This window comes from Myotis yumanensis, unplaced genomic scaffold, assembly GCF_028538775.1.
Source record: "Myotis yumanensis isolate MYYU_CA2020_CCGP unplaced genomic scaffold, mMyoYum1.0.hap1 SCAF_15, whole genome shotgun sequence".
NCBI lineage: Eukaryota > Metazoa > Chordata > Mammalia > Chiroptera > Vespertilionidae > Myotis > Myotis yumanensis.
Genome location: NW_027223766.1, coordinates 21,499,372 through 21,606,977, shown reverse-complemented (window position 1 = coordinate 21,606,977; position 107,606 = coordinate 21,499,372). Strand labels below are relative to the sequence as shown.

The 107,606-nt window shown below is 39.3% G+C and overlaps 1 protein-coding gene and 1 long non-coding RNA gene across 8 annotated transcripts; one reads left to right on the top strand and one right to left on the bottom strand.

Annotated features, from left to right (window-relative positions):
* Positions 1-24,148: 24,148 nt before the first annotated feature.
* Positions 24,149-30,865, bottom strand: LOC138993378 (uncharacterized). Its single transcript, XR_011468268.1, has 2 exons — positions 29,941-30,865; positions 24,149-24,947 (listed from the first exon to the last, which is right to left on the bottom strand). It is a non-coding gene; the product is annotated as an uncharacterized lncRNA (long non-coding RNA).
* On the top strand, positions 30,433-91,380 carry YTHDF3 (YTH N6-methyladenosine RNA binding protein F3). 7 transcript variants are annotated; one of them, XM_070392632.1, is made up of 7 exons: positions 30,539-30,712; positions 31,212-31,236; positions 34,935-35,079; positions 37,458-37,543; positions 39,163-39,207; positions 47,591-49,189; positions 91,304-91,380. In XM_070392632.1, the coding sequence occupies exons 3-7, from the start codon at positions 35,022-35,024 to the stop codon at positions 91,352-91,354; spliced, it is 1,839 nt and encodes a 612-aa protein (XP_070248733.1). In that variant the 5' UTR covers positions 30,539-30,712; positions 31,212-31,236; positions 34,935-35,021; the 3' UTR covers positions 91,355-91,380. The 7 variants fall into 7 exon arrangements, with proteins under 7 accessions (XP_070248740.1, XP_070248733.1, XP_070248736.1 ...); XM_070392635.1 differs by lacking the exon at positions 91,304-91,380 and adding an exon at positions 72,780-75,873; XM_070392633.1 differs by lacking the exon at positions 91,304-91,380 and adding an exon at positions 54,370-55,195.
* The last annotated feature ends 16,226 nt before the right edge of the window (positions 91,381-107,606 follow it).

Sequence of the window (107,606 nt, the reverse complement as noted above, 5' to 3'; positions counted from 1 at the left end):
GTGTACATGCTGCATATTTTTAAGTTGAAATAATAACTTATTTATTTTAAAATGTTTTTTTCAATTTTTAAGTCTTTATTGTTTAAAGTATTACATATAGTATTACATGTCTCCTTTTTCCCCCACTGATCTCTCCCCAGCCACCCCCACCCCCCAGCACATGCCCTCACCCGCCTAGTGTCTGTGTCCATTGGTTATGCTTATATGCATGCATACAAGTCCTTTGGTTGATTCCCCCCCCCCCACCTTCCCTCTGAAATTTGACAGTCTGTTCCATGCTTCTCTCTGTCTCTGGACCTATTTTTGTTCATCAGTTTATGTTGCTCATTATATTCCAAAAATGAGTGAGATCATAAAATCAGAAACACCAATCAGAAAGGACATATGCACCCCTATGTTCATAGCAGCACAATTTACAATAGCTAAGATTTGGAAACAGCCTAAGTGCCCAACAGCAGATGAGTGGATTAAAAAACTGTGGTACATCTACACAATGGAATACTATGCTGCTATAAAAAAGAAAGAACCCTTACAATTTGCAACAGCATGGATGGACATGGAGAGCATTATGCTAAGCAAAATAAGCCAGTTGGAGAAAGATAAATCACAGGTAGCATATTTTCTTCTTTTTCAATTTGATTTTCAACATATTCTTCTACTTGTCCTTAACAATTGGCATCTGATTTTTTTGAAATTGGACAGAAAGTTTAGTGAGAGATCATTGACATAGCTATAATATCGGTTATGGTATCCTTTTATGGTAGTGAGCTATATGTGGATAGTGAGCTATATGTATGTCTGCATTTGTGAAACTCTTATAAACACGAAAGAATGTTTACTTATTGGTTGAGTTCATTGCCATTGAACTGGATGAAAATGAAACCAAGATGGAGCCCAGAGGGCCATGAGAGACGGCCTCTAAATTCTAAAAATGTGAAGTGAAGCCATTCCCATATCTGCAGTTAGTGGCACTGAAGAAAAGAGTGCGTCACGTTTCAACAATCTACCTTGAATCTACATATGTAACATTTTTAGAATTCCTGACACAAGTTTTCAGAAGATGTTACTCAATTTTTGTTTTGAAGTACTTTCAATGTTGCTATGCTCATGTTTTATGCTGGTGATCTCTCATGCTCACTGCAAATGCTTCCAGGCCTCTACTGCAAAGATTCCAAAGGGGCTTCTGGAACTAATGGTATGAAGAAACAAAAACATAGATGGGAGGAAAAGTTAGTTCATATTTGTACAACTAACCTACAATTTATGCTGAAGTTGTTTAACAATTAATCATTAGCAGGTAATACATTTATAGGTATAACAATTAGTTTACTTTCAGCTTCACAAGAAAGATGTAAATACTATTTATTATTGTTAAGAGATAACTTTTAAAAAGGGGTAAAATTAGGACTCATGTAGATATCAAAATGAACATGTGTTAAAGACTTTATTTCACTTATAAGCAACGAACCAGAAAGATGTCATAAGAGAGTCAAAGAAGAAATAAAAACAGCACACATTTCTATGGAATAAAGGATGTTGAAATAAATGTGCAAATGGTGGCAAAAGTAACCGCTGCAGGGAGAGAGGGAAGTCAGTTGAAACTCCACCAGGTAGGACAAATTTTGCATTATTTGCCTTTGCTTTCAATCACCTACAATTTACAGACTTATGAAATAGCCTAGATAGAATCAGAACCAGATAATCCAGAGTATCATCTGGAGCAAGCATGTCAAACTCAAAATCTAATGCGGGCCAAATGAACAAGGTTGAAGTTTCTGTGGGCTGAAAAAAATCAAAAGCTTCAATTTTCATAGAAACGTAGGTTTATTTCGATAGAGACATGCTGAATTCAGAGGGCTGAAATAAATGAGTCATCGTTAACATAAAATAATAGAACATTTTAATAAAAATTAATATTTTTTTCTTGAACATTAACTTAGCAGACACTGAATAACTGCACAAATTAATAAGCATAATGCAAATAAACCTATTTTTCTTGTTCTCGAAAGAAAAATATTTCCTGTTGCACACACCAAACAAGTCAGTCCAAGACTAATGACGTGGAAATCGGCTACTAAAATATTCGCTGCTAGTGTTAGTGGAGAGAAATGGTGCACCTGTGCTCAAGGGGCGTAGGGAAATGAATGCAACATTATTATAGTAATCAGTCATTAGCGGACATTGTAGTTTGTTATTAATAATTATGTATAACATGATATTGTAAAAATTAAGTTACAAAATTTTTATTAAAACGTTTCTATATACTGTTATATTGGCTGGACTGCAGAAAAATTCATTGTGGGCCACATGTGGCCTGCAGGCAGAGAGATTGACATGCTTGATTTAGAGTTTACTTAATTCATACTTTCTCAGTGAAGCACAAATTTTATCTTATATCACTAGAAACCTTATTTTAAAAATTTTAAAGTCATGTTATCCTGGAAATTTGAAAGCATACATAGAGAACAGTAATGAAAACTGATGTGCAGCTTGCCTCAGCAATCAATGGTATTTTGCCAGCCTTGTTTTATCCGCCTATCCCACTTCTTTAATAAGCTGAAATATTTTAAAGAACACCTATAATTCATTTTCCTGATAAATATTTTAATGTACATTTTTCTGTTTTTAACATTACCACAATACCATTTTTTACACCTAAAAATATTAGCAATATTTCCCAATATCCTCCAATACTCAGTCTATATTAAAATTCCCAATTGTCTAAAAAATATTTGTTATTCAAAGTAAGATTTACATGAATCCATACATTGTATTTGGGTGGTAAGCCTAAGCGTAAGCCCCACCCCCCCTTTTAAAAAAAATGCCATTAATTTGTTGGAGGAACCAGTTCAATTTGCCTTAAGATTTACGACGTTCTAGATTTACTTATTACTTTTTTGTAGTATCATTACATCTTTCTTCTTTTCCTGCATTTTAATAAATGATTGTTAGATCTAGAGGTTTGGTTAGCATTAGGTTCAATCTTTGGCAAGAATATTTTACAAGGAAACTCTTCTTTGTATCACATGAGGACATACATAATATCTGTGTTCTCCCAGTTTCATATGTTAATATCAATTGGTTTACGCAGCGGTTCTCAACCTGTGACTCTCGACCCCTTTGTGGGTCGAACGACCCTTTCACAGGGGTCGCCTAAGACCATCGGAAAAACACATATTTTCGATGGTCTTGGGAACTGAGACACCACTCCTCTATCTGTCTCCAGGCGGGTCGGCCCACATGCAAATACGCCCACATACAAGTACCCGGCGTATTAAAGGGTCATGGCATTAGGAAGGTTGAGAACCACTGGTTTAGATGCTGCCGACCTAATCTAGCCACTTAAAAGTTTCCCATTTCCCTACTATCCAATGGTTTTAGCATTTCCTTATGACAATCTTTGCGTAGACCCATGACTTTATTAGGGTTTGTAAACTGTTCATCTTCTAACTTATCATTTTCTCCTCATTTATTTAGAACAAGTTTTTTGTGAATAGAAACTTTCCCTTATGAACTATTTTGTTAACTTGAAATTCAATTTTTATAGAAAAGGTAATATAAATGCTTGATTGTTTTAATTAACTGGATGAGAGTTATCTATGTATTTATTTATTTTTAAAAAAAAATATTTTATTGATTTTTTACAGAGAGGAAGGGAGAGGGATAGAGAGTTAGAAACATCGATGAGAGAGAAACATCGATCAGCTGCCTCCTGCACACCTCCCACTGGGGATGTTCCCGCAACCAAGGTACATGCCCTTGACCAGAATCGAACCTGGAACCCTTCAGTCCGCAGGCCGACGCTCTATCCACTGAGCCAAACTGAGCCACTCCAGCTGGGTGACAGTATTTATTAAAGCTGAAAATATTCATGCCTATCACCAGCAGTCTCTCTCCTCCATATATGAACATATGTTCATATGTGTGACACATGTATAACAAATATGTGTATAACACATATGTTCAACCAAAAGGTACCATATGTTCAATAAAAGACATAAAAAAAAATAGGAGCTCTATTTGTTAGATCCAAAATTGGAAACAATTAAACTGTCCATCAACAGTAGAAGGGATAAATTAATTGTGGTATATTCATACAGTCAAATAAAATGTCTGCAATGAGAATGAACAAACTAAAAATGCACACGACAACATGCATGCATCTCACAAACGTAAGGCGGAGTTAAAGAAGACAGGCACAAAGGAGTTTGTACTGTGCTGCCCCCTCGATAACAAGCTTAAAACATGGCAGAACGATTGTGTGTTAGAAATCTGGAGAGTGGGTACCCGTGCGGGTGAGTAGTGATTAGAAGAGACAAAGGGACTCCCATTCTTGCTTGTTTCTACTAGATTGTCCTGTTTTCTCGGTGTTTTTAGTGGAGAGAACTAGGAAATGTTTTTTAAAGCAGAAAATATGTCATGACTTCATACTGGTTTTTCCCAATCAAATTTAGGATTGCCTTGCTACTACCATTCTTTGTTGATGTTATACTTGTATCTCTGCTTTCTTACACTGAAAAATCTTACCATCTATTTATATGAACATAATTATTTATTTGTTTTAAACATAATTTTTATGTAAAAATTTTAAATTGGCAGCATCAATCATTTTACTAAAACTTAAAATCAGGTTATTGAATGATGTTAAAGATTTCTTTGTGGTACTTTTTGACCGTAAGATCTGTCTGTGGGCAAATAAAACTTTCCTGCTCAGTGTTCCTATAAAATGTCCTCGACCCACAGAAACATCTTCACATACCGTGAGATTCGATATGAAGCCCTGTGTCTAGTTAATTGCCCTGGCCTGAAAGTCTAGAAAAACTCCTCTTACCTCTTGGAGAAAGTCAAATGACTACATCTCGGTTCCTAAGTCCCCATGGTGCCAGCAAGACTGGAACTTCTTCTTAGGAATTTACATTTCAAGGAGGAGATGCCTGGGAACTAGGAGACATCTAAGTATGAAATATGTAACTTTTCCATGAGGACACATAACTGCCCTTCCCAGAAGGAAGAAGTTCTAAGTTCTCAGTGGGTCTCCAAACAGTAAAAGCTGAGAGGTGGCGAGACCAGTGGTTCTATTTGGCTCCTGGGGAGCTTTTATTTACATACCAAAGTATGGAGGTAGGTAAGAAGGACAGCTGCCTTTCCCCACTTTATATGCAGAGAAAAATTATTTTTCCCCAACACTCTCCAATGGGGGTGTTTGGCCACCCATGCAGGAACATTTCCCTTTAGCTCACATGCGTAACCCTGGACTAGGGATAGCGTAAAGGACACTAACCCACTTATTATCTACTGTGAAGTATTCACTAAGAACTTTCTCTCTCACCCAAAACACCTTGTGTAAAACTATTGTCATCAAAGGTCACTTATAGTCAAAGTCTGTGCCCATCTCAAGAGGTACATCCACATTGTCTTTCCAGTGGCCTGATGGCCAGTTCTCCAGCACAGTTCTTTCCAAATCCCCGTCACCACTGCCCATAAATCAGAGTAGATGCACATTTCATCCTCCCACACGAGGTGGACAACCAGATGTGCCATCTGACGTTGGGCCCTCTGGGAAGATTTCCTTCACCATTGTCTCTATAAAGTAGGCCAGAGTAGGATCAGCCCACTCGAACTAAGCCATGCTTTCCCTTCTCTGTTAACTGGTTAGAGGGAGTCTCCATAAGATCATAGATGTGAGTTCTAGGGGAGGTGGCAAAGCAGTAGGGGCAGGTACTGTGGGGCATGGGGCTATAGGCTTATGAAATCTACCTGTGCTTTCTGACCTGCAAGGGCCCAGCTTCGAATACACTCTTCTCACCTAATGACAGCACGCTGCCGCACACATCCGATTTTATAATTCAGTAGATCAGATAACCGCTGACGATGGGCAATTCAGGTTACATAGTTACTTGGTATTCTGTGGTCAACCTCTGAGTATCTGCCTGGACCCAGTAGCCAACCAGGAGCAGCTTTTTGAATCAAGAAGTGTCGTGAGCAGAACAAGGCATGGCCTTACAAAAAATCCTAGAGGTCTGAACGGTGATTCTCCAAATGGGGCGTGGCTGTCTGCCATCGACATTTCCAGTCCCTACGGAGGCATAAGGCCCAAATGTCAGGGCAGTTGGCAATGTAGCCTCGACCTGCTGCTAAGGCTTTCCTTCCTTCAAGCCCCCCACACCGCAGCCTGACAGCAGGGCGGTAAATGCGTTGGAGTGGCATGCTCAAATGGGGTAATATGTAGCCTCCAAAATGCAAAGGGGCCAATCGAACTGTGGGCCTCTTTCTCTGCAGTGGGAAAGAGCAGGTACAGCAACTTGTCTCTCACCCACAAGGGAAATGTCTCAAGGTGCCCCGGGCTAGAAATGGCAGCCACGTGGCAGGCAGCACCTGAAGTAATGTGGGCTTTATCTCCTCTCATCTGAAGTGCAGGGCTCTTACGAAAGCATTTGTTGGCTATGGTCTCTCACCAGGCCCAAAGAACCCATAATAAGGTAACAGACCAGCATGCGGAATATTTTCCATTTTCACCTCAGATGTACCCTCCACTCTTCTCTCTGTGTGCCATGAGGCTGATTGATTTCCTCAACATGTTCCTTGCCCTTTGGCTCCCAGTTGTGTTTGGTCTATGGGATGCAGTGGCCAGAGACAGGGAGAGTTTCAGATCAGTTTTTCCCTCCTGGCTCCCTCGCCACAGGGTTGCACCAGATTAGCCACCCCCCTCTTTTAAAGACGACAGTGCCTATCAGGCAGCCCCCTCTTACAGCTGCGGCTGTTCTCTCTGGGTTCCCGTAACTACCCACGCGTTGTCCATTCAGGTCTGTGTTCGTTTTCTGGGGCAGCTGTAACAAAGTACCACAACCAAGTGGATTAAACAACAGAAATGTATTCTCACAGTTTTGGAAGTGGAAGTCCAAAATCAAAGTATAGGAAGGACTCGTTCCTTTTTTGGATACACCATGCGGGTCCTAGCCTCGGGTCTCTGCCAGCAATCCTTGGCATTCCTTAGAGTGCATCACTCCAATCTCTGCCTCCATCATCACATGGAGTTTTCTCTATGTATCTGTGTTTGTGCTTCCATTTTTTTCCCCTTCGTATAAGGACCCAAGGCATATTGGTTTAAGCTCACCCTAATCCAATATGACCTCGTCTTAATTTGATTACACCCACAGAACCCCTATTTCAAAATAAGGTCACATTTTGAGGTTCTGGGAAGGATACCATTCAACCCAGTAAAGGATCTAGGGATGGTAATGATCTTGTGTTTTCCATCCCTTCGCTGTAGTAAATAGTCCTTTCATTAAACGATCCTGAATTACCTAATTGGAGTATTTAAACAGGGTCAGGACACTGTCTGGCCAACCACTGTGGCATATAAGGCGGTCATGGTGTCTGGGCTGCATCGTATCAGAAAGCAGGAGTTTGCACAGCCCTGAGGTCAGATTGTGATTTCTGCCGCATGAAGGCAAACTGCTTCGGATGATCGTTACTGGGACACCTGGGAGAGCCTGATTTAGGTCAATACCACAAGGTTTATTTCCTCCCGTAAGAAACCACATCTAACATCTTAGCTGTAATTGACATCACCGCCTGATTAAATTTATAATAATTCAGTCATAGTCTATGACTCATCTGGCTTTCACTAACCAAAGAGGCAAATGAAATCCATCCCAATATCTGCCATTGCCTAGAAATGTGGCACTGCTTTTGGTTTCCTATCTAGAGATAGTAGGAGAATGGCTGGGGGGCGGGGGTGGGGGGGCAGTTTTGAGGGCCTCTATTTGTTTTTTGTTTTTTTTTTCTACTAAAATACCATTTACTTAGTGGGTCAGGAAACCAATATGGCTTTTCTGCCAGAGAGCAAATATGTTTATTCCTACAATCTATTTGGTGAGTGAGGAAATGACCGTAGAGTCGGTCTTCTTTCCCAGCAGATCCATTGTGAAATAAACCAAGATCAAGATCCTACCTGTCACTTGATCTCCATAAGCCCCATTCTGACCGGAGACTATGATGGTATTTGGGGGTTCTGGGGATGAGCTTCATAGTGTTCTCCTTTCCCTATTGCTCTGATAACAGCCATGTTATTAGCAATGGATGCAGGTCTTTCTGGGCTTGATTTGGGGAAAAGCTTCATATTATACATCAGTTGCAGAACATAAAATGTCCTCCAAAGGACCTAGCTTCCCCCCTTAATTAAGGAGCCCCAATCTTTGAACTGGGTCCTTATTTAGATGTGTAAGCTGGGTTCTGACCCAGTTTTGAACCGTGCATGCCATTCGCTAGGGTGCCTTACGAGTCACATGGACTACTAAAAGTAACATTTCCTCCCCTTGTTAGGAACATGGCTGTCGATCCTTCATTTGGAAATTACATGTGTTAAAGCCTACATAAAAGTTTATTCATTTAAACAAAGATTTAGGTACGCCTATTATGTACCAGGGAATACTCTAAGCTATTTCTTTTATGTCATTTAATTTTGAACCCAATCCTGCAAGGCAGATTCTATAACTCCCATGTTCTAATTGAGTAAGCTGAGGCACAGAGAAGTTAAGTAGCTTGCCTAAAATCACGAAGCTAAGATTAATCAGTCCAGTTAAGATTGTTTGTGATCAAAAGTCCATAGCCTTAATTACCACATTATGTTGCCTCAAATGTGCAATTATTTTTAGGAATTATTTTAATGTAGAATTGACATACATTGAATCAATGTAGCCATCACTATGAGCAAAAATAAAACCATTGAGTAAATATTAGTATTACTAATACCTACCATTTTTCTGGATAGTGTGCTAGATATTTTATATTCATTATCTCTGATTTCACAGTGCTGCAATGTGGATCACATTTCCCCTAATGAGGAAACTGGGTCTCTTGAGGTTATTACAATGAAATCTAATGCCATTCAGCCTTTGAGTTCTGGGCAAGATAAATAAACCCAGTTGTTGGCATTGAGTGTTGTGTCTGCCTACCTAAGCAGTTGTCATATTAGGAACATTTTGTTCAGACCACTCCCTCTGGGACATGGTACTTGATCCTGATTACATGTAAAATCCAACAATAAGAATGAATCTGAGCATGGCCAGTGTGGCTCATTGGTTGACCTCCAGGAAGGAGGTCATGGTTCCATTCCCTGTCAGGGCACATGCTGAGGTTTCAGGCCCGATCCCCAGTAGATCCCCAGTAGGGGAGCGTGTAGGAGGCAGCCAGCCAGTCAATGATTCTCATCATTGATGTTCCTATCTCTCTTCCTCTCCCTTCCTCTTTGAAATCAAATTATATATATAAATTTATTTATTTTTTTAAAAGAAAACAAAAAATGAATCTGAGAATACCTCTATTTACTCAAGTGCCCAACTTTGGCTCATCTGGACTCACAGAATCAAATCACAGACTGGTTGTCATACTTGATGATAACAGAGGATACAGTCTTTCCTGCGGTAAAGCCAAATGTCAGAAAGCCAGAGTTGGAATCGGATTCTGATTCTCACCAGATGTGTGATTCTAAGATAAAATGCCTCGCTGTGGAGGCTCAGCTTCCTCCTCTCTGAATGGGGCTCCTTCCATTACCACCTTGGGGTGCTGAGAGGGTCAAATCAAATGAGTAAAAGTGTGTTGTAATAAATACAAACTTAGGATAACAAATAAACATTCTTCTGTTTACTCAAGATCTATTTGTTGTCAGATAGATTCATAAAATACATTTGGCTTCAACAGGCCAAATGCTCACTGGCATGCTTTTTTTGTGTGACTCTGGCATTGAGCTCTAACTTACCCGTCCACCAATTTAAATCACCTAATTCTGTGTCTGCTCATTTGCTACCCATGTTCCCAGGTGAATTTATTGCAGGATCACATGTAGTATATTCTGATTGTATCTTGGTCTAACCTTAAATAGTGATACCTAACTCTATCCCAAGTCCCCTAACCTTGTTTAATTGCTTCTGAGATACCTTTTTCCACATTTTACATCTCTGAACTTGCACTGTACTAAATGGCTTCTTATCATTGCTATCGGTCAGGCCACAGTGATGACATACTGGATGTTGCTTGTGCACATCAAAAAGGCAGGTATGAGGCCTGGGAGAGAGCATGTTATTGAAAGGTATATTACAAAAGGCTTGCCCAGCTGGTGTGTCTCAATGGTGAGCATCGACCTAAGAGCCAGGAGGCCATGGTTCAATTCCCAATCAGGGCATATGCCTGGGTTGTGGGCTCGATCCCCATTGTAAGGCAGGCAGGAGGCAGCCGATCAATGATTCTCTCTCATCACTGATGTTTCTATCTCTCTCTCCCTCTCCCTTCCTCTCTGAAATCAATTAAAAAAAAAATTAAATAAAAAAGGCTTTATCTAAGTCTAAAAGAGCTCTTTTTATAAATATAAAATAAAATATTCAGTTTATAAGAAAGCAGTATATAGTAATATTTTTCTAAGTGATACATAAACTTATGGTGTCATTTACAAAAAGAAAAGAAAAAAGCAACTTAGGTTGGATAAAATAATGTTATCAGCTTTGTCCATGCTTTTGATTCTGTTCACTTCTTCTTTTTTTTTTATAAATACATATTGAGCACCAACAGAGTTCTAGGATTTTTTAAAAATATATTTTATTGATTTTTTACAGAGAGGAGGGGAGAGGGATAGAGAGTTAGAAACATCGATGAGAGAGAAACATCGATCAGCTGCCTCCTGCACACTCCCTACTGGGGATGTGCCCGCAACCAAGGTACATGCCCTTGCCTGGAATCGAACCTGGGACCCTTCAGTCCGAGGGCCGACACTCTATCCACTGAGCCAAACCGGTTAGGGCTCTGTTCACTTCTTAAATTATGACACTAGCTCCTGCTTACCAGTATTTATTCCTGTTTTGACCTTTTATGTAAGAGGTACAACATCAAGTCCTGAGAGTTTGAACCAACTAAATCTTTCATTTTAGTGGTTCTGTATTTTGCTGCTCAGTTTTAGGCATCAACTAATTTTTATAAGCCCTGATGATTTCTAACCCAGACAGGAGTTTTTGTCCATCTTTTCTTCTTCACAAATTATAAACAAGACAGCATTTCCCAAACTTGACCAAACATGAGAATAATTTACCTAAAAAGGGGGCTTTCTTAAGGACAGAGATTTCTGGTCCCATTCTGACACATTATCCAGAGTCTCCAGGGAGGAAGTCTAGAAATATGGATTTGTAACAGACACTATAGAACCACTAATTGAAGTAAGTCTGTTTTACTTCCCTCATGTTCAGATGTTGTAAATATAAAATAAATTGGCATGATATCTGTCCTCCATCTTGATGAGCTGTCATTTTGATCAAGGAGATACCATGGAGCTGTCTGAACTATTCAAAAGAGATTTGCTCAATAGTCTTGTCTTTTAAAAATTAAATTTAGCTTTTCTAAGTTCCTCTTAGCTTAACTCTAGCAATGCACATCCTCAGTGGGTAGTTTTTACCTCTGTTCTGTTAAAATGTCCTCACATTAAGGAAGAAGTGATTATAACAATAGGCTATGTCCATATCTGTTATCATATCTGGTGCCTGAACTTTGCTCATATAGACACATAGACTTGTTTTGTAAGGCTTTAGTTGGAGGTTTTTTGGCTGTTGAGGTTATTCTAGACCTCATTTCTTCAAAGAGACCTACAAGAAAGTATTTGCAAACTACTGTGGGTTGAAGGAGCCATCAAATCGCTTAGGAACGCCGGCTCAAAACCTTGGCCCACCTGGCTCCATTTCTTAGTAAAGTCACCAATTTCAGGTGAAAATTATAATTATGACAAATAATATAGATTATAAAAGAATGGCTAACACTGAGATCCTAACTTGAACCAATCTTCTTGAGAAATCATTCACCTCAAAACAATACCATTGGAGTGCAGAACAGATGATTGCCATGTAGCTTGGTGCCCATTGAAAGGTGAACTGAGGAATGAGATATATAAATTACAAGTACATACACACTTGAAGCCCACAGTGAATGGTAAACATGTTTATGTTGGATTGTGGAGTCTAGAGATACAGATATAGATGTAGGCTTTAACTAAATGTTTCAGAGGCTTTGGTTGTCATGTGGTTTAGAGTCAAAGATTGAGAAGGTGTATTAATCATGCCCTGGAGGCCTGCCTGGAGAGCAAGTTCCAGGAGAAATATTTAAAAGTACACTTTGCTTAGGTAATAGAAAAATATAGCTAGTGAAGCACAAAGCAGTGATAGACTAAACAATGATAGTAGTCACAAAATGTCCATTTCTGCTTTTTACTTTAAAGATAACATCACTGGTGCACAATTATGAGACATTCTACAGAATCTTGGTTCTTCAACCCAGCACCCCTTATTCTCCATTTATTGATAAAGTCACCAATTTCAGGTACTAATTATAATTATGAGAAATAACATCCTATCTAATAAGAGGGAATATGCCAATTGACCCTCACACCATTGCAAAGATGGCGGCACAAACAGCCAATAAGGAGGGAATATGCTAATTGACTGCCCCGCCCTCAAAGATAGCAGTGCCCACAGCCAATAAGGAGGGAATATGCTAATTGACTGTCTACCCTCAAAGATGGCGGTGCCCACAGCCACAAGATGGCAGCACCCAGTCCCCTCAGTCCTTCCGGGGTGGCAGGCCTGGGGGCCGGCCCAGCCGCTCTGTGCACCTGCCTCCAGAGTCCCTCAGTCCCCTCAGCACTCCAGTCGCCCAGGGCCGCCCGAGGCTCAGGTAAACAGGGCCGGCCGAGGCTTGCACTGCTGGCAGTGGCAGCAGCAGAGATGGGATGGGGTGTCGCCTTCCCCTGATCTCCGGGTCACCTCCTGCCCCTGAGGGCTCCCAGACTGTGAGAGGGGACAGGCCAGGCTGAGGGACCCCTCCTCAGCCTCTAGTAGATTATAAAAGGGTGACTAACACTGAGATCCTAACTTCAACCCATCTTCTCTAGAAATTGTTTTATAGGAGGAAAGGCAATATTGTGCTGCAGATAGTATCTAACATCAGATTAAGAATAGGAAAAATACCAATTGTCCTTGTTTTATAGGAAAACATTAATATGTAATCCCCCTATTATATAAAAATCATTTATATAGATTTATCTTACTCTGGGAATAAGAATAAATGTCTACATGTAAAATTGTTCAAATGGATGAGGCAATCAGGCATGTGCCATCTGTTTATTCAAAGGTGGCCTTTAGTACACTACCCAGTGTTGTAAATATCCAAAGACCAACTCTGGCATGTGTTTACTTAGTCTTGCCCTTTGAGTTAGTTCTGAAAATCATAATGCAAATTAATCAAGTTCAAATACTACTTCAAAATAGTATTTGCCAAAGTTTATACTATTTAAAATTGGAATTTTCATAAGTTAATGTTCCCAAAGTACATTTCTATAAAACCTGATGTTCATGTATCTTTAAGAAACTTGCATAATCCACAGTCAAAGAAATCAAACAATGAAATACCGTTTTCATTATACCAGTTTGAAATTAGGTAAAAAGCAAGATCTAAATGATTGCTGATAAAGGCATTAGAAAATCAATACTGTCACACACGGCTGGTGGGAGTGTAAATTGGCATAACCTTCCCAAATGGTTTGGCAATCCACTTTCAAATGCACTGAAAAAAAAAAGTGCATGTCATTAGATCCAGAGATTTATCCCGAGGAAATAACTGGTTAAGAATACAAGGAACATGTGAAAAATTAAATAAAATTTTAAAATAAACAAATAAATATTTTTTAAAAAAGAATACAAGGAGCTACGTACAAGAATTCATTGCTGCAGGGTGAACTCAAAGGTTTCATGGTAAATGCTTAAAAGTTAAGGCCTCAGGTCTCTGCTGTGGTATCCCCCTAATTGAGTAGAATAGGTGGGAAAGGAGGCATCCTCCTGGCTCCAGCTGCAGGAGAGATGGCCATGGTAGGACCTGGGCCATGGAGACTGTCTGGGATGCAACACCTCTGTGGGAACGGATGCTCAGGAAGAGCAGTGGAAGCTGCAGAGGCTGTCTGGTCTGAACCAATAGAGATGCAGTGAGGGCAGCCTCCTCTTTTCTGTGAGTGTGGGTAATACCTGCCTTATGCTTAGCACAGTCCATAAAAACAAAAACAGAAGCTGAGAGGGCAGAGTTCAACTACAGGAAAATACATGTCTGTATCAGTGGTTTCTCAACCAGGAATGATTTTGTATCCCTGGGGGCATTTGGTAATGTCTGAAGATTTTTTAGGTTGTCACAATGGGGTGGGGGAGGGGGGAGTTAAAGGGCACCAGTAAGAGAGGAGGGTTGAATGATGAGATAAGGAAGGGCAGAAAAAGTCTCACTTGACTAGAATTGATGCAATGTCATATTTACATCATATGGTAACTCTAACTTTTGAAGAGCTACCAGGCTGTTTTCCATGGCGAGTGCAACAGTTTATAGTCTCACCAATAATGTATGGGGATTCTAATGTCTCTTCATCCTCACCAACACTTGTTATATGACTTTTAATGATAACTATCCTAATGGGTGTAAAATGGTGTCTCATAATTTTGATTTTCATTTCCCTGATGGTTAACTATGTTGAATATATTTTCATGTGCTTATTAGCTATTTGTATCCCTTCTTTGGGAAAATGTCTATGCAGATCCTTCGTCCATTTTTTAATTGAGTTATTTGTCTTTTTATTAGTGAGTTGTAAGTGTTCTCTATACATTCTACCTGTAAGTCCCTCACCAGATATATGATTTACAAATATTTTGTCCTGTTCTCTGGGTTGTCTCTTCACTTTCTTGATAGTGTCATTTGAAGCACAAAAGTTTGTTTTTTTTTAATGGATTTTGATGAAATTCAATTTACTTTTTTATTTTGGTACTTGTGCTTTTGGTGTCCTATTTAAGAAGGCTTCGCCTAACCCCAGGTCATGAAGATTTACTCCTACATTTTCTTCTAAAAGTTATACATATTTTTAGCTTTTCTATTTAGGTCTTTGGTGCATTTTGAATTAATTTTGTATATGGTGTGAGAAAGGGGTCAAATGTAGATATCCAGTTGCCTCAACACCATTTGTTGAAAAAATTATTCTTTCTCCCATTGAACTATCTTGGCCCCTTGTTGAAAATTCATTGACCATAAATTAAATGGTTTATTTCTGGACTCTCAATTCTATTCCATTGATCTCTGTGTCTAGTACCACACTGCCTTGACTATTGTAGCTCTGTAGTACATTTTAAAATTTGGAAGCATGAGTCCTCCAACTTTGTCCTTCTTTTTCCAGATTGTTTTGACTATTCTGGATCCCTTATACTTCCATATGAATTTTAAGATTGTTTTATAATTTCTACAAAAAACACTGTTAAGATTTTTATAAGGATTGTATTGGCTCTGTAGACCAATTTAGAGACTATTGCCCTCTTTACAATGCTAAGTCTTTAGATTCATAATTATAGGATGTTTCTCCATTTACTTAGGTCTTTAGTTCCTTTCAAAGATGTTTTGTGGTTTTTAAAATATCAGCTTTATTGAGTTATAATTAATAAAATTGTAAGATATTTAAAGTGTATGTTGTGATGATTTGGTACATGTATATGTTGTGAAAGGATTCCTCCCATCTAGTGAATTAACACATTCATCATTATTTATTATTGAAAAAGGGTATTTTGTTTATTTTCTCTTTTGTTTTTGTTTTATTAATATCTCCTCTAATCTTTATTATTTTCTTTTAATGCTCATTTTTGTATTGAGGTCTTGAACCTATGAATTATGGTTATTTCCCTAGATACCTAGCATTACTGGGTCAAAGAGTATGAATATTTTTATTTTTTAAACATTTAAAAAATTTTATTTATTGATTTTAGAGGAAGGGAGAGAGGAAGGGGAGGGAGGGAAAAAGGGAAGGAGGGAGGGAGGGAGGGAGAGATAATGTTCCACTTATTTTTGCACTGATTGGTTGACTCTTTTATGTTCCCTGACAGGTGATTGAACCCAAAACCTTGGCATATTGGAACGATGCTCTAACCAACTGAGCTACCTGGCCAGGGCAAGTCTGAACATTTGTGAATATCTTGATACATGTTACTAAACTTTATTGCAGAAAAACTGAACAAGTTAAACCATCAGAAGTAGCACATAATTTTCCAATGGATTACAATTTTTATATTACAATAAAATAGGTTAAAATTCCAAAATAGATGCAGCAATGAGTACTAGGTTAATAGGAATAGATAACTTAGCAAGAATCAGATATGGAACAATGTTAGTTTTCTATTGCCATTGTAACAAATTGCCACAAATTGGCATAAAACAACACAAATTATTCACTTACAGTTCTGGAGGCTAGACGTTCAAAATCAGTTTTACTGGGCTAAAGTCAAAGTGTTTATAGGGCTGCTTTATTCTGGAGGCTTCCTTGCATTTTTATCAGCTTCTAGCCTGTTCTTTGGCTTGTGACCTCTTCCTTAACGTCAAAGCACATCACTGTAACCTCAGCTTCCATGTACACATGGCCTTCTCCTCTGACTTTGACTCCTCCTGTGTCACTCTTACAGTGACTGTTGTAATTACATCAAGCCTGCCCAGATAACCCAGCACAGTCTCCCCATCTCAAAGTCTTTAGTTCAATCACACCTGCAAAGTCCCTTTTGCCATATTAGATAACATTCACAGATTCCAGAGATTCGTACATGGATGTTCAAAGGTCATTATTCAACCTGCCATCTCAAACTTTTATAGACCCTACATAAATTTATTCACAGGTAATTAACTCTGACATGTTTTTTAGTTGCTTAATCTACCTCAAGGCACAAGTACAATTAATGGAATTAAAGTTCACTTCTCCGTATTGACAACATTATCAGGAAAAAAGCTGAAGGGCATATATTAGAATGAGATAATTTTGTGATGTTGGAAGCCATGAGCCGGAGAGATGACTGGGGACAAATGTGTAGCAAAGGAGGAAACTTACTGAGCCTCATCGATAAAGGGTCGCTGAGTGAGAACAGAGATGATTTTTACACAGGCTGCTCTAAAAATGTCATACATAATAACATGACTGTAATCACCAGAATGCCATAGCATTTTATTACTGTAGCTGAATGTCTGAATGTTGAGAATTTCTGATCATTGGAAAATTACTAAACCAGATTTTTTAAAGTGCTATATGGTAAATCAGTGGTTCACAAAGTGTGGTCCAGACACCTCCAGTTATCTCTAAGGATCTCATGGTTGTCAGGGTTGGATATATGTCTGTTTCATGTTTACAATAGATCATTGCTTATATTATCACTTAGCATAAATCAATTAATCAGTTAATTTTCTATCAATTAATAGATGCCATCTTTTAAATAGTGCATTAAATCAGCACTAGAGTTGCAGTGAGGTAATCTGTTTTTGTTCATTGGTAGTGACACAATGCAGAGATTGATTGGGGGGAAAGAATTACACCTTGAACTTGAAAACAGGATCAAAAGTTTGAGAATTAACCCTAGCTGGTTTGGCTCAATGGATCAAGCGTCAGCCTGTGGACAGGTTCGATTCTGGTCAAGGGCACACCAGGGTTGCGGGCTCAATCCCCAGTGTGGGGCATGCAGGAGGCAGCCAATCAATGATTCTCTCTCATCATCAATGTTTCTATCTCTTTCTCCCTCTCCCTTCCTCTCTGAAATCAATAAAAATATATATTAAAAAAAGTTTGAGAATTAGTGGGTGTTAAAAAAAAAGTGCAATTAATTCATTCCACTGTAACACCACCTAGTGGAACTTGAGAAAAAATTTGTTTTTTTGTGTCTTGAAAACAAGAAAATGTGTAAAGTAAACCAGGATTCATTAAAAAGTAAGCTCAAGCCCTAGCCGGTTGGGCTAAGTGGATAGAGCATCAGCCTGCAGACTGAAGGGTCCTGGGTTCAATTCTGGTCAGGGCCACATGCCCAGGTTGCGGGCTCCATTCCTGGTGTGGGGCGTGCAGGAGGCAGCCGATTGATGATTCTCATCACCGATGTTTTTCTTTCTCTCTCTCTTCCTCTCTGAAATCAATAAAAATATATTTTAAGAAAAGTAAGCTCAATATAAATGTCATTTTCCAAAGTGATCAAGATGACTGATATGCTCCATTTAAAAGTAAGAAGCAACTTTACATTTGTAAAAACAAAATTTATTTTTTCCAGTTACAAATTAGACATACTCATTTTATGTATTTTACAAAATAATAAAAGGCATACTAGGATAGAAGTCATTCATAATTCTACCATTCAAGAATATATTTCATTTTAAACATTTTTTCTATGTTCATGTACATATATTTATACTTTATAGTGTAGTTTATCTTGCAGTCCTGTTTTTGCTTAACATTTCTTTGGTTATACCAAGCTATTACATATTTATATACACTGAGTGGCCAGATTATAATCACCTGACGTTTGTAGGCAAATTAGCTATAATTTCGTGCTGAAATTGCTAGAGGGCCAGACCATTATAAATAGGGAAGCAGGTTCTTTACCACGACAGTAGAAGTGATTTTTTTCTGAAGATATGGGTAAACAATGTGATTTAACAGCCTTTGAATGTGGGATATATATAGTATATAATTCTGGTCACCAATTCCAATGTGTGAAATTGCCCCCACCCCAGCTGGGTGTCCCTACAATTCAACTCAATTCTGACTTGAACTACGGGGACATAGGATCAGGTGCCACAGGTTATGGGCTCAGTCGAACAAGATTGTCCCCAGTTCAGATGCTAATTGCAAGTCCAAGAACAGTGAACAAAACTCAATATATATTTACTGTAAATCACAGTATCACAACCTATAACAATGCTTCATGAATGAATCCATTAAAACACATGTAAATTAAACATATACTTTGCAAAATTAGCAAGAGCAAAAACATTGAGCAGGGCAACCTCGAGTTTGAGTCTGAACAATTCCATGAACTAGTTATTCAACTTTATGCTAGTACTAAAATTTGAGTAATTTTTTATCAATAAATTGAGAATAAAGTTAACTTCATAAGGTTGATAGGAAGAAATGACACATAGTGCAAATAAAATGACTAGTACAGAGATGATTGATAAATAGTGATATGTAACTACAGAACCAGCTCAAAATGGTCCTATTCTGCTTAACAGGATATTGAGTTGCTTTTCAGTGACAACAAACCAAATCTGTAAGTCATGCAGCGAAAACATGCTCAGAGGAGAGAACTTTGACCTCCAGCTGCACCCAGAACCAAAGTCTGAACCCCTCATGGGACCAAAGGACTAGGACATAACCAGAACTGGAACAGCAAAATCCTTTCAGAAGCCAAAGTTTCCTTGTTTAGAAAGATCCAGTGTTGACATCCCTTTATCATAAACGGTACAGTTCCAATGTCCTCCAATTAAAACTATCCTCCAGGACTTCCGCATATTCTCCCCAATAACCCTTTAAAAACCCTCACCTAGGTCAGTGAACAAGATGGATTTGGGGCTCCATTAGATCTCTCATTTTCTCGATCAATAAACCTTTCCTTACTCCAAACCCTGATGTTATGAGTTTTTGCCTTACAAAGCATCAGGCTCAAAAACTTGGGTTTGGTAACAATTATAACTTTGTTGATGCAAACTAAGTAGATAAAAAAATCATTGAGTTATGCTGGAAATTCATTTGATGGTTATTAGAATTAACTTGGCTGTCACAGTTAAGCCTTAAAACTCCTCTATTACAAATAACATGAGTAGAATGTTTAAAATTTAAATTATATAAACCCAATAAATTGTTAAGTTTTATATTTTGTTTGAATCTGCCTGAAATTGAATTTTAAAAAGTCAAGTATATATAATTTTATGGTGCTGTAGAATGATGTGGCTTCAATTTTTACCTCTATGCAATTACTATTGTTAAATACAAAACCACAAGCCCCAAATGGTATCACTCATGCTGCAAGTCCATGATACCAAACCTAGATTTAATACCTGAACTAATTGCAGTTTCCAACTCTCCCAGAAATGTATTCTTAATCAACCAGTCTGGAATTTTCTGGTCAAGCCCCAGTAAAGTAACCTGTCACATGGGTCCTCTCCAGCCCCAAAGAGAGAAAGGGCAACCTGCATGATGAAAACCCTTCCCAATCTTTTCTTCTCAAAGAAAATGTTCTGGCCTCCCCCCAAATCCTCTTTTCTTTCACTAGTAGCTTCCTTGCCCCATCCTGCTTTCTATAAAAACCTTCCTGAGAAGACTCCCTGACTTCCCTTAAGGCAGCCGTTCTCAACCTGTGGGTCGAGACCCCTTTGGGGGTCGAATGACCCTTTCACAGGGGTCGCCTAAGACCATTGGAAAACACATATATAATTACATATTGTTTTTGTGATTAATCACTATGCTTTAATTATGTTCAATTTGTAACAATGAAAATACATCCCGCATATCAGATATTTACATTATGATTCATAACAGTAGCAAAATTATAGTTATGAAGTAGCAACAAAAATAATTTTATGGTTGGGGGTCACCACAACATGAGGAACTGTATTAAAGGGTCGTGGCATTAGGAAGGTTGAGAACCACTGCCCTAAGGGAAGGTGACCTGGCCTGAAATAATTCATTCTTTCCACTTCTTAGTCCCACCCTTTTCTGCCTATAAAAACCTTCCACATGTACAAGTCCCTTGGAGCTCTTCTAGTTCCTAGATGGGATGCTGCCTGATTCATGAATTGCTTAATTAAAGCCAAGTAGATCTTCAAATTTACTCAGTTGAATTTTGTTTTTTTAACACTACATAGTAGTTCCTCCATCTGTGATTTCCCTTTTCGCAGTTTCAGTTACCTAGTCAACCACCATCCGAAAATATTGGAAAATTCCAGGAATAAACAATTATTTATGTTTTTGTTGTTGTTTTCTTTTGTTTTTGTTTTTTTAAATATATTTTATTGATTTTTTATAGAGAGGAAGGGAGAGAGATAGAGAGTCAGAAACATCGATGAGAGAGAAACATCGATCAGCCGCCTCCTGCACATCTCCTACTGGGGATGTGCCCGAAACCCAGGTACATGCCCTTGACCGGAATCGAACCTGGGACCTTTCAGTCCGCAGGCCGACGCTCTATCCACTGAGCCAAACCGGTTTCGGCAATTATTTATGTTTTTAATTGCTTGCCATTCTGGGTAGGGTGATGAAGTCCCCTTCTATTCCATGCTGTACATGCTCCCCACTGTTTTCCCATTTCCCCCTTAGTTCTTCTCAGGTAAATAAGTGGAAATCCAGTTTTAATATGTGTGCATGGGGAATTCAAATGAGCAAAAATTCCAAAGACAGTAAGGCAAAATGAGATATATGTCGTTTTTCAGAACTACAGAATAAGTTAAGGCAAATCACGGGGAAATTAAAAGACTTCATGTTTAGCCTGGCCGGCATGGCTCAGTTGTTGAACATTGAACTATGAACCAGGAGGTCACGGTTCGATTCTCGGTCAGGGCATATTCCTGGGTTGCGGGCTTGATCCCGTGTGGGGCGTGCAGGAGGCATCCAATCAATTATTCTTTCTCATCATTAATATTTCTATTTCTTTCTCCCTCTCCTTTCCTCTCTGAAATCAATAAAAATATTTTTAAAAAAATAAAAATAAAAGACTTAATGTTTAGTAAACAAATGTACGTTGGACCACTTTGAAACAATGGGACACAGAGAGGACTTTGAGCCAATGGGCTTTCCTAGGTTCCTCCCTATCATACTTAGTTCAGATTAAAGTATGGTCATCTATGATGATGGCCAATATTAACTTACCAAGAAAGCTACCTGTCTTATGACCTAACTAGACCCAAGAATTGATTTGACAATATCTAAAGATTATTGTCAATATCTAAAGAATATTTGGAGTCTGTCTTAGTCCGGATTCCCCGAGATGGTAATCTGCATGCTGGGGGCTTATGAGGGACTGAACTAAGTAGCAGCACATCCAGGGGTGCCAGAGAAATAAAATTGGGCAGAAGTTGATCTGCAAAGCAGCTGTGGGAGAGACATCAATCAATCTCAGAGCCAGTTCTGGCGCTGAATCATAACTCAATGATTTTTTATCTATTTAGTTTCCATCAAAATAAATTCCTCTGTCATTCCCACATCTGTTTTTTTCCCCTCCACTGTCTTAACTAAATTCCTCTTCTCATTCCTCAATCTTAGTGATGTTTCTTATTCCTCAATTATTTTTCATACTGGTTTTCAGTTGGAAAAAAAAATAATTTTTACCTCAAATGATACCTGCATAACTTTGGGATTGACATTAGGCAGGGGCTGTCTGAATATGAGCTTTCTGAATTCTAAAGAAAACTCAAGTTTTACATGGTTTTTAAAACATGTGACAAAAATATCAGTGATAGTATCTGTAAAAAAATGTAGAAGTACAGGCCAAAAAAAGATCTCTAGGCACTGAGTTACAAAATCAAAGAATTTTCAAGCAAGCTGAGATTACATAACCAAAACCATTCATTTTAAAGACGAGAAAACAAGAATCCAGAAAGATTAAGTAATATGTTCAAGGATATATTTAATTATTATTCATTTATATACTTATAAATCCTGTGTGTTATAAAATATAGCCAAGCATTTATATATAGAAGAAATAAATAATTTAAACAATATTTTATTTTATTAATGGTACAAAAATCATTTTTGCTTTTACTATTAATATTTGGGATGAGTGCTAAGTGAATATACATAATTATTTTTTTAAATCTAAGGTTATCACTTTTTGATACAGCAAACCAAAAGTTGAGTTTTAAGTTCAGCTTATTTTGAAACTTGGTTAAAAAACAACAAAGATATGTAGGTCCAATATTCATTTTTCAATTCTATCCACTTATTCAAAAGTTTTTGTTGAAAATTAGTAATTTCCTCCTTGTCTACTATTGCTTAACAGTTCTTGACAAGTAGGTGTGAAGAACTTACTTTAAAAAAGTGATTGAATCCCACTGAAGTGCCTCATTTTAAAGGGATGATTTTAAAATAAGTTAGAAAAGTCTGTCTCTAAATGTGGAGATATGAATTTTTATAGATGATATACTTATTTCAAATATAAAATTAATCATTTCCAAACTTTTATATATATATTAATAAATATGGTTTTTGTTTAATGCGTTTGTATTTATTGTTAAAATATTCTATGAACTGACAGATTAAATGTGAGAATGTTTGTAAGTATCCACTAGGTGGAGTAATTCTAATAGTCACTTATCAAAATAAGGTCAGCATAGTTGGAACTTTTGTAAAAACTTTTTATTAAAGATTAATACATACACATTTTACAAATAATTCACTCCAAAAGGATAATAGTTCTAATTGTTAGAACTAAAGCTATAAAACTCCTAAGAGAAAACATAGAAAATATTTGTGACCTTGGTTTAGGTAAAAATTTCTTAGGACACAATAAGCATGAACCATAAAAGACAACATTAATAAATAAGATAATAAAAATTTTAAACTTCTGGTCTCTGAAAGATACTATGAAAAGTAAAAGCCACAGACTAGGAAACAGTGTTTCCAAACCCCATATCTGATTAAATCCTTGTATGCTGAATGCACAAAAGAACTCTAACCAGTCAATAATAAGGAGGCAAACAATCTAAATGGGAGAGGGGTGGACACACCACTAAAGGAGAAAGATGGATGACAAACAAGCACATGTAAAGATGCTTACCACCTGTCCATAACTGACATAAGGAATAGATGATCTGAAATTCATTGCCTTCTATGACATGTAAAGACAGGGAAAATCCTTCTGGTGGCACCATAAAACAAGATCTGACCTGCTATTCCAAAGTACAGGTATCTGAAATGTGCCACTCCAAGGACCAGTGTCTGCACTTCCAGTTTGGGTAGCTCTGTTGCTTGTGTTCTAAGGGCATCATAGAAGGCCTTACCTCTAACCACAGATAAGTGCCATGAGTGCCTCACCTATGCCAGGCACAAATTTGTACACTGCTCCAAGCCAAGGACAATTCCTCATTATCTACTCATCAAAGAGTATTATGCCTGGAAGTAAACAATTTTACATAATCAATGGGAACTCAATGGGAAGATCCATATTTTAACTTCTTCTATGAAACAGCACAGAGGCTTTTGCAAAATTTTGGGGTAATAGGTTAATAAAGACAAGAAACGTTTCTTTAAGACCCATGGCCACCCCAGAAGAATCAATACAAGGGAAAACAGAAAAGAATTACTATATGCTATTTAACAAACATTTATTAAATAACCATGTGCTGGGTAACATGTTAGACACTGGGGACAAAAAGTTGAATAAAATATTAGTCTCTGCCCTAAAGGAGGTTAAAATCTATTTCTGAGGATAAGAACAATAACATCATACATTTGTATAATACTTTAGTTTACAAAGTATTGTCACATGTTGCAAATTCACTGCTCTATTATGGACTATAGAGACAATTAACAAAATACAAAGTGCTATGGAGGTTTAAAGGGAAGGGGTTTCTAGTAGTTGGATGGTAAGAGTGGGATGAGAAGCAAAGACTTCATGGAGAAGGAAGCAAGCATTTCAGGTGAGCTTTGAAAGGTGGACATAGTTCAATAGACAATGCTTGGAAGCATTTGTTATACTAACTTGTGCATAAAGTCAAGGGAATGTTAGAAACATTTAGGGAAAACATGAGGAGCAGAATTTGGCTGCAAGAGAGCAATAAAAGAAAATAAAGCTTGAAATAAAGTTGTAGGAATATATGCTTAATTTATCCAGATTTTGGGCTAGCAAATTAAATGAACTGTACCTTAATCTGAGACTTAATCTGAGTTTAGCTCCTTCAAAAGAATTCCTATTGCCTTAGCTGGTTTGATCAGTGGTTAGAGCATTGGCCTACAGACTGAAGAATCTCCGGTCCCAAGTTCGATTCCAGTCAAGGTCACACGCCCAGGTTCCAGGCTTGATCCCCAGTGGGGGGTGTGCAGGAGGTAGCCCATCAATAATTCTCTTTCATCGTTGATGTTTCTATCGCTCCTTCTCCCTTCTTCTCTGAAATCAATAAAAATATATTAAAAAATAAAAAATAATTCCTCATTTATTTTAAGCTATCCCTGTTAGGTTTCCATCAAATTCATTTGACTTCTATGTCTTCCTCCAAAAATATTATCAAGACTACCCTTTTCCTAATCACTCACTAGTCAATTCATATACATTTCTCCTCTCCCACATAGAAGTTGTCTCTAGAATGGTGAAATTTTGTCTATTCTACTTATTTCCCTCTTTGTGGTTCCTGGTTTTCTGTAATGAGAAGAAAGTGTTTAAATAATACAAACCTATTTGTGTAATAAAATCTTTACCTTAGATTAAATCTTCTAAGATTATTTTTATACTAGAGGCCTGGTGCACGAAATTCCTAAATGGGTAGGGTGCCTAGCTCTGGCCAGCCATCAGGGCTGATCCTGGCCTTCCTTTGCACTACGCAGCCCCCTGGTGGTCAGTGCATGTCATAGCAAGTGATCGAACTCTGTCTCCTGGTTGAATTCCCAAGGGGACACTTTGATTATTAGCCTTTTTAAAAAATATATATATTTTATTGATTTTTTACAGAGAGGAAGGGAGAGGGATAGAGAGTTAGAAACATCAATGAGAGAGAAACATCGATCAGCTGCCTCATGCACACCCCATACTGGGGATGTGCCTGCAACCAAGGTACATGCCCTTGACCGGAATCAAACCTGGGACCCTTAAGTCCGCAGGCCGATGCTCTATCCACTGAGCCAAACCGGTTATGGCTAGCCTTTTATATACATAGATAAAGCTTATGTTATTTTTCTACAATCTAATATCATGTATATTCTTTTGCAATTTACCAATTATTGGACATATAGATTATACCAAATTTTTGTAATGATGAATAATGAAGACCAGTTAAAATTAGATGAAAATATAACTCAGTTGGTTAGAGCATTGCCCCAATACAGCAAGGCTGCAGGTTTGATCCCTAGTCAGGGCACATACAAGAATAACCAATGAATGCATAAATAAGTGGAACAACAAATTGATGTTTCTCTTTCTCTCTCTCCTTCCTCTCTCTCTAAAATTAACTAAAGCTTAATCTATATTTTTCAAAAACTTAGATGAAAATAAATTAGTATAAAACAAGTGCAATCATGTACTGGGGGTTGGGCAGTGCTGGGGATGGACAACAATTTTTAAAGATGCATAAAACATTACAAACCCACCCACATAACCAAAATGACATGTTGTCTGGCTTGCTGCCCACCAAACTACCTTTGGTCAAGTTATTTTCAGCTGAAAGTAATGTTACACTATGTGCTGAGTACTATGCTAGGCAATGATTGACAGAAAAATGAAATACCTGATCTTTATCCTCAAGGAGCTAAAAGACTAGTAAAGGCCCTAGGCAACATAAATGGCGCCCACTATCTGACCCTATCTGGGAGGAGCCAGGAAGGTATCCTTGAGGATAGTAATTAAAGTGAGCCCTGAAGGGTGAATGAGTTACTCAAGAGGAGGACTCAGGGGAATGGGAGTGTAAGATTTCCAGGCAGAAGCAACAACCCCTGCAAAGATACAGAGTCAAGAATGAATTCGGTATGTTGAGAAAATTCTAAGTGATATATTTCAGCAAGAAAGTAGGGGCATATGTGTATGGGATTTGGAGGGGAGAACATGAGAAGTTATAGAAGTCTACAAAGTGAGTGCGCTCAATACGGTACTCTAGAGTGCAAGAAAAATTGTAATTTTTATGTTCAGTTTATTTTTTAATTTTTCTTATGATGTAATTTATATTAGACCTAATATTAGAACAATAATGCAAACTATAAATTATAAAATATAAAATCTGCTGTATTGGGAATGATGCTCAAAATTGCTTTTCTGTTTCAGGGTATGAGTTGAATGACATTTGGAGACAACTGCTCTAGGTGAAGGGAAACTGAAGGGTTTTAAGGAGGGAAGTATGGCAACAAGATCTAACCATCTGCAGCAGGTTGGAGGACGGTTGATGGGAGAGCATGCAAGCAGTTCAGAGGCATTAGTCAAGATGAGAAATGATGGGGCTGGATTAGGAAGTTGCCATGTCTTTGTAAATTTCTTGGACTAAACATGAGAATGAATGAAATGTGCTCCAAAGTGGGAGGGTGGGAAAAAAAAAGAATGGGGACATGTCAAAAGGACACAAAAAACAGCCTTTTCTTCTGATAGCCAAAGCTTGGAACAATTTAAACAACAACATAATGACAGTACTGGGTTATATAACCTAAATAATAATATAAATATGGGAGAAAGTGGTACCGGAGAGTCAAATTTCCCCATCACTCGTGAGAATGAGGTTCTTAGGGTACCTAAGAGTTTTCAGAAACCCCCACGGGAGAATGAGATGTGCAAAAGGGCTTTATTTGCATAAAGTTACATTCCTTGGGTTCCAAAGTGCCTTTCTGAAATCCATAACCCCAGTCTAAGTTGTGAGAAAACAAAGTTTACGGTAATATTTCCTCTCTCATCATCTATTGTTCCAGTCTTCCTTAATGGTAAACATTCTGATTTTTAGCTGAGCACATGGCAACCTCGAACATACCAGAATATAACCTTCAGGTTTCCTTCAACAAGGTATTTTCTTAAGGCTGTGTTCTAGTTAGCAGGAGGTAGGCAGAAATAGGAAATGCAATTTCTATAGAATGTCCTTAAAGGGTAGCCATGTATGTGCCTTTCTTCATCTTCCTTTTTCCAGGTAGGAATGTGACTATGAGGGCTGGAGACTGGGCAACCATCTTGTATTGGGGGAAATGTTATCATGAGGATGGTGGAGCAAGAGGCTGGAAGCCCAATCCCTGATACTGTGACAGCAGCCCAAGCCTTGGACTGACTACCTGCAGCTGAACCTAATTTGATCTGATACATGGAGTCATGCAGAAGCACAGTGCCATTGTGTAGAGTTGTAAGAATGAAAAGTCACTGGATAAAGGCACAAAGCGATTGAAGGGTAAACTCAGTCTGCTCTCTCCTTTCCAAGCTCGAACAGTGCCGTGTTCATCAGGGGGCTGATATACCAGCAGCCCTGCGAAAGAGTGAAATTTTGTCTAATCTCTAGATCAGCAGTTTCCAAAATACCACCTGCATATTAGACCGAATATTAGAACAATGTGGTGGAGATGGTGTTAGGTAGTTCCCAGATGTACTTTGGAAAAGTATTTAATATTAAATTAAATGGGTTTATATCTCATGGCAATTGGCGCTCCATTGTGCAAGTTCAGAACTCACAAGAAGAAAGGAGTCTGAGGGGCAAGAATGAAAGTGAACAGAAACTCACCAGCATTATTTAGTGGCTGGAGTACAAGCTCTGAAGCCAGATTGCCTGTGTGCAAATCCTGGTTCTCACAGTCACTAGCTGTGCCACTCTGAGCATGTTCCTTAACCTCAATGCGTGTCAGTTTCCTATAATAGCACTTAACACACAAGGATGTGATGAGGACTTAAGAGATTATTACAGTGCCTAACGCAGTGATGGCGAACCTATGACACGTGTGTCAGAGGTGACCCGTGAACTCATTTTTTTGGTTGATTTTTCTTTGTTAAGTGGCATTTAAATATATAAAATAAATATCAAAAATATAAGTCTTTGTTTTACTATGGTTGCAAATATAAAAAAATTTCTGTATGTGACATGGTACCAGAGTTAAGTTAGGGTTTTTCAAAATGCTGACACACCGAGCTCAAAAGGTTCGCCATCACTGGCCTAACATAATGAACACTGAATGAATGCAAGCTATACCACCATTCGGGGGATTATTTAGCAATGGAGCCAGAAACTAGTCCTGTATAACCTCTGCTGGTTGAAAGCTTACTCTATGCCCGAAATTACACATAGCTGCCCTTTGTTTTACTCATGGGCAAACTAAGGCTTAGAACATTTCAATGACTTTCCCAAGGCTTTACAATGAATTCTAGCCCAGCCAGAATTCAGACTGGTTGGATTCCAAAGCCATGCTTTTTAACTTAGGTAAATAAGGATCAAAGACACGGCCCGAAAAATTTCACAAACTTCCTTTTATATGATTTCAAATTCCCCCACTCATAACCTGTCCTGTAGTAGCCAATTCTCTCAAACTAAGCAGGTTTGTATGGGCCCAGCCAGACTGGCTCCGTCGGTGGATTCCTCTCTCTAAGCATGTCCTCAGGTGAGGGAAACCAATCCATCAATCCAAGGTCTGTGGGGGAGTGAAACAGGGTAGGCTGGAGAGATAGAGATCAACCACTGGGCGGGTGAGGAAGTCTTGGGAAATGGCCAGAGCGGCAGCCTGAATTGAAAACTAGCGAGTCCCTGGGACACGTGGCAAAATGGGACAGGAAAGTGCCTCCTGGTGATTGACATGAAATAGCCGATTCCCAATGTTCCAGGACTATGATTCAGTGCTTCCAAAATCTTGTTGCGTTGTAAACCACAAAATTAACCCTATAATTCAGCAACTTTATACTTTCTAAATTATCACCTACTTGATGCAAGCATTGGGAGAATTTAGGCATTTAAATTGTTTGTTTTTTTTTTAATAGCGTCCACATCACGCCTGTTAGGCAAGGAATCTTTGCCTTGCTTGCAAAGCTGTCATTTCAACAAATTTCAAAATGCTGCATGCCGGTGCTTTGGTTTTTGCCAATTTCCAGAAAAGTAACTTTACCAATTACTTTAAACATATCTCCTCCTTTTCAGGACGGAAAACAACGTCCGGCAACGATACTTCATCTTTACCAAAGTTATCTTTATTCATCAAAATCAACTTAACATCTCAGGAGGGGAACACAAGTCCATGAATCGGGTGGCAAAGTCTGCTCCGCAGATGCCGGGCGAACTGGGAGATACGCCTATCAAGTCGCTGGGGTTTGGCGAGAACGAACACGTGCCGGCGCTCCTCCCAGTTGCTTTTGGGTGTCAAGAGCCCAGAGCTCCCAACCAGCCACCTCGCTGCACGTGCTGGCTCGCGCCGACGGCCCCGCAAGTCCGTCCTGAGGGCGGCTGACTCACCCGGCCACGCACGCGGCTTTGGAGTCTCCGGAGGCTCCTGGGGAGGCCCGGCTACCGCTGTTGGCTCAGCCCGACGGGCGCACCTGCGGCGCTCCAACCGGCCAGAGCTCACTCCGCCGCCGCACCGCCTCTACTACAGTCCCCGGCTGCCGCGCCTCCCGCCCGGGCCCACTTCCGGCCAGAAAGACCCGGACTCCGGCTGTGGGGCCCGGTATCCCGCCGCCGCCGTCGCCCCACGCGCGCCCTGCACTCTCGGGGAAGCACAGAAGGAAGCGGTGGAAGCGCCTCTGGAAGTGGAAGCGCGCAGCCGCGCAGGCGCGCTCGCCCCGTGGCGCATGCGCGCAGGGGCCGGCGCGCGGCTCCGGTCTCCGGTGACGTGGCGTGCGGAGGCGGAGCCCAGGCCGGTGGCGGGAGGCGGGGGAGGAAGCGCGAGGTGAGCGCGGACGTCAGAGTGGAGAGCGGAAGGTCAGGGAGGCTCGGAGCGGAAGTGAGACCAGGGAGTCTGTCCGCCATTGTGGCCCCGAGAAGCGGAGAGCGAGAGGGGAAGACGGGCGTGCAAGCGGAAGAGACGGGCCCCTGCCACCGACTCCCGAGCGCCAGGCCCTCGTTCCGGCTTCTCTGCGAGCGGCGGCGGCGGCAGCGGCGGCGGCTGGCACGGTCCACTCGGCGGAGGGCGGCTTCCAACTGCTGTGAGTGCACGGGGAGAGGCCCAGGCGGCGGCGGCGGCGGCTCGCGGGTGCGGTGAAGAATGTCAGCCACTAGCGTGGACCAGGTGAGGGAGCCGAGGCCGCAGGCTCGGCGAAGGCCCGAGCTCGGAGCTCCACCCTCGCGTGGGGCTTCGGCTCCTCCCCGTCGCCGCCGCTGCCGGCCCCGTAACGGTGCCCCGGGCGCAAGTGGCTGCGGTGCTGCCGCCCGGGCCGGGCGTGCGCCCTCGCCCCGAGTCTGCGGGCGGGGGAGGCGGGCGGGAGGCCGCGGGCCGCGGGGCGGGGGAGGACGGACTGCTCTTCGGGCCTCGGGACGCCTCCCGAGGGCGGCCGGCGCGGCTGAGCCCGGGAGCTCGGGAGGCGGACCCCGAGGGGCGGGCGTAGGTGTAAAGGCGAGGGGGGGGGGGGGGACCGGGGGCCGTGGAGGAGACGGTGGCTTCGCTCCTACGCGGATTGTTGAAAATAACTTGCCTTTGATAACGCCTTTGGTTAAGACACTTTCCCTCTTTTCTTTCTTTCTTTTTCTCCCCCCCTTCACATTACGACACCTTTCGTCTTGCTACACAGAGACCTAAAGGGCAAGGAAATAAAGGTGAGTTTGGCTATTTGTTATCTTACTCATCACTGTTGTTGGTTCGATGTTACTTTTTAAAGGTGTGAGGGTCTTTCTGTTTGTTTTTGCCCCCCCCCCCCACCGGCCCCCCTCTCCTTTTTTTTTGAAATGTAGGATTGGAGGAACATTCATCGTGGCCAAGGCAGCCCAGTGCTCTCCAAAACTTCGGTAGTTCCTTGCCTGGAGGCCAGTTTTATAGAAAGCGAAGTGGTATCAGGAACAGTGTTCTGCTTAGTTGTGTATTTCGGTTCAGGAGATGGTGTTATGAATATATGTTTCAATCTGCCTGTATTGTGTCACTTCTTCCCATAGGTAGATAAGTGGAGATTTTGTTTGTCATGTCTAGGTTACTTTGGAACATGAAACCCCATAGCATTCCATGTCACATCAGTGCAAATTGTACTGTTAATCATTGATTCTATTGAAGGCAGTTATGTGAGAGATCAAAGCTGAGCAGGCATGTTCTCGCTCTCTGTAGTCCTGTTTGCAAGGTGGGACTCAATTTGGTACGTTAGAAAGGACTGACAGCGAAGGAAACGCTTGATTATGTGATTTGCTATTTAGTTTTTAAGAAAGGAAGTACTACGGAAAGTAAAGCGTTTTTAAAAATAAGTGTATTTTGTGTTTACTAATAGGGAATAGTTCGGTCAGCTGACTGAAACATGACATTGATCATGTGACGTGAGTGAGTATGGAACAATAACTGCTTTCTTGGGACAGTGCCAATTAAATAGCATTCCAGTGAATGGTATATTTATTGACAGTTTGTAATAGGACTTGAAATGAGACTCAACATGATTATGCTTCCTGTTTTTTAGGAAGCAAAGTATTACCTAGAAAATAAGATCTACAATAGTTTTTTAGATGCAATTTAATCTCTTTATGATGCTCTTTAGATTCAGGTTATTTGCTATAGCAAATTTGAAAGGCATAGGTACTGTATACACAGCTTAGTTAATTTTCTTTGATTTGTACAATTTATTTGAGAACTTACGCATTCCAGATATATGGCACTGTATTAAGTAACAAATTTATTGTTTTGTTTTGATTAAGATAGATTTTCTTGGAGTATATACACATTTAGAAATTTTAAATTTTAGAATTTAATTTTTAGAGTACAATTTTTAATTTTAGAATTTTTTTATGTTGTGAGTATAAACCTCAGGATTTGATATAGTTGATTTATTTTAAGTGAGTTTTAAAAAACTTATTTGTAAACTTAAAAAGAATGATCTATTACTTGTTTTTGCTAGTCTTCCCATTAGGAGGTATGTAGACTTGGAGATAGGTGAAATTTGTTCCCATTATTGCCTAGCGTAAGTTATTTTAGCCTAGATCTTTGGGGAGGTGGCACTTTGCAAGGCTATTTGAAATGCTAAGAGTTTTGTGTTAATCTGCTATAAAGTAAGTATGCAAGTTCTGTGAAGTACTTGTTTGACAAAACAAAATAGAACATCTATTGAATAAGCCATTACTATAAACTTGATTTATAATATAGTCATTTCACTTAAGTATGTCCTAGTGACATTTTTTATATTATAGGTATAAATTATATGTAAATCATCTATATTGATCATAAATAAATATTTTTTTGTTATTAACATTGTTTTAATCTATTAGTATCACTTTTGTTAGGTGTGTTTAGATACATGTACAAAGTATTTATTTGGATAGTTCTTTATGCCAAGAAATTTTCTTTCTCCTTTTTTGTTCAGTTCATAATCTCATTCATGGATAGAAGGATTGACTGGGTTACCAAGGAGATCTGTGTTCTAATACTGCTTGTGGCCACTGACTTGCCAAGTGAGCTTGAACACAGTGCATCTTTTAACCAGAATTTTCCCTCTATAAAAAATACTAATTCCAGTCATAAACCCTATAATATGTTGTGAGGATTGTTGTAATTACAGTAGTCCACTGTTCTAGCAGTTATATCTGCTGAGTTTCTTTTCACCTTCCTCACCTATTTTTTAAATATGTTTTTTTAAAATATATTTTATTGATTTTTTACAGAGAGGAAGGGAGAGAGATAGAGAGTTAGAAACGTCGATGAGAGAGAAACATCAATCAGCTGCCTCCTGCACACCCTCTACTGGGGACGTGCCTGCAACCCAGGTACATGTCCTTGACCGGAATCGAACCTGGGACCTTTCAGTCCGCAGGCTGACGCTCTATCCACTGAGCCAAACCGGTTTTGGCTTAAATATGTTTTTTTAAATTAATTTTAGAGAGGAAGGGAGGGGGAGAGAGAGAGAGAGAGAGAGAGAGAGAGAGAGAGAGAGAGAGAGATATCACCTCCTGTGATTTCTCCTCCTGTCCACATCCTTACGTGGGATCCAGCCATCAGCCCGGGGGCATATGCACAGGACAACAATCAATCAGTTGAGCCACACTGGCCAGGGCCTCAACTCATCTTATTTTTAAGATGCAGGAAGACTATTGCCTAAAATATGGCAGGAGGGAAAAATGCTACTCTCCTAAAAGTATTGGCAGTCACTTAAGATGCCTTAAAATGGTAGATACTACAAGGGCAAAAATACACATATACATTACTTGTACTTTTATGCCTCTGCAGGGAGAATTACAAGGAGAAGGCACCCCCAAGTGAACTTATACAAGTAGTATATGTGTGAGAAAAACTACTTTGCCTTAGTTGACTGGATTTTCAAGCTAGTGAAATTGTTTTACAGTTATTTTGTTTATTTTTATGAAACAGAAAGCAAAGTTATTTTTCCTGAACGTAGAGCCTCAGTATTCGAAGAACATGAGTATTAAACTTGAATTTAGAACTTATGAAAAATACATGTCCGTGAGGAGGTGTCAGAGTTTTGAAAGCAGGATCCTTTTCAGTTCATATGATTTCAGAGATGCTGTGTTTCTCCTCTGAACTATTGTTAGTTGACAGCGTTGGCTTTACACCTGGCCTTAGTGTCTTTGATTTTCTGCTAATTGTTTTTCTATATATCTTTAATGACATAAATGCACTAAAGGAACTAAAATTAAAATTTGAAGGGAATTTTATAGCAATGTCTTTGTAAGGCAAAACATGCTTTTGTCGTATAAATTCTAGGTTTATTTGTTTATAAGTTTGAATCCTTTTAAATTCATGTATTGTGTACTCTATGTTAAATATTTGAATTGTTTTTATTATTGGCCATGGTGAAGCGTAGTAGAAATTTAAAGATGATTATTTACCTGTTGGTCCATAATTTAAAACTTAGTTTATACCGCTTTTTTTTATTAACAAAAAGGATTTTTGCTTGCTGGAATCAAAGTGTATTACTCCTTTTCCTGCAGGCATCACAGAGAAAGTGTCAAATCCTATGCTCCTCGCAGCCCTCAGGCCTTAACTGCTTGCTTCTTCCTATTCCTTAAGTTCATAAATAGGTAGATATATGGAAAGTAATTTATCTTTTCACTTCTCTCTCTTCCCCTCCCAACATTGTTTGGTACAACTGTAATGTCAAAGACTTAGGTTAAATTTGGCTATTTTTTAGCGATTCAGAAAAGTAGTTGAAAATGCCTTGTATTTTGGCAATATTCTTTTGTAACCTCTCCCATCTCCCCTTTGGAAATGATTGCAAAGCACTTAACTGTCATTTTAGGCTTTATTATTAATCCTCAAAACATTCCTATAAGGAGATAGAGGGTATATGGTATTGTCACTGTTTTTGTAGGTGGGAAAACATGATGCACAGATCTGTTGACTTTCCTAACTTGATGTAGTCAGACCAGAGCAAAGAATCTCCTGGCTCCTAAGGCCCATGTTCTATCTTGATTTGACTCTGCTTCATAGAGCAGAGGAAACAGGCGAAGAATCATGTAAGTCATCTGTTCTTTTTTCCCTGAAGAACTTGTACAGACTATGGAACTAGCTTAGATTTTATTACTATTTAATGGCTCTCAGTCTCCAAGACATTAAATTGTGATTAAGTGATGTTCAAAAACCAAAGTCTTTAAGACAGTTGAATTTCTTAAATGTATGCTTATGAAACTCAAAGGCTGGCTTCTTATTCAGACTTTAATCGAATGCAAATTACTTGTCAGTATGCATAAAATACTTTTAATTAAACATTTCCTTTGACATACTCCTTGAGTAGTCTTTTGAAATTTCTTAGACATTTACACATCACTTATAAATGATTGTAGACTATTTACTTATTGTGTGTGAATGTTTTGTTCTTAGTCTCAGCCTCTTATGAGAAAGGATAGAACAGAGGAAATAAGAATAGCAGTGTAATATGTATTTAGATAAAGTTTAAGCAGGTACTTTTTACCATATTAGCAGTGTGGATTAAATTTGTGAAAATCTAACAAATACAAGAAATAGATGTGATTTGAAATGGGTAGCTGTTTTAAATATGTACTAATAGTACTGGTGTAATAGTCCAAAAGTGTAGTGAAGAATTATTTTTCAAGAGGTAATACATTATGCATAGCTACCTTTGATAAAGGAGTGGTAAAGAAAAACAGGTATGTTAGAATCTCTTGGGCTGACATGATTAGCCCACCAGAAATAGCCTAAGGTATTCACCTCTTTATTTTAATTTCTAGTAGCTGTTAACCTGTTTAAAATCTGGGGAGCACCTTTAGCTCAACCTTGGCTATTGTGCTATCTTTATTACATAGTGTTAAACCACCTCAGTGGATCAAGTCGACCATCAGGTTTCTCTTATACAGTGGCGCCTTGACTTACGAGTGTCCCAACTCACGAGTTTTTTGAGATACCAGCTGTCTCTTCACCGATTTTTTGCATTGAGTTGATAGAGTAATTTGAGTTAACGAGCTCCTTAACCAGCTCGGTCTCAGAACGAATTAAACTCGTAAGTCAAGGCCCCACTGTAGTCTTTAAGGGGCAATGTATGTTTACTTTGAAGGCTTCACAATATAGCATTGTTTCTTTGAGTTGTCATTGCTACTTAGTGGCAGGCAAAGAACCAAGGATATCGCCTATTTTTGTTCCCATGTCATTGTCAACTCACTATTACATTAGATGATCTAAACTCAAATTAGGAAAAATTAAAATGGTATGCTGTTATAAAGGAACACCCCTTAAATCCATTGCCCCTGACATTAATTTATAATATTTTGTGACACTATTTTTAAGTAATAAATACCCAGATATTGAGGGTGTTTTTGTTGTTTCCAACAGATTAGTCAATATCCACCAGAAAGGTTCAACTGTTTATATCTCACTTGTGTTTCGAAAGTAGTATAGAATAGTATATTTTCATAGAGCCAGCACATCAAGTTTTAGCCTGGTAAACTTCTGTGGTCCTAAAGTAAATTGTCATCCTGATTGCATACTGTTATTGAATACTCTGATGAGGTGAGGTAGATAGGTACTATTAATATACTCCTTGAACAGAGAAGTAGAGTTAAAAAAAATTAAGTCACTAACTAGGGATCGATCACCCAACTTCTCAGTGTTGGACTTAGGATTCAAACCCAGGATCTTCTTACCTCAAGTTTGCTCAAAAGCACTCTGAGACAGTGTCAAGAGAATAACTATAGAGCATTTATGGAAATGATCTCTGGACAAATATGGCATTATAAATTGTTCTGATTGGTTTTCCTGTGTGTTGCAAGAGTAATCATGGCTATCTTTAGTGTCTGAATTTTATTTGTATTTTCAGGTGGAAGTCTTCATAATTTTTATTTAGAATTTTTCATAATTTATTCATTGTGATATTGCCTCAAGTTAATTTTAGTCACTTTTTTTTTAACTGGAGACATTTTATGTAACTTTAGGTATCAAAAAAGTTCTTTATTTACCTTTATTGAACTAAGTAATAGATTTAACAAAGTTAGAGAACATTCAGAAATCTGCAACACTATTTGAAGTGGTATTTTAGATTCAAATATAGCATTAGCAAACCCTTCCAACATTTTAGTTTAACTGTTTGCTTACTACAGTGTTAAAATTGGGATATTTACTTTATGGTTTTGGTAATGGAAAGTATATATGTAATTTGTATTTCTCTAATCTTAGGCATATCAATATAAGATTTGTAACTTTTTGGTAGCACGTAAATATTTGTATCCAAAATTAAATTAATCTTAAGAGAGTGTTTAGGTGAAAAAAAGAAAGCTCAGGGTAACTTTTTGTGACTTGATTTGAAAAATACTGAAAATGTTAGGTTGTTCTGTGATTCTCATAATGATGATTACAACACTTCTAATACAAATATATTTTTTAGTTTCAGTACAAAACGGTTCCATTCATCAAAAAGATGCTGTAAATGATGATGATTTTGAGCCATACTTAAGTAGCCAGACAAATCAGGTAAGTCTGACAGTTCCATATTTAGGGAATTAAACTTATATTAGTATAAATTGATTTTTGAAATAGATATTTAGTTGAATGAGACCAACAATAACATGAATTAATCTAGTGTACCTGAATAGCAGTTGCATGTTTATGACACAGAAGAGTTCTTTAAAAATTATAGACAGCTGAAACTAAATTATGAAATATAAAGATTTGAACATGGAACATTACTAGTATATGTTGTAGTGTGTTTTTTTGAAATGTTGAAAGAATTTAATCTTTTAATGTCACTGTCATATCTTTGTAGCCAAAGCAAATTACAAGGTTTAATTAGCTAGAAATTTGTGGAGAGGACTACTTTGTGCCTGAAATTTTTGGTTTAATGTAGTATTTTCTTCTTCATAAGACATTCCTATTTGAATTTTACTGATAGTTAAAGTTTTAACTTAACCTGGTAATGGAGGAAATAGATAAATAAAGATAAATAAAATAATTAAGACTTTATAAACACTTGCTTCTATATTATAGGCATGGAAAATTTCAACAAATCAAATAATTGTTAGCTTTTGAAATTCTTGTGTGTTTGAATTATTCACAAATGTGAATTTAAATATAGGAATAATTTAGATGTAAACATTAAAAATCTGATATTTGGTCTCTATACCATTTCTGTCTGCACCCATTTGTTATTAAAAATATTGCTACTAGAAATAAATTTTAAAAATAAACTTTAATTATTAATCATTTTCTTTAGGGAGAACATTCTGGAATGAAGTTGCTTTTGTTTTGCTTAAAAAAAAAGATGTATGAAAAAAAATGTATCTTGAAATCTTAACCTAGTTTTTTAAAACTATGAAAGAACAAGGAAACAAATGTTATTACACAACTTTATAGTTTGAAAGCAAATTTGAACAAAAAGTAGTTCCCATTTTGTGGATGTAGAATTATTTTTAGGACTGGAGAGCCATGGTTATGTTTAATCTCTTAGTAATTTCTTTAACCACTCTCTTCTGTCTGTTGATCTGCAGTTCTAGCATATGTTGGTAGAGAATAAATAAATGAGAGAGAAGAAAAATGGGTGATAAAAATCAATGAAAGTTTGGCTACTCTTAAGAATGAAAAATTTCATTTCATATTTATGTAATCTATTTTATAATCTCAATAAATTTTACTTTCCACCTAAATGTTGTGAAAGAATATATAATTGGAAAATAGGGGAAGATCATTTGTTGTACAATTGTAGTGCAAGTTTTAAAAGAAACATAATATTCTATTTGGGGCCATACATTGACCTCAATTAATATCCCTTATGGCAGTGTTTTCCAACCTTTTCGAGAAATTCTGATAATGAGGTATAGTAGATATTATCCCCACAATGTTTTTACGATCAGATAAGTTTGAGAAGTTTATTTGGTCTAAATAATTAAATTGTGGGTTTTTTGCTACTTGATTTTATACTTGATTAAAATATAAAATTAATTTCTAATATAAGGATATATTATGCAGATCCACTGTCTTCATTGTTCAGAGTCTGTTTTCAAGAAATTTTAATGGATTTTAAATGTTTGAAAATTGCTACCATAAGAATCCTCGCTTTACTTGGTAACAGATATTTTATAATTCATTTGTCACAGGGGCTTAGAAGATTGGTTATTTGGCATTCCACAGAGGTGCTTCAGGTCTGCCTAGGGGAGATTGGGGGAGGGTACCCTTGATCCCACCTTTGTGGCAACCAGAGCTCTGCCTTGCTTTTTATCTGTTCTTTTATATTGGAATTTTTCATAAAATTTCACTTGTAAAAAAATTTTAAAGTGTTGGAAAATTAATTTTTAAGACTATAAATGCATTTACCTTAATCCTATTTTTAAATTGTATCATAAAAGCTTCCTTGTTAATATTGGCAAAACAACTATAAAAGTCTTGTTTTTTAATGTGATGTTTACATGGAAGGTCTTATGCTTTATATTAATTAAATCATTTTAATTCATGTTATTTGAATCAATATAGTCATGTGCTATTTCAAGAGAGGTTTTAAAGTTTAATACCAGTGAGACTGTATTTTACTTCCCTCTTGCCAATATTAGTGAATAGGTTTTCAGCAGTTATCTTTCTGTAATACTAAATAATTATGTGTAGTCAAGGTACATATTTACTTTTTTTCTTTTAATATGTTTTATTGATTTTAGAGGGAGAGAGAGAGGGAGAATGGGAGAGGGAGATAAAAATATCATTGTGAGCGAAACATCAATCAGCTGCCTCCTGCATGCTCCCTACTGGGGATTGAGCCCCAAACCTGGGCATGTGCCCTGACCAGGAATCAAACCAGTGACCTTTTGATACATGGGATGACGCTCAACCAGTAGAGCCACACTGTCTAAGGCCATATTTACCTTTTAAAGAGCACTATAATTATTGAATATTGAATACTGGGTCTATTGAAGAGAAAAATGGAAAATTATCTGAAATATGACAGTAAGTTGTAAGAATTTAACTTAAAATTACTTAATTGAAATTTAAAAACTTACAAAAATTGACCTTTTAGAACAGATGAGTGAATACTGGATTTATTGGTGAAATATATCAAGTAATTATTTGCAGATTTTTTCTGCAAGTATTTGTAGGTCCTTGCACTGACCTACCTGAAGTAATTATTTAATTTTTAAATTTTCAATTATAAATATGCAATATGACTTTAAAATTAAATCCCATCATTTGATTTTAATATTATAAATAAGAAAAATGAATCATTTGTCTGGAAAGGTGTTTAATATTTTTGGTTATTTTAAATTTTTTTATATACTTAGATCTAATTCACATCAAACCCAGGAATACATTACACCAGGCTATTCGTCTTCTGTGGCAGCATATTTCTTCTATTTTCTAGTGTTCATTTTATTAGGGAATAATTTTTATATTAATTTACAAGTAAATGTCTGTCCTTCTGGTTTTAAAATTAGTTCTCTGTTTTATGGATATATATTAGGCTTAGCCAAATTGGAGGTTTCTGTTTGGCAAGGAAGGTAGGGTTTTTCAAAATGCAGGCTTTAACCAGTAGATTGGGAGACAAGACCAACTGAAGCTTTATGAAATGTATATTTTTGTTGCTTCTGTTAATTCTATTTTGTGTGTATTGTCTTATTTTTTAATGATTTTAAAAAAATTCTTATGCTTAAAAGTTTATTTTGCTTAATTATAAAGTGGATGTGCATGTAACATTTATGTAAAATATTTGCTGTGTAGAATTTTTTTTTGGTTTTGTTTATTCTCTTAAAAGATCGCTATATTTAAGTAAAAATGAAGATCAGCCAAAAAATAGTTCTCTATAATTCCTCAGAATAATTGGACAATTATGTTGGTCAGAAAATTCATGTTTAATTGGTACTATTAAACGTGCCTTATAAATTGGAAGAGTAAGTTGGAAAAATGAAGTTTGAATTTGTCTGTTTGTATATATGGGGAAATAAATTCCTAGTCATGTTTATCAGGAAAGAGATATAGAGAACTAAGAGAATAATATAATTATCTTTGCCTGTTTGAATGATTTCCTAACTGGTAATTCTGTATTGCCACTCAGGAGTCTTAAAGTTGAAGTTTGTGCCATTGACATATTAAAGAATTTACCTCAACTTCACAACACATCCTTCCTGCCTCATCTTTGGTCAGCTTTCTCCATCTCACTTACTCAAGGAAATAGGGCTTATTATTATTTTCTGAAAATGTAAATATTTTCTTTCATAATCTCAATGTGTACGATTTGCATACACCCACACACAGAATCCTGTGTCTATTGCTTCTGAAGTCTTTTCTGATTCCCCCAGTTACTTGCACCCTTCCTTCTCTTTGTGCTAGAGTGTTTGTTTTCTTTTGTTTGTACTTCCATTATAGTACTTATCAAATTGTAGGGTAAATATGTCTTCCCCTAGACCTGTGGAGTCCTTTAGGTCAGAAATCATGTTTTTCATCTTGTCTCCAGTGACTGGCACTTTAATCAGTTACATAGTAGGCATTTATTAAATACTTACTGAATGCGAATTAGGTTATCTTCTAGAATTAAAGAATGAAATATTATGGTTGAAATGTCAAGTTAATATGATAGAGTACATTTTCTTAGGACATTTTTATTATTAATCTGCATAAATTATACTTTTTTAAAAGTACAATAATATTTTTTAAATATTTTCGGAAAATACAGATAAACATTAAAAGTAGACTAACCTTCACTTTTTATTAATTCAGAAGTGAGTTCAGGAGATTGAAGTACCTCAGGTTTTTAAGGGAAAGCAATTTTGTTTATCTCTGTGCTTACGTGCTGACATTGGTGGATAATGCCTCAAGTGTTTTTTATTGAACTTCTGAAACATTGTACAGTGTTCTCCCTTGGAAATTTGGGTGTTTATGAAACAAAAATGAATATTAAGTTACCTTAACTAAAACAAAACACACACACACAAAATAAAAGTCTCAGTTATAATTGAGTTGTATTAAAATGTCTTTAGGTTAGAACAGTGATTATAAACTTTTTCTTACTGTTCAGGTTTTCTTCGAGATAATAGAAAAACAACTGGCCTGCGGGCTAAAGGATAATAATTATAAATGATTTCAAAATTCTAACGAAGAATTTTTAATCTTCCATATTTTAGTTTTCAAATTAAAAAATCTAAAGGTAAAGGCTTAATCTATATTTTAATATAGCACTTTGCAATTAAAGATGTAGAAAAATCTTTACAGTTGATTAGAGTAGCAGGTATCATCCCCATTTTACCAATGAAGTAACAAGGTTAGAAAAATTAATGATCAGTGAAATCACTGACATAGAAAGTGGAAGAGTATAGAATTGAGCCCAATCCTTGCCTACTACATCACATCTTGACTTTATATCTTCTTTTGTTTTTTTTGTTTTTGTTTTTGACTTTTTAAAATTCTCACCAGGGTATATGTTTTTATTAATTTGAGAGAGAGAAACATCAGAGTGAGAGAGAAACATCAATCAGTTGTGTTTCCCAAGCACACCCAACCAGGGATTGAAACCTCAACCCTGGATGTGTGCCTTGACTGGGAATCTAACCCCCAACCTTTTACTGTAATTGACCGTGCTCCAACCAAGTTAGCCACCCAGCCATGGCCAGGACTTTATACTCTTAAGATCTGGACTAGCTTTGAAACTATACAAATGTGCTTGATGGTTAAGTTACATTTTAAAGAGGCAGGTTGAGTTGTATTAATAAATATAACTGTTGACTACTTACTGTGTCGTAGGCACTGTATCTTTATTTCCTTTGAATAGCGGAGAAAAAAAATTCAGAGTTGTATTTTGGCTACTTTCACTTAGCTGATAAGTGCCTAGGCTGGGATTAGAATTTGGTTGCCTTATGGGTTCACTTCAACCTTATATTAAACTAGAGGCCCGGTGCACTTATTCGTGCACCAGTGGGGTCCGTTGTTGTGTACTGCAGGGATCAGGCCATGGCAGACAGCTGGGGAGGAGCCCGAGCCCGGGCCGGGTGCCGTGCCACTGCTCAGTTAGCTCGCCATCCATGAGCCTGGTATCTGGCGCCCATTGGTCAGCTGAGTGGCACTGCTGCTGTGGGAGCGCACTGACCACCAGGGGGCAGCTCCTGCATTGAGTGTCTGTGCCCTGGTGGTCAGTGCGCATCATAGCTTAGGCATAGATAGATAGATAGATAGATAGATAGATATAGATATAGATATATAGATATATAGATATATAGATATATAGATATAGATAGCTCCTCAGGTAGTGTTTCTAAGTTTATGCTGTGGGTAAAGGAATTATGCATCTGCTATCAATTATCCATTGGTAATTATATCACTTTTTATATGTACATATTTCCCTTTCAATTCGTTTTTTAAATATAAGGGAAATCTCAAAAGTTTTACATCACTTTAAAGGTGATAGATTTTAAAGAATGTGGTAGCTCAGGCCAGTGTGGCTCAGTTAGTTGAGTGTTGTCGCATGCACCAAAAGGTCCCTGTTCAGAGCATATGCCCAGGGTTGTGGACTTGATTCCAAGTGGGGGGCCTGCAGGAGACAGCTGATTGATGTTTCTCTCCTCTCTTAACCTCTCTCTAAAATCAATAAAAACATTCAAAAAAATAGTAAAATTTCACTGTTATTGATCACTTTCTAAAATATGAATAAACTATTTTAAAGATATTAGTTTACATAAACTGAAATTGATTATGTCTCATTATAATCACGTTTTAAGTAAAAGGTGAAAAAAAAAAGTAAGTGTTGAGTTATTTTCCATTATCAGGAAGTAGAAATTTTGTTTTCTCCACTACCAAGGTACATTCCTCTAATTCAGCCGTGGGCAAACTACGGCCCGCGGGCCGGATCCGGCCCGTTTGAAATGAATAAAACTAAAAATAAAAAAGACCGCACCCTTTTATGTAATGATGTTTACTTTGAATTTATATTAGTTCACACAAACCACCCATGCGTTTGTTCCAGCCCTCCGGTCCAGTTTAAGAACCCATTGTGGCCCTCGAGTCAAAAAGTTTGCCCATCCCTGCTCTAATTGATATTCCACTTAGCTAGCAATTAGAAATTAATTTTAAATTTAGCAAAACATTAGAAAACATTTTCAATTATTATCAAAGCTCTAGTTATTCAAAATGTGTTGGCCATATCTTTTTTTTTTAAGACTTTAGTTTCCTACAACTTTGTTTTTACTAGAATCCAAACTGAAGCCTTGCCTTTTGAAAGGAGATTGCTTAAGTTACTGTCATAGAGCTAGGAAGAAACATCTCATTCAACTAAAACTACTGAGAGAACTGGTAAATAAATGGTTAGTATTTGATAAACTGGAGAAAACAGGCCATTTATCCAATATTAGAGGCCCGGTGCACGAAATTTTGTGCACTGGGGGGGGGGGGGGGGAGGGGGCGTTCCTCAGCCTGGCCTGCGCCCTCTTGCAGCCCGGAACCCCTCGGGAGATGTCCGACTGTCAGTTTAGGACATCCCTCTCGCATCCTTGGCTTCTTACCGCCCACCTACAGCGGAGGTGGGAGAGGCTACCGTCACTGCCTCTGGGCTTGCCAGCCATGAGCTTGGCTTCTGGCTGAGCAGCGCTCCCCCCCCGTGGGAGCGCACTGACCACCACCGGGCAGCTCCTGCATTCAGCGTCTGCCCCCCGGTGGTCAGTGCGTGTCATAGCAATTGGTCGTTCTGTCGTTCGGTTGATTTGCATATTAGGGTTTTATTATATAGGATTCTCAACATCTGTAGGTGATAGTAATAGCACTACAGACAGCTTTCTCTGCTTATTTAGCCTGGGCTGTTTGTTTGATAGGCAGAAATGACTAATGGAACACATTTTAAAGTAATTTAAACTCGTTATTTTGGCCAAATGCTAATTTAGGGAGTAGAAAAAAAATCATGATTTTAAAAAATAATTGACAAGATATTTAATCAAAGCCTTCACACCCCAATGGGTTTGGGTCTGTTCCAGCCCCAGAGGTAACAATTGGCAAACATTTGTTCCACATTAATTTAGTAATAGAGGTTGGTGACTTCCTTTTTTTTTAGGAATCTGTACAGGTTACAGAATCAGTTAAAACTGAATTGCCAATAAACTGTGGCCCAGGGACCCAATTCAGTCCATTCTATTTCTTTGAGAAATTCCTTGAGTTAGCAGCCTTTTTCAAAAGTAAATATGTGGCAGCAACCAGAGTTTATTTAGCTTGCAAAGCTTAAAATACATATTTGTTCTTTGACCTTTTGTTGGCTGACCCCTGAATTATACTTTATGTATACATAAATTAGGAACTTGATATGTAACTGTTGTGCAAAATTCAGCATTTGTGAAGGTGAAATAAGAATATTCAAAATAAATTATGAGTATAATTTTGCAAACACTTTATTATGAAAAATGAACTTAAAAAGTTTCTACCTGGTCTGCTTTTCCACTCCCACATCCACATAACTTACTGAGTCTAGGTTTCAGTGCCAACATTCTAAATTAAAACTTTGAAACTGATTACCTCCATATTTAGCCCAGCTCTCGTACTCTTCCCTCGTGGGGAATTTATGCACTTCCATGTGTTATGTGTCATTAGCTGTAGGTTTTCTTTTACAATGAGTATCTTTTATCTTTTTTTTGATTTTTTACAGGGAGAGGGATAGAGAGCTAGAAACATCGATGAGAGAGAAACATTGATCAGCTGCCTCCTGCACACTCCCCACTGGGGATGTGCCTGCAACCAAGGCACATGCCCTGGATTGGAATCAAACCCGGGACCCTTCAGTTCGCAGGCCAACACCCTATCCACTGAGCCAAACCAGCTAGGGCTACAATGAGTATCTTATATCACAGTTTAGGCATTTAATAAGTGTTTGGTTAAAATTACTAGTAAGTAGATACTCTAATAACTTTAAATTTAAAAATATTTTAAAAAATCGTTTAATCAATTATATAGATTATTCTGGCTGAACTTTTGTGATTGGTTGGTTATACTGTGTGTGTGTGTGTGTGTATCAACTTCATTGACTGGTAAAGTTTACTTAATTCATTGAAGAATTTTTTCATTGAAAACCATTGTTGGTGATTTTGAACTTTTCCTCAAGAAGCTCTTATTTTTGTCTTTAAATATAACAGTCAGTATTTTCACTGTTAATTTCTGTAAAGATGGCACTACTGTGGTGGTTCCAAAGATGCTCTTCATTTCTTTTATACTAATTCTGTGAACATTGTTGGAATATATTTTCAAATACAGTTAATAATTAACCTATGTATAGTTAATGAATATGTTCAACTAAATTAGTAAATAGTAACGTGTATTTCCAGTTTTGAATACAGTAAAATGTACTTCATATCAAGTGAATGAAGTCATTTTTGTTTTCTTCAAGTAGTATGAATTGAGAGTTGTTTTTTTAAATGCAATCTTTACTGGAAGTAGTAATATTATGTCATAATTATTAATTTAAATACAACCTTTATTTGAAACTTAATAGTAACAATAAAGTATCAGTCTTCGAACTTTGACCCTTGCAAAGGGAATACTAGTTCTTCTGACTGGATATTAGCTTAATTTTTTTCACCTTGCTTATTCTACAAATTCTAAAGGTCTGTTCGAGGCTTTAAAAATCACACCTACATCAAATTGTGAAAATCTGTTGTCAGGCCTGTTTGGGGCATAAGAAACACATATTCAAAAAAATCCTTAAATATTTTATTTTTCACATTGTGTAATAACAAATTTGAGTTTTTAAAAAGAGAATTTGCTACCTTGGTTTTTGGCAAATCACTGAATGATCAGTTAATATTCAAAATAAAAGTTGATGTAATTGCAGTAATTTTGGGGGGAAATTGCAGGAACTCAATTTGTAAATGAAAATTCTGATCAGGAAGGTGATGTTTATTGTGTAAAATTTGGAAAATCTAATAAAAAGAAAAGAGGCACCTGTTATCCTACCATTAAGAAACCGTAGAAAGGATTTGGTTTGGTTTCTTTTTAAAATGAGTGAGGCAAAACAAAAACAAATTTGGATCATGCTATACATATAATCATGAATCTTTGCTTCTCAGAGTGTATTTCTCTAATTTTTTTCTTAAAATTTCAAAATTTAACTGCTGAACTGGATTCTGTAATACAGATAGGCTATAATTTCTCTATTATTGGCATAGTTTTCAGGCTTTTTAAATTCTTGGTTATACATGTTTGTATACATCAGTTGCTTAAAATAAAGCTGGCTATAAATGATGAATTTGTGTGGGCAAAATTTAGAAACCAATCTTTTGTAGAAAGTACGGTATTTTTAAATGGTGGTAGAGGACCAGATTCTTTAAACAAAAATAATTATCTTCCACCCCTAGCTCTGTAACAAAAAACTTGGAATTTTATAAACATTTTAAAGTAAAAATACTCATCAGCAAATTTTTCTGTTGATAAAATTAGGTTTGAAACTTTTAATTTTGCTTATTTGGAACAGGTGGATTTGTTTTCATTTACTTAAATTTATTTGATTTTCATCTTTCAGATCCCCCCCCCCCCCCACCTTCAGAGGAACTTTGCTCTTGATTATGATTTTTTGTTTTCCAGAGTAACAGCTATCCACCAATGTCAGATCCATACATGCCTAGTTACTATGCTCCATCCATTGGATTTCCATATTCTCTTGGGGAAGCAGCATGGTCCACAGCTGGAGACCAACCTATGCCATATCTGACAACTTATGGACAAATGAGTAATGGAGAACATCATTATATACCAGATGGTGTGTTTAGTCAACCTGGGGCATTAGGAAATACCCCTCCATTTCTTGGTCAGCATGGATTTAACTTTTTTCCTGGTAATGCTGATTTCTCTACGTGGGGGACAAGTGGATCTCAGGGACAATCAACGCAAAGTTCTGCTTATAGTAGCAGTTATGGCTATCCACCTAGTTCTCTTGGGAGAGCTATTACTGATGGACAGGCTGGATTTGGCAATGATACTTTGAGTAAGGTGCCTGGCATTAGCAGTATTGAGCAAGGCATGACGGGACTGAAAATTGGTGGTGACCTGACAGCTGCAGTGACAAAAACTGTAGGTACAGCCTTGAGCAGCAGTGGTATGACTAGCATTGCAACCAATAGTATGCCCCCAGTTAGCAGTGCAGCACCTAAACCAACTTCCTGGGCCGCCATTGCCAGAAAGCCTGCCAAACCTCAACCGAAACTTAAACCCAAGGGCAATGTAGGAATTGGAGGTTCTGCTGTGCCACCACCTCCTATAAAACACAACATGAATATTGGAACTTGGGATGAAAAGGGGTCTGTGGTAAAGGCACCACCAACCCAACCAGTTCTGCCTCCTCAAACTATAATTCAGCAGCCTCAGCCATTAATTCAACCACCACCATTGGTGCAAAGCCAACTGCCTCAACAGCAGCCTCAGCCACCACAACCACAGCAGCAACAAGGACCTCAGCCACAGGCTCAGCCTCACCAAGTGCAGCCCCAACAGCAACAACTGCAGAACCGTTGGGTAGCTCCTCGGAATAGGGGAGGTGGCTTCAACCAGAACAATGGAGCGGGCGGTGAAAACTTTGGTTTAGGTGTTGTTCCTGTCAGTGCTTCACCTTCTAGTGTAGAAGTGCATCCAGTGCTGGAAAAGCTAAAGGCCATAAACAACTATAATCCCAAAGACTTTGACTGGAACCTGAAAAATGGACGTGTGTTTATAATTAAAAGCTATTCTGAGGATGACATTCACCGTTCCATTAAGTACTCTATCTGGTGTAGTACTGAGCATGGTAATAAGCGTTTGGATGCAGCTTACCGTTCCCTGAATGGGAAAGGCCCACTCTATTTACTCTTCAGTGTGAATGGCAGTGGACATTTTTGTGGAGTGGCTGAAATGAAGTCTGTTGTGGACTATAATGCATATGCTGGTGTCTGGTCTCAGGATAAGTGGAAGGGCAAATTTGAAGTTAAGTGGATCTTTGTCAAAGATGTTCCCAATAACCAATTACGGCATATTCGCTTAGAAAATAATGACAACAAACCAGTTACCAATTCAAGGGACACTCAAGAGGTACCCCTAGAAAAAGCTAAGCAAGTGCTTAAAATAATTGCTACCTTCAAGCATACCACCTCAATCTTTGATGACTTTGCACATTATGAAAAGCGTCAAGAAGAGGAGGAAGCCATGCGTAGGGTAAGAGTACAGTAATTTTTGTGTGTAGGGTCTTTTTATTGGGGTACTGTGCATGGATGGGTATTTAATGCCTTTTAACATTACATTTTGAGTTTAAGAACTTTACTCTGAAGGAAAACAATCACTTAGTTTAAGAAACAACTTTACAAAGATCCTTGAAGACCTGTGATGTCATATTTGAAACATTTCTCCTTTCCAAGGGTAACCCTTACTCTCTGAATTTGCTTTTTGCCTATTCTTCATACTCCTCAGGTGATAAAGGTTATTGAGTCGAGTTTATCAAAGCTCAGTGAATTCTGCGTTTATAATTAATCAGGCTTGAGAACTAGCAAGGGACTCTAATCTTAAACATTATTTTTATGGAAATAACACGTCTGGAGTTTGAACCAAACAGTTTTTAAATAAATGTTTGAACATTATTTATTTTGTATTTATGAGAAATAAAATATTTTTCCCTAAAACTCCTGAAGCTTTTTTATAATTATGCAGTTAGAGCACTTGTACAAAATGTAGACGAATTTGACTTTTTTTAAAAATTTTTTATTTTTTTTAATTTTTTTAAATTAAATCTTTATTGTTCAGATTATTACATTTGTTCCTCTTTTTTCCCACCAAAACTCCCCTCCTTCCAGCTCCCACCCCACCCTCCGCCCTCACTCCCCACCCACTGTGTTCATCCATAGGTGCACGATTTTTGTCCAGTCTCTTCCTGCATCTCCCACACCCCTTTCCCCCCCAAGAATAGTCAGTCCATTCCCTTTCTATGTCCTTGATTCTATTATAATCACCAGTTCATTCTGTACATCAGGTTATTTATTCACTTGATTCTTAGATTCATCTGTTGATAGATGCATATTTGTTGTTCATAATTTGTATCTTTACCTTTTTCTTCTTCTTCCTCTTCTTAAAGGATACCTTTCAGCATTTCATATAATACTGGTTTGGTGGTGATGAACCCCTTTAGCTTTTCCTTATCTGTGAAGCTCTTTATCTGACCTTCAATTCTGAATGATAGCTTTGCTGGATAAAGTAATGTTGGTTGTAGGTTCTTGGCATGCATCACTTTGAATATTTCTTGCCACTCCCTTCTGGCTTGCAAGGTTTCTGTTGAGAAATCAGCTGACAGTCGTATGGGTATTCCCTTGTAGGTAACTGAGTTTCTTTCTCTTGCTGCTTTTAAGATTCTCTCTTTGTCTTTTGCTCTTGGCATTTTAATGATGATGTGTCTTGGTGTGGTCCTCTTTGGATTCCTTTTGTTTGGGGTTCTCTGCGCTTCCTGGACTTGGAAGTCTATTTCTTTCACCAGGAGAGAGAAGTTTTCTGTCATTATTTCTTCAAATAGGTTTTCAATATCTTGCTGTCTCTCATCTTCTGGTCCCCCTATAATTCTGATGTTAGTACGCTTGAATCTGTCCCAGAGGCTCCTTACACTATCTTCGTATTTTTGGGTTCTTTTTTCATTTTGCTTTTCTGGTTGGGTGTTTCTCGGTTCTTCGCATTTCAAATCTTTGACTTGATTCTTGCGCTCCTCTGGTTTGCTGTTGGGAGTCTGTATAATATTCTTTATTTCAGTCTGTGTATGCTTACTTTCTAGATGGTCCTTTATCACACCATCGAGGGTCTCATTAGATTTCCTGTACATCTCATCAAGTTTATCGACAGACTCTAGAAGCCTCTTGAGAGACCTCAAAAGTGTGGTTCTGAATTCAATATCCTCCCTTGATAGTTTTGTCCTGTTTCTTTGTCTCCACATTTTTTACGCTTTCTTGGTACACCCCCTAGTGGTCTTTGTGTGCAGTCTTGTTGTAGTTAAGCCTTGATTGTTATCGTTAATACTAGAGGGATTTGACCTCCAGGCCGACTGGCTGTGAGAATCAGCTGTGTCTGCAGTGGAAGAACTTGTGTCCTCTAGGGAGGTGCTAATCTAGCCTTTGCCTGAGGCTATCCGGAAAATGCCTCTGTGCAGGGCTTGGGCGGGGCGGGTCCCAGGGGATCTACGGGGCGGGCGGAGCAAGCAGTTATGGCTGCTCTCAGTCCCATCCCCAGGGGCTCTGCCTCACTGTCCCAGCAACAGCTGCAAACCTCGGAGGGACCGTAGCCAGACAGTCCTGCTTCTCCCGTTTGAGTCTGGGTCCCTAGAGACTCGCCCGGATCTGGAGCTCTGAGTCTGAGGCTCCCTCCGGATTGAAACAGACAACCACGCCCTCAGCCACCAGCCCGCGCCGCAGGCACTCCACACCTTAGTATTTTACTTCAGCACTGCGCCTCCTCTGATTCTCGGTTCCTCCTAGTTGTAGAACTTCCACTCAGCCAGCCTTCCTGTGGTTCTGGATGATGTCCGTTCCGTCTTTTAGTTGAATTTTTGAAGTGGTTGTTCGAGGCAGCAAACTCCGGCGTTAACCTATGCCGCCATCTTGGTTTCTCCAAGCTAAGTCCGAATTTGACTTTAGGAAGGCAGCTAAGAGTTGGGAAGACATGGAGCTTTAGATGTAGATTGCAGAATTTTATTTCTTCAGTTATTTACCTTTGTTGAGACTCTAAAGGAGATTTCTCAAGAAGTTACTCATTGTTCATGTTGCATCATATTGGCCAGATTTGATCAGAGGGCACACAGCAAGATAGGCTGGGGAATGTTTTCTGTTTTAGACTACAAAAGAAAATTGGTGTGGGGGAGGGTGCTAATTTTAGGAGAAAAAGGGGATGGATGGAGTAAGAAACTAACAGATTTTTCCATAGACAGTACATTTAAAGTTATTTTCAAATAAGGGATAAAGTTAGAAGCTTCTCCAATAAATTATGATGGTTGCTATGGAAAGCTTGCATGTAGAAATTGAGATAAAACAGGAACTAAAGTTGATTCCTATCTGTGTGTAAACATAAGCATCTTGTGGCTACTTGATATTTGCAAAAGAGGGAACTATTTCAGTTAACATTTCTTACATGTGAAATGATCCTAGAGCAGTAGTTCCCATACATTTTAGAACACATACTTATCAATTAGGGTGCTTCTTGAAAATGCAGACTATTGAGACCACCCCAGGCAATCTGATATATTTGATAAGGGACCGGGTAGAGTATATTTTTAATCAAGCACCTCGATAATTTTGCTGCTAGTGATTCTTGAACTGAATTGTTAGAAACTTTGCTTCGCAATAGTACAAATGGCTATTTAATATTTAAGGCCCTGCTTAACCGTTTGTAACTGCCCTTACAAATAATGGATCAGGAGAAATGATTTGGGGTATGAAAGGCGGGATGCAAGTGAAGATTTTGTTTTAGGATGTGCTGATTTTAAGGTGCTTTTGAGAAATATAGATAGTGAAATCTCTTTGATTAGACAGTTAGATGTGGGAGTCACAGATGGGGACTTTCTTGTTCTTAAACAGATAATTCCACGGAAGTGGGATGAGATTACTCCGGGAGAAAGATACAAGGCAGGGAAATAGTTATCAACTGTTCTTGCTACTGCTAAGGAGAGGCCACCCTTTTATGTCTTTCCACAATTCTTCTCTACCCAGTCTGAAATTTTAATTCTAGGGTGTTTTTTAATTATTATATAACTATCTCAGGAATTATGACCATTACATACTGTTTTGTAGTTATACATTCAATGGTTATTTGAACTTTAAAATTTTACATTTAAATTGTTTTATTGTTTACAGCCAGTCTTTTTATGTCTCACTCACCTTTGACATATTTGCTTTGGATTTTATTTAGCTTATTGTATTATTTTTTAGGAAGAGTAGCTGATAATATTTTTATTAAGCCCTTCTAAATGCAAGAAAATGCCTTACTTTGACCATAATAGAACAACAGTTTACCTGGATATAGAATTTTTGAGTCACAGTCTTTTCTTTCAGGCTTCATTTTATAGCTTTATATTTCTATTACATATAAAAGATGTCTGAGGCCAGCCTAAATTTCCTTTCTTTGGAAATAACTGTTTCTGTGTGCATAAAATTTTTTTTTTTATTCTTGCAATATGGACCTCTATGTAGAATGTGTCCAATATGGGTTTCTATTATAATTTTTTTAAATTCTTTGTCCAAAGGCCAGGTTTTCATTTTCTTTTTTCTAATAATGTCAAAGAATGTTGAATCTTTGAACATTCTTTCAGTGCCATTGGTTCTTACCATTTTTTTTTTCTGCATTTGGAGAATTTCTCAAATTTGAATTTTCATGACATTGATGTGATTTGCTTTGTGTTGATTTTGTGACTTGTGAGGTTCTGCATTCTTCAGTGACATGTCTGCTTATGTTACCACATCTAGCTCCCATTTATTTCAGTTGATTGATTGCTTACCTGAATTTTTTGATGCCTAGTTGATTTAATTTTTTGAGTCACAAAGATGACTGTTCACAGCCTATCTTTGCTTCCTATAATGATTATTTTTAGGAACTTCTTCCTCTTCCATATCCTTTTTAACTTGTTTCTTTTATTAAATATACATACAGTAAAATTGTAAATTCTCCTTTGCTGCTGCTCTCTAGTTAAGCCTTCTCCTTTTTAACCCTAATTCACTGATCTGTTCTGTCTCTAGGAAGCATTTTCCATAATGTCAGAAATTACAGTGTGTACTCTTTTAAGACTGGCTTCTTTCACTCAGCATGCTATCTTTGCAGTTTGTTGTTTTGTATACCAATTCTTTGTTCTTTTTAATTATTACTAAGTACTATTTCCTTGTATGGATTTACCAGTTTATCCATCTGTTCTTTCTTTGAAGGACATCTGATTATTTCCAGTATTTGAAGAATGTAAATAAAACTTCTATAAATATTTGTATACAAATCCTTTAAAAACATTTTTAAATCATACAGTAAAATTCACCTCTTTGGTGTGGACAGTTCTATAAATTTTAACACATTTGTAGATTTGTGTAACCACTACAATCAGGATACAGAATAATTCCATTATCTCTCCAAAACTATCTTGTACTATTCCTTTGTATTTATATTCTTCCCCCAAGTCTAACCTCTGGCAGCCATTGCCTGGACTCATTATAGTTTTGCTAGTATCTTTTTTTGCAATATAGGTTGACTCTTTTTGGCTTTTTTTTCCTGATCATCCAGGTCAGGTATTTGTCCCTAAATAGCATGCTTTTTGTTGTTGGTGGTCTCGGTGTTTCTTTGTTTTGTACTTTAATGCTTGGTGTTAGTTGCATATTTTCTTCCCATTGCAGATGTGGAAATGGGAAAGGCATGGTGAAGTTGACTTTACCAATTAAGCAATTCATCAGCCTGTGAAGAGTAAGAAGGTAGAGCCAGTACAGTGGATATGCAGGTGAAATTTTTGAAACCACCATGTCAGGAGAGTTTTCCTGCATATTAACCGTTTAACACTTGGGTATCATGTGTCTTTGCCCAGTTTTCTTCCTGGTGCTATTACCTCTTGTCGAGGCAGAATTTGTAGATTTTCATTTGTAAATTTTCTCTTAGATGTACTTGTACTTGCACTTTGGCTCTCCAGCAAAACTGCTTTCAAAATATTCTTGATATCCTAGTGATGAAGGAAGGATGTATATATTCTAGGTCCTTCTGTGCTCTATCCAAAAAGACAAATTAGTAGGGTTTTGGTAGGATTCTCTTTACTTGTTGCACTTTTAAAAAAATTTTTTTAAATATATTTTATCGATTCTCTACAGAGAGGAGGGGAGAGGGATAGAGAGCTAGAAACATCGATGAGAGACAAACATCGATCAGCTGTCTCCTGCACGCCCCCCACTGGGGATGTGCCCGCAACCAAGGCACATGCCCCCGACTGGAATCGAACCCGGGGACCCCCCCGAGTCCGCAGGCTGACGCTCTATCCACCGAGCCAAACCATAGAGCCAAACCGGTCAGGGTACACTTTTTAAATTTTTAAATAAAAGTAGTTGCAAGTCATTAGTTAAACTTCTCCTTTAACATGACCCCCTCTTTCTTGTATTTAGCTGAAATTCCTCAAAGCGTATGATAATGTGAAGATTACATTTTCCCAGGTGCATGTCCTTCAGACCATCGGTAAAGAAGAGTTTCTTTCTTTTTTTTTTTTTTTAAATATATTTTATTGATTTTTTTCAGAGAGGAAGGGAGAGAGATAGAGAGTTAGAAACATCGATGAGAGAGAAACACCGATTAGCTGCCTCCTGCACATCTCCTACTGGGGATGTGCCCGCAACCCAGGTACATACCCTTGACCAGAATCGAACCTGGGACCTTTCAGTCTGCAGGGCGACGCTCTATCCACTGAGCCAAACCGGTTTCGGCGAAGAAGGGTTTCTCAAGACACAAAACACTAATTATAAAAGAAAAACTGATAAAATTTGATTATATTAAAATATGCTCATGAAAAGATGATTTAAAGAAAGTAAAAAGACATGTTAGGAGCTGGGAGAAATTTGAACATAACTGACCAAAGATTAGTATCAAAAATAAAGAATATCTATGAGTCAATTTAAGAAAAAGATAAATAATCTAGTAGAAAAGTGGGCAAAAGATGTATGGATAGTCCTTTGATGGGAGGAAACAATAATGGTTAATTAGTACATAAAAAGATATTCAGTCTTAATAGTAATTAGGAAAATGATAATGAGAAAATATTTTATATTCATTTATTTGGCAAAATTAAGAAACTTAATAGTATCAAGTATTGGAAGACTGCAGATCAACAAAATCTCATAAATTTGCAGATGGGAACCTTAAATTGATAAAGCCATGTGGAGAAGCAGTTTTGTAAGGTATATATTCCATATACCTTATAGTTCAGCAGTTTTCCTTCAGGATAGATATGTAAGAGAAACTTCCCCCATACCCCAGAAGACATACAACAATGTTCTTAGTGGAAACAAGTGATAATAGTAAAAACAAAACAAAAAAAACAGGGACTAACCCAAATGTCCATCAGCAGGAATACGGCCAAAACACATTGGTGCAACAGTAATATGGTGAATGATTGAAATATACATATATATATATATATATATATATATATATATATATATATATACACACACACACACACACACACACACACACATACTTGCAACAATATGAGGGAATCTCTTTTTTTCTTCATCTTTTTATTTAAAAATAATTTGTAATTTATTTGGAAATATAAGAATAGTATGTAGAACATTCAGATTGACCTGTTAACATTCTTTCCTGTTTGCTTTGTTGTTGTTGTTTTTAACAATTTCAGAGTAATTTTCATATATTGTGTTTCTTTCCTCAAAAAAGTATAGTGTATATTTCCTAAGAATAAAGATATTCTCTAATATAATTGCAGTATTCTGTTAGTTGATCCATAGTATCCTTTAAGCCTTTTTTTTTTTTCTTTAGTGTAGGATCAGGCAAAGGTCCTTTAGCCAAAACAGTTTTGACAAAGAACAATTTTGGAAGGCTTATATTAATCTGACTTCAGATCTTTGCCTTCCCCAAATTTGTGATTATTTTTTCTTTGCTTTTTCATATAAGTTTTGTGCTTTAAAATTACACATATATGTCTATAGTGACAGTAGCTTTCTCACATTTCTCTTCTTACTGTGCTTATGTTTTTCTTTAAATTCTTGAGTCTACTTGTGATAGACAAGGACTTCCAAAAGCTAATTCTATCTTGTCATTGCTGGATCTTTTTTATGGTTTCTAAAAATTTTTATTCTGGTTATTTTGGCAATGGAGGAATTCCCCAGCTTGCCTTGCCAGGAAAGCACCCTATGGAGGAGCCGACCAAACATCCTGTCTTGTTATATAAAACTTGCAAGTCAGGCTATTTTAGAATGAGGGGTATTGGTGAAACTTAAAACAACAGGAGAACTCCATACCAGTTATTGTAGTATTTGTATAGTTCTTCATCCTTAAATTTGAACACAGAATTTTGTTATGTTTGATAAAAGAAGATATCAAGCTTGTTGAAAGAACAACCAGAACAAACCCATTAAAAGAAATATTTAATACAGGGAGCAAAAGGTAATTTAAAATATAAACAAAATTTGATTATTTGTTAGGGAGGATTTATGTATAAAAAGAAAAGAAAGCCAGAAAATGTTATTGGAAATAAGAAATGTGATTCTCATAATAAAAAAGCAGTGAGCAAGCAGATTAATAAAACGTTCATGTTTTAGGTCCAGGTGATGATCTGGAATTTCTAATCAAAGAAATTTCCAAATGTGGAACAATAGAGGTGAAAATATAAAGTGTGAAAGATGTGGTGGAAAAAGGGGTTCGCTATCTATCTATCAGTGTTTAAAAGAGTACAGGAAAAAGCAATGGGAAGAATGATTAAAGAAAAGTTTCCATACTCAAAGATATATGTTTTCAGAAGTATGGACTCACTGAGTGACCAACAGGATAATTTAAAAGAAAAAAAAAAAAAAAAAGACAGGATAAAGATATTTTAAAAGCTTTCCAAGCAAGAACAAATTACTAAGAAAGGAGATTATCATGTGAATTCTAATCTACAGCTCTGGATTCTCACATGTAAAATGTATTTGGGAGTGGAGAGGAATGGGGTATATTGTTTTTAAAGATGAGTGTTGAATTCTGTCAATGAGGGGGAGGCAAAATAAAGATTTCAGGTATAAAAGAGCTTAGCCAAATTCTCTTTATGAGAAAGTTACTTGAAGAGCTATTTCAGCAGAGTGAAAAAGGAATTCAAGAAAGATAATAAGACCTGGTAGCTGGTTATACTAGAACAATATCTTTCTCTCAAAAGCGACTCTATAGGCATTTTGAATAAGACTGGTCTTCATTGTATATAATGTGTATCAGGGCTGTATGCATTTCTCCACTTTCTGTTAAATGGCACTATGGTCTTTGAAGCCCGACAAATGAAATGAGCCCTCACTTGGAAACCACTGACCTTGGAGATGGGTGTGAAGGAAAAAAAAAAATCTAGCTAATGTTTGTTCTCATTGGACCGTAAGCTGGCTTCATGAGAGCAGAACTTCTTTGTTCTCTGCTCAAGCCCTAGCACCTAATAGTTGGCACATAGTGTTTAATAAACATTTGTTAAATGAGTAAATGCTTAAAAAAAATTTTTTTGAAAGTTTGAATGTCATAGAATTTTTCTTTTTATTGGTTTAATTACTGTACTTTATTTGGGAACTAAGTACTTAATCATTCAAGTTATGTAATGTTGCCTATTGGTTTTTCCATTTGTAGAAATGTATAATCTCTATATATAAAAAGCCAGTGACCGGAATGCCGGATGACTGGTTGCTATGACGCCCACTGTGGCCAGCAAACAGGCCCAATTGGGGGGCAAGGGGGGGCTAACCGGCCAACCTCCTGTGTCCCCTCTCCCCAGCCGGCCCCACCTATGATTGCCCCCCACCCTGATCAGGGGCAGGACCAGCCAACTGCCTGTGGCCCCTCCCCCTGGATGGCCCCGCCCCTGATCGGCCCCCTTACACTAATTGGGGCAGGGCCAGCTAGCCAACCACCTATGGCCCCTCCCCCACCCGCTGGCCCCTGATCAGCCCTGCCTACCCCATTCAGGGGCAGGGCTGGCCCACCGCTGCCAGCCTCACCCCAATCAGCCCCACCACCCTAATTGGCTTGCTGCCCCTCCCCACAGCCAGCTCCGCCCCCGATCAGCCCGCTTCCCCCTCACACACACACCAATCGAGGGTGGGGCTGGCCGGCCAACCTCGCATGGCCCATTCCTCCCCTGGCCACTGATCCCCGATCGGCCCCCCCCCACCCCATTTGGGGGTGGGGCCAGCTGGCCCAACACTCACAGACCCTCCCCACGGCCAGCCCCACCCCCAATTGGGGGTGGGGCCCACCGGCCAATCGCCACGGCTCCTCCCCCCAGCCAGCTCAGCCCTGATAGGGCCCCTATCAGGGCAAGCCATCTGGCCAGCCTCCCACCTTCTCCTCTTCCCAGCAGGCCCGGCCCTGATCTGCGCAGATGGGGGCCGGGCTGGCCGGACGCCACCCATGCACAAATTTGTGCACTGGACCTCTAGTAATATTATTAATAGAGCTGACTTTCCTATATTTATATAATGTATATGAGGCCCCTACAGGTAGTGTGGAGCCAGCCTGTCCCTGTACTTTGTAAATATTTTTAAGTTGTAATGATATAAAGCATAGATAAGTTGTTGTTTTTCCCCATCCATTCAGTTCTAGAGAAATCCTTTGTGCCAGAAAGGGTCAGTGGAACCAAAAACAAATTTCCAAAGTCAGAATATTGAAGTCTCAATTCTACACCTTCTCCATGTTAGAAATCCCCTCTTTTTTTAAAAAAAAAAATGAATAACACAAAGTTCCTTAATATGACCACTGCTCCAACATGCAATACTCAAAACGACATTGCCATGGCAATCCCTTGTGTTCTTTTAGCTTTCCATTTTGATTTCTTATTATTAATCCTCAGGCAAGCTTTCATTCCCTCCTGATGGTCACTGTTATGGTGATGTATGCTTTAGCTGATTCCTCAATATTGCACATCAGTTCAGTTCATATCCCTGTTCGTGGAGCAGCTTTGGCAGCTTCACTGTTTTATTTCTTACCCTGTCAGAAGGAAGCAGAGGCAAGGCTTATGGGACTGTGTTTATAGTGTCTACAGTAGTGTATAGTATGTGCTAGGCCTTCACATTCAGTCACCATTCCCAGAGCAATTTTCTGTCCTGCAAGCTCCTGCCCTATACCATTTTTTATCTTTTATACCATATATTTATTGTATTTTTTTGTTTAGTTATGTTTAGATAGACAAATGCATACCATCTAATAAAAGAGAAACATGCAAATTGACGGTACCTCCGCTACGCCCAAGCCACACCCATCAGCCAATCAGCGACTATATGCAAATTAACCCAACCAAGATGGCGGCTGGCAGCCACGGAGCTGGAGCAAGCAGAAGGCGATGGAGGAAGCCAAGCTTCCTGCCTGCCCTGGCCGGCTATGGCCTCTGCTCAAGGCAAAAAAGTTTCAATTATAATAAATAAATAAATCCCAGATACCTGCTTCCAGCCAGCCTCCACTGGGAGCTTGGGTAGCTGGGGGCCGTGGCCAGCCTGCAAACAGCCATCAGACCCTCACCTAGGAAGGCCACACCCTCATTGGGTGAGGGTCCCCACTGGGGGACTTGGCCAGCCTGCAAACAGCCATCAGCCCCTCACCCAGACTGGCCAGACACCCCAGCAAGACCCCCCCCCCCCACCCTGAAGGGGGTGTGGCCAGCCTGAAAACGGCCCTCAGCCTCTCACCCAAGCTGGCCGGGCACCCCATTGGGGACCTCCACCCTGAAGGGGCTGTGGCCAGCCTGCAAACAGCCATTAGCCCCTCACCCATGCTGGCCACACCCTCATGGGGTGAGGGTCCCCACCCTGAAGGGGCTGTGGCCAGCCTGAAAACAGCCCTCAGTCCCTCACCCAGGCTGGCCAGGCACCCCAGCGGGACCCCCACCCTGATCCGGGACACCCTTCAGGGCAAACCAGCCAGCCCCCACCCATGCACCAGGCCTCTATCCTATATAATAAAAGGATAATATGCAAATTGACCCTAACAGTAGAACGACTGGGAATGACTGGTCACTATGACACACACTGACCACCCGGGGGCAGACGGTCAATGCGGGAGCTGCCCCTGGGTGGTCAGTACGCTCCCACAGGGGGAGCTCTGCTCAGCCACAAGCCAGGCCAACGGCTGCCAGTACAGCAGTGGTAGTGGGAGCCTCTCCTGCCTCCTCAGCAGCGCTAAGGATGTCAGACTGCAGCTTAGGCCTGCTCCCCGCTGGCAAGCGGGCATCCCCTGAGGGCTCCAGGCTGCCAGAGGGATGTCTGACTGCCAGCTTAGGCCCATTCCCCCGGGAGCAGGCCTAAGCCAGCAGGTGGTCAACCCCTGAGGGGTCCCAGACTGCGAGAGGGCACAGGCTGGGCTGAGGGACCCCCTCCCCCCCGAGTGCACAAATTTTTGTGCACCGGGCCTCTGGTTGTGTAATAATTGCCTTCAGTATTTAGTACAGTAACATGCTGGACAGGTGTGTAGTGTAGGAACAGTAGTAGGCTGCACCACATAGCCTATGTGTGTAGTAGGCTATACCACTTAGGTTTGTGTTAATGCACTCACAATGACAAAATAATCTAATGGCACATTTCTCAAAAAAACATTTCCATCATTATGTGATGTGTGATTATATATTACACTCATAATTTCTGAGTGAAACGGACTTTGTCTCTTGGCAGAAAACTTGAAAGGTGTTTTAACTCTAGTATCTTACACATTTGATTATCGATATTGATGGTGCTCTCTTTTGCGTGTGAATTCACATTATGGAGTACAATAATAGAACGAGGCTATAAAAGGCTACTTGTGGGCAATTTCACTACTGAACGATAATCTGGAATGTAATCATTTTATCATGTTTACTGTAAAGCAGTGGTTTCCAACCTTTTTTTGCCACGCCCCACCTAAGCATCTCTAAAATCCTGATGTCCTCCTCTCCCCCTGGGACATATAATTCTTATTATTCAAAAAGTGAACTCCTATTCACGTAGGGAAGCCTAAAAGGCCACTAACTTGGTCTAAACAAGCTTCCAAAGAACATGGCATCCATGAAAGAGAAACATAAAAGAACAAAGGACAGTTGACGTACTGAGGAAATCACTAAGAAATTGTTTAAAAAAATACTATGAAGTGATAGGAAAAAATAGCAAATAAAGTTTCAAAACATAATAGAGAACTGATATGCATAAATATGTCACACTATCTACACTAATAAAAGAGAAACATGGTAATTAGCGTACGACCGCTACCCTTCCCATTGGCTAATCAGCATATCCTTATGCAAATTAACTGTCAGCCAAGATGGCGGCCGGCAGCCAGGCAGCTGGAAGCAAACGTGAGGCTTGCTTGCTCCAGTGACTGCAGACTCCAACGTTCCCCTCCTGACTTGCCAGCCTCTGAGCTGCAACTCTAAGAAACATTGTAACAAATATAGAAGCTAAACAAAACCCCAGAAACCAGCTTTCAGCCGGCCGGGATCTCAGAGCTGGAGTTATACATTGTTTCGATTAAGCAAACAAACCAGATACCTGCTTTCAGCAGCGGAAGCCTCAGAGCTAGAGCCAGAGCTAAAGCTGGCCCAGAATAAAAAAAAAAAAAAGAAGAAAAGGAGCGGTTGGGAGCTTCAGTCAACTGCCAGCCTAAAAGCAGCCCTTAGCTCCTCACCCAGACTGGCCAGGCACCCCAGTGGGGACCCCCACCCTGAAGGGTGTGTGACCAGCTGCAAACAGCCATCATCACCTCATCCAGGCTGGCCAGGCACCCCAGTGGGGACCCCCACCCTGATCCAGGACACCCTTCAGGGCAAACCAGCCAGCCCCCAGGCCTCTATCCTATATAGTAAAAGGGTAATATGCCTCCCAGCACCGGGATCAGCGGGGCCACGAGGCCTCCTGGCACCGGATCAGCGTGACGAGGCAGCGCCCCAACCCCCTGATTGGCCCTGCTCTGTGGGTGATAGAGGGCGGCGCCCCAACCCTGTGATCCGCCCTGCTGTGTGTGTGACGGGGCGGTGCCCTAACTCCCCTATCGGCCCTACTCTGTGCGTGATGGAGGGAGCTCCCCAACCCCCTGATGGGCCCTGCTCTGTGCGTGACAGGGGGCAGCGCCCCAACCCCCTGATTGGCCCTGCAGGGTACGGAGCCCCAACCCCCCTGATGGGCCCTGCTCTGTGCGTGACGGGGCAGCACCCCAACCCCCTGATTGGTCCTGCTCTGTGCGTCATGGGGTGGCGCCGCAACCTCCCCATCGACCCTGCCTTGAGTGTGATAGGGGGTGGTGCCCCAACCCCCCAATCAGCCCTACCCTGAGCGTGACTGAGGGTGGCATCGCAACCTCCCAATCCGCCCTGCTCTGTGCATGACAGGGGGAGGCGCCCCAACTCCCCAATCAGCCCTGCTCTGAGCCCGACCAGGGGCTGCACCTAGGGATTGGGCCTGCCCTCTGCCACCCAGGAGCAGGCATAAGCCAGCAGGTCCTTATCTCCCAAGGGGTCCCATACTGTGAGAGGGCACAGGCCAGGCTGAGGGACCCCCCTTCCCCCCCGAGTGCACAAATTTTTGTGCACTGGGCCTCTAGTATAATAATAAAAGCATAATATGCTAATTAGACTGACATCCTCCTGGACGTCCTTCCTTCTGGACAAAGCTGCAGTGGGCGTGGGCTGAGGCAGAGGTGGCAGAGGCCCCTGGCCGCGGGTGTGGTGGGCGGGGGCCGGGGGCTGGGGCCAAGGCCCTTGCACAAATTTCGTGCATCAGGCCTCTAGTATTTATATAATGTATATGAGGCCCCTAGAACCATAGAAATGCAAAAAATTCACTGTTAATAACTCTTTCTCAAATTGCCCCCCTTAAAAATCATATTGCCCCCCTGGGGGACGTGTGCCCCACATTGAGAACCACTGCTGTAAAGAGTCCAAAATCTGACTTTAAAATAGAATTGCATAAGGATCCTTTGCTTTGGCTCTGAGTGCCTTTTTTCACCGTGTCCCAGTTTAATTTTTTTCCCTGAGAATTCCAGCACACATACAGTCAACCTTTATCGCCATATGTTTATATCATATATGTGTGTGTATATATATAGATTTTTTAAATCGTTTCCTTATTCATTCAGCAGATAAATACGAAAGGTTACCAGTAAGCCACTATAGCCCAGTCTTTTTTTTTTTTTAAGCTCAGGCTGCCAGGAAAGGCAAATACAATTTCTCTGTTTTATAATTTTCAGTGTTGAGGGCCAACGTATCTCATGCTGAATTTATTACTAAGTATTTTATATTTTTACTAGAGGCCCCGTGCACAAAAATTTGTGCACTTGGGGGTCCCTCAGCCCAGCCTGTGCCCTCTCGCAGTCTGGGACCCCTCCAGGGATGTCCACCTGCTGGCTTAGGCCTGCTCCCTGGGGGATTATGCCTAAGCTGGCAGTGATACATCCCTTGGGGGATGTCCACTTGCCAGCAGGCCGAAGCTGCAGTTGAACATCCACAGAGCTTCTGAGGAGGCAGGAGAGGCTCCCACCATCGCCAATGTGATGCCTTCAGCCTGGCTTGTGGCTGAGCAGAGCTCCCGCTGTGGGAGTGCACTGACTACCAGGGGGCAGCTCCTGCATTGAGCATCTGCCCCCTGGTGGTCAGTGTGTGTCATAGTGACCAGTCATTCCCAGTCGTTCTGCTGTTAGGGTCAATTTGCACATTACCGCCCTAACGGGTTTGGCTCAGTGGATAGAACATCGGCCTGCAGACTGAAGGGTCCCAGGTTCGATTCTCGTCAAGGGCATGTACTCTGGTTGCGAACACATCCCCAGCAGGGGGTGTGCAGGAGGCAGCTGATCGAAGTTTCACTCTCATCCATGTTTCTAACTCTCTATCCCTCTCCCTTCCTCTCTGTAAAAAATCAATAAAATATATTTGGGGAAAAAAATTGCATGTGCACATTACCCTTTTATTATATAGGATAGAAGCCTGGTGCACGGGTGGGAGCCAGCTGGTTTGCCCTGAAGGGTGTCCCAGATCAGGGTGGGCAGGGGACCCCCAGCTCCCTACGATCGCCCACGCCGCCCCTGCTCGCTATCGCTGGCTCTGCCCATGCTCACGCCTAACACCTCTGGCCAAGGCATTAGGCCTGGGCAAGAGACCCCCAGCTCCCCACCATCGTCAACTCGGCCCCTGCTCCCTGCAATTGACCGCTCCGCCCTAATGCCTCTCGCCCAGGCATTAGGCCTGGGCAGGGGACCCACAGCTCTCCAAGGGACCTCCTGCTCCACCCCTTCCCAGGCCTAACGCCTGTGGCCAAGGCATTAGGCCTGGGCAGGGGACCCCAAGCTCCCACCATCAGCGACTGTGCCCCTGCTCCCCATGATCGCTGGCACTGCTCCTGCCCAGGCCTAATGCCTCTGGCCAAGGCATTAGGCCTGGGCTGGGGACCCCCGCAGCTGCAGCCTCCCAAGATCATGGGCTCCACCCCTGCCCGGGCCTTACACCTCTGGCGGAGGCGTTGGGCCCGGGCAGCGGGGACCCCCAGCTGCAGCTGCCCCTGCCCCGGCCTAACACCTCCTCTGGCCGAGGCGTTAGGCCTGGGCAGGGGACCCCCCGAGTTGCAGCGGCCTGCGATCGTGGGCTCCACCCCTGCCTGGGCCTTACTCCTCTGGCTGAGGCGTGAGGCCCGGGCAGTGGTGACCTCCAGCTGCAGCCGCCCCTGCCCAGCCTAACGCCTCTGGCGGAGGCATTAGATGCAGGCAGGGGACCCCCCCCAGCTGCAGCCTCCCCCAATCGTGAGCTCCGCCCCTGCCCGGGCCTTACACCTCTGGCCGAGGCGTTAGGCCTGGGCAGCGGGGACCCCAGCTGCAGCCGCCCCTCCCGGGCCTTTTGCCTCTGGCGGAGGCTTAGGCCCGGACAGAGGATCCCCCAAGCTGCAGCCACCCCCCAATGGGCTCCACCCCTGCCCGTGCCTAATGCCTCTGGCCTAGGCTTTAGGGCAGCGGGGACCCCCAGCTGCAGCCGCCCCCCCACCCAGCTGCAACCGCTCCCTGATCGTGGGCTCCGTGGGCTCCGGGCAGCGGCTGCAGCCACCCCGAGATCCCGGGCTCCACCCCTGCCCAGCTCCCATTGCTGGCTCCACCCCTACTTCCTGGTATCACTGGCCAGTGCGTCAAAGGCCAGGATTCTCCGATCATGGCTGGGGGGCAGGGCAAAGGCGGCCCCCAGCTCTTAGCTCCCCCCTGGGAGTGCCAGGGGGCTTCTTCTGTGCTTTCCATTTTGCCTCCCTGCATTGTGCCTACATATGCAAATTAACCACCATCTTTGTTGACAGTTAACCGCCATCTTGGCTGGTGATTAATTTGCATATCTCGCTAATTAGCCAATGGGAAAGGTAGCGGTCGTACACTAATTACTATGTTTCTCTTTTATTAGTGTAGATTGTTATTGTACTTGCCTTTTCAGTTTTACTTCCCAGTTGGTTTATAGAAATGTCCTGTATCCTGTGACTTCACTCAATTCACCTATTAGTTCTAGTAGTCCTATAGAACATCCTTAAGATTTTCTGCCTAACAATCATGTCACCTGCGAATGGAGAGCATTTTACTTCTTTTTGATCTTTGTACTTTTTGCTTTTTTCTTGCAATATTATTTTTAAGATAGTATTACTTAAATATGAAATGAAGTGAAAACTCTAAAACTAAAATAAGACTACACATAAAAATAATAATTTAGTGTGTTGGGTGATACTATTTTGTGGAAACTAAATCACAACTCAACATGAATCTAAGTCTTAGAACCACATTCTTACTCTCATTTGGACCATTTTGGGCCATGACTGTTCACCATTTTTTATCACTTGAACTTTTCTAACTCTCTCATTTTGTAGTACACTTTGAGGTTATTTGCTCTTTGGTTGATACTATATATTAGACTGAATCTGTTTTCTCAAAGCTGAAATACTACTTTATTTTATAAATGCACACTTGGGCACTAGAGTCTCTTAAAGCAGTTCTTTATTATTGTGTGCTCATGCGGAGGATCAAGAATGTGACAATCTCAATTAAATGGAAGCATAAGTTTAAAGTTTGAAGAGTTGACTTCCAAAAGCAGAACCTCCAAAGCATAGTCGTTGATTGTCCTTCCCCTTGATGAATTTTTATTTTGAATTTTACGGTGCAGAATTGGTCTGTTTTCTTTACATTTTTTGTCTTTTGCTCTCTTAATGCTAAAGGACCCGTCATGTTGTTGGGACAATGCATGTCAAGCTTGTCTCAGTATTATAGCACTTTAATGGCTCTGGACAAATGTACAGGCTTTTGAACAGCTGGGAGTTTTATCCATCTGTTACTGTCCTTGTTCTGCTCTGTAGCATGAATTTTTCCACTCCTGTCAGCCAACCTATGCAGATTGCATTTCTGGTAAGGCATCCTGAAGAATTGAATTTATTATATATTTTAAGTCCAATCATTTGTTCATCTATAAACTTTGTCTTTTCTTGAAATATGCACAGCTTTTTCTTTTAAATTTTAATATGATAATGTGGGGCTTGTATTTTTCTAACTTTTTATTAATTGTTTTTAAAAACTTTATTAAATTATTTTGTTGCAAAAATAATGTAGCGAGTTTTTGTATGTTCTTTATTTAGTTTTAGATTATATTACATAATCATAGTACATTTATCCAAACTAAGAAATTAACATTGGTACCACAATGCTAAACTACAGACTTAATTTAAAAATTTTTTAAAATTATAGTTGACATACATTTGTTTAACTTATTTAAATGTTCAAGATTTGGATAAGCAGCTTTGCATTTGTCATGTCTCCTTCATGCTATGACAGGTTCTCTTGTCTTCCCTTATTAGACTGAGGTTATTTGGATTTGGGGAAGAATACCACATAAGCGGTGTGTCCTTATCTGGTCGTATATAACTTATTGCTGGTGATAGTAACTTTGATTACTTGGTTCAGGTTGTGTCTGCTAGGATTCTCCTAAGTAAATGGGTTTTTTCTCCTTTGCATACTCTATTCTTTGAATCAAGTCATTATGTCCAGCTCACACTCTAAAGGAGGAAAATTAAGCCCCACCTCATGCATCAAAGAATTAGTGTGATTTTTTTTTTTTATTTAGCTTTTCCATTTGTTCTTTTTCCTACTTCTAGAAGATTCATTTTGTCTTGGATCTAGTCTTTTTTTTTTTAAATATTTTATTGATTTTTTACAGAGAAGAAGGGAGAGGGAATAGAGAGTTAGAAACATCGATGAGAGAGAAACATCGATCAGCTGCCTCCTGCACACCCCCTACTGGGGATGTGCCTGCAATCAAGGTACATGCCCTTGACTGGAATCGAACCTGGGACCCTTCAGTCTCCAGGCCGACGCTCTATCCACTGAGCCAAACCGGTTAGGACTTGGATCTAGTCTTTAGTTATTTTTTCTTTGTGATTTCCTGCTTTTTTTCCTGCTCTGTAATCTGAGATAATTCTACTTCCCAAATGAGGCAGTGACCATTTCCCCATTTAATTCATCTACTGAAATGTTTAATTTGAAAATCAGATTTCTAATAAGCCAGGGTGTTTGTTTTCTGTGGCATTTGAATCTCAAGTGCCTGCTTGCAAGCTTTTTGTACACCTCCCCCAACCTCCGTGGTGTTCACTGCCTCTTTCACCAGTTCTATTTTATTGTACTTGTGTTCTGAATACTTATTCTCATTTTCTTTCTGGGTGGTTTGGCTTCTTAGAAACAGTTACTTTTCCATGGTGGTTCATTTGTGCTCAGGTCTGCTTAATGAAAACGGAAATTGCTAATGGTGATAAACCTATCTCTGATTAAAGGAAATAAATTATTTACCTGTAATGTTAAAGGCAAGCTGTTGGCCCCTCTGAGGGCACTGAAGAAAATTTTGTTTTCTGGCTCTTCTCTTGTTTGCTCATCTGTTAATAAGCTCTGTCAAAAAACATAGATTGGCAAGTAAACTTCCTTCTGGAGTTGACCTCCACAGGCCAATTTCTGAATCTCAGATCATGTGTTGTCTCCAGTGCCTTTGCTCAGTTTTGAATGAAGAAGAAGCCCTGTGCCAGGGACTCAAAAGCACTCAAATCTCAATCTGCCTGGTTGAGGCCTAGCTCTATTAGTGAAAAATGATCCCTCCACAAATTGTTTTTTGAGTTGTCAATCATTATTAAAGGTACAGATTGAGTTCTATGAATCACTTTGGAAAGTTTGTATGCTAACAGTTGTATGTGTTTGAAGTGCCATCTTCTGAACCATCTCTAGAGGCTTAGTCCTTCTCCAGGTGTACTGGACCATGGCTTTTTTTGTGTAATTCAGGTTTCCTTTCTCCCATTGTTACCTCCCAACTCCACCAGTAGGAGTAATTATGAAGTTGGCTGTGTAATATGAACCTGTCTTAAAGCAGAGGTATTGAGACTTCAGGAGGACTTGAGTTTTATTGGTGGGCATTTACCATACTTAGGACTATCAAATTTGTATGTACATCCTGGACCTTTTCTCTTACCTTCAGACTCATGTGTCCATTTGCCTACTTGATATCTTCACTTAGTTGTCTAATAAGCCATCTTAAGTGTAATAGAACTAATTCCTTTGCCTGCCCCAAACCTCCTCCATCATATACAGGACACTACTATTCTTCCAGTTGTTTAGGCCAAGACTACTGGACTCATTCTTGATACTTCTCTTTCTCACCCCATTTCTAATCAGTCTTTCAGTAAGTTTTGTTTGTCCCTGATTTAAAAATGTATTCCAAATCCAAGCACTTTTCACTAACTGCATCTTTCACCCTGGTCTAAGTGCTAATTATTTTGCTAGCCTTCTTACTGGCCTTCCTGCTGCCACCTTTACTCTTCTTCACTCTAATCAGCAAAATAGCCCTTAAGAGCTCCTTGGTGACAAGTGAGACTGGACTGTTAGTTTTCTCATGCTCTTCATGGCAGTGTTAGTATCAAAGTATTGCTAATGTCAAAATACATCAGGATATAGGCCTTTTCTGGTTTCTGGAACAGTTGGTGTAAGTTTAGAATTAATTGTCAAGTCTGGGACAATCAGATGCACCTGTAAAACCGTATGAGCCTGGTGGCTTTTTTGGGGGGTAGATTTTTGTTGATTAAACTTCTTTAGTTATAAGTCTCTTCAGGTTTTCTATTCTTGAGTTTATTGTGGTAAATTGTATTTTTAGGAGCTTGTCAATTCTTTAGCTTTTCCTGTGTACTGGCATATTTACATTAATGGTATTTTTATTTTTTAGCTGTATCTGTCTTCATTATATTATTTATGTTTAATTTTTTTTAAATATCATTCTTTTCAGAGATTTTTTTTTTCCTATTGTTGGATTTCTTCCTCCCCTTCCCCCAGCTTTAAATTGTAGTTCTATGGTTCTTTATTTTTGCTTTGGTTTCATTTTTTCTGCTGCAATCTTATTTTATTTCTTCTACTTTGGGGGACTTACTGTTACACATTTTTAACATATTGGAATTTCCAAATGTGGGTAAGTTGTGTTTTTTTTTTTTTTTTTTTTGGTTGGGATTATCTGTTTTGCTTCTAAAATTTATGTCTGAAAATGCCATCTGCATGATACTGACTCTTTGGCATATTGTTACTTTTTGTCTTTGTTCAATGTGCTCTGTCATTATTTGGCTATTTTCTGTATTCTGTATATTTAATCTCTATTTTTACTAACTTGTCTGCTCTAACAATTACTAAGAGAAATATGTTAAATTCTAAATTTTTTTTTCAAAGTTCACTTTTTAAAAATATATATATTTTATTGATTTTTTACAGAGAGAAAGGGAGAGGGATAGAGAGTTAGAAACATCAATGAGAGAGAAACATCGATCAGCTGCCTCCTGCACACCTCCCACTGGGGATGTGCCCTCAACCAGGGTACATGCCCTCGACCGGAATCGAACCTGGGACCTTTGAGACCGCAGGCCGACGCTCTATCCACTGAGCCAAACTGGTCAGGGCTTAAATTCTCATTTTAATTAGGAACCTGTCTTTGTAATTCTGACAACTTTTAATATATAAAGTTGTCATTTTAGTTTAATATTGTTACAGCTTTAAGGAAAAAATTTCTTATTCAGTATGTAGTGATCATTTTATCTCCAACAATGGTTTTTGCCTTAAAGCCCATTTGTCTTATGGTAAATATAGTGATACCAGTTTTCATTTAGTTTGCTTTTATTACTTGAACTTTCCTGTGCTCCTATGTTTTAAAGTTATTTCTTATAAATCATGTGTGACTGGATGTAAATTTTTAAAATCTGAGCTGCTATTTTGTGTTGTCATTGATGAATCTACATTTTTTGATTGCTTGATAGAAATGTATATTTCTGCCATCTTATTTTGTGCTTTAATTAATCTAGATCTTTCTAACTCTCTCCCACTTTTCTGTCTTATTTGAAGTTCTTTATCCTGTGAGTTAGCGGTTATGTGTTATGTACATTGATTATCATCTACTTTATAATATGTATTTTTTATTGATTTGTTTAGAATGTGTAGTTTATTATAGTTCAAACTGCAACAGCATCTTTAACTTTTATTTAAATAACACATGATCCTCATTGATATAACTGATCTCCCTGGAATTAAACCTCTCTTTGTCTAACTTTTCCTTAAGTAGTGTGGCCTTTGTTTTTATAGTTTAGGGCTCTTCATGGAGTTGATGAATTTCTCTAGTTTTGATCAATCATATTTTATGGGAAGAATGAGCAATGTGCTGTTAACATCCTCTTGCTTTATCTATAATACCGTGTTTTATATCTAGCTATTTAAAGCATACTTCAGATTTCTCATACAAATCTGTTTCATCTTCTGAGAACCAAACTTTATGTTTAGGCTGGATTTATGTTTAGGGCCTTTGCAAAGTTAGGTTAAGTTTCACGGTACCAATTTTGTGTGTGTGTGTGTCTTTTCCTTTATGTTGTTTGGTTTTTGTTTTTGCTTATCCTTTTGAGATGTGATTAATTAGCTCTATCTTTTTCATGTTTGTTTTGTTTTTTAATTTCAGAATATCTTGCTGATACTTATGTGTCTATGAAATAAGTTTATTTGTAGTTATGTAGTAGGACATATAATTAATAGCTTTCTGTATTAAATACTGTTACTCAGGTTCTAGGATTGTGTTAAAATGAATTTGGTAACAACTTACAGTTCTCTAATTTTCTGATGTTGTCACAGAGAACAGTAAACTAATTTGACCATTTGTAAAGTATATTCTTACTTATTGTGGAACATGAAAAATAAAATGAAAGTAGTGAAAGCAAAGAGTCTTATAATGTGTTAAACACAAGTGGTTTTTAGAGTGTGGTTCTTGGACCAGCACTATTAGGATTTCCTGTGAACTTGTTAGAACTGCAAGCTCACAGGTTTGTTCAGCTTCTGAGTTTGGGGACTCAGTAGTGTTTCCACAAGCCATCCAGGTGATTCTGGTGTTGCTGAAGTTTGAGAACCTCTGAGTTACACAAAGATGGTACAAACACACTGATGCATTTAATTGAAAGAAGTTTTATAGGTAAATATATTTGGTTAATAAACATGAAAACATCACGTAGTTTAACTTTTGTTCAAGGGGATTCTGCTTTATAAGAAGAAATTAATCAGTGTTAATGTTTCTTGATGTGGAAAGTTATACTGAACATGAGAATATGATACCGAGGAAGTTTGTGATTCAAAGTATTTTTATTAACACTGAAAATTTAATAGGACTCTTTTCCAATTTCCTTTTCTATTAACCCTACCTGAGCAAATAGTTTTGAAATTGCTACAGTCTCCTTTTAGTCTCTTTGATACCTCATTATCAAAAACTCTTTGAAAGGGCTAGAAAGATATTATTGTAATGTCTTCACCTTAACCAAAATACTGTGGGAAAACAGGGATGTGGAGAGGGCCTTTACTCTCCTGAAATAAATATTTGTAGTTTTTACTTAAAAATGATTTGTGGTGATCATCCCACTATGGTGTGTAGAGATAATAGTAAATCAGTTTTAACTAATTACTTGAATTAGTATTTGAAGAACTTTTTATGGAAATGGTTTACATTATATTAATTTAAATCTTATGTAAATGATGGCATTTTGTTACATTTTTTGTGTGTGTGTGTTGTTTTTTTTTCCAGGAGAGAAATAGAAACAAACAATAATCATATGAAGATGTCCTCTTAGAATTACAACACTAATGATGTAGACTCTGGAAATGCCTAATAAGTCAAAGAAGACATTATTAAAGCTTTTTTTTTTCTGCATAAGGTGACATCTTTGAACTTTTTAACACAGAATTGACTCTTGTAATGATTTTCATCAGCGCATCTGCCCTTATATTCTCACCAAACACACTTGAGAACTGTAACTTCGTCAAGCACTTTCTGTCCTGAAGCTTTTACCAGTATCTGCTGTCTTTTGTAATTATGCATCCTAGCTAAGGCACAGAAGACTGAATGAATGCAAAGATTCATTAACTCTTTGAATTTGTTAAATACTAACAGTTAACTATTAGAAGTGGTTCAATGATGTAAGAGTCACATTGCTTCAACATTTCTTTGTTGTAGTTTTTAAATTGTCGATTTTTAGCTATTTGACAGATTAAAAGCAAAATAATCATGCCATATTTAGTCCTGGAGTTCAAGTCTAAATGTTTATGTGAAGAATTATTGTAGTAAACTTTTAATATGGCAAAGCAACCTTAAGCTCTATTTTAGCCAAATGAAACATAATCTGAGATTATATTAGAACATTTTCCTTGTCTTTAAATTGTTTGGTGTAACAGAATATTGATATGCAGCTTGGTGGATTTCACCAGTTAATGCACATTCTTCTTTCCTCCTTCCCCCAATAATATGTAAACTGAAAAATGTGCATTTGTCTGAGGAATTATTTTGTTTGCTACCACTTAATGAATCTCAAAATTTTGAGTAAATGTACCTCAGTCTAATCAGACTTTTTATGACCTTTATAACTACATTTAAAATCCTTAATTCCTATTTCTGGGTGTTTGCGAGCCTGATTGCTATCATGAAGTAAACATTTATTACTCTAGGTATTCACTAGCTAAATAAACATAGTTCTTGTTTAGCAAGCATATACTGTTCAACTCTTTTCTCCAGCTTTTGCAGTGTCCTGGCATCCTTAAAATACTTTGAAAATATGGCCTTGATCCATGGATTAAATCAGTATCTAAGTGAATGTGTTGATGTTTTATTGATCAGATCTATATAAATGGGAATACAGCATATATCTGGATATTCTTATAGTTATCTTTTTAACATCTTTTTTTTTCATTAGTTACATATCAACATTAATTTTGTGTCTTGAAGCAAATTGATTTTGTATAATTAAACGTGTCATCTGTATTAATTGATCTGATGGCATATGGTTATTAAGATAATGTACTGCCCTTTATATTACTGTTCCAAAAGGAAAAAGCTATGTAGAAAGATATAAGGGTGAAATAAGGGTGAAAATAGCAATACAGTAGATTTGAATACCTTGGTGTTTTGCATTACTGCATTTATGTTTACATCATGTTTAGAAACCTTTTCATTTACATTTACATATTTGATCACTTCAGTTCAAAATTTAGTGGCAGATATTTCTTTGAGTTTTTCATTTATATAATTTTTTTGTACAATGTTTTCTTAAAATGTGCAAATGCTGTATTCAAGTGAAATAAAATACAGTATTTGTAGATAATCGTAGCTATTTCACAGGTCTTTGGTAGTCCCATTGTAGTTATATCAGTGTTTACTGAAGGGAACATTAAAATATTAATGGTATATTACAAATTAAAGACTTTCTTAAAGGAAAGTTGCACCTATTTTACCTTTTTAAGAGTAAGCCATGAAATCTTATCTTGTGACATGTCTCTTAACTATTTATAATAAAAATTGGCATTTGGGTATAGTAACCGCCGCAATGTTCTACATCCCTAAGATTATATAGGTAGGACATGTCAAAGATGACTGTAGTCACTCTGGAGGTCCTATTAGAGAACTGTAAAGGGAGACCTCATAGAAAGGATATGAGTCCTCACTCTGAGGTTCACTTTTTCTGGTGCTTTATTAGCAACTCTGAATATTTTTATAAAACTAGTTACATTATAAATGGATTGAGTGTTTGATTTACATTTGGTTTTTATGTAAGAAGTGTCACAGAAACACGCAGCAAGCGGGCTGATTGCAACGGCAGACTCGGAAACGTCTAATGTAATTGAGTAGTCTGCTCATCGTGAGGTGTACATCCCAGTGCCTTTAACCTGGATTTCTAATATCAAGTGAAATGGGTGCAGCATTCCTTTGGAAATAAAAACTTTATCTTTTCAATCGGTAATTATTTTTTCCATTTTACGATTTCTTCAGAGCACCTACTTTCTCTTCCTCCTTGGTCTGTCAATATATTGCAAAATGTTTTCCCTCTAAATGAAATGATCACAGGTTGTCTAAATAGCACAACTAACTGAATGTTTAACTGTAGCGACCAAAAAGGAGAGAACCTGGGCTCCACAGCAGGAAACACATAATCAAATGTTTGAATAATCACAAATTAAGACATGCCCAGGAAATTTCTTGCTTAATATTTTTCCAAGATTTGGTTTGAATGTTTCTTATTAAAGTTATCTTAAGTGAGTATTTTATTTTGGAAGGTATAATAGTTTGTATATTTAACAGTAAGGGGGAAAATGTAACCAAAATTAGTATTCTGTCTCTATACTTATTGGTACTTGAAGATTCCTTTCAAAAGAAATCCCAGCGTTTTCATAATTTCAGTACTTAATTCCTCATTTTAACTTGTGATCTTTCTAATTCAAAAGCTGTTCTCTTTTTGAATACCATGCATGGAGGTTAAGCTGATGATAAAATGGTTTGCAATAAAAAAGAGTCAGCTTAAGTCATTTAATCATTTCAAGTGCTTTCTGCATCCTATAAAAAGTTTGAGACATTTAAGAGAATTGTGTTTTCATTAAGTTTTGCATATCTTTTGTTATGCCATGTAAATTCCCTTTTTCGTATGATTACAGAAAGGTTATGATAAAATGATTATTAGTTCATTTATATTCACTTGTAGCAATTACATGAGAATTTGAATTTTGTCATGTTTGGGTTTGTTCATTCCCGGGAATGATGGTACAGATAGGTGAGCTTTTCTGTTATGGTACCCAAACTCACCATTTGGTCCTCTTTAATCTTTGAGGGTTTCAATAAAAATTGTTCACTCGTATCTGTGTTCTTTCCTTTTATCTTTATAAATATATACTGTCTGCTGGGAAACACAACATTGTTGTCGACACTGTCCTGGGTTTCCTGATTGACAGATCTTTCAAGCACAGAGAGATTATAGCACTCATTTTAGCTGGGCACTTAAATTAAGTGGGAGAATTAGAGAAAGGGAGGTTAACCATTTATCGTAATCATTGCCCATTTAAGTGATTTTATTGAATACCATGACGAAACTTAGAGGAAAAGAGAAAGAGGCCTGTTTATGTTCATGTAAGAGGAGGAAGTAGTGTCACCAGCTAAGAACCTTGATCCTCCATTCTTGGTACCAAGGAATGCTTTTCTAATGATCTGTACATTATCCCTTGGGTAGATAGAGCTTATGTCAGTAGGATTATGGTGACTCTGGATGATACATTTATCATTTCAGGGTTATCTAAGGTACTTGTTCTGATGGGGGAAAACCAGAATTCAGGTTTGTGATGTCAATACCTGCTGGAAGCATACAACACTGTTGGCTGTGACCAAGGCAGAGTTTTCTGGAACCACCCCAAGTGTCCTACATTGCAGTATCATCAGAAGCCTCCTTTTTACTGATCAGTGAATGGGAGGGTTTGTATGTCATCAGTACACTTGTATTTGAGATCATACTTCTTACTGACTTAGCTTTATCTTAATTAGGGGTACTAGATATAATACTTAACTGATGAATTCAAGCTTGTTTGCTTTCAGATCACCATACTTACCATTGCATAATCTTTTTTTTTTTTTAATATATTTTATTGATTTTTTACAGAGAGGAAGGGAGAGGGATAGAGAGTTAGAAACATCGATGAGAGAGACACATCGATCAGCTGCCTCCTGCACACTCCCTTCCGGGGATGTGCCTGCAACCAAGGTACATGCCCTTGACCGGAATCGAACCTGGGACCTTTCAGTCCGCAGGCCGACGCTCTATCCACTGAGCCAAACCGGTTAGGGCCCATTGCATAATCTTGATGTACATGTAGTCTTTCCCCAGTCCTCTTCGTGCAATGGAGAGAAGCAGAACTCGCCTATATATCACCTAGTAGTGACAGTTTAAATAGTTTATAAATAGTGAACTAAATTCAGTTTGTCTACCTATAATTTGTTAACCTGTACAACATTGGTACTAAATATAAATTGTTTCTGTAAAACTTAGTATGCAAGGAAAATGGATGCAGAGAGTTTATAACACTGGTAGGTTCCGCATTCCTTTCTGCTATCCCACTTCCAAAGAATACATATAATACACTTAGATATTTAGATATTCAAGTGCCATTTTAAAATATGGGAGCCCTAGCTGGATGGCTCAGTTAGTTGGAGCATCATCTGCACCAAAGAGTTGCAGGTTCAATCCCTGTCGGGGCCAGTAAGGGAGGCAGCCGATTGCTGTTTCTCTTTAACACTCCGGTGTGGGGTGAATTTCCCGCCAAAATATAAGATGGCGCGGGCAATTATTTAGGTTTCCCGCGCAAAATCAGGGATTTTTATGATACCTATTACCCCAATGGGTATGAAACGGTTCGCATACGCAGGTAGGTATCTTTGTGAACGGCAAACAAACAAATATTTGGTAATACGCAGTTACAATCGGCCCGAGTTTACACGTTTCCCGCACTCCACCGCAAATCTATATGAACCGAGTTAAGACGGCTCCCGCGGAGTCCGCGCAATTCACGCGAGCCGACTTAACTCGTTTCCCCCACTCCAAGTGTTAACATTGATGTTTCTCTCTCTCATCCTCAGGTGAGGATTAAAAAACATATGTTTTTAAAAAAGGATATTTCTGACACCTCATAACCAGAGTGGAATTATACTGTGTCAGGAAAGAGCTTAAATTCAGCAGTAGAAAGACCAGACTTCCATCTAACTGGTAGAATGATACTGAACAGACCATTTCCTTTGTCGTTAGTGCACTTAGTAAATTCCAGGACATTGGTGTAGAATGCATCTAAGGTTCTTTGCCATTTTGAGAGGCTATGACCTACTCTAGCAATGGCAAATGGTTCTTTTGAAAGTATGTTTGGAAGGCAATATAATTTGTAATATTCATCCTTTATTTTCAGAGTGTAGGTAATGAATACCTCAGATTGTATTTTATTCAATATGTTCAAATGTGACCACTACTTCCCTTAAGTGAATTTTGAAGTCTAGTGGTACAAAATCTCCATCTTTTCCACTGTGCTGGGTAAAAGAAGCAAGAGTATGTGTGTCCCAGAGAACTCCAAGCTTTTTTCTGTTCTGCCACTTTACATTATACTTGATTTTTTTTTTTTAATGGATTTTGTTTTTTAGAACAGAGCTGCAGAAAAAATTGGGAAGACAGTACAGAAGTTCCCATATACCCTGCACCCAGCTTCCCCTGTTAACATCTTACATTAGTATGATACATTTGTTACAGTTAAGGAGCCAATATTGACCCACTTTTTCAATAAAGATTTTAAAGTTTTTACCTAGTGTCTTTTTTCTGGTCCAGGATGCCACATAACTATTAGTTGTTAAGTCTCCTTGGGTTCCTCTTGGCTGTGATGGTTTCTCAGACTTGTTTTTGATGACAATATTGAGGAGTTCAGTTTACATGTTTTACAGAACGTTCCTCCTTTGGAATTTATCTTGTGTTTTTATAATGACTTAAATTTTTTATTGATTGATTTGAGAGAGAAGCATTGATTTGTTGTTCCAATTATTTATACATTTTTGGTTGATTCTTATATATGCCCTGACTGAGGACCAAATCTACAACCTTGGGGTATCGAGACAACTGAGCCACATGGCAGGGTCGTTGCGTTTTATGATTAGACTGTGATTATCGAGTTTTGGGGAGGAAGACCACATAAATGAAGTGCCGTTTCTATCGCATCATTATGAAGGCCATGGCCTGTTGATACTGACCTTGATCACCTGGCTGAGATAGTGTCATTTTCTCCATTCTAAAGCTACTTCCTCCCCCCCCCCCCCCCCCCGCCCCCTTCCTCCTCTTCATACTGTACTCCTTGGAAGGAGGTCACAGCCCACCTTTGAGTGGCTAACTATGCTCCCATTTACCCTTGTGTTTTGAAAGAGGAAATGGGAATCTATTTTATTACTACTTAGCCTCATGTCAACAGGCTTGTGAGTGAATATATTTTCTTTTTGTATATTTTTAGAATTCCCACTCTCTTTCCCCGTCCCCATTTTTCAATAGAACAATTATATATTGGAAGAATTCTAATGAATACTCACACCTACTCCCTGAATGCTAATTGTGTGCAAAGCAGAGCGATGATTTTATTATTTTTTTTTATTTTTTTACAGTTTACTGCCCTACTGCCTGGTACAATTAAGTTTTCAAATATTTATTTCAATTAGCCAATTAGTCTGAAATAAAGTTTATTTTTATTATTATTTTTAACTTTAGTAGTCCTAGGTTATAGACAACAAATGATGTTAATTAAATTTCTGCAATTAGCCTTTGAGTAACTTTACACTAGTTTTGTCAAAGAGGCAAAAATACAAATTATTTACCTTTTATATGAGGCCTAATAAAATTAATTTTTAATTACAGTCCTTCAGATGTTTGAAGGAAACTTCTCTTTGTTTACTTTCAGAATAACTTTCAGGCCATACTTAGAGAATTTCAACTAAAAAGAATTTTTGTCTTTCTTTTTACACTAAGCAACAAATGTATCAAATATGGTTAACTTTTTTCCAGAGTGATGATTTTAATAAAGGATTGAAGGTGTGTTAAAGAGAAGATTTAGATTATGTCAAAATATCTTTTATTTTGTATTTTTATGATGCAGGAAAATCATTTTTAATTGAATTTATTGGGGTGACATTGGTTCACAAAATCATACAGGTTTTATAAGTGTACAACTCAAGGAAACATTATCTGCACACTGCATCATGTGCTCACCACCCCAAGCAAAGTCTTTGTCCCCATCCCCTGCCCCTTTGCCAACCTCCCACCCCCATTTCCCTCTGGCTATCACCACATATTGGCATATATATATTTTTTAATGGAATGCTTTTGAAGCTCTTCTTAGGCTCTGGCCAAGAACATAGACTTTGGTGTCAGATAAATCTGTCTTGGAATCCTGGGTCCACTAAACTAGCTTTGAGCCTAGATTTCCTCATGGACTAAAAAATCCTATATAATAAAAGCCTAATATGCTAAGTGTCTGGTTGGCTGGTCAGCCAGTCAACCAATCAAAGTGTAATATGTTAATGATATGCTAAGGCTGCTCAACCACTCGCTATGATGTGCACTGACCACCAGGGGGCAGACGCTCTAATCTGTAGGTTAGCTTGCTGCTGGGGTCTGGCCAATCGGGATTGAGTGAGACCGGTTGGACACGCCCTGGAGCCCTCCCACAGTCCCTCCCCAGCTGGCCAACCTCCCGCGTGGCCCCTTGGCCCCAATCGTGCACAGGTGGGGTCCCTCAGCCTGGCCTGCACCCTCTCGTAATCAGGGCTGAGGGGCCCCCTCCCCCGAGTGCACAAATTTTGTGATCCGAGCCTCTAGTATATGTATAATAAAGCTTACTTCAGAAAGATTAAGTGAACTAGTATAAAGTGCTTATTAGCACAATCCTGGGCCTATGGCAAGCAAGCCCTTAATGTTAACTTCTCACATGTTAACTATCCTCTTTTTTCTTATGGAGAATTTAGAATTTATTGATTGCCATTGAAGATTTCTTAGGATAATCTTCACTGCTTTGAAGGTTGTAGAAAGTTTATTTCTTTCAGTTCATATTACATCATTGAGATCCTGAGACCAGTCACTGCCTGAATAAAACTTAGTTGAATTACTGTTTATCTTTATTTTTGCAACTTTTGGTTTCTAGAGTTTTCAGTGATTGCAAGCCATGCTTTTGTTAAGTAAAATGTGACAACATAGAGTTAGTTTATCCTGCTAGAGCAGAGCAGATGGCAGAACTAAAGACCAATTAGACAAAAAGGAAAGCAAAAGTGGGATAATAACATGAAAACCTATGAACAATAGAAGACAGGTGAAAGATGAAAATTGGATCAGACGTGTTTTTGTTTTGCTTGTTATAAATGCCCATTGATATGGATTTCATGTACGTATGTTAGTAAGTTGTAAGAATTTACTAACAATTCAAATTGTAAGAAATACTTACAATTCAAAATGGAAACACTGATGTGTTACCTAGGTGATACTGTTCAACTTTAGAAGCAAGAGGTATTTGCCATAAAAGAAGATGGCAGCCCTGGCCGGGTAGCTCAGTTGGTTAGAGCACTGTCCCGAAATGCCAACATTGTGGGGCACATACAAGAATCAACCAATGAATGCATAAATATATGGAGCAAAAAATTGTTCTCTCTCTCATCAATAAGTAAAATTTAAAAAAAAAAAAGATGGCAGTTCTAACACTTCTAGTATACAAAAGGAATGTATCTTGAGGTTAAAAGTTTACAAATAAAGCTTCAACATAATATTGTTGCATGCTAACATTAAAACTGTTGTCTCCACCTAGTATATTAAGCTTATTACTTCTGCTTGGGCTTGCTGTATTAACAGGTTCCTCTGTAAAGCACAATTAGTCTTGCATTTCATAGCTATTTTCTAGTTTCCTCATGTTTGTATGCTTACCAACGTTTGTCTATGCATTCTAAACTTATTTATTCCAGTTGTACTTGTTTCTGTTAGTATATTTAAGTACCTAAACTGATAAAATGTGACAGAGTTGTTTCTATGAAGACTAAATTGACTGCTTTGGAAATACCTGATAAAGGTGAGTTTTCTAATTATGTATAGATCATAAAACTAAAAATATACCAGGAAAACCACAAAAATGTAGAAATTTGCACATAGTTTACAACTGTATTTCAGTTCTCTGGGAAATCAGATGATGTATTAGAAGTGAGGAGTGGTTCTTAGAAGAAAGACATCAGTGAACTCGAATTATTAGAATAGATAGCTAGTTATTAATAAAGAAAGGGAGCAGATGGAATCGGACATGACAAGCAGCCATTAGCCAGGCTTACCAAGGGAGGGAGAGGGAAAATTCATTTGCTAGGCACATACGCAGTAGAAGCCAGGGTGGCACACTGGGAGGGAAGCACACGCACCAGTGGAAACCAGATGATGCAGCAGAGCTTTGGGGCATGCTCAGTAGGAACCAAAATGGTGACATGAGGGCGTGGAGTCTAGCCTGGGAAAAGGATGGATTGGATGAGGGTGTTGAAACCCCAGAAGATCCAGGAAAGAGATTGGAATAGGGGGAGGGCTGGGAAAACCCAGAAGTGGGTTAGATAGTTTGAAAGAAAGCCTGCTTGTTCCTGAAAACCAAGAAAATATGTGAAGGATTATCAGGGATCTTGGCACAGATGCTATTAGAGCCTGCCTGCCCTCTACATGCCCAAAGGTGTACTATTTCTCTTCACCCCAATAAATCTTGCCACTATTCTTACACTTCTCCCATGCCTGTGTCCTTTGAAATTCCTTTCTCCTGACACTACAAGAACCCATTTTCACTGGCAACAGAACCAACAGATTCCTCATCAAAGAAGAAGTCGTGGGCCTATCAAATGACTGGTGAATTAAGGTATATGCCTTTTTTCTATTAAAATGTTTAAAGTTTGTTTAGATCACATTTTATGAACCCACTCCTTCACTAACAACTGTTCCGTCATGTAACATTGTTCATTTTAAACATTTTAACCTAAATTATTCTTTTCCAAATCCAAAAACTTTCTTCCCTCTGCATTTAAGAGGCTAACCATTTTTTTGCATGTGGCTGTGTGTGTACATGTGTAACAAAAGTATTTATGCCAATGTCGGAAAGGAAAAATTATCCTCAAGTTCTCTGGCTTCATTAATAAAGTAACACAAGACAGATTATCAAGAGAAAAATTAAATTTTGATAACATGCATACTGATAGATCCTCCCTTCTCCCAACTGGTCAGCGGAGTATGACATAACCTACAGCCCAGAAATACCTGAGTGACTAACCATGTACCTTATATGGATTATACATTGAATCACTAATCAACACCTGCCAAATGCCCAAACATGGCACGCCAGTAACTTTTGCTGGCACGCGAAACCCTCTCTTATAATCTTCCATTTACAATTTTTTTCTTAATATTGACTTTTTTATAATTTTTCAGATAAATTCAGTGTAGGTGCATCTTAGATAAATAATTTTACATAACATGTATACATTAAAAAATAAATGTATTTTTCATCATCATATACTGTGTTTTTGTCGCTCGAATGAATTTTATTATTTCTTCAAGGTTCTTCAATACGTACACCTTAAGAGATCTCAAGTTAGGCGTAACATGTTCTCAAAAAATTAGGGTTGGCACCCAGAAGAATTTTGAGTCAGATTTTGCTGGTTTTGGCACGCACTCACAGGTTGCCCACCCCTGCCCTAAGCCCTTGTCCCTAGTACCGGAGTGCCTAACTGTGTACCTTAAATGGACCATACGTTAAGCCACCAATCAGCGCGTGCCAAGTACACTAAGTTCCCATTCCTCCCCTCAAAAGGTGTGCTCCCATCTGCATGGGTTGCTGTCCTCCCCTTGCAAGACAGCTCCGCAGGTCTTTTCCCCCTAATAAAGCCTGTAATCCTGGTTTTCGGCTCCCGACTGGTCTTTCACACACCTCCTGTAGCTATGGAAGAGACTCAGGAAAAGAGTGGTTCACCAAAATGGTGGAAGCCATGACCTTGAAATACATCCTTCAGCTAAAGATGGGGGTGGAAAGTCAGTGATGGGAGGTTACCAAGAAAAGTATAGTGAACAAGGCTAAGGGAAACTTCCATTTGTGAGGGTGTTTCCCTCTAGTTGTCATAGATTCTCCTGATTTATTAATGAAATTAACACCCATAAATGCCATATTTATAATATATACATATAATATGACATGTGTAGTATCAATCATCCCAAATTTATTACGTTGGGCTGTGGTTCTTGAGCTTTTAAGTCTCAGGACCCAGCTCCACAAAAATTATGACAGAACCCAAAAAGCTTTTTTTCATGTGGGTTATGTCTATTGATATTTACCATCTTGGAAACTAAAACTGAACATTTTTTTAAAATTAAATCTTTATTGTTCAGATTATTAACAGTTGTTCCTCTCCCCCCCCCCCATAACTCCCCTCCACCCAGTTCCCACCCCACCATCTGCCCTCACTCCCCACCCACTGTCCTCATCCATAGGTGTACAATTTTTTGTCCAGTCTCTTCCCGCATCCCCCCAAGAATAGTCAGTCCACTCCCTTTCTATGCCCCTGATTCTATTATAATCACCAGCTTATTCTGTTCATCAGATTATTTATTCACTTGATTTTTAGATTCACTTGTTGATAGATGTGTATTTGTTGTTCATAATTTGTATCTTTACCTTTTTCTTCTTCCTTTTCTTAAAGGATATCTTTCAGCATTTCATATAATACTGGTTTGGTGGTGATGAACTCCTTTAGCTTTTTCTTATCTGTGAAGCTCTTTATCTGACCTTCAATTCTGAATGATAGCTTTGCTGGATAAAGTAATCTTGGTTGTAGGTTCTTGGTATTCATCACTTTGAATATTTCTTGCCACTCCCTTCTGGCCTGCAAAGTTTCTGTTGAGAAATCAGCTGACAGTCTTATGGGTACTCCCTTGTAGGTAACTGACTTTCTTTCTCTTGCTGCTTTTAAGATTCTCTGAAAACTGAACATTTTAAAAGCTCTTGTTGTTTCATGAAATAGCACTTGGCTTTTCATGTTTCTCATTCAAATGGTTGCACTGTCCCTTGGCAGTAATCCTCTGGAAAACTGGACTGTACCCTCAAGAGAATGCAAGTGCAGTCTTACTGTGCCTTTGAACATAAACTTGGCTTTGCAGACTGCCTTGGGGAACCTCTCCTCTGGGACATACGTTGTTGATGGACTTTTGGGTGTTCAGTCCTCTGTGTAAATGGATATCCTTAAGAAGATCTTTGCCCGGTTTGGCTCAGTGGATAGAGCATCGGCCTGCGGACTGAAGGGTCCCAGGTTTGATTCCAGTCAAGGGCATGTACCTTGGTTGCAGACATCCCCAGTAGGGGGCATGCAGGAAGCAGCTGATCAATGTTTCTCTCTCATCGATGTTTCTAACTCTCTATCCCTCTCCCTTCCTCTCTGCAAAAATCAATAAAAATATATTTTAGAAAAGAAAAAGAAGAAGATCTTTGAGCCACTTTTTGAGCAGTCAGTCCTGTTCGGCAACTCTCCGCTATACACATGCGACCCCTTCACCTTCCTGCAGACCACAGCAGTCCTTTCATTCTTGGTCTATTAACATAAAGTCAAATGCACGTCTCAAGCAGCATACTCATTATTACAAGGGATCTATTGATTCAGAGCTTTTAGTTATCGCTGAACTTTTTTTTAAAAACTTTATATCATTTCCTTACTTCACTTGGTGCTTTATTGCTTATAAAAATAACAGCATGAATGGTTAAACACTCAAAATTAGTTTTGATTTGTATTTGTGAGAGCTGTTTGTGCAGAAACTTTGCATCTGCAGGGAAATGTTTGCTTTTATCCTTGGTCTTCCTTACCTGTCCTAATCCGCACCCTCCCAGTCAGCTTTCTCTCACTTTCTTTTTCTCCACTTATAGCCTCATTGAAACTTTCTTTAATATGACCTTTTCTCCTTCTGATTCAAACTGGCCTCGCCCAGCACCCTCACTCCTGCCCCCCCCTCCCTTGCATGTCCACTCCCTTAATTATCAAGCCCTCAAGACAATGGTCTGCAATCAGATAATCTTAGGGACAAAGCCTCAGGTCTGTTGACCACAGAGACAGAGTTTTGGTCTAACTAGAGATAACTCCTAGGCCTCAGTTGTGTTTCAACTCCGGGCCCAGAAAAGCAGCAAAACCAGACAAAGTGATGCCATGCCATGGCTGGCATCAGGGCCAGATGCAATGATCATCTACCCTCTACCCTAGCACTGACCCATCAGGAGAGACCATGACTCTAACAATAGTAGTCACAATGATTAATGATTCCCCCCCTACCTAACCCATCCCCTCGAAGCCATAGGAGAACCAGGTCGTTAGGCATTAGCTCACCTGTGTCTCTGGGCGTGGGCCATCTCTTAGAAATAACCCCTTACTTTCTTTGCTTCAAGCTCCTGTTCATGTCTTATTGGGCTTTTATGGGCACAGGCAAATGGGCCCCTTTAGTCTGGTAACAGGCTCTTCTTTTAGAACCACTACTGTAACTTAGCAAGCTCCAAGCAAAGGCAGTGGTGAGGGAAGCAGGGGGAAATTGTCAAGGAATCGGTAACTCCTCCACTTTCCTTGGCTGCTTCTCTTGTCCAGTGCAGCACTCTTCTTTCCCACTTTAGCCAGCCCTATTCCTGCTCAGGTCTCAGCTCACATTGTAACTGGTGAAACTAGGGGGTCCAATTTCCCTGGCACGAGTGGGCGTGGGGGGGCTTTTGTGATATCTTCAGGAAAAGAATTTTCTGAGATTCACATGGAGGGCCAGTGTCCAGAGTTCCCATCCATGCTGGCACTGGGTCTGGCGGAGCATCAGGCTAGTAGTTAAAATTCATTAGTCCATTGTGCGGAACCCACCTGGCCATGGCCCACGTGGGCGAATACAGGGAAATGCACCCCCTACAACAGGAGTTACTGGAAAACAGCAAGCGAGCCAAGAGGGTGAACTCCTTTGTCTAGGAGTTTAAATATTTAGGTTTTGAACCCTTGCAGTGGCCACGCCCATTCTGGCCATTGACTCCCTCCCAGGTGTGACTGACAGGTAAGCATCTTCCCACGTCACTCAGACCTTTCTGGGCATGCATCCAAGCTGCCTCTGTCCAATCCCTTACCCCATTGATCATGGGGAGCAGACGTGGAAAGTGTTAAATTAGCTTGTAGCAAAGCTGTGTAAATGGCAGGCCTATATTATCTAGTCTTCCCTTTATTCCTTTCCGGTTAAATAATAACCAGATTATTGCAATGGTATCCACACCACCTTCTTTCTGCCTTGCTGCACTTCAGCTACACTGGCCTTCCTGCCTTCCCACACTTCAGATTCATTCCCTCCGGGTTTTTCTGTCCTATCTGCCCGTATCAGATATTTGCTCTCGTCTGCATCACTCTGCTAAAATAGCTTTCTCGGAGAGTATGTCCCTGATCACCATATATAAATACTACCACTCTTTCTCTTACCTCCTATTTTCTTCATAGAACTTAGCTAAAATTATGTGTGTATGGCCTTGTCTTTGTAAAGTGTGAGGTTAAGGAACTTTGTCTTCTTGATTGACATAAACATTGCCTGGCATACAAAGTTCTCAGTGACTCCTGGTGGGATGAGTCATGGGCTCCTGGAAACCCCTTCTTAGGTTGTGATGAATGGAGTCATTGCTATTGGTGCTGCAATGGTGACCTCCTTGCTTAGAAACCAGAAACCAGTCTATGAACTGGTGATGCCTAGAGGAGAAAAAAAAATTGGTCCTGCTAATTGTTACTTGAAAAAACAAAAGCTACGTGACTTTCATTTTCTTTACCAAGGGGCAAGCTGACTGCCTGGTAATCTGTCTATGTCATCTTTCATATTCTATTTGGCTACATATTCTATTTCTCCCTTGTAACCTTCAGGTCTGCCTGCCTCCTTCCCTCTCTCCATTCTTCCCTTCCATTTTTTTCTCCCAAACTTGCTGTTCATTCTCCTTTAAACTAGATTTTTTTCCGAGTTGGATAAGGTGGGGCAATAGAGTGTGATTTACCCTGAGATTGTTTAGAGCGCTGGAAAGGAAATGGGAGGGGGGTCCTTTAATTAAGTCTTCCAGGGTCAGATGAAGACGCAGGCTGAGGGGCTATGATTTCCCCAAGGTCCCAGTTAGTGACAGGATGAGGACTTCAAGCCCGTATTTTCTAGTTACCTCTTCAAAGCCACATGCGTCTAAATCGGTGCCCAAACCACTACTTAGTTGTTGACTGACCAAACAAATTACATGACAAAAATCTTCACTCAGAAATATTTGGAGAATTAAGTGAAAATGCTGTTTGACATATTGAAGTCTTCGGTGTGTGAGAGCTTTGCGTTCCCTCCCCCTTCTCTCCTGGCAGTGTATCCTCACTGTGAAAAACTCGTTTCCCTGGTTTGGCTCATGTTTATTTCCTTCTCTGCATTCAACTGTGGATGCTTTTCAAAGCTATTGGCTTTTAGCTCTACCATAACCAAAATTGACTAGAAAGGGGAAAATTAAAAGCTTTCTTGAAAAAAATTACTCTAATTTTTAAAGACTGATGCTTCCTTGTCATTGAAGCATGTATGTCACTTTTCACTTTAGAAATGTAATCACTTCTTTAAATTATAGCAATACCTCTACCATATAGAAAAATGGTCATTATTTATGATGCAGGAGTGATGCTTCCAATTTTAGATAAAGTGAGAAGGATTTAATCTACTGACTTTTATACTATCCAGCTTCATGTGGTTCCTAATTGAATACTTACAAAATAAAACAAATAAAAAAAATTTTTTTTTTAATTACACAAAATGTCAGCAGAGGGAGCTATTGAAGTTTGAGTATACGTATTTCCCATTGTCCTGGTTGAGGTTTTTGCCTTTGTTTCTCTTTTAAACTATAATATTTTGACTTAGACTTTCTCATCTCATTGATATTCCAGAAAAGTTTTATCAGATGCAAAAAATGAGGCATTTTTTATGTCTGCCTCCCTTCAATTCTCTTATCATCCCCAACATTCCTATAACAGTTGTTGGTATAAGAAAAGTAAGGACAACATTACAGTTGTAATTTAAGAAACAAGAGGACTCCATTAGAGCAAAGCTGGGTCATCAGGGTCAGATCCTCTGGAGGACATCGCCTTTAATTGTGTATTTGTCAGGCTTCCTGGAGACCCCTGCAGGGCTTCAAAACGCCTACAGGGCTTACTGTCCTGTGTGATCACTATCACTCAGTTATATGTGGCGGAATAAGAGACCCGAAAGGGTTAAAATTCATAGCATTTAATGAAAAACCCTTCTGGGGGGAGGGCTTGGACTAGATCTGGAGTGTGCATGCATACCTGCATGTGTGAGTATAGCATGCGGGTGGCTGGTTGTGAGGGAAGGGCAGAGGAAGAAGTTTGTTTAGGGCTTCTTCCATAGTCGTCATCAGGTTCCTTCCATGGGTGTGATTGACTCCTGCTCTGACGTCTTTGTCTCTCCCAACCCTACCTGTTGGCCTTGTGCCTCCTAACTGGACCCTCAGCCTTGGAGTTCTCCCCACTCCAAGCTCATCCTCCACACTTCAGCCTTGATCTTCATTTCTACACCACTACATACTCTGAATTCCTCTTCTAGGAATTTCTCCTTTTGTGCATAAGTTCAGTGTGGGTGTGTGGGGATAATCCTTGAAGTATTATTTGTAATAGCAAATTAAAAACAGGAATGGCCCTGGCCAGTGTTTCTCAGTGGTTAGAGTGTCAGCCCATGCACCAAAGGGTTGCTGCTTCGATTCCCAGTCAAGGCACATACTTGGGTTTCAGGTTCGATCCCCAGACCTGGTTGGGGCATGTATAGGAGGCAATTAATCAATGGATCTCTCTCACATTGCTATTTCTCTCTCACTCTTCCTCCCTCCCTCCTTCCCTTTCCACTCTCTAAAAAGCAATGGAAAAAAATATTCTTAGGTGAGGATTCACAAACAAACACGAGGCTGAATCTGTTTATAGAAAAATAAATTGTGAAATGTTTAACAATGAAATACTATATAGCATTAATGCTGATTATAGGAAGATGTTTACATCTTTTCCTAAATTAAAAAATAATTTGGCATATATGATCTATATGATCGGTATTATGAGTTTTAAAATTTAACAAATAATTGAAATGCAAGATTTACACATAATTCTAATACTTAATTTAAAGCATTTTTTTTAAAAAAGGATTTTATGGATAAAGTTTCTGGAAATATACACAAGACATTCATAAAAATGGCTATTTCTGAACAAAAGGTGCTAGACTTGCTGGGTATAGGAGGAGGAAAGAGGAGAGATTTTAATCTTTGCCTTATATCTTTCTTTGATTTGAACTATCTACAAAGAGCTTATACGTAGAATTGCACTAATTGAAATTTAAACAAATAAATGTACTTATCTTCCAGAATTGAATCCCAGCATCAGTGTCTCCCTAAAGCCTTTCTTACCCTTTGGTCTGATTTAGAGAGTGATCCTTTGTGGTCACCAGATTAGAATCCTCTCTCTCTCTGGGAGGCAGCTTCATGCATAGAACCAGTAGGAGTTTTGAGGTCAGGCATCACTGGGTAAAAGTCCCCAACTCAGCCTTTACCTGCTGGGTGATACTGGGCAAGAAATTTAGCCTCCTTTAGCCTGAATTTCTTCACCATGACAGTGGGAATGTTGATGCTATTCTTGCAGGACTGTTGTGAGGGACAGAACGAATTTATGCAAAGGCTCCTAGTCTGATGACCAGCAGATGGGGTGCCCAATGAGAGGTATCAGGTATTTCTTTGAGGATGGAACTTGCTTTCTCCATTCTTCTAACTTTGACAATTTGTTGAATAAGTGCAGTAATGCTCTTACATCAGATGTTTCTTTTGTGGCATGACATCCTTCTCTAGACTTCTGTGTCAAATTGTACCTGTACTATGTTTCATTCTTTTCAAGCTGTGGTCTCAGCTAGCTATTTGTGTTTTTCTTTTTTTTTTAAAATATATTTTATTGATTTTTTACAGAGAGGAAGGGAGAGGGATAGAGAGTTAGAAACATCGATGAGAGAGAAACATCGACCAGCTGCCTCCTGCACATCTCCCACTGGGGATGTGCCTGCAACCCAGGTACATGCCCTTGACCAGAATCGAACCCGGGACCCTCCAGTCCGCAGGCCAACGCTCTATCCACTGAGCCAAACCGGTTTCGGCTCAGCTAGCTATTTGGATGAACAATCTTGATTGTGCTGAATACCAAAACCTGCTGACATGTTTCTAACAGGCCTCTACTGGTTTAGCTCAAGGGGGAACCTGATGGTGACATCCAGCTGCCTTATTAGGAAGAGCACAGTTATGGAACATTCTGAATGAAGATTTGTATTCTCAAATCAGCTCTATAGGCAGTTTCTTCCATTGATGGTGTGAGTTTTGTCTGGTCAGCGTGGAGCAGAAAAGAACAGCCAAGTTGTGCTGCTCCTGAGGGCATCACCAGCCCACATCAGAGAAACTGTGGTCTTGTAATTTTGACAGTGCCATCCCCTCTTAGGAATTACCCCTTTTAATAAGCTTTATTTTGAAATTGTAAGCAGCATTTGTCCTGGAGCAGAGTCTTGTCAATGCAAAATTTTGAATGAATTAATTAATCTCTAAGTTTTGCCCAACTCAGATAATATTCCCACGCATCTAATTTTATGTCATTTTGTTTAATGAGGTATAACCACACATTTTCTTCTCCTTCTTGAGAAGCATTTAGATGGAAGAACCACTGATCAACTTGATTGTTCCATAAAGATATAAATGCTAGTGGCAGAGTTCACTTGTTTAGAAAATGCTTCTGGAAGCTGGGACTGCATTAATATGGTAAGGGGATGCATCCAGGTGAGTGAAATACATGCCAGAAATAGATCCTGTAAGAAGTCAGTGCTGCCTGTCTCCTTCAGTTCTCTTCAGCAACAGGCTAGAAGTGTGCTTGGTTTTAGCTTTCTGTTTCTTTTGATACTTCACTTTTTATTCAGTAACAACAAATGTGTTGTTTCATCTTCCGTTTTTGATCTCTGTTTTAAACCTTGCCCTCCTCCTTTTCCGCCCCCTGTGCCAGGAAGCTAATCTTGATAGCTAAGATTGTTATCCCAGGAAATGAGTCAGTGAAATTGTGTCTGCATAAAAATAGCAGCAGTAGAATCTGTTTTTAATGGAATGCATTGTTCTAGCAAGAGCCCAGCACTAGCAAACAGCTCAGATGATTCTCCCAGATCACCACTGCCCAAATCTTTGCAGATCAAGTCCATGTGCCAAGTTATATACCTGGGAGGAAATGCTCCCTTAAGTACACCTCCAATATGTCTATTTGGAATGGATAAAACATGGTTGATTGGGAGGTAGAGTTTACCTTCCCTTAGAATTGAGAGGTAGAGTTTATCTTCCCCTAGAATTTCGAAGTAGAGTTTATTTTCCTCTAGAATCTGCCCTGTGACTGCTTAACAACAGAAGGCCGTGCAAGTGACATTTGCCTAAATGGATCTAAGCCTAAGAACATCTGGAAGCTTCTGGTTTTACCTTTGGGAGCCCTGAATAGTCGTACAGAAATCTGGCTACTCTGTTGGCGAGACCACCTGCCACCAAATGGAGAGGAAGACCAATCCATCCCAGGAAAGCCTCTGAATGGCTTCAGTCTCACTCCCTCCTCATTACGACTTGGTAAGAGATCTGCCACAAAAACATGTCACATGTGGGGTTGGCTTTGGGGTGGGTAGAAGGTGGAAGGGACTCAGGCGATTGGAAGTGAGGCCAGGAAGGACACCGGTGCTGCTGTCTTTGGACAGACAGTGTTTCCTGACTCCACTGGGGGAGGTGAGGCAGTCAGCATGTCCACCCTTCCCTGGGCCTCCTGGTTCCGTCAGCTTCCCAGCTTTAGCCAGGGGCCCAGGATTTCCACACAGGCAAGGTTTGTGACACACATTCTATCCCAAGGGACAAGGTCAAATACATTTACTTTTTCCTACACAAAAATCAGTTTAGAATCATGTAGATTTTGGATTTGGGACTATAATTTTTTGTACAGTGATTTTCCTCCTTTCCCCCCCTCCCATATCCACTAGCTATCTTTTTTCTTGTTGATGATAGAAGTTTATACCTGATTCACCCAGATGACTGAAATCTTCAAGATTGTAATAGCTTCATCGGTGGTGTGAAATTTGCTTTTTTGTTGTAATGCAATACACTTATGTATTTAATAACTTGGCTTAAAAAACCAGTGTGGGTGAAAAAGGGACCACATACTAAACCTGACAAGCTCAGGGGAGGCCCACATGGTGGGCCTTACAGACTGAGACCAAAAGTAACCGCATAGGATGATCTGAACATAAAAGTGAGTCATGGCAGGAGTCACGTCCTAGGCCTGTGGCTTCCTTGACAAAGGTCATTCTTTACCATAAATGAGCCTGTCTATTATCTTTTGGCATCTAAGATTACATACCTTTGAAATGTCACAGTAATCTTCTTTTTCAGAGTCTGCAAGGGGCCAGAACAGGAGACCACAGGACAGTTTACTGTTCTCTTGTTCCCTGCATACCATCTCTATGTGCTGTAAGTGTTAGCAATCCTGTACGACACACGTAAAGGAAGTGTGTCTCTCCAATTTTATTTTTATTTGATCTCAGAGATTTCCCTGTTTTGCTTTCTCCCGCCCCCTTAATCTACCACCAGTGGATTTCATGTAACCCTCCTTATGTCGCCTCCTTTTATTCTAATGTACAAAATAAGCTGTAAAAATGCCATTCTCTGGAGCATTTCCTCAATCCATTGAGATTTTGCTTCCTTGCCAATTATCATCAGTTTGGCTTAAATAAACTCATCACAATTCTCTATCGGTTTGGACGTTTCCTATGTTGACATCAATATCTCCAGTCCTCTCTATACTCTTCCCTGATCACATCCTTCCATCTGTTTCCAATAGGATATCACCATCCTAAATTTAGTAGTTACCAATCTCATTATTAGTATTGTTTTGCATATTGGTAAACTTTACAGAAATGTCTTTATACTGCATTTTTCTCCTTTTTGTATGGTTCAACATTATATTTGTGAGATTCATCCATTTTGATACAGATAGCTGTATCCACTGATTTTGACTTTTACATAATATCCTGGCATAAGCCTACATTGCAATTTTTAAAATCCATTATCTTTTTAATGGCTATTTAGGTGGTTTATTTTATTTTGCTATTAGAAATAAGATTGCTTTGAACATTCTTATGCGTGTCTCCTTGTAGATATAGAAGAGTTTTCTCTAGGGCACATATTTAGGAATGGATTATTGGTTTTAGGGTATGAACTTTTTCAGCTTCATTAGATTTTGTCAAATTGTTTTTAGAGTTTGTTGTCATTGTTTATATTCATACCAGCAGTGTTTAAAAAGTCATGTTGTTATTGAATAATGGGTGGAGAAATCGATTAAACATTTTCCAAAAAAGACATACAAATTGCCAACAGGTACAGAAAAAGGTGCTCAGCAGCTCTAATCATCAGGGAAATGCAAATCAAAACCACACAATGCAATATCATCTCACACCTCTTAGAATGGCTGTCATCAAACAGACAACTGATAACAACTGTTGGCGACAGATGTGAAGAAAAGGGAACCCTTGTGTAATGTTGGTGGGATTGTAAATTGGTGCAGCCACTATGGAAAACAGGACAGAAGTTCCTCAAAAAATTAAAAATAAAAAGAGCATATGATAGAGCAATTCTATTCTGGTTATGTATCTGAAGAAAATGAGACCACTTTCTTGAAGAGATATCTCTAATCCTATGTTATTGCATCATTATTTTAAATGGCCAAGACATGGAAACAACCTAGTTGTCCACTGATGGATAAATTAATAAAGAAGATGTACACACACACACACACACACACACACACACACATATATATATATATATTTATATTTATATTTATATTTATATTTATATATATGGTGTAATTTTATTCAGCCATAAAAAATAGGGGAAAGCCTACCATTGTGACAACATGGATGGACTTTGAGGGCATTATGGTAAGTGCAATAAGTCAGACAGAGAAAGAAAAATACTGTAGAATCTCACTTATATGTGTAATTTTTAAAAAATGAAAAAATAGAAACAGAGAACAAGTTGGTAGTTGCCAGTGGCAGGGAGTTGCGGGTGGAGGAACTGAGTGAAGGTACAAACTTCCTGTTATAGCTTCTGGGGATGTAATGGTGACTATAGTCAACAATATTGTATTGTATATTTGAAAGGTGCTGAGAGAGTAGATCTTAAAAGTTCTCACCACAGGGGAAAAAATTGTAATTTTGTGAGGTGATGAATATTAACTAAACTTATTGTGGTAATGATATTGCAATATACACTGAGTGGCCAGATTATTATGACCACCCCATCAGTACTTCGTTGGGCCACCTTTTGCCTCCAATACTGTGGCCATTTTTCTTGGCATTGACTCCACGAGATGTTGAAAGGTGATGCGAGGAATCTGACACCATGCCTGATGAATAGCACTGTCCAGTTCTGTGAGATTTGATGGTTGTGGAACCAGCTGCCTGATGGCTCTTTTAACTTGTCCCACAAATGCTCGACTGGATTAAGATCTGATGATTGTGGGGGCCACCTAAGCAAGGTAAAGTCTCCCTCATGTTCTTGAAACCACTCCTGCACAATACAAGCACCATGGCATGGCACATTGTCTTGTTGGAAGAAGCCATCTCCATCGGGATACGCCATCAACATGATAGGATGAACTTGATCAGCAATGATACTTAGGTATGTTGTGCTATTCAGACGTTGTTCCACCCGAATTAAAGGGCCCAAATCATGCCAGGAAAACATGCCCCAAACCATAACACTGCCCCCACCAGCTTGAAGGGTTGTACTCATGCATGTGGGGTGTATGCTTTCATGCTGTTTCTGCCAAATTCTCACTCTGCCATCTGCATGATGCAACTGGAAACGTGATTCATCGGACCACACGACTTTTTTCCAATGCTCGGCTGTCCAATCCTTGTGTTCCTGTGCGAATTGGAGATGTTTTATCTTGGTAACTGCAGACAGCAAAGGTGTTCGAACAGGCCTTCGGCTTCCATATCCCATACGATGCAATGTACCGCTAATTTGCCTACAAACGTCAGGTGGTCATAATAATTTGGCCACTCAGTGTATACATATATCCAAATCATGTTGTACATATAAAATAAATGCAATAATATATGTCAGTTATATCTCAATAAAACGGGGAAAAAATTCCCATTGTTCCTCATCATTTGATAAGATTTTCACCATCTTAGAGTGTTGACTGATGATAGAAATGTAAAAAAGTAAGATAGTAAAATAGAGTAAGTTGCATATAGGCACAACCCAGACACAGATAATAGTGGAGTGAAGGCCTGAGGAGGGTACAGGTGTGGAGAGGGGGTCAATGGGAATGAAGGGGACATCTCAAAAAGAATGAGTTTCAGTTTGTGCAACAGAAAAAAAAGGAAGGTACCAAAGGTCCTCTGTGTCTAGAAGCATTAAAAAGTGCAGGGAAAGAAGGAGCAGTCAGCATCTTCTATTTGAAACAAGGCAGGTGAAATCCCATAGGATCGAGCTGCTAAGCTGAGGGGTGGCCGGTTCTTGGTGCTTCCTCCACACTCATAAAGTGTAAAAAGGGCACTTTTTCCCCTCACAATTACCCATTACCTGCCTACTCAGCAAAGGAATCACTTTCTGATAACTCTTTCTTCACAGCACGAAAATAAATTCTACTAATCCCAATGACAAGATTCTCTTTGGTGTCCTGGATCTCTGTTAACTATGCAATATTATGTAGAGAAAATATTTAAAAGTATATATTTGGAGTTATCAGGGACTTGTAACATCTATCTTTCTATCATCTATTTCCACACATCATGCCATGTATAAATATTTCTGGACAGTCAAATTATTTTTAACAATGAAGCCCTGACCTGTTACTAGAAGGTGATGTGACCAAAACAGAAATCCTAAACCTAAGCTTTAATTCTGCCCTAAATCCAAAGAAAAAAATGTAAATCTTATAAACAGCAGGAGAAGAAATGAATGTTTACTTTTGCTTATATGTAACAAGTAATTGTTTTCATCAGAAAATGTGGCACTAATATGTGTTACTTAAGTAGGCTTAAGTTCTCATATTTGAGGGGAAAAGGTAAAGTAGAATAACTTAGATAGTAAATTAGCCTTTGAAGCATTTTTTTTTTTCTGGCTAGGGTGTTTAGGAACGATTTCTTGAAGAAGCATGAAGAAACATTTGTGATAGCTCTAATGATAAATGTTATTAGCCCTAGACGGTTTGGCTCAGTGGATAGAGTGTCAGCCTGCGGACTGAAGAGTCCCAGGTTCGATTTCGGTCAAGGGCACATGCCAGGATTGTGGACTCAATCCCCAGTGGGGGGCGTGCAGGGGGCATCCGCGTATGTAACCTTCCAAACAAATAATTCTAAAGATGCTCTTTCATATCTTCCAAATTTACACTAAATGAGTTTAAGTTTATCTTCAAAGTTGCAAGTAGAGAGATTTAAACATATATAGTTGACCCTTGAACAGCAGGATTTGAACTGCGCTGGTGCACTCATATGTGGATTTTAAAAATTAAAAATGGCCCTTCCTATCCTTGGGTTTTGCATCTGCTGGATTCAATCAGCCAGGGATTGAAAACTATTTTTGCATTCCCAACCACAGATTCCCAACCCTGGATGGAAAATACTGTTTCCCAACCATTGTTTGTTGAATCTGCCAAAAGCCGACTCTAGAGCAGTGATGGCGAACCTTTTGAGCTCGGTGTGTCAGCATTTTGAAAAACCCTAACTTAACTCTGGTGCCATGTCACATATAAAAATTTTTTGGTATTTGCAACCATAGTCAAACAAAGACTTATATTTTTGATATTTATTTTATATATTTAAATGCCATTTAACAAAGAAAAATCAACCAAAAAAATGAGTTCGCGTGTCACCTCTGACACGCGTGTCATAGGTTCGCTATCACTGCTCTAGAGTCAATGGTTATATGCAGATTGTTCACTGCCCAGGGGTTGGCTCACCTCACCCCCACACTGTTCAAGAGTCAGCTGTATAACCAGAAAAATGAGGTAGGTCACCTGTGGTCTAAATCTTTATCAGGCAAATCAACTATGATAGCTGACTTGTAACCTCAGTGAGGGGGAGGGCAAGGGAAGAGGTGATGGAGGGCATGGGAAATGGAAGCCTTATGGACTCGAGTTGTACAAGTCAGAGAGACAGAGAGAATGGGAGGGAGGCGAGACAAGACAGAGATAGAGACACATCAGCATCCCCTGCATTAGGACATCAGTGCTCCTGGTTCTCAGGCCTTCACACCCAGGCTGGTATTTACACCCTTAATCCCCCACTGGTTCCCAAGCTTTTAGGATGAACTGGGACTCCACCACTGGCTTTTCTGGGCCTCCAGCTTGCAGACAGCAGACTGTGGCTTTTCTGGGCCTCCAGCTTGCAGACAGCAGACTATAATCCTGTGGCTATTCCCTCATATATCTTTCTACCTATCGATTCTGCTTCTCTGAGGAACCCTGGCTAATACAATCTCCATTTACTATTTTCAAAAGCTTTATTGGATGCTCTGAGTTGTTCAAAGATTTAAGACACTGCCATCAATTCAAGGCTTCCGTTCACTTCTCAATACTTCTCGTACCAGATGTCTCCAATTGCCTTCGCTTTCTTAGCCTCCATTTACTCTTCAGTCTACTCCAGTGATGGCGAACCTATGACACGCGTGTCAGAGGTGACACATGAACTCATTTTTTTGGTTGATTTTTCTTTGTTAAATGGCATTTAAAAATATAAAATAAATATCAAAAATATAAGTCTTTGTTTTACAATGGTTGCAAATACCAAAAAATTTCTATATGTGACACGGCACCAGAGTTAAGTTAGGGTTTTTCAAAATGCTGACACACCGAGCTCAAAAGGTTCGCCATCACTGATCTACTCAGCTCTGACTTCAGTCTATACCACGGCAGGAAAACTTCCTATGCAAGGTCATTGACAACCTCCTGCCTGCCGACTGGGAAGGACAGTTCTCAGGGTTTAGGTCAGCAGCGTTTGATATCATTACCTTTTACTTAAAATACTCCTCGATCCTGCATTTCCTGACTCTGCCCTCCCTGTTTTCCACCCACTGGTTTGCCTCTTGCTTAATTTCCTTTGATAACTCCTCCTCCTCTTCCACTATCAATGTCTTTCAGTGACTCAATACCTCAGGGCTTGCTCCTGGGCGCTCTTGTCTTCTCTATCTACAATCTGTCCTCAGGTATCCCATCTGCTCTCACAGTTTGGAATGCCACCTATTTGCTGATTACATTAGAACTGATATTTCCAGCCACATTTTTTCCCCTTGAGCTACAACCCTATAAATCTCACTGCTAACATCTCCACTTGATGAGTAAACATTGACATTGTAAATAGAGCTCCCCACCCCCACAAGCCACTGTTCTGCCAGAACTCCACTCTGCTCAGTCTCAGTAAATGCTCAGGCTCCAACCTGGAATCAGCCCCGACTCCTCCTTTTCCCTCACCATTCACCTCTAACCCTTCAAATACATTTTTTAAAACTACTCACTTCCTCCCAGTTCCATTGCCACAAGTCTTGTCTGAGCCACTATCATATGGCACCAGTCCCCCTGTGACAGCTTCCTCTCTGGCCCTGTCACTTCAAACCCTGTCCATTTGCTACAAGGCAGCCAGAGAGATTTAAATAATATAAATAAGTGTATTTTACTTCTATACTTAAATCTAAAATCCTTTCTCTGGCCCATATGGCCCTGCATGGTGGGGCCTCTGCCTACCTCTTCGAGCTTATATTCTCTCCCCCTTCACTGTCATGCACCAGGCACAGTCTCTTTTTCTGTTTCTTAGTGACTGTAACCCTTAGCCACAGAGGAATACGTTGCCCTGGCTCTTTGGAAGTCTAATTCATTCTCATTTGGGTCAAATATCACCTTCTCAAAAAGTCCTTTCTCATGTTGTTGAGCATCCTTGTAATCATTATTCTGAACTCTATATCTCCTATATAAACTAACGTTTCTCTGTTTTATCATAATCATGTTGATTTCCTTCTTAGCACTCATCACAATCTGTAATAATATTATTTATTCATGTACATACTTATTCTCTGGCTCTCTCACTGCAGAATAGGTCCTATCAGGGCAGGATGATTTTGTCTTATTCACCATTATATTCCCCATGCTTTGTGGAGTTTCTGGCATACGATAGACATTTAACAAATATTTATTGAATTCACATTTGTTTAATATATCATTTCAGGAATATTGGTCCTGAAAGGGAGCTGTGAGTAGATAAAAAAGTGTTTTAGCCCTAACAGGTTTGGCTCAGTGGATAGAGCATTGGCCTGCAGACTCAAGGGTCCCAGGTTCGATTCTGGTCAAGGGCATGTACCTTGGTTGCAGGCACATCCCCAGTGGGGAGTGTGCAGGAGGCAGCTGATCGATGTTTCTAACTCTCTATCCCTCTCCCTTCCTCTCTGGACAAGAATCAATAAAATATATTTTTTTAAAAAAAGTGTTTTGTAAGATTCTGTTACTGCTACCACATCTGTGTTTGGTCGTATCAGGGTTAAATCATATGTGAACTGCTGAAATGTAAGACCACATGTGTATATGTATAGTGAGCATCACTGAATGCTTAACAAGTGCTCATTCATTATGCAAATAGTGCTTTGTAATCAATTATACTGGGTAACTATAAATACCGAATGGTAATCAATCTTTTGAGAAAGAATTGATAAGTGTGCATGACTGGGCAATACATATTATTAATTTAGGTATTAGGCTAGATTTACTTGACACATTTCATAATCTTTCAAATGGTTGAACTTGTCTAACTTGAAGGAGATTTTGTGATTGGTAGACAGACAATGGGTCAACTGTAAAGCAGTTTTTGCTGTTGCTTGTTTTTTTTACAATTGGTTTTGTGTTCATTCTCCTCATGATAAAAGCTGTTTAAAATAGGTTATCTAACCAGAACAACATATTTAGATTTCTAATAGGGATTTCAAAATAATAATAATATTAATAATAATATTCATATATTAATTGTATATTCTTAAGGAAAAATCGTGAAAACTGAGAGGCAAAGGCAATGCAGCAGATAACTTCCGAGAGGACCTGTAGTGACCCCACCTCCTGGTATTCTTGTGGACTGTCCTCCAAAATTAGGATACAGAAGACCGTGACTCCTGTCTTGTTTGCAGTCTCTTCGGCTCCTCTCATGGACTTGCTCTGATGAAATAGCTGGGGAGGCCTATGTAGGAAGGAACTGACAGCAGCCTCCTGCCAATGACCGTGAAAGAGCTGAGGCCTGCCGTCCAACAATTCTTGAGGAACTAAGCCCTGCCAACAACCGTCTCAGTGAGCTTGGAAGAAGGCCTGACTCAAACTGGGCCTTCAGATGAGACCATAGCCCGAGATGGCACCTTGATGGAAGCCTCCTTGTGAGACACTGTCACACAGGACCCAATTAGACTGTGCCTGGGTTCCTGAAGCACAGAATCTATGAGACAGTAAACATATGCTGTTTTAAGCCACTAGGTTTGGGCATAATTTGATACACAGCAATAGATAACGAATATAGCAAACTTTTATAACGGTAAGGGAACTGAATAAAATATTGACAGTATATTTTTTGCTACACCTTTACCTGTATTATCTCATTATTCTTTAGATCGACCCTGTTGTTCACTTTTGACTGCCAATTTCATGGACTTCAAACAATTAGCATAAACAGCTTTTGTACCCTGAAACTGCTATTTTGCGCTTTGTGCCAGTAATCAATGCATTGCCGGTCAGCTTCAAATTCATCTTGCAATACCTATTCTGCCATAATGGACTGGCTAACATTTAACATTTCTCCTTTACAGTGAGCATGGCATCCAGCGGCCTTACAGAGGGTGTGGGAAGGACATTGCAGGAGGAAGGAGTTTTAGGGCTGTTGCTGGCTGATGGTTGCACTGTCAGCTGTGTGGGTGCCTTGCACTGGCCAGGAGTCAAGAATGCATGGTGCTTTGGTGACCTTGCAGCCTGGTCTGGACTGATGCTCACAGACACTGCACTCCAGGCACCCTGCCCACACTGGCACCCGGTTCCCTCTGCTTGCCTGTGTCCTCCACCCTAAGCCGTGTCCTGAAGCACTCCCAATGCAGACATCGGGTGCCCCAGAACTCTTGCCAACAATGGTGCCCCCTCTTTCTCTGCACACCTGTGTCCCTGTCCATTGGTCACAGCTCACCTGCACCACCGAGGGTTGCTTCCTGCTTGCCCCTGACTGTGGACCAGCAAACTCTGCCTTTCAGTGGCAACTACACCTTCTCCATTGAGATCTGAACCCCAGCCACGGGGAGGGAACAGTCTTCTGTTTCTGTCTTTCCTTAGATTGAAGGTACCACATCGAGTTTTTTTATGTATTAGATTTGCTCTTGAATCATTGTGTAGTGATTCTTGCTGTTATAATTTTTCTGTTTAAGTCACTGTGTAGATTTTGTCTCCTGATTGGACCGAGGTCGACCTAGGTCTCTTGAGAAGCACGGGCTGCTCTGTAGTATCTTGACATCAGAGTAATGTGACCCCCCCCCCCCCCCCCCCCCCCAGGGATTCAGGGAAGCAGCATGATAGAGAGAAAGCACAGGGCAGGGAGTCAGGGAACCAGTGGACTGTAACAGCTCACGCAGGCCCTTCACTTCTTCAGGAGAATCTATTGTTCTTGCATGGTACTCACTGCAGGAATTTCTGGGAATAAGACAACATCCTCGTTCACCTTCAAGGAACTCAGTGCACAGCGGGAAGGGGAAGACAGATATAGAGCAGAGTATTATAATATCATGTGGATGTTTCCACAACTGATATACAGTGAGTCCTCCCTTAACATCATTGATAGATTCTTGGAACTGTGGGAAAACCACATAAAACAAAACCAATTAACCACAGGCTAATTGATGTAAATAAGAATTAGGTTTTTATGGCATCTCATCAATGTTACAACGAAACTAGGTTGAACAAAATAGACGCTGAGGACCTTCTATAGGTACAAAAGGAGCCAAAGGAGGGGAAGGAAGCCGTTCCTAGGAAAAGAAGGGAAGGCTTTACAGAGGAGGAGCTATTTTAGTCCTGAAGGATGAATAAGCTGGGAGAAGGCATTTCAAGTAGACAGGGCAGCATGTACAAAGGAGAAAAGGTGAGATAAGGAAATGAAAAATACTCATAATAGCTAATAAACTTATAGAGAATTTACTATTTAGCATCCAATAGGCTAAAAGTTTTACATAGAATTTAAACCTCATTAACCAATTCTAATGAATTAATTTTTACATAAACCTTATGAGGTTGGCTAGAAAGTGACTTATATCATGGAAGCTCAATACAAATGTGTTGAAGGACCAAAAGTTGAATTATCATTATTTTGAAAACGAGGACACGACTGCAGAAACATTAAGCAATTTGTCCATCGCATTTAGCTGCTCTGCTCTGGGCTGTGTGCTATAACTGGGACAAGGACGATGGCGGGAGGGGCACGAGAGGAGGTTGGAAAGGAAGGCAGGGCCACATGATGAAGGATCTTAGGTAATGTCACCTCTTTGAGCCCAGTTTCCAACTGCAAAGGGAAAGTGCTGGCCTAGAGGCCTCTCGCTCACAGAATCTCTGAGTGCGTCAGCCCACCCACATCCTCAGAGATAAAATTCTGGAACCTTATTTTTAATGGCCCATTAGCCTTTAATATTCTTCCCATGAGATTTTCTAAGTTTAGAAGGACAAAATGTATATATTTCCCAAGAAAAGAAGGTATGGGTTTGAGTCATGACTAATGTTCTAAGGTCACTTGTCTGTCTAAGAGTCCTGGGAGTCAGGGATGGCGGCCGGTGGGAGTGGGGCACGCATCGATTGGGGCAGGTGGCTGATTGGCCTCCCACTAGATGAATGTCTGAGGAAGATGAGCTGATGAGAGTGGGCAGCTGTGCCTTCTGATCCATCCCACAGATGTTGAATGAACAACCGCAGTGGCCTAGTATGAAAAACACCGGGTCAGTGACTCTAAGCTAGAATGGCTGTGGACATGGCAGGTTCTCTGTGTTAGGCTGTCTCTAGAGCAGGTTCGACTTACCAAGAGACCCAAAGCAATGAAGCGGAAAAAGCACAGGTTTTGAAGTTAGCCACAGCTCTGAGCCCCTTTGAGCCCCCCTCCGACATTTACCAGTGGCTTGACCTTGGTCATATTCATTGTAATTCTCCAAGCCTCAGTCTCCTCATCTTAAAATGGTGAAATAAATACCTAGTCTATGAAGCTGCAATTATGCTTAAATGCGATAGGATATAAAGAGTGCTTTTTACGGAATGGGCTCAACAACAGCAACAACAAAAGATGAGATTATTATTAATTGAGGTACTTTGGGGTCAGTGTGCTATTCTTGCTAAAGCAGAGAGAAGGTGAGGGAGGCAGGTTGCATGAATGACTAGATGAGGGTTAATATAACATTTTAAAGGACATAGATTATTTGAATGATACTAACCTGGCATCAAGTTTTATATTAATTTTACTCTGCAGACTTGATGCGGGTATTAAAACCTCTTTCCTGGTATTAGTATTCCTCATCCATTGTTCTCTCAATCGATAATATCGTCATTATTCTTAATTCCTTGGTGACATCTTATGCTAACACATAGCCTCAAAGTATGTCCACTGTAATTACTTTTCCAAGATATTTGCTGACAAGTTTGATCACATTATAAATTGTTGAATGGCTGCTGAAACCAATTCTATAACCTTGATCTTTTGAGAAATTGATATCCTTCTTTGTTTTCTGCTTGACTTCATGGTGTTCTAACAATTACTAAGATTTATTAAGGTGTTTCAGAAATTGTTGCTTCTGTGTTGGAAACATAGCCTCCAGTCCTTCACTACTTACAAGACATGGGTGCATTTGTTGTTGTTTTGCAAAGGCCAACTTTTCTTGGATTTGGACAGATTTGCTTTTAGGAGAAGCCTCTCACTGAATAGATTATCTGAGACTTCATACATGCTACGAAATGCTTAGAAAATCAGTCTGTAGGCATAACAGTTTAATAGATTTCCATGCAGTCAGCTAAAATTCTGAGCCACAGAGGTGACATTCAACACGGGCAATATGTTGTTCTTGTTTCTAAAGGAAGAGGAGGTGGGAGGATAGGTAAAAAGAAAAGAAAAATTACAAAAACTAAAAATGCCCTTACATTTTGAACTAACTTTGTTCAAGAATCTGATATTGTTGAAAGCTGTCAAGGTTAAGTTTTAAGTCATTAGCAAATGAAGTAATTAGCTGGTGTGATGTAATGGCATCAGGATTGCCAATGATTCTGTCTCTATCTCCATGTCTCTCCCTCTCCCTCTCTTCTCCTCTGTCCCTCTGTTTTTCTCCCCTCTCCATCCTTCTCTTTCTCACTTTTTAATTTTAAAATTAAAATTCTCTTTATATATATATATATATATATATATATATATATATATATATATATGCCATCATACATATATGTGCATATATATAGTTTATATAAGTAGGATAATGTTGTAATTTGTTTAGGGCTATAATTTCTCTTGTTTGCTTCCTTTTGTCCCTCACTTGTCCTCCCCAAGTCAGGAGAACTTACCCTTTATGAATGTGTTTGGCTTCATGCTCTGTAATTATAAACAAACTATATACAGACATTCATATATGCATGAGTACAAAGAGAAGGCAATTTTTCTTAAAATGGCATTATATTATTTGTACTTTTCTGCATTTTCTTTATCTCACTCAAGAAAACTTCAAGGAACTATCTCCAAGTTTGTCTCTAATTCTAATTCATTCTTTTAAGTCAGGGGTGGGGAACGTCCGGCCCAAGGGCCGTATTAGGCCCGAGAAATCATTTGGTCTGGCCCTGCCAAAACATTAGGAGTGAGTTAATTAAATGTTTGACCCAATATAGCAGGCTAATTTTTAAGTTGATAATTTTGTATGGCCCTCGAATGATGTTACAAATATCCAAATGGTCCTTGGTAGAAAAAAGGTTCCCCACCTTTGTTTTAAGTGATGCAAAATATTTTATGATGTAAATTATTCTCAATACAGTCAACCACTGTCCAAATTAATGGATATCCACTGTGCTCATGTATGATACTTTAACCCTAATTAAAAAATCATATTGTCAAATCTATCTTCTTTCCCTCACTCCTTTCCTCTCTTCCTTCTAATTTTGTTTCTTTCTTTCAGCTGTTGGTTTTTCTTATTTGGTTAATACACTTTTTTTTCTGTATCTAGATGATAGTATATGCAACCTCTCACATTTTCTTCTAACATTTTTATTCATTTTATTTCATTTTATTTATTTATACAGTTAGCTCTTGTAATCACCTGGAGATGGTTTTGTATAGAGACCCACCAAACTTTATTTTCGCCTTATGGAGCATTGGCTATGACATTATGCTTTTTAGAATAATCAAATTCATTGCTCATGAAATTAATGTATTGCACTCTCCCATATTCAGTGGGATCTATGTCTGGATTGTCTACTTTATTTCATTGATTTATTCTTTTAATTTATTTTCATGTCAATGCCATACTGATTTTTATTACAGTGGCTTTATTGTACATCTTCCATGGTCATTAGATTTTTAAATAGTATTCCTGGATATTCTGGATATTTATTCTTTCTTGTAAAATTCAAGATAATCTAATTGCAATAAAAGATTTTTGTGGGATACTAATTATAAATACATTGATCTACATATTACTTTTGGGAGATTTGACATTTTTATTATTGTCTCCCCATCCAACAATATTGTATCTTTGCATTTCTCCCAATTTTGCTTTATGATTTTTAGTAATATTTGTATTGTTCTTCACATATATGCTGTCTTGTTACTGCTCTATAGTTTTTGTCACTTCTGAGAATGGAATATTTTCCATTTGCATTTGTAAGTGCTATTATTACTGCAGAAAAAAACTATTGATTTGGAAGTTTTCATCTTGTAACCAGCAGATAGATTATTCCAGTAAGTATATTGGTCATATTTATCATTCATTCAACAATCATAAACCTATCTGTTTTCTGTATCACAGGTTTTCAGAGTGTAGATGCTCTGAGACAGATATTTATTTATCATTTTTTTAAAACAGAATTGCCAAATTATATATATATTTTAATCTTCACCCAAGGATATTTTTCCATTGATTTTTAGGGAGAGAGGGAAAGACAGAGAGAAACATCAATGTGACAGAAACATATAGATTGATTGCCTCCCGCATGAGTCCAATTAGGGCCTGGGCCGGGGAGGAGCCTGCAACCAAGGTACATGCCCTTGACCGGAATCAAACCTGGGGCCCTTTGGTCTGAAGGCCAATATTCTATCCACTGAGTCAAAGTGGCTAAGGCTTTTCTATATATTTTTTTATTGTTGGTAGTATTACAGATAACTCCCATTTCCCCTCCCCCGTTACCTCCCTTCTTCCCAGACCCTACCTACCCCCCACCCCCAGGCTTCACTACCCTATTTCCCGTGTCAATGGGCTATGCATATCTACACTAATAAAAGAGAAAGATGCAAATTGACCGTACTTTCACTATGCCCACCAGACCATCAGAGTGAGTATGCAAATTAACCCAACAAAGATGGTGGGTTAATTTGCATATGCAGGCTCCGAGCGGCTGGGGGTGGGGCGGAATGCTTGTGTCATTGCCATGGCGACGACGCAGGCCTTCCGCACTACCCCAGCCTCTCTGGGCCTCCGGGCAGCTTGGGAAGATGGAAAGGCGGTTCTGGGATGGAACAAAGGCAGAAAGGCAGCTCCGGCTAGAGGGAAGGCAGTGCCGGCAGCCAGGGGAAGGGAGGCCCATTCTTGCACGAATCTTCGTGCATTGAGCCTCTAGTAAATATATGTTTTTTGGTTTATGAGACACATCTTTTAGTTTGTAAAGGTGGGATGCATCAAGAATCCCTGTGTTGCC

Excerpts from the sequence above, each read along its gene's own strand:
- YTHDF3 (XM_070392632.1), top strand. The coding sequence starts at position 35,022 with ATGTTCTATCTTGATTTGACTCTGCTTCATAGAGCAGAGGAAACAGGC. Across the intron at positions 39,208-47,590 it reads ATTCCACAGAGGTGCTTCAG|AGTAACAGCTATCCACCAAT; the intron begins GTCTGCCTAGGG and ends TTTGTTTTCCAG. Across the intron at positions 49,190-91,303 it reads AGGAGGAAGCCATGCGTAGG|CATTTAGATGGAAGAACCAC; the intron begins GTAAGAGTACAG and ends CTTCTTGAGAAG.